This window comes from Aotus nancymaae, unplaced genomic scaffold (assembly GCF_030222135.1).
Source record: "Aotus nancymaae isolate 86718 unplaced genomic scaffold, 86718_ANA_hifiasm-v0.15.2.pri h1tg000006l, whole genome shotgun sequence".
NCBI classification, from domain to species: domain Eukaryota; kingdom Metazoa; phylum Chordata; class Mammalia; order Primates; family Aotidae; genus Aotus; species Aotus nancymaae.
The window spans coordinates 34,911,413-35,033,308 of record NW_026988417.1 but is presented as its reverse complement, the minus strand read 5'-3'; the positions used below and the strand labels follow the sequence as shown (position 1 = coordinate 35,033,308).

The 121,896-nt window shown below is 35.4% G+C and overlaps 1 pseudogene; it reads left to right on the top strand.

Annotated features, from left to right (window-relative positions):
* The first annotated feature begins 1,783 nt into the window (after positions 1 to 1,783).
* Positions 1,784 to 82,947, top strand: LOC135269470 (large ribosomal subunit protein eL31-like; annotated as a pseudogene).
* The last annotated feature ends 38,949 nt before the right edge of the window (positions 82,948 to 121,896 follow it).

Genomic DNA, 121,896 nt, shown 5'->3' with positions numbered 1-121,896 from the left:
CTCTCTTTGAACCTTCTTTATTCAATCTTTTGTTTCCTATTACTCTTTGAAAACTGCTCCCGGCCAGATCAGAACAACTTTAATGCTGACTCTAATGGCCAGTTTTCAGTCATCATATTGACCTATCACCACCTATAGCATTTTATGCAGTTAAGCACCCTCCTTTGTGTAATAATTCTAGTGTTGGTCTCTAGGATGCTACTATCTTGAGGTTTTCCTTTCTTCATAAGTGAGTCTTCTCAGATCCTTTACTGGGTAGCCTAACTCCTAGAAGAACGCATCAAGTCTCATAACTTTGCATACAGTACATCCTTTGCGCTATCCATATGTTTAACTTCAGTCTGAATCTACTCATTGAGTTCCAGACTGTAACTTACATTTCCACTTGAGTATACAACTGGCATCTCAAATATATCTAAAGCTCTTTACTTGCTCCTCAGTCTTTCCTTGTCTAGGACTTAGGTACAGAGATACTAAGCGGCATTATTCAGCTAATGATTGGCAAAGCTGGCACTCAAGTCTAGCTCAAGAGGCCACACTTTTACCTTCTGCACTTAGTTACATCTTTACTGAATTATGCAAAGGCTTCTCAACTTGTCTCCCTGACTGTATGCTACTATGCGGAAGGAACCAAAAGACAGAGTGAACTTCTGAAATAAAAGATTATGTCTCTTCTCCTAATAGCTTTCTATTCCAGTTAAGTTAAAATGGAATGTCTTTATCAATATAAGACATGTTGCATTTATGAATATAAATATTTAAAATGTATTTAAATATAAATACAAGTTGGAAATGATTGTTCCAATGTACCACCTGCTATTTTTTAAACACTCTGCCTCATTCACTTTGCTACAAGCATATTGTTCGTCAACATCACTAGGCATGGAAAAGCCTTAGAACTTTTCACTTAACTGTTTCTTCTATTGGCAACACTCTTTACAGACAAACATGAATGGCTCTGTTAACTTCATGTGGACTACCTTGAATGTCTCCTTGACAGGCAGGCAATCTCTGAGCATCCCATATAAAGTGGCATCATCACCTTCTATCCCCTTTATCTTCTTACTTCATTGGGCTTATCACCACCTGATAATTGACATATTTATTGGTAAATACTTTAATGATCTACTTCCACTAGAATATAACACTGCAAATGCAAAGTCTTAGATTTACCACGGTATTCCCAGAATCTAAAATAGTGCTTATGTGGTATCTCTTATTCACTACTGAAACATATATCGAATGAATGAAGTCATAGTATAATGAAGTAGCTTGAAGAAGAACAGTGATTCCACCAAAAGCTGGAAACAATGGGAAACAAAATTAAAAAAAAAACAACAACAACTCTCTGTAAAGACTGTTGCGGAAATAAGGAATAAGGGTGGCCAGATTCTGAAGAAGTAGGAACATCAAAGACATGAGCTAATATTTTAAAGCTGCTCTTTTTCTGGGTGAATTTAAGGAGTCTGTACACAAGACGAAAAGTTGAAAATCTAGTCTTTGCTCAGGTTGAGATGATTTTAGATAGAATAAATAGCAGAGCAGAATAAATTTGTAGTCTTGTTCAGGAAACAACATTGGAGACTCAAGGCAGTCAGATCATAGCAAGAATGGAGGAATAGAAAACCAACATAGCTGGTTTTCCCTTTAAGACATCTGCTGAATTGTGATGCCATATATGACAGTAAGCGAGCAAGCTCAGCAGAAAATCTCTAAAAGTGCAGTGGAGTTGTTTGTAGTCTCATGATACTAAGAATAGAAGAATTCAATTGTATTTACTACCATGGAGAGAGACCCTTGTGAGCATACAAGCTCTTATTTGGAAGGCTTGGAAAGCCATATGGTTGGAGCAGGTATGAATTGGAATCTTGGCAGCACATCATCAAAACTGCCCACAACCTCAATTGAGCTCAGGCCCATTGGATCAGGATCATCACCACCATTGGATCAGGATCATCAGCTTCCTCTCTGCCAAAAGATGGAAAGATAAATCCTTTCTGTAACTTCTCTATTTTTTTTTCAATTTCTGGCATTTGAAAATGAAGTAAAAGGAAAAAAATTCAAGAGATATGACCCTGAGGCCAAAATGCTAGGACGGAAAAATAGACAATAGAAAGAAATCCCCAAATGATCAAGCTGTTGGAATTACCAAGGAAGGACTAAATAGCAGCTATAATGAATACCAATATTAACAAGAAAATATATTAAAAAATACGGAACACATTGGATAATTCTGCTAGAGAACTGGAATTTTAAAATATCAAATAAAAACGTAAAAGTTAAAAACACAGTAACTAAGGTTAAAAGCAAATGGATTAGTGAACTAGGTGACAGGTTAGTACAACCATCAAATACTTCAAAAATGAACACACAGGAAAACAAAATCTATAGACAAAAGTACGTAAGACACTGTATGTAAGGTGTTATCCTAAAAGGGAAGTGATAGAAAATTGGGAGGAGGCAATATTGGAAGAGAAAATGACAAACAGGTTTTTTTTAATTGATGTGTAATTTATACTAATATGTTAGCCAAACTCTAAGCAAGGTAAATTAAAAAAAAAAAAAACTACACATTTTATGTTACATTATAATAAAACAATGGAAATTACATTATAATAAAATTACATTATAATAAATTACATTATAATAAAATTACATTATAATAAAACAATGGAAAAGTCACTGAGGGAATCTTAAAATCAGCCAGAGAATACCGAAACCCCAAACTGAAAGTGTTAACAATACAATGACATTGGCCTCTCACCATAAAAGATGAAAGCCAAAAAAAGAATAAACTACAATTATTAAAGTGCTACATGAAAATATATGCCAACTAGAATTCCATATCCCTTAAAATATTCCTCAAAAAAAGATGGTAAAATAAAGGCTACTTCAGAGAAAGAGCAATTTCCTCAGTCAACTTGCACTGAAAAAGAAAATACTAAAGATAATGTTTTAGATAAAAAGAAATTGGTCCTATGTAGAAGTGCCAAAATGCAGTAAAACTAAGGAGCAAATGAAAGTAAAAAAAAAAAAAATCAGGTAAACATAGATTAATATCGACTGTATCAAATGATGACATAATGTCTTGTGAATAAATGAGCAAGTATTGTCAGGGAAGAAGTGAATGTGATAATTTGTATTAATTACGATGTCAAGGATGCATGCTTTAATTTCTAGGGTACCTGCTAAAAGAAAAGTGAAAGAAAATATGACTTTCATGTTTATAGAAAAGAAAAATGGAAAATTAAAATATATTTTAGTAATTCAAAAGAAGAAAAAAGAGAAAAAGTGACAAAAACAGGTCACATTGAAAACAATAGTAGTAAAGTGGTAGATATAAGGCTAAATATATGAGTAATTACATACAAAAGTAACCGCTTCAATTAAAAGCAAACAACAAAACCTATATGTGTTCTGGTTCTCAGAGACACATATAAAATATGTAGACAGATACTGAAAATGAAAGTTCGAAAAAGATATATAGTCTGCAGACACTAATCTAAAGAAAGCTGATTTCCCAAAGCTAATAAAATACAAAGTGGTCTTTAAGGCAGGAAACAGTACTTCAGAGAGAGACATGGCTTGTAAAGGAGTGGTCATTTCAGGGAGTTAAATGAATAAGCTCTTTACACCTCCAATAAAATTGTAAGCTTCAAGGATCACCGTCCAGTTTCACATTCATGCTGTAAGAAGATGCCACTCCAGACAAGAAGTGCTTACTACGGTACAAATTGAACTCTACAAACACACTCTGGCCCCAGTACAAGTGTATATACCCCACATACTTTGTACAAATGGTTACAATGATGAAAGAATTGTTATAATTAAATTTTTATATCGAAAATAGTTCAGGACCTGTTAAAAGTAGCCAATATACTTGAGTACATTTGTATGAATTCCATGTTTCTTAATCATTTTTTGCCCAGCTACTCAAGTACCTAATAAAAATAGAGTATCCATTAATGAAATATATTTCTTCTTTGTTAGATGAACTTAACGTTTGCTCCCAAGGAATTTATCTGGTTTGTGCTATCATGTATGTATCATTACAACTAAATACCAACTCTTGCCCACTCTGAAATAAAATTGTGAAATTTACCTTATAAAAGTACATGAAATTAAATGGTTAAATCAGTCACTTCCCACAGTTGGAGATTGCTGAGTTGAATCAGGAAATTAGACGCATAACAAATATTTTAGAACAAGTTAGAAATCGTACATTTGACACGCTAAATGAAATTACCAGAGATGCGATGGTTCTTATAAGGATGATTTTCCAAAACATAATGACTTTCTGTTTTACTCCATCTCATGTATAATAAACAGTGTGTATTCATGGGCAAAGAACAATATGGACACATTCCAAATAAATCGGATCTTATCCAAGATTTTATAACCATATTACAAAATTACCAGGATTGAGGCTTCCTCTCAGGGTGATAGTCAAAAAACTAAATCTCATTCAGTGACAGATTTACCTATGTCTGGGGATATAAAAACTTAAAATACCTTAAATGTGCACATACATCCAATATAATCAAAATACTAGAAATGTTTAAATCATTTCTATCAGTTGACTGTACAAAAGACAAAATCAACCCTGGGGGTTATTGTGTATTTTACAAGACATACCTGTCATCGAAGTCAATAACCTTAAATAATAAATTCCTACCAATACACATTTTAAATTACCACTGCAAAAGAAATAAACTCCTGACCTCATTTGTAATCCATCACCAATCATTATAAAGTGTCCTTAAAGTAGACTACAGACCTTCAGGGAATCTTCTATTATGCCCCAGGACAAAGTACTTAAAAATTATTTCTCCGATGACTGCATAGATATGAGTAGTCATCAGCTTTATACTTAGCAAAAAGTATTTTCAGATTTTGATAAAAGCTTATCTGGTAGTATGTGGTAATGAGGTAATATTTTTTGTTTAATGTTATTTTGTGTATTCATTTGTATATTTTGCCTTTTGTGTTTGCTTTTTCCCTTTTGTTAATGATATTTAAATAAAAAATTTGGTAAGTCTCATTTGTTTTATGTAGACATCATTATATACTGAAAGTCAAGCTCTGGTCTCCCTCAATTATAATTAAAATCCATTTTCGAGCTTCATTTTGGAAGGTGCATCTCCTTATAAATTTCTCATCTCACTTCCCAAATAGATTAACATTGAATTGCCTTTAATAAGCAGCACTAGTAATGTATGTATCCCACTTATCAAAATTTTGTAGGTCTCTCTACTTATCAATTATCTGACACTGAAAAAGTAGTTGCTATTTTTTCCCATTTTTAGAATAATTGAGCAATAGATGAGTAAATGCCTGTGGTGTACATTTATAACCTTTTCTAAGCTGCTCCTCTCTGGTCCAGATGAAGAGAACTTTGGGATATAGAAAAGTTAGTTTAACCTTACTGCAGATGACTAATGCAATTGCTGCTCTGATGTTCTTGGGGATAAAAACTCCTTAGTTAGAGCCTGTACATTTCAGCAGTTACAGTGGTGCATTTTAGTGGTTGTAGTGATGTATTGAGCATTCATGGTGTGAAAGGCATGCCTAATTTGCAGAACAGTTTTAAGGTAAAGCACGATTATTGAAAGCATGTAGCATTCTGTTAGTCATATGCCCTAAACACTTAGCAAACATTAGTTCCCTTTGCATTCATTCTCTTGTTCTCATTCACTCTTTTATTCCATTTAAAAATATTTGTTGTATATCTACTGTAAGGGTGGTGTTGAGTTACTTAGCAATTTCACAATCGGATCTAAATTTGTAAGATAAGCAACTAGCTGAAGAACAGCAAATGTGGCTGTTGTTCATTCATAATGCAAATACACTTGCCAGCACTCTGGGATTTGATTAGAAGTTACCTAATTCACTCTCCAAGTATACACAGCCTCCATTTTAATAAATTATTTTTACTTTAAAAACTTCAATTTTTGCTCAACTATACTAAAGGAGTTTAAATATTATACAAGGATAATTGGAAATATTTTTATTTTAATGAGAAGGGTGTCATTGTTAATATCTTTGGAAACTAGAATCTCGGGAGTTGAAGATACAAGTAATTCTTTATACTTAGTAGCTCATCGGTTTTAGAAAAGTGCAGCATCTTGGTGGAAAACATCATTAGTAGTTACCTTGGGCAGGAGTGGAGATTACCTAGGACGGTAATAAAGTAACTTTCTGGCGTGAATGGTAATGTTCTATATTTTGGTAGAAGTTTAGGCTACACAAATGCACGTATTTAGCAACAGTCAAGGAATGTACACTAAAGATAGGTGTATTTCATTACATGTAAATTTTATATAAAAAACTGCATGCTGAAGTATTTAGGGGAAATTGTTGAGATGTTTGCAATTTACAATAAATAGAAATAAGATCAATTGATAGATATAGGAAGGGATAGATGACTCAATAACATAATTGAGCCTTTATAGGAAAATGTTAATAGTAGATCTGGGTAGTGGATTTTGGGGTGTTCATTAAAAAGTTCTTTCACATTTGCTGCAAGTTCAAATGTTTGCATATAAAGTGTTTGACAGAAAAGAATGCAGCATTAAAAGTGCATATAGGCTGGGCACGGTTGGCTCATGCCTGGAATCCCAGCACTTTGGGAGGCTGAGGTGGGTGGGTCACCTGAAATCAGGAGCTCAAGACAAGCCTGGCCTAAATGGTGAAACCCTGTCTCAACTAAAAATACAAAAATTAGCTGGGCATGATAGTGGGCACCTGTAATCTCAGCTACTCGGGCGGCTGAGGCAGGAGAATTGCTGGAACCCAGGAGGTAGAGATTGCAGTGAGCCGGGATCAGGCCATTGCACTCCAGCTGGGGCCTACAGTAGCGAGACTCCATCTCAAAAAAAAGTGCATATCATTTATTCACTCTCTTTAGCAATGTTTATGTCAATAAAGTATTCAGGACTGAATTAAACTGTATTGTTAATTTCAAAGCTGCCTTTTCATATGTACCTACTGTTCATAATAGTGAAAGTTGTTTCCTGCATGTGTTGCTGTTAGAACTCAACATTGATGTGTCCACTGCTGCAGACTATATTAACACTAACAACTTGAAAGAAATTTGTATTTGCTTCTTATGAATAAGTTCAATAACTTGCTGCTTTCCTTCCTACTTTCTTTCCAATGTGTTCTGATTAAAAGCTATTAATGTTTGGGTTTCCTGGCATTTTTATTTTTATATTCCTATTCAAATTACCATATTACCCACATGTCTATTTTTCCTAATAAATGTCGCATTTTATTGTTTGTTTTTTCAGTTTACAAGTTTAATGACTTTATTTGGATGTTCAATATTTAAGAAAATTTTCATAGTTCATAAATTTAACTTGCCCTATTTTTCAGGTGTGAACTGTTCTAACAGCAAGCACTAGAGCAGTGGTCCAGAAAATGGTTAGTTTCATTAAAGGTGTCAGAAGAGCATATAAAAAATACCATGTGCATTTATTTTTATTTTTAAAATGTTTTATTAATATTTAACATATAGATTGGCTAGGAAATGCTCTGTTGGTCTTTATCAAACAGTCAGATGTCACATACAGCATTTGAATTGCCTGAAGAAAGAGTGAAGGCTTTGCAATGTGGAAGAGTTAATAGTTAAGCTCATTGTATAACATTGCATTTCACACTTGACCGTTTAAGTAGATTTACAAATATTCACTAATTTTAACTAAATGCAAAAAGGATAATTGGTTTAAAACATTTCTAAAAGCATAAGTAAGAAAGGAGAATGAAAGGATAAAAGAAAGACAACCTGTGGAATGGAGAAAATACCAATAATGTAACATTGAAAACAGTAAGACAATTACAAAATCAATTTATCTTCCTGACCACAAAATTGGAAAACTTCATAGCTTTGTTATGCATTTATTTATTTCTTCTTATTATTATTATTATTAATTAATTAATTTTTTGAGATAGAGTCTTGCTCTGCTGCCCAGGCAGGAGAGTGCAATCTCAGCTCACTGTAACCTCTACCTCCCAGGTCCAAGAGATTCTCCTGCCTCAGCCTCCTGAGTAGCTGGGATTACAGGTGCACACCACCACGCCCAGCTAATGTTTGTATTTTTAGTAGAGATGGGGTTTCACCATGTTGGCCAGCCTGGTCTTGAGCTCCTCAGCCTCCCAAAATGCTGGGATTATAGGCGTGAGCCACTGTGCCCAACTCCTTGTTATGCATTTAAAACAATGATTTCCTCAAGGTTATCTGTCCAAGAGTTAACCTAAAACTAGATTACTTCAACTTATACCCACTACCATTAGTGATGAAATTAACTCTAAAGGAATTTTATGTCTTATAATATTAACTAATGATAATATAAAGTCTTCATGATATGTGAGATACTTTTTAAACATGGAATAAATGAAGACACATCTCTGCAATTTGTAAAGAAGGAATTTAAAGAATTAATACTAATTATGTTACTGTACCAAATGTTACTTCAACAAATAATTCATGTTTATAAATCATATTTGAGTGATGGACATAAAAACCAAAAGGAATCAGGCAAATATTTGTCCTTCCTGCAATAGAGGGCTGGAATATCACATTAAAAGAAACAAAATGCATTTCCTTAGAAGTTAAAAAGAAATGCTAGAAGATGTGAACAAACATGTACTTTGTGGTAGTATCCAGTTGTATGGAAGTACCTATATTTCAAATATACCCCATTTTATGGTATTCCACTTCAGTAATGACATACATAAATAACTACTTTTATGTGATCTTCTAGAAAAAAATGTATAAGAAAAAATAAGTTTTCGATACTGCCTTTAATAAAAATCAATGCTTTCTTGAAACATTTATTTAAATATAACTGCCCACAGAGCAGCTTCTTAGATTAAAATGAAAAGAGAATGCCAGGATGAAACAATATCACACATGAAATTCCTTCTGTTCTTATTCAGAGACACGCTTTGCAGTGTAATATGTTTTTCTAGGTTTCTGTGCTTTAGCTTGGAATACCCTTATTTTGTGAGAGAATTCCAAAAAACTGCTGCAAGAGCTACTTTTGTACTAATTGTATACTAATTGGCTAAACCAAAAGTAAAACATTACCAGACACGAGTTTCAGATGACATGGTTTTGACCTTCTGGCTGAAATACACTGCTTAGACACTGGCTGCAGATGCTGTGTGCCAAAACATGCTGTACATATTTAGAATATAAAGCATTTGGATAATTGCATTGTTGTGGTTAGGGTTATTAAAGTAAGATCTTACCAAAATATGGTAAAGTGTTGTCAATACATAGCCAAGGTTAAGAGACTCCCTCCTAGGCATGGAAACCAACTCTGTGGTCATCTCAGACCAACACATTGCATGTGCAACTTTCAAAACCTCTTTCCCAGCAATCCCATTATTGAATGTATACCCAAAGGATTATACATCATTCTATTATAAAGACACATGCGCACATATGTTCATTGTGGCACTGTTTACAATAGCAAAGACTTGGAACCAACCCAAATGCCCATCAATGATAGACTGGATAAAGAAAATGTGGCACATATACACCATGGAATACTATGCAGCCATAGAAAAGGATGAGTTCATGTCCTTTGCAGGGACATGGATGAAGCTGGAAACTATCATTCTCAGCAAACTGACACAAGAACAGAAAACCAAACAGCACATGTTCTTATTCATAAGTGGGTGTTGAACAATGAGAACACGTGGACACAGGGAGGGGAACATCACACACTGGGGCCTGTTGGGGGGTGGGGGGTGGGGTGGCTAGGGGAGGGATAGCAGGCAGAAGGGGGATTGGGGATGGATAACATTAGGAGAAATACCTAATGTAGGTGATGGAGGGATGGATGCAGCAAACCACCATAGCATGTGTATACCTATGTAACAATCCTGCACAAACTGCACATGTATCCCAGAACTTAAAGTATAATAAAACAAAACAAAACAAAACAATCTCTTTCTATTGAAGCTTTTGTAAAGTCCACACTGAACAAATCTGGGTTAATAAATAAATCAATAAGTAAAAAACTAATTAACACAAAAATAACGTCTAGTTTCAAATACATTGTCTTCTCTCCATTAAGATTATTTAACAGTGCATCTTTAATTCAAAGAAGAGCAATGCAACTGTGAAAAATAATTTAAGATAAACTCTGTAATAAGGCAAGATACTTACTCATATATCTGTCTACACTCAAATGTAATATCAAGCCTTATACTACTCCATGTTTATTGGCTTTTTGAAATCCTTTTTGAGGTGGAGTGTTTTTCTTTTCCTTTTAGCTTTCTTTAATATTATTGAGCTCCTAATGTGTACTAGGTTATACACTGGCTTCACTCATCTCATTTCAATCAGAGATGAATACCAATCTACAAGACAAAGTCAAAGCTTTGAAATTTTAAGATTTAATTTGCAAACGACATATTTTGAAATAGCAGAATTTGTGAATCACAAAATAAAGACATACTTAAATCAATTGTAAGAAGTCTGTAATAATTAGTCACTCCTCAAGAAAATCACATAGTCATAAGAGGCAAAGACAGAATCTCATTAGATGCCTGTGGCAATCATTTCTTTCTTTTTTTTTTTTTTTTGAGATGGAGTTTCGCTGTTGTTGCCCAGGCTGGAGTGCAATGGCGCGATCTCGGCTCACCACAACCTCTGCCTTCTGGGTTCAGGCAATTCTCCTGCCTCAGCCTCCTGAGTAGCTGGGACTACAGGCACGCGCCACCATGCCCAGCTAATTTTTTTGTATTTTTAGTAGAGACGGGGTTTCACCATGTTGACCAGGATGGTCTCGATCTCTTGACCTCGTGATCCACCCGCCTCGGCCTCCCAAAGTGTTGGGATTACAGGCGTGAGCCACCGCTCCCGGCTGGCAATCATTTTTAATGAGACTTGGTACTCAAATTAGGAGGCCCACTTCCAGAACAATAACAGTTTTGCCACCTGCTTTCCAGTATTGTGGAAGAGTTTTTCTCCAAATGATCAATTTTCTTAAAAACGATTAAATACATTTTTTTTTGAAAAAGCAAACATTTTAATTATGTAGGAAGTTGTTTTTCTCTCAAAGAGTCAAAAAAAAGATGTTTGTCATTTTAAAGCTTTAAATTTATGAATAATTTATAACTTTTAAAAACACAGTATGATCCTATCAAAATCTCAAAGACATTTTTTAGATAAATAGATAAAAGCAATTCTACAATCCATGTGGAACTACAAATGCCATGAATAGTTAAATCAATCCTGGGAAAGAAGAGAAAAGCTGGAGATATCACACTTTCTGATTCAATAAAACATGCAAATCACAATGACAATGAGATATCATCTCAGACCAGTCAGAATAGTTATTCTTAAAAAGTATTTAAAAAATGACAGATGTTGGTGAGGCTACAGAGAAAAGAGGATTCTTATACACTGCTGGTGGGAATGTAATTCAATTAACACAATTAATTGAACCTCTATAGAAAGCAGTTTGGATATTTCTCAAAAAACTTAAAACTACCACTCAATCCGGTAATCACATTACTGGCTATATACCCAGAGAAATAGAAATCATTCTACCAAAAAGACATATGTACCTGTCATGTGTATAGCAGCACTATTCACAATAGTAAAGACTTGAATTAACCTAGGTTCCCATCAATGGTGGATTGGACAAAGAAAATATAATTCGTACATATTATGAAATACTAAGCAGCCATGAAAAGGAAGGAAATCATGTCCTTTTCAGCAACATGGATCAAGGGCATCATCCTAAGCAAATTAATACAGGAACAGAAGACCAAATACCACATGTTCTCTCTTATAAGTGGGAGCTAAATATTGGGTACTCATGGACATAAAGATAGGAACAACAGACACTGTGGACTGCTAGAGGGAGGAGAGACAGAGGAGGGCAAATATTAAAAGACTACCTATTTGGTGATGATCATTCATACCCCAAGCTGCAGCATCATTTCATACACCCATGTGACAAACCTGCTCATGTACCCCCTGAATCTAAAATAAAATTTTAGAATTTTTTTAACATCTATACAGGAATTTATACTTAACAAAGTCTATTTAAAAACCTTATGGCAGAGAAAGGCCAGGTGTAGTGGCTCACACCTGTAACCCCAACATTTTGGGAGGCTGAAGTGGGAGGACTGCTTGAGCTCAGGAGCCTGAGACTGGCCTGGGCAATAGAATGAGAACTTATTTCTACTTAAAACAATAATAAATTAAAAAATTAGCCAGCCACTGTGGCATAAACCTGTAGTCCAAGATACTCAGGAGGCTGAGTATTGTTTCGGTCCAGGAGGTGGAGCTGCAGTGAGCTATGACCACACCACTGTACTCCAGCCTGGGTGACAGAGCAAGGCCATGTTTCAAAAAAGAGGAGACAGAGATTACTGGTCAGGAGCTCACTTACCTATAGGCTGGTACAATGAATATATTTTGCAACGTATACCTAGTTTACAGTGACCTGGTTAATTATTCCCTCCTTTACTCAGAAAAAGACAACATAGAGTAGAATTTAACAAAAGAATCTCTGGAGTGAGGCATTCTGATATTTTATTGAAGATCTCCAACTTACAGCTATGGCAATGGGTAAGTTTCTCAATGCTTTTTACCTCAGTTTCCTCATAGGTAAACTGCTCTGAAAATGGTTCTCCTTTTATCCCACTCTCTCTTACTTTATAAATTTCTATTCATTTTGAGTTTTTTCTTTATTTAATTTGATAATTATCAATAATTGCATATCCTTATGAGGTACAATGTGATGTTATGATTCATGTATATGTTTTAGAATGATCAAATCAGTCTAATTAGCATATCTATCACCTCACATCTTTATCCTTTCTTTGTAGTGAGAACATTAAAACCTATTCTTTTAATAATTTTGAAATATACAATACTTTATTATTACCTGTAATTGCCATGCTGTGTAATAGATGACTAGAAGAATTTACTCTCCTTGTCTAACTGAAACTTTGTACCATTTGCCTAATATTTCTTCTTTCCCCATTCTTTCCAAGCCCCCAACCTCTGCTAACCACCATTCCACACTGTATTTCTATGTGTTCCATTTTTTTGTATTTTACATGTAAGTAAGATTATATGGTACTTATCTGTGTCTAACTTACTTTGCTGAGCATAATGCCTTCTAGATTATACATGTTTTTGTAAAGATCAAAATTTCCTCCTTTTTAAAGGCTGAATGGGATTCCATTGTGAATATATACCACATTTTTCTTTTTATCTATTTATCCCATTGATGGACATTTAAATGGTTTCGATAGCTTGACTATTGTGAATAATGCTGTGACGAATTTGGCAGTGCAGATAGTTCTTCGACATATACTAATTTCAATTTATTTGGATATAAACCCAGAAGTCAGATTGCTGGATACTATAGTGGTTCAATTCATAGTTTTTGAAGGAAACTCCATATGGTTTTGCACAGTATCTGTATTAATTTCCATACCAATCTACAATATGCTTGATTTCCTTTCCTCCACATGCTCATCAACACTTCCATCTTTCTTCTTTTTTATGATAGCCATTCTAGCAGATGTGAGTTGATATCTCCTTGTGATTTTACTTTGCATTCCCCTGATGATTAGTGATGTGGAGCACTTTTTAAAATATATTTCTGTTGCTCATTTTTATATCTTCTCTTGAGAAATGTCTATTTAGGTTCTTTGGCCACTTTTTTAAGTATGGTTTTTTCCCTGCTATTGGGTAGTTTGAGTTCTTTAAATATTTTAAATTTATCTCATTATTAGATGCATAATTTGAAAATATTTTCTCCAGTTCTACAGACTATCTCTTCATTCTGTTAATTGTTTTCTTTGCTATACAAAAGCTTTTTAGTCTGATCCAATCTCATTTGTCTACCCCATTTTTCTTTTGTTGTCTGTGCTTTTGGGGTTTTATCCAAGAAATCATTGCCCAGATCAATGTCATAGAGCTTTCCTGCTGTGTTTTATTCTATAGTTTCAGGTCATTCATTTAAGCCTTTAATCTCTATTAAGTTGATCTTATATATGGGGTGAGGTAAAGGTTCAGTTTCAACAAGTGAATAGCCAATTATCACCAACATAAAAATATGTTACAACAGCTTCCGTCTTAACTTCAAAAGAAAGAAATGGAAAGAAAAGAAAAATGAAAAATCCCTCTCTTGACACCATATTCTACTCCTCCTACCTCCCGATATCTCAATAGCAAACCACTTTTAAAATCCTCTGTACAGTGTACTGTTTATTTCCATTTTTCTCTTGAAGTTCTCTAATCAGACCCCACAACACACACACACACAAAAAACTACTTCTAATCAAGATCATGAATGACCTCTCATTTGCCAAATGCATTGTCTAATTCTCATACCTCAGATAACTTGATCAGTGGCCTTTGACATCAGTGGTTTATGATCACTCCCTTTCCAAATCCTTTTTCACTTGATAAATGGGACACTACATACTAAATAAAGGTAAATATAAACCACAAAATGTTGATTTGCTTATTCCTCTAACCTCTTCTCTTCCATACTGGTGCTCATTTCCTGAGTTATGTCATCCAGAAGCACTACCTCAGATATTATATATTCACTAATTACTTCAAATATATATCTCAATCATTCAATTCTTTCTCTCTTTCACATGTTCTTTCTCTCTTTTCTTTCTTTCAGTCTTTTTCTTTTTATCTCTCTATATTTTTTCTTTCCATCCTTCCTTCCATCTTTCCTTCCTTCCTTCCTTCTTTCCTTTCTTCTTCTTCTACCTTCTTCTTCTCCTTTTCCTTCCTTCCTTCCTTCTTCCTTCCTTTCTTCCTTCCTTCTTCCGTCCTTCCTTCCTTTCTTTCTTTTTTCTTTCTTTCTTTTTCTTCTTTTACCTTTTTCTTTCTTTCTTTTTCTTTCTCATGGTCTTTCTACATTTCCCATTACAGTCCAGAATGAGGTGGCTCTTCACATACATAATCACGGGGCACTGCAGCCTCGAACTCCTGGGCTTACATGATCCTCACACAGCCTTCTGAGTATCTGAAAGTATATAGCTGAGGCAACAGACATGTGTCATTGTACCTGGCTTTAGACAATTTGTTTTATCTTCAAATTGTATGCCTTTAGCTTCTGGCAAATGTATGTATATTCTTGTTATAAATTTAGAAAATGGTTTCTGTTACTGGCAACCTCAAAGTACAAACACAGTTGGCTAAATAAACTTCTGAGAATGTTGCCCCTGGTATCTGGACTAAAGTTCCTGTTTAAATGTTGAGACACAGACAGGGGAATTTTCAGAAGACTCTGGTTAAACTATATAAGTGAAATATGGGAAGAAAAATGCAGTTCTCTGAGTTGTTCTTTAGTTTTTTCATAGTAGGGAAAATTAGTTGATAAAATTTGTGATTATTTGAGGGAAAACTAGGGATGTCTTTGTCAGCATGGTGAAAGTACTTAACCATGAATATGATTAGACTGTAAAACCAAGAAAAAACAGGTGTCTGCGCATGGCAGTACACAAAGATATTTAAAGAGAGGCCTGGAGCAGTGGCTCACACCCGTAATCCCAGCACTTTGGGAGGCCTAAGTGGGTGGATTACCTGAGGTCGGGAGTTTGATACCAGTCTGGCCAACATGGTGAAACACCATCTCCACTAAAAATACAAACATTAGCTGGGTGAGGAGGTGGGTGTCGGTATTCCCAGTTACTTGGGAGGCTGAAGCAGAAGAAGAGCTTGCACCTGGGAGATGGAGGTTGCAGTGAGCCAGATTGTGCCATTGCAGCCTGGGATTTTTTTTTTTTTTTTTTGAAAAAAAAAAAAAAATTAAAGAGAAAGAAGCACTAAAGACAACGTACTTACTGATTGGATGAATAAGTAAGTGAGTGGCCAATGAACTCTAGTCCAGAGGGAGCCATTAGTATGAGATCCACAAAGGAGACATTAAGTAGGTATCTACTGAACTGTATTTAAAATGTATACTTGAAAGTTTTTATTTTCAGCAAGACAAACATTTCTCTTTTCATTTGAAGTTATCCTGCCAGGCATCTAAAACATAGAAACAGTATAGAATGTGAAAGAAAGACAGTATAAAGTATTTTACAACCTAATCTTTTGAGAAGATAAACACAAGAGAGCAAGGTATTCTGGAACAGTCCCATAATTGTGTTAAGTCCCTTAAGGTTAAAGTCCATCACATTAAGCATTTTATAATTGAACTGTTGAGAAACAAATTAAAATTTTAATGATCTTTCCTCCCTTTGGAAGTAAACATAGTTCCTTGTTACCAGTGCAGCCAGAATACATAATATTATTGTCTAATCACCACTTAATGACCTACCCTTAGTGCTTCTAATTTTACATAATTAATGTGCATGTGAAATAGGATTGCAAATGTTTTATTTTCATATGCCACATGTTGAAAAAATATAGGCAACCTACTACTAAATTCTTTTTGTTTGTTTTAACTTTTATTTTAGGTTTGGGGGTACACGTGAAGGCTTGTTACATAGGTAAACAGGTGGCATGGGGGCTTGATGTACGTATTATTTCATCACCCAGGTATTAGGCCCAGTACCCAATAGTTATCTTTTCTGCTCCTCTCCCTGCTCCAACCATCCACCCTCAAGTAGGTCCCAGTGTTTGTTGTTTCCTTCTTTCTGTTCATAAGTTGTTATAATTCAGTCCTACTTCTAAGTGAGAACATGTGATCTTTGGTTTCTTATTCATGTGTTAGTTTGCTAAGAATAATGACCTCCAACTTCGTCCATGTTCTCACAAAAGACATGTTCCCATTCTTTTTTATGGCTGCATAGTATTCCATGGTGTATATGTACCTCATTTTCTTTATCCAGTTTGTCATTGATGGACATTTAAGTTGACTCCGTGTTTGCTGTTTTGAGTAGTCCTGCAATGAACATTCACATGCATGTGTCTTTATGGTTGAATGGTTTATATTCCTCTGAGTATATACCCAGTAATGGGATTGCTGAGTCAAATGGTAGTTCTGCTTTTAGCTCTTTGTAGAATTGCCACACCACTTTCCACAATGGTTAAACTAATTTACACTCCCGTAAAAGTGAGTAAGTTTGCCTTTTCTCCACAAACTTGCCAGCATCTGTTATTATTTGACGTTTTAGAAACAGCCATTCTCACTGGTGTGAAAAGCTATCTCATTATGGTTTTGATTTGCATTTCTCTAATGATCAATGATATTGAGATTTTTCTTTATATGCTTGTTGGCTACATACACATTTTCTTTTGAAAAGTGCCTGTTCATGTTTTGGCCCTCTTTTTAATGGGCTTGTATAATTTTCTCTTGTAAATTTTTTGAATCTTTTTATTGATGCTGTATATTAGACCTTTGTCAGATGCATACTTTGCAAACACTTTCTCCCACTCTGTAGGTAGGCTGTGTATTCAATCTGTTGATAGTTTCATTTCCTGTGCAGAAGCCCAAGTCTAATTAGATCCCATTTGTCAATTTTTTCTTTTGTTGCAATTACTTTTTGTGATTTTGTCATGAAATTACATAAGCAAAACTATGGACAAAACCCAATTATTATCTCAATAGATGGATGAAGGCTTTCCATAAAATTCAACATCCATTCATGTAAAAAAACTCAATAAACTAGGTATTAAAGGAACATACCTTCAAATAATGGCCATCTAAAGCCACAGCCAATACTATATTGGATGCCAGAAGCATGCCCCTTGAAAACAGGCACAAGACAAAAATGCCTTCTGTCTTCACTCCTATACAGCATAGTACTGAAAGTCCTACCTAGAGCAATCAGCCAAGAGAAAGAAATAAGAGGCGTACAAATAAGAAGAGAGGAAGTCAAATATCCCCGTTTTCAGACAACATGGTTTCATATATAAAAACCCCATAATTTCAGCCCAAAAGCTCCTTCTGCTGATAACTTCAGCAAAGGTTCTAGATACCAAATCAATGAACAAAAATTACTGCATTCCTATACACCAACAGCCAGGCCAAGAGCAAAATTAGGAAGGCAATCTCACTCACAATTGCCACAGAAAGAATAAAATACCTAGGAATACAGCTAACCAGGGGGGTAAAAGATCTCCACATTGAGAATTCCAAACTACTGCTAAAAAAAATCAGAGAAGACACAAACAAATGGAAAAAAAACATCCTGTGCTCATGGATAGAAAGAATCAATATCATTAAAATTGCCATACTGCACAAAGCAGTTTACAGATTCAATGCTATTCCTGTCAAACTACCAATCTAGTTATTCACAGAACTAGATCTTTTTCTTAAGAATTTTCCAATATCCTGGTTAGTATTATTTCGTACATATAGGCATTGTATGTGTTTTGTGTCCACTTGGACAAATGTATATACGGCAAGGATTTTATTCTGTTCATCCTGCCCCCTTCCCCAAGTCTGTTGGCTACCTCTTTATGTGTCATTGGAAGGAATAACAAAGTCTATAGACAGAATGAAAATCTATTTTATGAGAATATGATTCAACTTGCAAATGCTAAAAATGACCATTTTAACTAAATACATTATTCTTTACTTACTCGGGCAATCATAGAGTACATATGTACATTTATTCCTATCCGCTTCCTCATACAAATGCCTCTAGCTATGAGTCTATAACTTCTTCTAATGGTTGTCTCCTTCAAAAACTTTCCCTAAACTATAAAAGTTTATTTCCTCTTCCACAATTCACTGTTTTCTTTTCTTTCTGGGCCTTCATCTCTTGGCAGCACTACCTGAACTTCTTCTGGTGAGTTAATACATTTGAGGGAGCAAAGTTTGTCCTCAGATCTGTTCCATACTTATCTGCCACCTGGTCTTCATGACTTTCTTTATGGCACCTCTTCCAGTCCTGCTGATCCACCTACATCACAGTAACTTGCTAAGTCAAGAGTATTTGGAAAAGCTTGGAATAATTTCAAGCCAAAAGCCCTAGACATAGACTTGCACAGGAGGTTCTTTTAATGGAAAGGGCACAAAGGATTGTCACAAGACCTAGGAAGGAAGCAAATTTAGAGTGTGGGTATGGGGCCAGCTTAAAAACATAAGCAGGATTTTCAGGCTCGCCATTCAGGCCAGGAATGACTTCCAAAGCTGCAAGCCAACCAGGGCACACCAGCAGAGGCCAATGTGGGCTGCACAGATCCAGATAGGTTAACCACCAGCAGCTCAATTTGAAAAGGAAGGCTTACACAGGAACATGCCAATTACACAGGCACCAACCCAGTATTCAAGCTGGGCCTGAGAAAAATACAGGAAGCATATTTTTAAAACCAGATGTCTAGTAATGGCTGTGCAGAATCTGGATGAGATGTACAGATTTATATAAACAGTGTGGGGCTGGGGACTCCAGAACAGGAAATGATTTATTTTTTGCATTTGTTTGTAGTCACTTCTCTGTCTGTGACTAAGGGATGGCAGGTGCAGGATGCTTCGAGGGAGGCAGAGCTCTGCAGGTGCCACTGTTTGCTACAGAGGGTGAATTCCCCATGAACGGTTTTTTCCTTCTTATCTCCCTGTCCTTGACAAATATCTGAATTCTCTTTTTACTCCTTCACCTGATTTTTCCTTGTCTGTGTCTGTGCTGAAAAGGAATGATAATTAATTAAATAATATGACTATTTGTCAAAGGCATTTAGCCACATTATTTTCCCCTTTAATAAGGTAGGAGTGATATTGGGGAAATTCTACATTTAGTTGGCATAAATGTTCTCAGAAAATTAAAATAAATGCAAAAGATGACATTTTACAAGATTGCTTTCCATTCTTAACATAATGAACAATTCAGTCACTGTTGAATAGCCCAATCTATTTTATTTCTTTGAACAAATTCCATTGTAAGAGCCAACATTATCCATGAGCTTCCAAAGCAGAAAGTAATTATCATCACAATTAGCTTTTACAAAGATACACATTTTCCTTATGGTGTTGCTTCTCATCTTCACCTTCCTCTCCAATTTGTATTCATGTCTTCAAAGTGGTTGTACAAAAAATATATCTTCAAAGTGGCTGTATAAAAATACTATGCCTTCTGCATCTACTTGTATAGCTCTGTTGAGGAACACTGTAGAGACAGTAAAATATAAATAACTGTTGCCTGAGTCACTGAAGTTCCATTTTAGCCAATATGTAAGGCCAAGATGTATTGTCAGGGTCTTTTGAGATTCTGAAGGAACTCCAGAAATATAGTTGCTACCTTACACTGAGGAAAATATATTCCAGGGAATTTCTCTTTGGATGTTTTTGAAATGCATGAGGCTTTTAAACTTCTTCTCTGACCTCCATTATTCCCTAATCCTTCTAGTCTTTTGAGACAAGTAGTGCTTTTATCTAAAATTGAATATACTTTAGAAAAAAATAGTTGGCATAAATGCATATCTTCACTCTTCCCAACAAAGCTGTAAAAGCAAGTGAGAGGTTGGGGAGATGAGACCTCTTGCCCTCACAATAAAGCTGTGTAGGCAGAGATGGTTCAATTAGATAAGGCTATGTAGGTAGAGATGGTCCTTAGTGATTGTCTAAGCTATGCCAGGACATCCAAAGGCCTAATGTTATTCTCTTGATTCCTATGGTTAGACTATCCAGAATCCAGGATGGCTCCTGCTAAATAGTGGCAGAGAGAGAAGACAGAGAAAGCACAAAAAGGATCTAGCTTCTGAATTCATTCACATTGGATACCTTTTTCATTGCCTAGTTATTTGGTCTTATAAATTTGGTGGTAGTGAGAAGCTCTCTAAGAATTTGGAAACCAGAGAAATAAAATTATTCTCAAAGAATTAAATCATAAAATCCACTGCAAATGAGAGATCCACAACCATCTTGAAGAGATTAGTTTCCCATTTAGAGCAATATAAAATAAAATACTCGTGAATTTTAAATGGATTTTTTTTTTGTATCAGGGATTGATTAGCGTAGAACAGAATATAGAAAAGCAAAAACAGTCCAGGAGGCAAATGATGACACCAGCTCCTCCCTTCAGTCCTGTTCTAGGGAAACAGTGTAAGTACATAAAAATCCAGCCTGCTTAGTTTTGGCGCAGGTATGTCTCTATTCTGATGGGGAATGAATCTGTCTATCAAAGCCCTGATGCAATTAAATATTGAAATGCTGAACTCATTCCCATTGCCCTCATTCTATGCTTACCAATCAATTTTAAGATTCTAATTTTATTTCGCAAGACAGATTTTTTTTTCTTCAGGGAAAGAAGACTAGCTGGAGTACATGCATGGCTAGTCTCCTCTTTCAGGCTTAGTTAGTGTGATTACATCCCCAAAGTACAGGTCCTGCCAAAGTCCAGTCACAAGGCAGGCAAAGTTAAGGAATGCCAGTGGTGAAATTAATAAGGTAAATAGCAATTTACAAGGCTGCTGACTGCCTGCCAGGAAGCTTCTATAACGACACCACAATGTCAGTGCATTGGTAGAGAAGTAAAGAATCTAGTTCAAAGTGAGGAGATATTCCTAGACTATTTTGTCTTTCAGAAATAACAGCCACCATACTAAAAAGTGGGAAGAGTGTATGGAGGTCTTGAAGTGCTTTCATAGAACAGAGACCCATGAGGTGAAAAGACTAGAAACCACGTTGTATGAAGAATTAGGGAAGACACAGCCTAGAGAAAAGAGGAGAAGAATGAGAACATGAAAAATGCCTTTATAAGTCAATGGGTTATCACATGAAAGAAGATATAAACCGATTGTATTTTGATATTATATTAGATAAGAACCAAAGGGTGGAACTAATATGAAGATAATTTTTAGATCATTATAAAGAGTATTTAATAAATAGAGCTCAATGAGAAAACAAATTTTCTGGTTTTGCAGCTATACCAGCAAAAGCTATAAAACAGAAATTAGAGATATTGCAGAATAGCTGCTTGGAGTAGCTATTTTAGTCACTTTAAAATTTTCTCTTGAATGATTCCATACTCAATAATTTTATATATTTAAAAATATAACTGGAAGACTTAACTCTAAGCTATGAAATACTTACTGTGATATAGAGGAGAATTGATTTTATTCCTAAAGTGACACTTTTTATCTTCATTTTAACATAATTATATTAATCATTCATCAATACTTTATCATTGAAGAATAATATTTCCTTTTATTTATTTTGAAGAATGTAATAAATCCAAGCAGGCTACCACAACAACATCAAAAACTAACATATATCAAGCAATAAACTTACAGAAAATATTTCAAGAAAGCAAAAACAATAAATGTTATTAAGTTAATGAAAATTTAAATTATATGCCACGTTCATGGATTAGAAGATGTAAACTAGCAAACATGCCAAAAAATTAAGATTACCATTGAACGTATTTAATTGTATTTCTAATGGAGACAAGAGTAGAAGAATATAATATAATTATTATCTGTTTTGACATTAAAAAGTAATAATGCTACAAAAAGAATAACAGGAAGATAATGAATAACCAGCTAACAACACAATGACAGAATCAAATCCACATATATCAATACTAACCTTGAGTGTAAATGGGCTAAATGCCCACATTTACAAGGTACAGAGTGGCAGTTTGGTGAAAAAGCAAGACCCAATGGTATGCTGTCTCCAAGAGACTCACCTCACATGCAATGACACACATAGGCTGAAAATAAAGGAATGGAAGAAAATTTACCAAGCAAATGGAAATCAGAAAAAAGCAGATGTTGCAACCATTTCAGACAAAACAAATTTTTTTCTTCAGAATCAATCATCATGCTGATGAAAGTACCATGAATCAGAAATTGATTTTTTTTTGAGACAGAGTCTTGCTCTGCTGTCAGGCTGGAGTGCAGTGACATAATTTCAGCTCACTGCAACCTCCACTTCCTGGATTCAAGCGATTTTCCTGCCTCAGTCTCCTGCCTCAGTCTCCCAAGTAGCTGGGACTACAGGTGCATGCCACCATGATCAGCTAATTTTTGTACATTTAGTAGAGACAGAGTTTCACCATGCTGGCCAGGATGGTCATGGTCTCTTGATCTCATGATCTGCCCACCTCAAGTGCTGGGATTACAGATGTGAGCCAATGCGCCCGGCCAGAAATTGAAATACTTATAATGGAAATAGTACAAAGAAAAACCCTGGACATTGTCAAACAAAAGTTGACTAACCATAAGAAAGAATTGAAGGTAAAAACAAAACAATCATGGTAATTAAGACTAAATTAGAAGCTGATAAAAGTAGAATAGCTTCAATGAAAACATAATGAAAATATATAAGGCAATTTATAAATATGCCTATGAGAATAAAAGAAAACAAAACCAAACCTTAAAAGTAGCTGAAAAGGATCAGAATGATTTTATTTATTTATTTAGTTAGTTAGTTAGTTAGCTGGTTTTTTTGAGATAGAGTCTCACTCTGTCACCCAGGCTGGAGTGCAATGGCAAAATCTCGGCTCACTCACTGCAGCCTCTGCTTCCCGGGTTCAAGCAATTCTCCTGCCTCAGCCTCTTGAGTAGCTGGTACTACAGGTGCACGCCACCACACCAAGCTAATGTTTCTTTTTTTCTTTTCTTTTTTTTTTTTTTTTTTTGTATTTTTAGTAGAAACAGGCTTTCACCATATTGGCCAGGATGGTCTTCATCTCCTGAGCTAGTGACCTGCCTACCTCACTCTTCCAAAGTGCTAGGATTACAGGCATGAGTCACTGTGAATCACTGAGAATGATGATTTTTAATCCAGCTAGGCAAACAGATCTACATTTCAAGGTGAATTATATGAAGTGCGAAAAAAGATCCAACAAAATTAATAGTTAAAAATATTCTCCAGGAAAACTATAGGGAAATAAAAGAAGATCTATAATTATATATTAAAAGGATACATGGTACACATGAAAAAATTAACTTAGAATTGCCATCTTGAAGACATTAAAAATATTTGATTTCGAAGATAAATTCCCCAGGACATTAATAAAATACAAAACAAAAAATTAGTCACTTAAAAAGAAAAATAAATTTGAACTCAAAATTTTTACAGTAACATACAAATAAAGGCAAAATTAAACAGCAGCTTCAAAAAAACTTGAGGAAAGCAAAGTGTGAGCCAAGAATTTTATTTCCAGCCAAGCTGTCTTTCATGTATAATGGTTATAGAGGCCCAAATGTAAACATACATGTCAGAACTCAAGAATACTGTATCCAAAAACTCTTCTGTTCAGTGTCATACAACTAGGAGTGTCATACAACTAAGAGTTGTATGACATACAACTTAGTTTATTAACTAAGAGTTAATAAAACTTTGGCCAAAAAATTAAGATTACCATTGAATGTATTTAATTGTATTTCTAATGGAGACGAGTAGAAGAATATAATATAATTATTATCTGTTTTGACATTAAAAAGTAATAATGCTACAAAAAGAATAACAGGAAGATAATGAAGAAATTAGAATACACTCAGTAACAGTTGAATAAATGATAACTGGAGTCAGTGAGCAGATTGTAAACTGGTAAGTCAAAGAGAGGAGACATAATTAAAGTAAAAGTGGACCAAAGGTATTTTTAAAGGTATTGTCAAAAAGGTGCTCTCTAGAAGAAAAACTGAAATCTTTACAAATAACAAAAAATAGAAAAGAAGAAAATAAACAGAATGCATACAGAGAGGAAAAATAATATATAAAATATTATACCCAGTTAAGAACAAACATATTAACCATATTCATAAGTATAAATCAACTTAACTTGCATATTAAAAGAAACATTTTACATTGCCTTACCAACCAAAATATATTTTATATGTTTTAGATATAGACTAAAAATAAAGATATTAAACAAGACTAAAACCAGAGGAGTGGACAAATGAATATGAGACAAATGTATATAACAAAATGAAACCAATTGGAAATAGTTGTTTTAATCTTAATGCAAGTTGAGGTGTAATCCAGTTAAAAAATATTAAAATTTACAGTGATAAATTCCTTAAAATATTATAGGTCAAAATATACAATGATGATAAAGTTATGAGTATTAGTGCAGCAAGTACAGCAGTTACATAGAGCAGAAGACATATAAGGTATAAGGAAAAATAAGTAGAAACACATAATAAAAGACTTTGGCCTTCAACACACTATGCTTAGTTCAAGATAAGCTGACAAAAATAAAGATATAGAAGATATAAGTAACATAATCAATAAGGTGGATTTTATTGAGATGTTTGTGTTGCTGCATGTTTACATACAAATTTTACATGCATATAATATAGAATATAGCTTGCTCTCAAGCACTAGTTTTTCTTCACAAAAATTGGTTATATATTCAGTGTGAAATAGTATCTCATTAAATTATTTAAAGTAGAAATAATGGTAACAACATTCTTCAATCACAGTATAACAAAACTGGAATTAACAACAAGAAAAAAATGGCCCTTCCATCTGGGAGGAGAAATCTCTGTTATACAAATGTAGGGAAAAAGCTAAAACAGAAATAAAGATTGTACAATTTCCAAAAAAATAAAAATAACCAAGGAGATAAAATAAAACACAAAACAAGTCCAAATGTAAAACTTAGTAAGAGAAAAGTAAGCAAGTAAATACAAGGATTTAAGAAAATGTGTAAGTACAGGATTAGTGAAAGAGAAAACAGGAAAAAATATAATTAATAAATCAATAGACTGATTCTTTGGGGAAAAAACAGAAGACAAACATTAGCAAATTGAATAAAAAAATTAAAAAGTACTAATTTACAAATTGAACAGAAAAATAACCACTGGAAAAAAAATTTTAAAAATCAAGAAAGATTACTTTGTATAAGTCCATCAATATCTGTGAAAACCTAGATGAAGGAAAAATAACCAATAAAAAAATAATAATCCGGGGCCGGGTGCGGTGGCTCACACCTGTAATCCCAGCACTTTGGGAAGCCGAGGCGGGTGGATCACAAGGTCAAGAGATCGAGACCATCCTGGTCAACATGGTGAAACCCCGTCTCTACTGAAAATATAAAAAATTAGCTGGGCATGGTGGCGCGTGCCTGTAATCCCAGCTACTCAGGAGGCTGAGGCAGGAGAATTGCCTGAACCCAGGAGGCGGAGGTTGCGGTGAGCCGAGATCGCGCCATTGCACTCCAGCCTGGGTATCAAGAGCGAAACTCCGCCTCAAAAAAAAAAAAAAAAAAAAAAAAAAAAAAACATTGGCAAGTAAAATTCAATACCACATTCAAAATATAAATAAATACACTATAAACCAGTAACATTTATCCTGAGAATGCAGGAATAGTTCAGTATTCAGATGCCCATTTATGTACCGCAATCCTCAAGCTGAGAACGTGTTTAATGGGTGAATATTCAGTGGCATTCCCATTGGTCCCATTGGTTCCTGAAGAGGACTGGCTACATAGGTATGTATCCAGTGCTGTCACACAGCTATTCATGCTTAAAAGACACTCTTACTTAATGCTCTTCTGAAGCCATCTTGAAATTCTTAATCATTTTCTAATGAGGAATTATTGTTAAATATTGTATTGCATGTCAGGCATAAGAAGATCTTGGCTCTGTCACTAATTATGCATCTATTCTTGAATAAGTCACTTAACCTCTCTGTGTCATGATGTTGTGCCACACTATGGTAGAGATGAAGATGATATGCCACAATACCAGGCAAATTGTGCCATATAAAGTAAGATATACATGATAATAATTATTGCTGTTAAGGTTGTGGTGGTAGTGGTGGATATGGTTGTGGTTACTTTTTCCCTAGGTGTAGTATTGGGCAAAAAGAGATAGTAGGCAACTCTGATTTAAAGTATCAGGGATTGCTTCATAATGAAAGAAATCCTTTAGCTGAGTCTTGACAGCTGAGCCCAATCAACCATGATGAAGAAAGGCATTCAAGATAAAGGAAACAGCAAATTCAAAAGCAAAGAGGGAGTCTTGCAATCCCAGGGGCATCTATGGAAGGAAGCATGGCAGCCAAGAGCATGGGTTTAGATGGATTTGGGTTAGAATCTCACCTCCGCTAGCTGCGTGACCTTGAAATTACCTTTGCTCTCTGTGCTTTAGTTTTTATTCATTTTTAAATAGAGATAATAATATATAGTACTTACCTCATAGGGTGATTTTGAGAATGAAATGAGTTTATCTATGTCAAGTACACAGAAAAGCACCTAGTAAAATATAAATGCCAAATATGGATATTATTATCCATGAAAATCTGAGTCTTCGAAAAGATTTAAAAGAATTAGGCAAGGACCAGTTCACAGATGAATTAGTCTACCATGCTAAAGTCCCTGAATGTGATCATACTGGCAATGGAAGACAACTAAAGTGTTTATGTACAATTATGACATGATCTGACCTGCCTTGCAGAAATTGCTATGGCCACATTATAGTGACATGAAGAATGGTAGAAGAAAAGTTGACTCCTAGTTGCTGTTGCTTGCCCTACTCCAGCACATGACAAAAACAATTTGAGTGTAAGCAGTAGTCAACATTGAGCAGAGAATTCTGAGCCACAGCATCTGTCCCAAGAGGCACCCTGGTGGGGTTCAGCCACAATTCACACGGAAAACACTGCTTACACCATGCACCCAAGAAAGAGTCAAGCTTGTTCTTGATTGCCACCCCTCATACTATCTTTTCCAAATGAACTCCAGGCTCCTGGAGGCAGAGTTAATCTCCTGCTGAGAGCTTTAACACTTCCAGTTCCATGGTACCCAGCGTGGTGTCCTCACCATTTGGTAGAGCTGCCAGAAGGTCCTTGGATTCAGGCCTGTCAGACTCATTGTCACTCACAGCAGATGTAATGACATCCAATCAACAATGTTTATTGAGCACCCACTATACTTAGATCACAGACGTGAGGCTACAGAAACCTACCACAGCAAAGAAAGCAATGGGAGAAGGTAGTGCTCCTTGTGTCCTGTCTGACGTCCCTGCCACTAGCGTTAGCTCTTCCAGGTCATTAAGGATTATTTGGTACAACTAAAAATGTGACTCATAGACTGCATCTCTGCCCATTTCTAAGGTGTCTGACAGTTAGGAATTCACCAGGCATTGGACAATTCTAAGAGAATTCTGAATTCTCTTAATGAATCAAAGTGTCTGAGAATGTGTCATGCACAATCAATTATCTCTGGGTTTCAATTTGATTTATATATTTATTGGAGCATATTTTCATTAGCAACAACTATCTTAAATAGTAAGAAAATTTTTGAGTATTATATTACATTTAAAGACTTTCCATAGCATTAATGCTAAATTGATGTTTTCCTCCAGCAATTTGGGAGATTTGGTTTTGAGAAGAGAAACCATTTCTAACTCTCACAGAGGGGGAAAAAATAGGGTACATACAGTAAGACTGTATTTTACAAGTTTACTTCTCTACAATTTACCCTGGCACCTTTATTCCATTTTTTAAGATACTCTTGGGGAAAAAAGTCATGAACATTTAAGACCAAGCTTCTTCGCCGTGAATAAAAATATAATTATCATTTTTTGTGATTTTTTTCTGAGTATAAAAAAACGATTTTATATAATACCCTTATCTCACTGTCAATCACTGAGTAACGTGGGTGGTTACCTTCTGCATCTCAAGGATTTCTTTTTCTGCAAAATATAATTCTCCACAGCCATTCCATAATTATAAATACAAAGATAGATGAAGGACTTTGCTACAGGTCTCAAATTCATCCAAAAATTGAGATTGAACAGGATGTCAGATTGTTCAACTTTACTGAAAGAAAAACATTCTGGAGATCCAGTTTGTGTGACAACAACATGCCTTTAACAAAACAAAAAATAATCAATTCCACGCCAGTGACAGGAGGTGATTCAGCTAGCTGGCTGGCAGGAAAGGTTGTTCAGCAGGTTCCACATTCCTAATTGGGTGTCTAGCTTGCTAAGTAGCAGCTGGTCTTTAATTAGTTGAAAAATTATTACCACTAAGAGTTGCTTTAAAAAGAAAAAGAACAAAACAATTAAAATGTTAGAATCCATATGGTGGGTGCTCATCCTCACTTGTCAATAGCTGTTTTCCTTCTTTATCACTAATAAGTTTCAACATATTCCTAAACCACTTATTCTTTAAAGTGTAACTCATGTAAATGTAACATCCCAAAGACTCCCAGAATGGCATAGCAAAATAATAGCTGCTTGTCATTTAATAATTCTTTTTGACTATGAAATGATCTCCAACACCACCCCTCACCAAAGTTGAATATGTGGTTTGTAAGTGAATCTTACAATAATTCTCATTATTAAAGGGATTAGTACATTTTCTCAGATGATTTGTTATAAACTATAATGACAGTGGTGAAAATATCAGTACCTTACAGATGACAGGAAGATAGTCTTTGCACACAGATACCTTTCAAGGACTAGCAGGAAGTTAATTTTGCCATAATTACAGAAAATCCACATTTGCTATAATTTTGTAATTATAATTCTATTCTATTTAGATATAAAATTTTGTAAAAATAGAATATATAGTGTTTAGAGATAAACTAGACTACATATTGAACGGGTTGTGAAATTCTGCATTTATTATACACATATTACAATGTTCCTACTTTCCATATTGACAAATTAGTGTTTCTTAGACTGACTGTTTTTAAAAATCACCTTACTTTAAAATATTTATTTTTGAGTTGACTGGTAATATAGTAAGAAGTGTGTGAATTTGGTGCTAGTACAATTGTATTCAAGTTTTAGCTCACTCTTTTATGAACCTTATGTCCGGTAACTCACCTTTGGTTGTATTGTTCCTTCTTCAATATAAGAGTAATAAAATCTAACCTATCATATTATTGTCAACTGAACAAAGTACCTAGCATTGTTTGTGGAATGCATTCAATGACTCATGCATTCCAATATTTTCTTTTCTTATATTTATTTCAGTAGACATGCCATGCATTTCAGTTTTCTGGAAAAATAAATATTAGTTATAACTTATGCTCTTATGATACAGTATTAGTGAGAAATGCTATATATATGTATGCAATGCCATTTTGAACAAACGTATCATTTATTCATACATCTTTCTGACTTGGTCAACATTTGGAAGGTGAAGATCATCTGATTTCTATGCCAATCACCCTACAGTTGCTAGAGATAATGGCACTGATTTGGATGGAAACTCCGATATGAAGTTTGCCTTTCACCCTTCTGAAATTTCTAACTTACATGAAGAAAAGTTATTATGCAGCTATCCAAGTCAATTCTTGAAAAGTACAAGTTTTAAGGTTTACCCAACCCTATGATCCCATGGCTGTTTTTGGGAAATACGCCTGTCTCTCTTAACAGAATCACAAACATCATTTTTTTAATCTTTAAATTCTTCTTCAAGCCCCTTCTGTTCTTTAGTTTAATCTTCACTCTTCAAGTTTATTGTGGGACAATAAAATGAATAATTTCCGATTAAGTTTGGCGATAACATTCATGTCCACTTTTCCGCTTGCTCTTCAGCACTGTCTAAGGTCCCTGCCCGTGAACTCTCCATTATATGTCCTGCATGTTGTCAAGTTCACTGCTGATATTCAATAAATACCATATTATCATGATCACACAATGGCAATTGAGAAAAGCACTAACATATGGTACAGTAAGATGCAAATCAGGCAACACAGATTAACAGCAAACGTTTGGTTGACATCTCTAATCTCACATGGATTGCAACTAAAACGTTATTGCACTTCTCTGTGGTCTGCCATGATGCCAGTTGCCTTTCCTACAGATGTTTCCAACATATGACAGGGAGTCTGAGCATTAACCCCCTGCTGCATACCAACAAGGTGCAGATGATCATGCAGTAATTTGCTCCCTTTTCAGTTGAAGACCTAACTATTTATATGACATGATGGAAAACCTCATTGTTATATATTTTACAAATGTCAGTAATTACTTCTGCTACACAAGCAAATGATTCATCTCATTCATTCCATCACACTCAAAGGAGACCCAAGTGACATTTTATTTTTCCCTGTCCTTGGTTTTCCCCAACTCATGGCAGCTGCTAAACTCTTTGGCCAAGTCACAGAGAGCCTAGTTAGGACATTTAAAGTTTTATCATGTCTAGTCTGTGGGGTGACAGTGACTGCTTTTGAGCTGGTTAAGGACAAGATATAAGCAATAATGGAGAATGCCTTGGTCGCTGTTTCCTGAATTGACTGGTGACAAGGAGAGACTGGCAACAGTCTGCATGGGACTTTATGATAAACACAAATCCAAAAAATTCAGTGAAAGGATGCCTGTCTCAGAGATTTTTATATAGTTTCTTAGATTTTCTTCTCCATGTATTCTCTGATGTTACTGAAAGACACCGATAGTACAGGGAACTCTCGGGTTCTGAGTGTTTTCCTCTTACAACCTTGAAATTTAACACAATTTACCAAATCTCTTTTATCCCTGTTCACTGATCAAAATGAAATTCGGGACGGGTTATCCATTCCTCCTTATAACCCCTTTAGTCTGAAAATAATATTTTTTCTTAAACTTCAACTTTTACTTTTCCTCTTTATCACCACTTCTCTATCAGACACTCTGGAACTTGACTCTTGAGTGTGATGGAATGAATGAGATAAATCATTTGCTTGTGTAGCAGAATTACCAACATTTTTAACAATGTATAACAATGAGATTTTCCATCATGTCATATCAACAGTTAGGTCTTCAGTTGAAAATGGAGCAAATTATTGCATGATAATGCTTTCTGTGACTTTCTTGAGAAAAGACTTCTTCTAGAAACTGTTTTGTGATGTGTAGTTGGTAGCCTTGTAACCCCTATGTTTAATCTAAATTATTACTTCTTCACCTTCATGTAAATGTAATTGCTTCTCTGCATCAGCCTTAATAACTCTCCAGGCTGCCATCCTATGATTGCCTGCTCACTCCCCACTCACTGAAAGCATAAGTATCTGGCTTCCAGTCTTTCTTTTCCTGCCAAGTCCTGCCGTCATCTTGGGTAAGATTTACCCAACATCCTCATCTCTGAGTTTTTAATCTCTTTTCGTCAAATTATCTTATCTTCCACTTTATAACAGCCACCTACATGTATGGCTGTGATCTTTAAACACAAGTGTAACTGGAATTTCTCCACCTCTTAACAAAATAATTGTAAGCCTGGTTGCAGACAGTGGTTGAGTCTCCTTCCTAATCTACCTCTCCACTATAGTCAGGAATCACATAATGATGCTTTAGTCAGTGATGGACTATGTATACTATGATGGTCCCATAAGACTGTATTACACATTTTTAATGAACCATTTCTATGTTGAGATGGGTTTATATACACAAATACTTACCATCGTCTTTCTATTGCCTATGCTATTCAGTGCAGTACCATGCTGTGCAGCGGTGTGGCCCAGGAGCAATAGGCTATACTATATAGTCTAGATGTAGTTATTTACAGTGTCTAGGTTTGTGTAAATATACTCCGATGTTTGCACAACAAAACTGTATAATGACTCATTTCTCAAAATGTATCTCCATCATTAGATGATGTCTGATTATCTTTATGACATTAACTCGTAAACTCATTGGCATGCTCACCAATAGTTCTCTTGTTTTTCTCTATCTACTTGCAGGTATCAATTTTAGTCTCTTGTTCAATATATCATATATCCTGTATTAGGCTGTTCTTGCATTGCTGTTAAAAAATACCTAAGACTAGGTAATTTTTAAGAAAAGAGATTGAATTGGCTCATAGTTCTGCAGCCTGTACAGGAAGCCTAGGGGCATCTGCTTCTTAGGAGCCCTCTTCTTGGGAAGCTTACAATCATGGCAGAAGGTGAAATGGAGCTTGCATGTCATATGGTAAAATCAGGAGTGAAGGGGACAAAGGTGTTTACACAATTTTCAGTGACCAGATCTCGTGAAAACTCATTTCCTATTGTGAGAACAGTACCAAGATGATGGTACCAAATCATTCATGAGAAATCTGCTCCCATGATTCAATCACCTCCCACCAGGCCCCATCTCCAAAAAAATGTTCGCCCTTAATTTTTAGTATAATTAACACTCTTGCCCATGAACCTTCTGTTTCACTTGATTGGAAAAAAAAAAAAAAAAGACTGTTGACTTTATCTGACTGCTTGCAATTCACATGCATCTGGATGCTGACTGATGATGAAATCAATGGTGGAAACTCGGTGCCAGTATAAATTTGTGTACATTTACCTCCTTTCTGAATAGCTGCATAAGCACAATTCATAGTACCTCGAACCTATCATTTCTGAAGGACATATAATCTTTCCTTCTCAACTGTTTCTTCTCATTTTTCTAATCTAATTGAATCACATGTACATTCACTTAGTTTTTTAATCATCAGAAACTCTCTTTCCTTCTCACCATCCATCTAATTAATAATTAAGTCTTGTATATTCTATCTTGTGAAAAGTTCTGGAATCAACCACTGTTCCAAACTTTCCTAGCACTACAGAGGTCTACGTCACCATTATATCTAACTTGAAAGTCACAGCCACTTATTGATCTTCCTGCCATCCAGGTGTACTTAATGCAACCATTCCAAAGCTGAACTTTCAAAAATACAATTTACACCATCCACTCTGCATTCTAACCAGCAGACTCCACTTATCCACTTTTTCACTTTCTGTGGTTTTCAATTATGTACAGTCAACCATGGTCTAAAAATATTTCATGGAAAGATACAGAAATAAACAAGTCATAACTTTTAAATTGTTCATTACTCTGAGTAGGGTGATGAAATCTCGTGCCATCCACTCTTATCTCTCCCATCCCAGAGTCCAATATCCTGCTCCTCAGTATGAATTCCTTTATTCGGTGTTTCTGTGCTACAAGTGCTAACCTGTCCATTAGTCAGTTAGTCACTTGGTAGCCATCTCAGTTATCAGCTTGATTGTTGTGGTTTTTTTTTTTTTTTTTTTTTTTTATTTGAAATGGAGTTTTGCTCTTGTTCTTCAGGCTGGAATGCAATGGCGCAACCTCTGCCTCCTGAGTTCAAATGATTCTCCTGCCTCAACCTCCTGAGTGTCAGAGATTACAGGTGCCCACCACCACACCTGGCTAATTTTTGTATTTTTAGTAGAGATGGTGTTTCACTATGTTGTCCAGGCCGGTTTTGAACTCCTGACCTCAACTGATCTGCCTGCCCCTGCCTCTCAAATTGCTAGGATTACAGGTGTGAGCCACCACACCTGGCCTGATTGTCCTGTTATTATAATAACAGTGCTTGTGCTTAAGCCACCCTTATTTTACTTAACAGTGGTATTCAAGAATAGTGATGCTAGCATATAGATATTTTTATTAATCTCCTACTATGCCTAAAATATAAATTCAACTCTGTTATAGGTATGTATGTATAGGAAAAGAACATAGTATATATAGGATTCAGCACTATCTGAGATTTCAGACATCAACTGCAGTTCTTGGAACATAGCCCTGTTGGATAAGGAGAGGCTACTGTCTCTTACTAAGTTTGTCATGAAACTTAAGAGAAATCTATAACCTGTTCCTATATCTTATAATACCCACTGAGACCTTGTCCCTCCCTCTTTCTAATTTATTTCTCAACACTCCCACCTTCACATTCTATGCCTCAGTTCTTCGTACACTATCTCATCTCATACTTTTTGCATAGGCCCTTTGGTCTACCTTTGACTGTCTCCTTTCTTCTTTTCACCTAATGCCTACACATCATTCACATTTTGTTTTACAGGAAGCCTTTCCCTGGTCCACCCTTAAGTACATACATATACATACACATAAATACACATATACCTTCAAGAAACAACAGTTAGGCAGAACTAATAGGTATGTAATTTAAAAACAAGTTGTCAAAATGAAAAAATGTTGATGAGCTAGGGTAATGCTAATCTATTTTGTCATACTAAAAGATAATCATCCTTTCATGAATCTTCTAAGAAATACCAGAAAGCCAGTTGTGGTAGCTCACGCCTGTAGTCCTAGCTACTTGGAAGGCTGAAGCAGGAGGATAACTTGAGCCCAGTTCAAGACCAGGTCGGGAAACAAACATAGACTGTTTCTTAAAAAATTAAAAAGAAATATCAGGAATAACCATATTAGTTCTGCCTAACTGTTCTTTCTTGAAGGTCATACATTTAGAAATTATTAAATTTGTAAAGTATCAGCTTATAAATTAGTGAACTCATAACTGTTAAGACCCTGTTTCTAATCTAAATGGAATAAAATGCTGGGAATGAGTTATTGCTATTTTCTAAGCAAGCCCATTCTTTTATATATGTTCCCTTAAGTCTGCAAAAACATTCAGTTTTGGATTGTTTAATAATGTGTAGTCTTGATTCTCTGAACTGTGAAATACATTACTTTTTTTCTTTGCTATCTTTCAAGCAGAAAAAAAAATACACATATACAGTATAAGATGAGGAAAATTGTGTCTGATATTCTTACAGCTCAATCTTCCATCATAGCATGTATTACAATTCTTAATTTAATTTTTTTTTTTTTGAGACAGAGTCTCACTCTTTCTCCAGGCACCAGGTGCTGGGCTGGAGTGCAGTGGCACGATCTCGGCTCACTGCAACCTCCGCCTCCTGGGTTCTCCTGCCTCAGCCTCCCGAGTAGCTGGGACTACAGGTGCACGCCACCACGCCCAGCTAATTTTTGTATTTTAGTAGAGACAGGGCTTCACTATGTTGGCCAGAGTGGTCTCAATATCTTGACCTCATGATCTGCCCGCCTCGGCCTCCCAAAGTGCCGGGATTACAGGTGTGAACCACCGTGCCCAGCCTCTTAAAATTGTTTTTAAGTTTTCTTTTGTCCTTGTTAAACCAAAAAGCTCTGTGATATTTGAACTATGCCTGCTTTGTTTGCCATGTAATTTTGAGCTCCTAGCACATTGACAAAAGTGAGCATTAATACATTAAAAGGGTTTACTTCGACTGAAAAATAGTGTGCAATATCCAATCACTAACAGTATGTGACACAACAGCTAATGCCACTCTGCAGGAACATCTCTTGAGTGATTGTGTTCTTCATTGTAGCTTCTCTGCTTATTCTACTACTGAACAAATCATATCTGAAGAAGAAAACAAGCGAAGAGTATTATGTAAACGCAACTTTCTTTTATGACAAAAATGTATTTAAAATATATATACAAAGTATATTACATCTTTGTATATTAGTTAGGATGTAAATTCAACAGCCGTTATCAGAGATCACTAAATGGTTTCTTAAAAGACACAATTTATTTCTCTTACCCCAAATTCCAAGCTGCTCTCCTCTGCTACGTGCCATTTTGTTTTTGCTTGGCCATCCCTAGGATGTTGACCTCATCTACATTGCTCAAAAAGATTCGACCATATCCGCCTTCAAGACAACAGGAAGGTGGAAAGAGAAAAACGGAAATCCTGCCTAGTCTTTTTCAGAGTGCATGCTAAAAGTTGCTCATGTCACTTCTCTTCATATGTGGGTGACCAGGACTTTGTCACCTAGCCACATTTAGCGGCACAGGAGGTTGAGAAATGTGACCTTTATTTTAGGACGATATATGCCCAGCTGATGTTCTGTTTAGATGGAAGGTGGGAAAAGTTGATGTCGGGAGAAAATAATCAGTCTTACTCATATTTGCATGAATATAAGTGTTCGCACAATTTAATTTGCCAAATGCCTCAAATCAGACAGATCATTGTGTGGTGGTGCCCTCATTTAGAATGAGGATCTGGAGGTATAGATTAACTTCATGATTTTTAGGCAATTATAATAAACATACATTTTACTTTTCTGCTGTGTGTTTCAAAATATTGAGTGAGTTGTATCTCATATTCTGTGAAGTGTGGTGGTTGCAACAGTTCTAGGCTGCTGTTGGTGAAGTGCAGAGCCAGGAGCTTTATAACAAATACCAAGTATCAGAATAAGTGGGTTGGGTTGACAATTTCTGATAGAATATTGAGAACCCTAACAAACACCCAAGTCAGCGTAGGCCATTCCAACTCTTGAAACTCGTAGCCTCAGTCATAGTGCTCCTCAATAACTTTTGAGTCTTCTCTAACATAGGTGAAGGCCCAGACAAATAAGTGGTGACTCACTTCATGGCCACAATAATTTTAGATTTAAAACATTTTAAGCTATATACACTTTAAGTCACGCACTGAAAAACTACATAATTTTATTATGAACTTGAAATTGTATAAATTTCATATGTCATGAAAGTACAGGAGGCTGGTAGGCTGGCTCATGCCTGTAATCTCAGCACTTCGGGAAACTGAGGCGGGCAGATCACCTGAGGTCAGGAGTTTGAGACCAGCCTGACCAACATGCAGAAACCCCGTCTCTACTAAAAATATAAAATTAGCTGGGCGTGGTGATACATGCCTGTAATCCCAGCTACTTGGGAGGCTGAGGCAGGAGAATCGCTTAAACCCGGAAGGTGGAAGTTGTGGTGAGCTGAGATTGCGCCACTGCATTCCAGTCTGGGTGACAAGAGTGACACTCTGTCTCAAAAAAAAGAAAAAAAAAGTACAGTACATTTAACACAATTGATGTGCAATCAAAATGGACTTTATATTAGATACTATAGTAGAAGAATGTAAACAATCGTACATGATTTTTGTTATTTCTTTCTTTACCCCAAATACCTTGTTATTTCTCGTCATTGTCGTCTCCTGCCTCCTCACCGGTCTTCCTGCTTCCACCCTTTCTTCTTTTCACTCTATTCCTCTGCTCGGAAATCCTCTCTCCGCATAATAGCCGAAGTATACACAAAGGCCTCTACAAAGTATCTCACAAGGTTCCAGTATGAACCCTTACCACTCTGTGACATCTTTGCTGCATTCTTCCTTCACTCACTACACTTCAGTCATGAGATTTACTGTTCCAGGGGTCCAGGAAACACATTTCTTCCCAAGACCATTGCACGTTCTGTTTCTTCTGCCTGGAAGATTCTACAGAAAGCTTTTCACCACATTCTTAGGTCTCTGCTTAAATGTCGGTGCAAAAATTATACATTCTCTGATCACCATTCTCTGTAAAAGAGTAACTCCTCCCATCTCCCTGCTCGTCTTATTCTCCTCATCCTGGTGTGTTTTTGTCTGTTTCTCATCATGACCTGACATACAGAATGGCTTCAGTGTTTTCTGTCTCTCCCCCACAGTATGAAAGATGCATAAAGGAAAGGACTTAGTTTTGTTCAGTGCTGTCTCCTTAATGCCAGGAACAGAGTTTAGCATACAGGAGGCTCTCTGCATTTATTAAATAGATAGGTGAATGAGTCTATCTCATTTAAAATGTCTTAACATTAATGATTTAATAAATAGATATCAAATTTTCATTTTTATCTTAACATCAAATTGAATATATATACATTTGAATATGAGTTTCATTATGTGTGTGTATGTGTGTGTGCATGTGTGTGTGTGCGTGTATGTGTGTGTGTGTATGTATATATATATGTGTGTATATATATATATATTTAAGTTTTCAACTGTCTCTTTATGTCCCAGGCTTCAGGATTTTCAGGCTTGTGCAATTTCAAATAGCATATAGTAAAACAAATGAGCACAGATATGACACAATCTGACCTTTAAATGACAATGAGAGTGAAAGGGCAGAATGAATGTGACCTTGTCAGGCTTATGAGAATAGAATATTTCTAGCAGTCCCAGGAAGGTCAAAAAAAGTGTACCATAAATGGAATGAGGCTCCACCTGAAATTTTTTATTGAATGAGGGTGACAGACAGAGGTCTCTCAGAATATATAATGAGGATCATCCAAGTCATTCAAATTGAAGAATGGCCAAGAGGTTGTGTGATTTATCTCACATTTTCAACCAAGGCATGTTCATTATGGAGAAATAACATATTTTTAAAAGTAGCACATGATCATGACATAAAATTTCAAAGAGTATCAAAAAGTATAAAGTGCAAAGTCTTTTTTACCCAACATACCCTTTAACTCTCTGATTCCCTTCCTCAAAGATACCCACTGGTACTAATTAGTATTCTATGCAAACACAACCTAGATTAGATTCCAGTTAAAACTCTCTTAACTCTGAAAGATTTCAAGCAGGTAAGAACTATAAAGGATAATAGAGCAGACATCAATGTACATATCAAACAGATTTTATGAATAATAACATTTGTGCAAAATGCTTTAGAAATATATTAAAAAGCAAAATGTTGTAGATACAGTGAAAATCTCTACTGCTTTCATACTTTTCTATTCACAGAGATTAACATTATCTTGAAGCTTATGTGCATCTTTCCTAGTATATTTTTTCATATACAAACTTATATATACATGCATAATGGTATGTAGTATTATATGGCTTTTAAGTTTAAGAAGTCCTATTGTACATACTGAGGGACTGTATTCTCTTCCCGGGTCCACAAGGGGGCGTAGTTTCAAAGGCAAGAACTTCCCAGCACCATGCCTCCCCCTCCCACCTCTCCATCCAGGTACTAGAGGTCTGTGTTTAAACTTTGGCACGCCAGGAAAGAATCAAAGATCAACCACTCCAACGGAGGTTTGAAGGAACTCTTTTCATAGGCCCAGAAAACCCGAAGGGGGCGGGAATTCCTCTTAGGTTAAAAGTCCCCTTCTTCGACACCTCTTTGGATCAATATCTGGATCCCCTTTCACTTTCTCTTTCTCCTTTTTCTTTCTCTGCCTAAATAAATCACTTTCTGCAAAACTCTTTGGGGTTCGATATTTACTTAATTGCTCACCACACCCGGTGTGGCACCCTCTCCCATTCTTGGGTGAGTAAGGGACCAAGGGCCTGGAAAAGAACATCCTAGCGGTGGAGCTGAGCCTCCCCTGCTCCCCAGAATTGGGTTACTGTACTATACATACTGTTTTGTAACTTGTTTTTCATTTGAGATTTTAATTTCCAAAATTAATATCTATTGACATATGTCTGTAGTTCAGTCATTTCAACTAAGTATTATATAGTTTTTGGTTTATGCATGTACTCTAATTTGTGTATCTAATTAGACATTAAGTTGATTTCTTGTTTTTCCACAGTGATGTGATTTGCTCTTTTACTTGCTTTTCTTTAACATGTGCAATGTTTTCTTTATTTTCGTAGAAGCAGAATTGCTGGTTAGGAGGATATGTCCATATTTATTCCTGATGTATATAGCCAAACTCTTCTTGGAATCTGCCAAAAATTTTACAACACTATCAATAATCTCTAAGCATTTTTACATATTCTTGCCCTTACTTGGATAGAGATTGAAAACATGGCCGCAGTATACTGTAGCTTCTTACTTCAAGAGGTAGAATCTATTTTCTGTCTATTGAATTTAGCTTGCTTTGCTAGTAATAAACTTTGACCAGTAGAATGCGGTGGAAATCACATTCTATGAGTTCCATAGCCTATTCCTTGAGTGACCTTACGGATTCTGTTTTCTCCTATTTGGAATGCATACACCATGTGTGAAGAATCCCAGCCTACTTTGTTGGAGAATGATATAACTTGTGAAGAAGAAAATGGATGTCACAGCCAACTGCCAGGCATCTGAATAAGGCCACCTGGGATCATTGAGCCCCAGTCAAGCCATCAGATAAACCCAACTGCATGAATGATCCCAAGGAAGAACAACAGAACTTCTTATCTGAGCCTAGTCCAAATTGCTCATCCTCAGTACTGTGAGCAGGTGATAGTTGTTTTAAGTACTGAGTTTAGGGATGCTTATTATGCAACATAAAATTACTCAATAAACTGGATGTTGTCAGACATTTAACTTTGCTATACTGTTCAGGATCTTATTACTTATGAACATCTTATTCATCATTTATGTAAGCATTTTAAATATCTCTTACATCAGAAGAATGATTTCAGAGATAAATCAATAGAATGAATTAAATATAGTATCCAAATAATAGTTTCTTAAATAAGATGGAATAACTTTTCTTACATAACAGGAAATAGGAATGTAAGCAATTTTAGACATTGATTTGTGACTCAGTAATATCACTCCTTTATATTAACATCTCTGTGTTTCCCCTAACACTTTTTTCCATACTCAAAACTTTAACAGGTACACACTCCACATCTGCATATATTAAAAGCCAAGAGTGGCATGAAACAGAGCAATTTTCCTAATGCACCATGGCCTTTATGTTATAATAGGAAAATCTTTTTCCTGAAAAAATGTTTCATAGAGAGAGATGAGTCTGTCTTCCTCTTCTTACAAAGATACTAATTCCATCAGGGACCCCACGCACATGAACTGACATAAACTTAATTATTCCTAAAGGCCCCGCCTCCAAGTATCATCACGCTGTGGGGTTGGGGCTTAGGACTTCAACATAAGAATTATGGGGAAACACAACTTTCAGTGTATAACAGATAGTGAATAAGATATTTTATTTAAATAACTCTTGTGACCTGGTTCTTGCTGACATATAGAAATGCTATTGAATTCTGATTTTGGTGTTATAATAATATTGTTGAATTTGTTTATTTGCTTTAATAGTTTATAGAATTTTATGAATTTTTATACAGATAGTTATGTAAATTATAATTAAGGACCACTGTGTATTTTCTTTTCATTACCCCAATTTATTTTCCTTATTTTTTTTGGTACTAATAATAAAATATTGATTGGAAGAGCTGGTGGCAGTGGTTGCTACTTATATGTTTTTTCTTTATTTCCTTTTGAGATAGGGTCTCACCTTGTCACCCAGGATGGAGTGCTGTTGTACAATGTCAGCTCACTGCAGCTCTGACCTCCCTGAGGTCAAGCAATCCTTCCACCTCAGCCCCCCAAGTAGCTGGCACTACAGGTGCTCACCACCATGCCCAGCTAATTTTTTTTTTTTAATTTCAGTGGAGATGGGGTTTCACCATGTTGCCCAGGCTGATTTTGAACTCCTGAACTCAAGCAATCTGCCTGCCTCAGCCTCTCAAACTGCTAGGATTACAGTTTCTACTTACTTTTATTCAGCTGGTTGATTTTCTGTTGTTCTTGATGAGAAATCTGTTCTAACTTATTTATTTAATGCTTCTGATGTAACTTCTCCAACTTTCACTCATTAAGACTGTTTGATGATTCACAGTGTGGATTCTTTTGTGTATACTTATTTCCTATAATCATGTGTTATCAGAATTGGTGCTGTCCATCATTTACTGCCTTAAGATAATTGTATTATATTAAATCTCTGGTTAGTTTAATATTTTCTAATGTAGCTAACTCTCCTTCATATGAGGTCATTTCCCGCTATGATCTGCCACAGTTTTCTTAAATTCCACTTGCTCCCATCAGCAAATAACCTATCTTGATCTGAACCCATATATGCTACTTTCTTTCCTATAATGTAAAATCTCACCTACCCAAACATCTTGTGCCCATAACTCTCCCTTATCTTTTCATGCTCATAGATTTCTTCCTTCTTACTCTGTTCTTTCAAGTGTCATTTAGGCATGCTGAAAAATACTGAAACCACATCATCATTCAACTGATTCCTCACCCTTTTTTAGTATATTCTTCAACAGAGAGAATTTTACACTTGCTGTAACCATTTATTAACCTTCTATTCCTTCACAAGCTTATTCCAGAAAGGGTCTCACACCATTTAGTTAAACGGCAGGCATTTAAACAGAGCTATAGATGCCACCTTTATGAAATTCTAAATTTTGATAAGCTCCTTTGTCTTTTTCTGGTCTTCCTATCTTTCTTCACTGGTCATGGACAAGCATCACACTTTTTAAAGGAGAACATTTTGTATTCCTTAAAACCTGATGTTGATAATGCAACAAAAATATTCTTCATGGAGAATAAGATTTCATTAGGTTACAAATACATTTGATATGTAACATACTCTACCTTTGTTAGCTCTTTAAATCTTTACAAGCACAATCTGCATTTTGTTGCTTCAAAAGGCATTACATTTACAAAACTTTAGATTATATATATATAAAATTATAATCTAAAGTTAATATGATCAATATATCTTCTCTTTTTTATTATATTTTAAGTTCTGGGATACATGTGCAGAACATGTAGGTTTGTTACATAGGTATACACATGCCATGGTGGTTCGCTGCACCTCTCAACCCGTCATCTACATTAGGTATTTCTCCTCATGCTATCCCTCCCCTAACCCTTCACCCCCCAATAGGCCCTGGTGTATGATATTCCCCTCCCTTTGTCCATGTGTTCTCATTGTTCAATTCCCACTTATGAGTGAGAACATGTGGTTTTTGGTTTTCTGTTCCTGTGTTAGTTTGCTGACAATGATGGTTTCCAGCTTCATCCATGTCCCTGCAAAGGACATGACTTTGTTCTTTTTTATGGCTGCATAGTATTCCATGGTGTATATGTGCCACATTTTCTTTATCCAATTTATCATTGATGGGCATTTGAGTTGGTTCTAAGTCTTTGCTATTGAGAATAATTTTAATGCATGTTACCTACATAAAGTTTGGTAAAGGCAAGACAATGCCACCTTTTCATGATGATTTTACAAAGCTTGATATCATGAGTTATTGAAAAATCTATGTCTTCCACAGTAAAGAACTGAGGTCAGAATGAGAAACGCATTCCCAAAGGGGTTCTGACTATCAGTAACATGAATTACCTGGTGTGCACTCTGCTCCACAACCCTGAAATCTCCTTTCTTTCAGAGTCGAACAGGATGTATAGCATGAAGAAGTATGCCCTTCAGAAATGTAAATGAATACAGTTAAGAGGCTACATAGCCCTTTAGAAGAGTTATTCTGATTTCTTAGGAGCTTTACATTTTGAAGAACATGGATGGATGAGAAAGTTAATGTGGATTGTATGTGCTTCTGCAGTAGATTTTATAAAATTATACAAATGTGCAGGACAAGCTATGCAGAAAATATGTCTGTCACCTTTACGTTGAACTATACAGACCCACTTACATACATATTGATAAAGCAAAAGCACATTCACCACTAAGCAAAGTTGAAAAATAATCAGTATTATAAAGATATCAAAGAAGACAGGTGACTGGTTGGAGTATTTAAGATAACATGTTAAGCAAGGAAGAAATGGCATGTTTTCTACCAAAGCAAGTGTAATTTATTGACCTAAGGTCCAAATTGTACCTGACAAAAATAAAATGTTTTAAAGTAATGAGAGTAACACACTTTGCTTCAACAAAATTTTACATCTAGAGAGTTTCCAAATGGAAACCGTAACATTTTCTAAAAAGCTTAGAAATCACAATTGATATATTCTGAAGAATCGTGGACATTTTAATTCACACATTTTAAAAGTTTCAAATTAATAAATCACTGGAAATTATTTAATAATGCCATATCATGAAAACATTTTGAGGCCATTTCCTTTATGACCATCCCATTCTGCTTTAGACATCTTAGAATAATTGATAAATCTAACACATCATTGCTTTAAATTTTGAAATAATAATGCATTATACCATTAATAATTTTGAGAGTATTTTCAGTTCCATTAACTTGATAAGGAAATATTCTAAACCCGATATCCATATCTTTTTCCCTGTTGAAGACCGAAATAGAGCTCTCTTGTATTTGAGTTTCCCTAATTCCACTAATATGCTGTGTTTACAACCTTTTAAAACTGTGATATATACTTCATATTCAAAGGGGGTATGTAATTATATGTACGACTTAAAGAATAATGATAATATAAAGGCCTATGTGCACAATTATCAACATAAGAAGGAGAGTGAGGATGTATTTGTAGATGTTATGTGTTCATCTCAATGGCATTGCATTCCCTTCCTGCCCAAAGTGACGAATTATCACAGTCATTATCTTCCAACTATCAGTGTGCTCTGTGAGTGTTTCAAAGTATCTGTGGAAAAAGAGTTTGATGACAAAATAAGGTTGGGGAACTTCAGATGTGAGCCAGACTTTAAGGCACACTTTGTTTACTATAGAATTTGCAGGACGTTGATATACTGATAAGCATTTAAATCTACATGCAACTTCATTTTAAAAAGTTTATTTTATTTTATAAACATATTTTACTAAATATTCCCCTAAGTGTTTTATCAAACTTTTGTATAATTCATAATGAACCTAAGATCTGACAAATACACATTTCCTTATAAGACTTGAAAACATGTAATGGTGGCTGAGGTTTTACAGTGGATGAGCAAAGTGATGCTTCAGTAACAAAACTCAGAATCTCAGTAGCATAAAAGAGTAAAGAGTTAATTCTCACCCACAATACATGCCTATCACAGGTTTGGTGGGGGTTCTGTTCTGAGCAGTCTTCACTTTGAGCCACTCTTTCTTGGACATGGCAGATCAAGACACTTTTGATCAGACACAAAACAAAAGACACAGGATACAATTGACCTCAAAACCTCAACTACTATTAAATGTTCTTCAAGCCTCATAAGGAAATGTTTGTATTTGTTTGACCTTTGGTTCTTTATGAATTATACAAATGTTTGATAAAATACTTGGGCACTATTTTGTAAAATATGCTTGACACAAGACATCAAGTTACAAGACACAATTCACTTGGCAGAACTAGTCAAACAGTTCCACCCACAAAAGCTGGCCAGGAAATGCTATCTTACCATGTATCCCAGAAGACAGAGAGCTGAAAATATTTGGGGAACAGGATTAATGATTATTCTTAGAGGCCAGGGGGAAGGCCATTAGTCTATGTAAGGGTTTGAGTTTGTGAGAAAGGTAAGAGCATCCATTAGGTCGTTTAGTTTGAGAAAAGCCTTCGGTCCCACATGAATCTGATGAGGGAGCAGCAGGATGGCAGCTGGGTGAGAGAATTCTTGTCTTTGATAAGCACAAATGTTTCTAGTGTCTAAGAGGCTGTTGCTTGTACGTGAATCAGTGTCATTTCACGTATGTAGATAAAATTGGGACTGGGAAATGAGGCACTTGACACACCCATAAGATGTACAAGTAGGCAGTTGATGGCTCCTTAGTGGTCATAGGAAGTTGGTCAGAGTGACTCTGGGAAGCATGCCAATTCATAGGAGGACTAGAATGAGCAAGCTGATTTCTCTTCCTAGCCTTTTTTTTATTTCCTTTTAATAATTTCATATAGTATATATATAGGTAATATATAATGTATATTTATTTATATTTTTCTAAAAATGTTCATTCATGTATATCAGTTGTTACATATAATACACAATATATAAAATATAATATATAGCACAATATTATCATATGACATATAATATTTAACACATGACACCATATAAATATATTTATTTATTTATAATATTTTCTCTGAAAATGCTCCCTGATCTCAGCTGTGTCTTTCACCAAAGGAAGAAACTACTGTTTACCATTAAATCAAAGGGTGAAAAGAGAACTTTCGAGTATAGTATACAACTGAGGACCTATGTGATGGTAGCAACAAAAAATTAACAGAAGAGAAAAACAAATCTCAAGGAAATAAAGTTAGTATGAAACAACCAAAACCATTTAGAAATTATCCAATCATGATTCCACATCCCCGCACCCCCCAGAAAAATAAACAAGGAGCTTCTGAATTTTATTTCAACAAGAGAGAGGGACTTCCCTATACAGAATTGCTTTCTCCATCTGTAAAGATTTCCTTTTCTATTGCCTGGCTTTTATCAGAACAGCATTTGATGTTCTCAGTGAAATAAGAAGGTACCAAGCATTAAGATACTCCTTTAGAAAGTTCTGATGCTTTTAAACAGACTTAGTGGACTCTGTAACACCTTTTTGTGAACTTTTATTTTATAATCAGGGGATACATATACAAGTCTGATACAAAGGTATATTGTATGATGCTGAGGTTTGGAGTAATCTATCACCAGGTACTGAACACAGTATCCAATAGATAGTCTTTTTCAATCCTTATCCTCTCCCTTTGTATGTTTCCATGTTAGTTTGCCTAGGTAATTGCTTCTAACTATCTATGTTGATGCAAAAGACATGAAATTATTCTTTTTTATGGCTGCATAGTATTCCATGGTGTATATGTACAACATTTTAAAAATCCAATTCACTGTTCATGGACGCCTGGATTGATTCTATGTTTTTGTTATTGTGAATAATGCTGTGATGAACATATTGTTCTTTTCGGTAGAACAATTTATTTTCCTTTGGGTATATACTCAGTAAGGAGATTGCTGAGTCAAATGGTAGTTCAACTCATAATGCTTTGAGAAATCTCCAATCTGCTCTCCACAGTGGCTGAACTAGTTTACATTCTCACCAGCAGTGTATGTGTTCCTTTTCTTGCATAGCCTCACCAGCATCCGTTATTTTTTGACTTTTTAACAAAAGCCATTTTGGTTGGTGTGAGATGGTATCTCATTGGGGTATTGATTTGCATTTCTCTGGTGATTAATGACAATTAGCATTTTTTCATATGCTTGTTGACTGTACGTATGTTTTCTTTTGAGAAGTGTCTGCTCTTGTCCTTTGCCCATTTTTTAATAAGATTATTTGATTTTCCTTGCTAATTTGTTAAAGTTCCTACAGATTCTGGATAATAGACCTTTGTTGGAGACACGGTTTGCAAATATTTTCTTCCATTCTTTAGCTTGTCTTTTTATTCCATTGATAGTTTCTCTTGCTATGCAGAAACTCTTTAATTAGGTCCCATCATTAGCCAATTTTTGTTTTTGTTGTATAGATTTTTCTTTGAGGATTTAGGCATAAATTCTCTGCCAAGGCTGATATTGCAAAAGGTATTTTGTAGGGTTTGTTTCTAGGGCTTTTATAGTTTGAAGTTTTACATTTAAGTCTTTAATCTATCTTGAATTGATATTTTGTATAGGGTGGTACGTAGAAATCCATTGTCATACTTCTGCATACAGGCATGCTAGCTATCCCAGGAGCATTTACTGAATAGGAAGTCATTTCTCCATTGCTTATTTTTGTCAAGTTTATTGAAAATCAGATGGTTATAGGTATGTGGCTTTATTTCTGGGTTCTCTATTCTTTTTCTTTGGTCTATAGTCTATTTCGGTACTAGCACCATGCTGTTTTGGTTAGTGTAACCGTATAGTATAGCCTGAAGTCAGGTAATGTGGTGCCTCCAAATTTATTTTATGCTTAGGATTACTTTGGCTATTTGAGCTCCTTTTATTCCATATGAATTTTAGAATATGATTTTTCTAATTTGTGAAAAATGATATTAGCAATTTGATAGAAACAGCATTGAATCTATAAATCATTTTGGTCAGTATGGGTATTTTAATGATGTTGATTCTTCTAATCCATAATCATCAGCCATTTTTCCATTTATTTGTGTTGTCTTTTATTTCTTTCTTCAGTGTTTTGTAATTCTGCATGTAGAGATCCTTCACCTCTTTGTTTAGCTGTATTTCTAGGTATTTCATTATTTGTGTGGCAATTATGAATGAGACTGCATTCTTGATTTGGCTCTCAGCTTAAAAGTGATTGGAGTTAAGAACTGCTACTGATTTTTGTACACTGATTTTGTATCCTGAAACTTTGATCATGCCACTTTACTCTAACCTGGCTAACAGAGCATCACTCTGTCTCTTAAAAAGAAGAAAAAGAAAAAGAAAAGAGCGCAGTATATTTATAATTAATAACATTTAGTTTCATTGAGCTTCAAAGTCAGTTGAAATCACTCATTTATGGGCATATTGAAATATCTATGTAGATAGTCACTGAATTAGCCTAGGGCTTCTGTAACAAATGTCTTCAAATTTGGTGTCTTAAAAAGTACTGGAATTGATTCTTTCAGGCTTCATGGGACCAGAAATCTTAAAGGTTCAGCAAGTCTTTGCTTTCTCCAAAGAATATAGAAGTTCTCTTTCCTTGCCTCTTCCAATTTCTGGTAGCTTCAAACAATTTTTGGCTTGAGGTGACATAGCTTCTCTCTCTGCCTCTATTTTACATAAACTTTTGTTCTCCCTTCTCACGCTGTCTTCTCTGTTTCATTTGTTTTTCTCATCCTTCTCTGTTTTTAAGGACATTTGTGTTTTGATTAAAGGCTCACCTGGATAACAGGATAATTTCAAGTTACTTTACTTAAAATTGCATCTACAAAGACTCTTCCCAAATAAAGTCATATTCACAGGTGGTAGGTGGAACCAAGAATATATTTTGGGGGCCACAATTCAACGCATTACAAATACCAAGCTAAATATATTTTACTTTGACATGGTTCCTTTATGTTTAAATATTTTATTCAAATTTATACAGCTATAGTGCTAATTTTAGTTTTGTGTCACTCTCTTTCTCTTATACTTTTAGAGACAGGGACTCTTTCTGTCACCCACGCTGAAGTGCAGTGGCCTGATCACAGCTCACTGCAGCCTTGAATTCTTGAACTCAAGAGACTCTTCCACTCCAGCCTCCCAGGTAGCTGGGACTGCAGGCTCATACCACCACACCTGGCTGCTTTCTCTCTTTTAGAAATAGTACCTGTTTTCTTTCAATTTTTATGAAAATTTTATACACATATATGTAACCCATCAGTTAATATAATTTGCTTGTATATGTTATAAAAAAGGTCACTTGCTTCTGAATTTGCAAAACAGTTCTGTTTGCTTAGCATGATTACCAACAATATTTTTTAAAATTTAACAGATAGCCTACTCTCATATGGAGCAGATTTTTAAAAATATATAAAAATAATTCCAAAATTTATTTTATTTTCTGTCGCAAAGACAAATAATTTTGGAAGTCTCTTTTAAAAGCTAAATTAATGCCATAAAATACTCAAACTGTTACAAAGAACACTCCATTGTAACACCCTGTGATTTACTGATAGTAATGAAGAGTCTAGACTTTGGAGCTAGAAATCCTGGCTTCAATGATTAGCTCCACTACATACTAAACACACAATCTTAGGCTAATGTCTTAACCTCATTTCCTACCTGCATAATTGCGTAAGAATGCTATCAACTCTTAAGTCAGTGCTCTTCAATGTTTAGGACAGGGCTAACATATAATACAATAAGAACTCATCAAATGTTTAAGACACTATTTCTTAAAAATCAAGACAGTGCAAACTTCTTCCTTAGCTGTTCATTTTTCTGTAGGTTCAAAATTATTTGTCAGGTACCCCTAACCTTGTATAGGGTATTCATCCAACTTCTCTCAGAGGAGCTGAAATAATTCTCTCTTCGGAACATATCCATGTTGTGGTCCTTAGATCTCCTAACCCTTCTCCCTTCTCATCTGTCAGCTTAGGCTTTATCTTGAACTGCTAACACAGAGCTATGTTTTAAGAGCCCATATGTCAATATGGAAACAAACTCCCTGGCACATTCTATTTCTTGAAAGATTATCAAAGAGAATCAACAATAGGAAGGAAGTGGTGCCCAGAAGCTAGCTGCATCAAATGGTTCCTCTGCAGGAAATTTTGTAGAAATTGCACTTACTTGTATGCCACTGGTCTACACTGAGGGACTCTTTAAGAAAAAAGAGAACCTAAAGCTTTGAAGATGTTCACTCCATCACACAGGGTCTTGTCTTCTTTTTGAGAACCTTAGCAGACAACTTTTTTTCTGATACTAATATTAGAAATATTGTCATTTTTATTGTATTTGGTGTTTGTCTTAAGGGCAACGTGAAATACATGACTTACTAGATTTTCTTCCCTGAGTTTTCTGTTAAACAGCTTAGAGGTACAATTGTGGTCAGTCCATGGCAAATGTATAGAATTTTATGGTATAAAATTTTGACTAGCGTCATCTGTGAATGGATTTTCATGTTTTATCTTGTACTTGCTTAACTTTTCTTATCTTACTCAATTTATTCTATTTAGGTGTATTGTATATTTCTTATAAAGGCACCTGAATTTGCTTTTGGAACAATGTCACTTAGTATTTAATTACTACATCATTTATAGTGAAAATTATAAGCCTCTTCATAATTTTATAAAGTACCATGGTAAAAAAACTAATAATTAAAATACAAATGTTTCATTGTTGAAACAAAGAAAGTTAAGGTATATTGAGAAACAACGCAATTCAATTTTATAGGCTTATTAATATAATCAGTGAAATATACATTTTTGATTACATGTTAGTTTGGATTTAATAATTATTAATACAAAACATTTTAAACTGCTTGGAAATACAATAAATGATGAAAATTTAATGACATTTGGATATTCTTTTCACAAAGTTTTATTTCTTCAGAGCATATAAATTGTTGCTGTACAGCTGAAGTTTTTTTATAAATTCCTTAGAAATAAAATTATAAATGTCAAATGGCAATAACATATAAGGATAAGATAAATCAAACACAGTTTACTAAGGAAATTGATTTTTTTATAAAGCGTGTCTCTTCAATTAAATTTTGTAGTGACAAATTTAGGGTTAATATCAGGTGAAATATAATTTGTATGTTAATATGAATATTTTAAACAAAAAATATGAGAGTATAGAGTTAAGTGGTTTTTCTTACACATTTTGACAAAATGCTAAATTAAGAAACTCAAGGAAATATGCTTCCTCAGAACCATAATTATATAAAGTGACTATCATAGTCTTCATCCATAAACTATAGGTAAGTATTAATTGTAAAAGATTGCATGACAAGTGAATCATATGTAAAAAAAGGTACTATCTTGGGTTGACATACATTTGTCAAGAGAAATCATCTCTCTTTTAGATCTTGCTCTTTGAGTACTCAGAAATGACAAGCATTTGTTACATATGTTCAGCTGACAATGAGTCTGTGTCACTTGAAAGACAAGTAAAAAAAAAATTGGATTAATTTAGTTATAAAGAGATTTACATTTTGCTATTTCTAACATGTCTTTTGGAGATTGATGAATAAGAAATGAGATAAGAAAGCCCTTCAGAAATGACTACTGCTGAATATGGTAGAAAAATTGCTCTTGCTGTAAGATGTATCAAGTTTTTGTCAGGTAAAGCCAGGAAAAATTCTCTTGTGTTATCAGTTAATCTTACCAGAGAGGGAATATTATGCAAGATGAATGACATCGTTTTCTGCCTCTCCCAGAAGTCAGGTGGTTGTGCACTATGCCAATCTAACAAGATTTCTGCACTTTCCTTTTATTTATTTACCAGTTTACCTGTGAATCTAAAATATTGTCTAATATTTCCCATCCACTGTGCTACTTCTGGTAGTTTTTCACCAGTTTAAATTAATTATTAAATATTTAATGAAAATAATAAAATAATCTATTGAAGTTATTTGTTTTCTATTTTGTTTTGATTTTTCAATTGTTTTCCTGATTGAAATATCTACCAGGGAGTGGAAGATAACATTTAAATTCAAGGATTATGTATACTGTTACTTTACATACTCAAAATCAAAAGCATATAACGTTTGCTTTCTCATAGCAGAGACCTTGTGTATGTCGTTCATTGCCCAGCATACTGTTGGTGCTCACTACATATATGTTTAATGAATAAATATAATTCCTAATTCTTTGAATTGCATGCTCTTCTGTTAACCATAATCTTATTTTTTTAATAGCCTTTATTGTTAGTGTTTACGATAGCACAAATTCACAATATTATAATTCTGTTTAATACTAATATGCTATGGATTTCACTAGTGTTTTGCTGAGCACAACACTTGCAAGAAAAAATCAACTTAATGTGAAAACTCTTTCGAAGAAAAACATTTAAGAAGTCTAGACTTAAGTATAGCAGAGTAAACAAACATTAGAAAGAAAATGCCCATTGCAAACAGGTTATTTTTCAATCCCCATAGGAGGTATTTAGTAAAGTACTTCGGTGTCTTGAAATAACATTTGAGAACATTAATTGGAACATTTGGAAGACCTTTGGATCCTTTTGTTTTTGAGACAGAGTCTTGCCCTGTTGCCCAGGCTGGAGTGCAGTGGCACAATCTAGGGTCACCACAACCTCTGCTACCAGGTTCAAGTGATTCTCCTGCCTCAGTCTCCCGAGTAGCTGGGATTACAGGTGCCTGCTACCTTACTTGGGTAATTTTTTGTATTTTTAGTAAGGATGGGCTTTCACCATGTTGGACAGGCTGGTCTCAAACTCCTGACCTCAGGTGATTCGCCCGCCTTGGCCTCCCAAAGTGCTGGCATTACAGGCATGAGCCACTGTGCCCAGCCGATCTTTGGATACTTGTAATAGCTGATTCGATAGTGGTACCTCAGTGGGAAAGAAAAGATACATGCTTCAAGCACCTTTTACTCTTAAAAGCAGATAAAAATTATTACAATCAGATATGTCATTCATTACCTAAAATCCTGGAATGGCATCTTTTTTCATATAGAATTCATCTCTCTTATCCTGGCCTGCAAAGCTTTCTACACAGTCACCTGCTCTCAGTTCACCTTCCACTTAATTCTCATTGTAAAGCTCTCTCATTTAGACTAACTCTGTTTGCTACAATGGGCCCCTTTGAAGTCCTCTAATGTGCTGAGTTCCTTTGAAGGAGCTGTTCTTCCTGCCTGGAATAACTTGCCTTAAGATTCTTTACCTAGTTTGTTACTTTTAATATTCAGTATTCATTTTGAATGTTACCTTTTCAGCAAATTGCTTTTTGATCATTCAATCTAAAGTAGACTTTCAATCCCTTTCCATTACATTAGCCTGTTGAATTATTTTTTGTCATCCACATATAAACTACCTGATATATACATTCCTGCTTATTGCTTATCTCCTACTGTTACAACATGTGCTTTCTCATAGCAGAGACCTTGTCTATCATTCCTTGTTTGATTTACATCCCTTGATTAAAACTTTGGCTGCATTTAGTATGTTTTGTGAATTTCAGGTTCTATCACTATTTTGGGGGTTTCTCCTCTATGTCAGCTCTTGGCCTAAACGAGTCCAAATATTTCAGCTCGAGGGAGTAGTTAATCTCATCTCATTTTATAAATGAATCTTAATGCAGGAAAATGGTATACAGTTCTTCCTATTTCAGGGTTGTGGTGAATTTCCATAATTTTATGTTGCCTTGGCATCCATTTTGAACGTAAGTTTAACTTTCTTATGTCAGAAACAGAGCTTTTTCACCCTTGACACAGTTTCTAGTCTTATATCTCCTCCCAAGTCCTCAGTGTTGTTAGTCCAGATATCTGGCCTATGTAACCACCTCCTGGTGACCACCACTCTCTGGGACATATAGGTTCAACCTTCTTTTTTTTTTTTTTTTTTTATTGTACTTTAGGTTTTGGGATACATGTGAAGAACATGCAAGATTGTTGCATAGGTACACACATGGCAGTGTGATGTGCTGCCTTCCTCCCCATCACCTATATCTGGCATTTCTCCCCATGATATCTCTCCCCAACTCCCCACCCCCTGCTGTCCCTCCCCTATTTCCCCCCTACAGACCCCAGTGTGTGATGCTCCCCTCCCTGTGTCCATGTGTTCTCATTGTTCAACACCCACCTATGAGTGAGAACATGTGGTGTTTGATTTTCTGTTCTTGTGTCAGTTTGCTGAGAATGATAGTTTCCAGGTTCATCCATGTCCCTACAAAGGACACGAACTCATCGTTTTTCATGGCTGCCTAGTATTCCATGGTATATGTGCCACATTTTCCCAGTCTATCATCGATTGGCATTTGGGTTGGTTCCAGGTCTTTGCTATTGTAAACAGTGCTGCAATGAACATTCGTGTGCATGTGTCCTTATAATCCTTATAGTAGAATGATTTATAATCCTTTGGATATATACCCAGTAATGGGATTGCTGGGTCAAATGGAATTTCTATTTCTAGGTCCTTGAGGAATCGCCACACTGTCTGCCACAATGGTTGAATTAATTTACACTCCCACCAACAGTGTAAAAGTATTCCTATTTCTCCACATCCTCTCCAGCATCTGTTGTCTCCAGATTTTTTAATGATCAGCATGCTAACTGGCGTGAGATGGTATCTCAATGTAGTTTTGATTTATATTTCTCTAGTGACCAGTGATCATGAGCATTTTTTCATATATTTGTTGGCCTCATGTATGTCTTCTTTTGTAAAGTGTCTGTTCATGACCTTTGCCCACTTTTGAATGGGCTTGTTTGTTTTTTTCTTATAAATCTGTTTTAGTTCTTTGTAAATTCTGGATATCAGCCAGCTGTCAGATGGGTAAACTGAAAAAATTTTTTCCTATTCTGTTGGTTGCCAATTCACTCTAATGACTGTTTCTTTTGCCATGCAGAAGCTGTGGAGTTTGATTAGGTCCCATTTGTCTATTTTGGCTTTTGTTGCCAATGCTTTTGGTGTTTTGGTCATGAAGTCCTTGCCTATGCCTATGTCCTGAATGGTTTTGCCTAGGTTTTCTTCTATGGTTTTTATGGTGTTAGGTCTTATGTCTGTCTTTAATCCATCTGGAGTTCATGTTGGTGTAAGGTGTCAGGAAGGGGTCCGGTTTCTGGTTTCTGCACATGGCTAGCCGGTTTTCCCAACACCATTTATTAAACAGGGACTCCTTTCCCCATTGCTTGTTTTTATCAGGTTTGTCAAAGATCGGATGGTTGTAGATGTGTGGTGTTGCCTCTGAGGCCTCTGTTCTGTTCCATTGGTCTATATCTCTGTTTTGGTACCAGTACCATGCTGTTTTGCTTACCATAGCCTTGTAGTATAGTTTGAAGTCTGGTAGTGTGATGTCTCCTGCTTTGTTTTTTTTGCTTAGAATTGACTTGGCTATGCAGGCTCTCTTTTGGTTCCATATGAAGTTTAAGGTGGTTTTTTCCAGTTCTGTGAAGAAGGTCATTGGTAGCTTGATGGGTATAGCATTGAATCTGTAAATTACTTTGGACAGTAGGCCATTTTCACGGTATTGATTCTTCCCAACCATCAACATGGAATGTTTCTCCATCTGTTTGTGTCCTCTCTTATTTTGTTGAGCAGTGATTTGTAGTTCTCCTTGAAGAGGTCCTTTACATCCTTTGTTAGTTGTATTCCCAGGTTCAACCTTCTTGACTGACTCCATCAACTCCCACAACCTGCATGGACTGAGAAGATATGTAACGACCTTTCAATCACATATGACAACTTAGAGTACATGCCTGGTTCCTCTAAACCTACTTAGTAGAACTCCCTTTAGGAAAGCTGCTTGGTTAATGCCCTGGATTGCAGTAAAGTCCTCCGCTTGTAAATCTATCTCTCTCTGGTTCCCCACTTGCTGATTGAGCATATGGTCCCTATGAACTTCTCATTGGCCCTTATTAGTCTCCCTTTCTCCCATGGACCTGTGAGTAATAAACTGCTCCTGTAGTTTCATGTGTTTTTACTGTGTTGCCCCCTCTAGGTCTCACTCAGTTGACACATACAAACCTAACTTTTCTCCCAGTCAAGGCTCTCCCAGAGAGAGGATCTCTTAGCATAAATAAACTAGATACAGGTCAGACAAGAGCAACAAGACATCTGGCAGTATAAACAAGTTTCCTGTGAGAGGGACACCTGGTCACTGGTCAAACACTTAGGCATCAGGCTGTCTGTCAGGTCGAAAAATATTTTGTGAAAGACACATTGTAAACATCCATGACCAAATTCCCTGGAGCCCTGTCAGGGCAGTGAGAGAGTTTATAGCCACTCTCCAGAGAGACTTCTAGATAAAATTAGAGAGAAATACAACAAAGGTGAAAGCTTTTTGCACAATATCAACAATCATTTCTTAAACTTAAGGCAAAGTAAAAATCGCTTTTGTCTGCATATTGTCATAATAAATGTCTGCATATTCTCACAATAAATGTGAGAATAGAATAAGAAAATTAAATCATTTATGTAAATTATAACAGATACTAATGTACATACGTCCCAAAGTTTAAAAATCAAGGTGAAGACATGATATTGAACAAAATATTATTAGGGTTTTGCTAAATAAAAAAATTGGGTTTGCTATCTGGAAGCAAGGCAAATTTGTTTACTGAAAGATAATTGGACTGAAGAAAAAATCAAAACCAATATAACAATGCAAACTCTAGCCAAACAACAAAGAAAAAAAATTCCACTAGCTTTTATATTTGAATCTGAAAGCAGTGTTGTGATGCAATATTGCATGATTACTTACTCATTACTTTATTTCTTCATTAATGAGATATGGATAATCCATTTTTTAGTTATCTTTTAGTACAGCTAAAAGGAAAGATTGAAGTGACATGATATTTGCTTTGATAAAGCAGACATATGACTCAATTAGAATGACAAGTACAGAGAAGCAAAGTGATATGTCATACTTGAAGCCTGCAGTCTCCCTTAGTAAAAGTCAAAGTTCATGTCTTGAAAATGGAAATTTGACCAATGTTTGGAGATGAAGCTCAGGGAGTCTATTACAAGTGATTTTTAAATTAAATATCACTTTTGTTTTATATTTAGGGAGACATAAAAATACTGTAAAACTATTTCTTCATTTCTCCTGTTTCATATATACTAATTTAATATAAAATAATCCAATCAAACATAATACAAGCAGTAAATACATCCTTTAATAACATATGTCTAGTAATAAAAAGTGGGGTAACATGACTGAGACCTGCTTACATACTGCGTATATTCTAAAGTCACATTCATGACCGTTTTATCTTGGTTTCAGGGACATAGAACTATTTGCAACCACAGTATTGACTAATATGGTTTTACCTGCTCTTTTCTTACATGCCACTGTCACCCATGACTTCTTTCCTAGTGATGTGGTTCTAGTTAGTTTTTCTTAATAAAGAGATTTTCCCTTTCAGCATAAAAATATATGTTCAAATCATATAGACAAGGAGTTCAGGTTGTAAATATGGAAGCAATTATGTTTGACAGGCCCCCACAAACATATGGTATAGTATTGTTTTACAATGGGCATGGTCATTATAGAAAAGGACCCTCTTTTCAATGTTCCAAATTTCCAGTTGCAGCCCAAAATACCTAAAGCATAGAACATAAAGTTATAGTTTTCATGGAATTATTACAGCATCTTTAGCTCCATTTTTATTCTAATATAATTAACATGTAACTGGATTTAGTTAAGATCATAAACTTGTAATTTTAAGCAATTTACTCACGAAAATGAGATGCCTCATTTGTTTATGAATAAACTCAGTATTTTGAGGTTGATCATTCCATTTTATGTTTTAGCATTATGATAAAGGCAGAGTTTATGTAGCTAGATCAATGACATTAAGTGAGAAAAATACAAAAATGAATTTGGTCCTGCAGTGAAAAATCAACTTAAGCACTGAATGCATTTTTTTACATCTAATACATGATAATGCAGTAAAAACTTTCATTTCACATATCTATTTTTATTTATTTTATGCTACCTACCTATGCTCCCTGTGAGCAGTGGTTCTCAAACTTGAGTGTCATCAAGTGTCAAGGGAGCTTGATAAAACACGGAGCTCTGTGGCATCCAGAGTTTCTGAATTTCTAGGTCTGAAGTGAGGCCCAAAACTGCATTTCTAACAATATCTCAGGAGACACCGATGCTGCCGGCTCAGGGACTAGGGTTTGAGAAACTGCTTCGGATAAATTTAATGTTTTGTCTCTCATCTATCTAACCTGTGAAATAATGATGTTAAGCTAAATGATTGCTCAACTAACATACATTAAGTGACTCATGTGTCAAGTACTATGCTAGGCATGATCCCTGCCTTTGAGAAGATCTCAGAGAAGACAGTGATTAATTTTCCATGTGGTAGAAGAACTGGGGAACACTTTGTACAGGAGATGAAATATTCAAAACCTTCTTGGTTGTTGACATAGTGTTTGTTATAGTTTGAATATCTGTCCCCACGAAATCTCATGTTAAATTGTAATCTTGATGTTAGAAATAGGATTTGCTGGGAGGTGTTTTGGTCCCATGGGTAGGGGGATCCCTCATGGCTTGGCACCATCTTTGTGAAACTGAGTGAGTTCGTTTGAGGTCTAGTTGCTTACGTGTCACTACCCCCACCCTCTCTTGTTCTTACTCTTGCCATGTGAGACACATGCTCCCCTTTCACCTTAGGCCATTATTGTAAGCTTCCTGAGACCTCCCCAGAAGCTGAGAAAATGCCAGTGTCATGCTTGTTTATCTGGCAGAACCATGAGCCAATTAAACCTCTTTTCTTTAGAAATTACCAGTCTCAGGTATTCCTATAATCAACACAAATAATGGCCTAATGCAGGTTTGTTGCAAAAAGTTAAATCACATTGAAATACATAAATTGAGAAAATATTACTTCTAGTCCTCTATCCTTACCTCTACTTCATCTCAGAATTCCCCCTTTATAGATGTAAAACGATCAATAGTTCAATGAGAAATCAGCCTAAATGTCTCTAAGTTCTCCTGCCTTCTGGAGTGATTCAATACAGCCAAATAAAATGACCTAAACTCTATAGCTTATATACTATCAAAAGTTGAGTAAATATTTCCAAACATTGCCTAGGAGTCCCCAGTATGTAAGGGCTATTTTGCTGTTAGCTCTGGCTCCAAATTCTTGATGTTGGCTCTATGTTGATTTTGCCCTCTTAGTTTTTGCTTGTTTGATTGCTGTCTTTTCTTTGCCCTGCATTGCTTAATTCACAGATATCTTTATGCCCTCCTTTCCCAAAGCATCACACATCCAAGCCTGTTGTGTACAACAGACTTATAGTACATAATTTGAGTTAACAATGAATCATTCCAGCACCGAAAGGAAACAAGTTCAAAATGAAATGTTAATTATTATAGTTTCAAAAATGAAACCAGACATTTTTCACAAGATATCTATTAATGGCTGTGTGTCTATTCTTAACGTGAGATCTACTGCTGTGCTGTTAGGAACTCTTTTTTCTTACTGGAGAGCTTTAACTAATGTCCATGACACTCACTCCTAATATGGGGCAGCTAGTGGTCACCCTCAAATTCCTGTTACTCTGTCATGTGAAGTATGTTTCTATTATGCTAAACATCAATCTCTTCTCAATTAGACTACTTACGTGTCTTACATTTTATAATTAAACTCTATTGTTCTCTTAAATTGGACCTATACCCTTACAAACACAAAGTAGAAATTTTAAAATCATCTGTTCGTTCAATAGCATATATTATCAGGTTTATTCATATGTCACAGTTCCAATTCATTTACAATATTTTGGATTGTAAACAATTTCTGCAGAATACATTTCTAGAGGTGGAATTGCTGAGCTTATTTTTAAAATTGTATTTTTAAAAAGATTATTCATGGAATATTATGCAGCCATTAAAAACGAGGAGTTCGCATCCTTTGTAGGGACATGGATGAACCTGGAAACCATCATTCTCAGCAAACTGACACAAGAACACAAAATCAAATACCACATGTTCTCACTCATAGGCGGGTGTTGAACAAGGAGAACACATGGACACAGGGAGGGGAGCACTATACACGGGGGTCTGTTGTGGGGGAGTGGGGGGGACAGAGGGGGGTGGGGAGTTGGGGAGGGATAGCATGGGGAGAAATGCCAGATATGGGTGAAAGGGAGGAAGGCAGAAAATCACACTGCCACGTATGCACCTATGCAACAACCTTGCATGTTTTTCACATGTACCCCAAAACCTAAAATGCAATAAAAAAAAAAAAAAAGATTATTCAAAGCAGCACAGTGTGGTGGCTTATACCTGTAATCCCAGCACTTTGGGAAGTTGAGGCGGGTGGATCACTTGAGGTCAGGCGTTCAAGACCAGCCTGGCCAACATGGCAAAATGCTATCTCTACTAAAAAATATGAATATTAGCTGGGTGTGGTGGTGCATACCTGTATTCCCAGCTACTTGGTACTCGGGAGGCTGAGGCATGAGAATCACTTGAACCTGGGAGGTAGAGATTGCAGTGAGCTGAGATCGTGCCATCGTACAACATGACAGAGCAAGAAGCTGTCTCACACACACAAAAAAATTATCCTAAGCAAAGTTAAGCAAAGTTATAAGTTTATGGCAGAGATATGAGGGAACAATTTGAGTGAGCATCTAAGAAATAATGTCAATGGTCTTGATGAGAAATTATGAAGATATGAGTGAGAGTAGTGAATGTGAACATGAACTTTGGAAAGATTGTATATAAAGGATGAGAAAGAGGAAGAGTTTGAAAATAAATTCCTTGATTCTTTTGGAGTTATTAGATTAGTAGTTATGTCATTAACTTTTTAAATTTTTTTTGAGGTGGAGTCTTTCTCTGTGGCCCAGGCTGGAGTGCAGTGGTGCTATCTCAGCTCACTGCAACCTCTGCCTTTCAGGTTCCAGCGATTCTCCTGCCTCAGCTCCTCAAGTAGCTGGGATTACAGGCATGCACCATCATGTCTGGCTAATTTTTGTAGTTTTAGTGGAGACAGGGTTTTACCATGTTGGCCAGGCTGTTCTCGAACTCCTGATCTCAAGTGAACTGCCTGCCTTGGTCTCCCAAAGTTTTTCATTTACTTTTTTATATCTATTATCTCATATTTCAGGCTTTGTTTCCATGTCAACTGTGTGATTGAGACTTGATATATATCCAGAATGTGGGTTTAGAGAGGTGGGCCATTAATGTAATTTAGGCACAAAGTTAGAATGAGAAATGCAAATCTCTTATCTAAACTATTATAAAAACATTTTTGTGTATCAAAATAAGGTTTGCTTGTTTTTACCTGGCTGAAAATAGTAAACATTTGACAACAATTCACATTTAGAAAAAGTATAAAATGTTTGTCACATGATTTCTAGTGACAAAAAAAGCCAAGTGACGTAATAGGATGATAGAGAGTTGCTGCTCCAATGTACATGTGGGACGTGGCACACATCAGGAGACTATAGGTGAGATATGAGAGGTCTGTGATGACACTAGGAAATCCAGTACCACATTTGAATACATGCAGATGTTGACAACAAGGTATAACCGTGGTAAATGGACAAGTTGTGGTTTGTTACCTAGACAGATTAAAGAAGAATTGAAAATATAAGCTATCAGATACAAGTTCATAACTTTAATTAATTCAACTCTCTTTTTGTCTCTTAGGAAAACATGAACTTCTAGAATTTTAAGTGACTCATGATAAAATTAAAAATTGCAGGAAAAATATAAAAGTAAAACAATAGCATACAGCAATTGTTCTTAACTCCTGGAGTGTTCCCTTCTGCTGAAACTATGGTCTCTCCTCAAATTAATGCAAATATGCATACGGACATATAGATTTGATATATCCCTAACAAATGCTGCTTTAACAAGGATTATTTCTGACTTCGTGTGCTAAATAACATCCTATATAAATGTGTGGGCAATGAAGCAATATAGAGGTAAATTATTTCCCACAACCTGCAACTAAGGTGGTTCATCACTTGATAAAAGAAAAAAAAATCATATTGACTTTTCAAGGCATTTTCTAAAATAAAAATATATAATCTTTAACAGCTGCAGATAATGTAATGAGAAGATTGCTGTGCTTTTGGGTAAGTCTTCATGGATTGAAATGCTTAAAAAAGGTTTAGGATTTCTTTGATTCCATTTTATGCTCGAAAATCAAGTATCTTGAGAATATTTTCCCTTTCATTAGACTAACCTCTTAAAGTTTTGTTAGTCTTAAATAATTTATAGGGCAGGCATGGTGGCTCACACCTGCAATCCCAGCACTTTGGAAGGCCAAGGTGGGCAGATCATCTGAGGTCAGGAATTCGAGACCAGCCTGGCCAACATGGTGAAACCTGGTCTTTACTAAAATTCCCAAAGAAATTAGCCGGACATGGTGGCACATGCCTGTAATCCCAGCTACTCGGGAGGAGGCTGAGACAGGAGAATCCCTTGAGCCAGGATTGTGCCTTTGTACTCCAACCTGGGCAACAAGAAGGAAACTCTGTCTCAAAACAAAACAAGCAAACAAAAAATTATAGAAATTTTATAAAAGTGGAATGCAGTTTCTCTTGTGTAATTATATTTCTTTTATGGTGTTAGAACAATAAATTATACCCTTTGCTAAAAGTACATATGCTATTGGTTTCCGTAAAAAGACTTAGTTACATAAAAAGACTTCACCTATGAAAATAAAAATTTTGTGTTCTTTGAGGCGTCATTTCTTCTGATGACACTATATTTTATTCCACTTTTGAAATGTTTTTATTGAAATACTATTCATATACCATAAAATTCACTAGCTTTTACCATATAGACAGTTTAAAATATTTTAAAAATATTTTCATCATTCCTAAAGTAAACTTCATATCTATTTGCTATCACACCCATCACCATCCTTCCTGCCCACTCCCCAGGCATTGGCAAGCACTAATTTCAATTTTGCTTCTATAGATTTATGTATCCTGGACATTTAATATGAAGGGAAACATAAGATATATGTTCTTTTGTGACTGGCTTAGTTTCACTTAGGACAGTGTTTTCAAGTTTCATCAATGTTGTTGCATATATCAGTACTTTGTTTAATTTTGTTGCCAAATAATATTTTATTTGTTCATCAATTGATAGATATTAGAGTTGTTTCTACTTTTGACATTTATAAATAATGTTACTATGAACATTTCCATATAAGGTTTCATGTAGAAATATGTTTTTATTTTTCTTGCATATGTACTTAAAAGCAGAATTGTTGGGTCATATGATTCTGAGTCTGACCTTTGGAGGAAATACCAAACTGTTTTTCAAAGAGGTTGCACCATTTAACATTCCCACCAGCAATGTGTACAGGTTTCAGTTTATCTGCATCCTCACCAGTACTTGTTAATGCATGTCTCTTTGTGCTGTTGTGTGTCTTATTTTATCTTGTCTCCTAGTGGAAGAAGTGAAATTGCATCTCATGGTCCTTTAGATATGTATTTGCCTAATGTGCTCATTGGCAATTTATATTTCTTCTTTGGAAAAGTTTCTATTTAGCTATTTTGCCCATTTAAAAAGTTGGGTTATTTATCTTTTTATTATTGATTTGTAATAGTTCTTTGTCTGTTATCATGTATATTGTTAGTAAAAAATGTTGTTTACATTCTGTGGGTGGTCTTTTAACTTTTTATGTTAAAAAAGTTTTAACTTTTTATGTGGCATCGTTTGTAGCATAGTATTTGTTTTATGCTTGATATAGTCAAATTATTACTTTTTCTTTTTCTTCTATGTTTTTAGTGTCATAGCAAAGAAACTAATGCCTAATCCAGCATAATGAACATTCCCTCATATGAATGTTTTTGTCTAAGACTTTTACAGCTTTTTTGAGTTTATATTTTTATATTTCTAAGGTGTAAGAGAGGAATTCAACTCATTGCATGCAGATATTCAGTTGTCTTAGCCCCACTGGTTGTAAGCACTTCCTTCCTGGTTTAATTGTCTTGGCACTCTTGAGGAAAATACATTGCCCATTAATGTATGGGTTTATTTCTATACTTCCAATTCTATTCAGTTGATTTATAATTCTATTTTAAAACAACTATCACATTGTATTAATATTATAGTTGTGTAATAAGTTTTGAAACCAGGAAATGTGAATTCTTCAACTTTATTCTTCTTTTTGCAATTTTTTCTTGACTGCACTATGTTCTTCGAATTTTCATATGAGTTTTAGGATTACTTCATCAATTTCTGCAAAAACAAAAATGTTAGTTGGTAATTTGATGGGATTGTATTGAATCTGCAGGTCAATTTGGATATGATTGCCTTTTAAATTGCCTCCCAATTTATAAATATAGGATATCTTTTCATTTATTTAGGTCCTTTTTTTTTTTTTGAGACAGAGTCTTACTCTGTCACCAGGCACCAGGCTAGAGTGCAGTGGCGCGATCTCAGCTCACTGTAACCTCCACCTCCCGGGTTCAAGCAGTTCTCCTGCCTCAGCCTCCCAAGTAGCTGGGACTACAGGCGCACGCCACCACGCCCAGCTAATTTTTGTATTTTTTAGTAGACAGGGAGTTTCATCATGTTGGCCAGGATGGTTTCGATCTCTTCACCTTGTTATCCGCCCGCCTCGGCCTCCCAATTATTTAGGTCTTTTAAAATTTATTTCAAAAATGTTATCCAGGTATAAGTCTTGCATTTATTTTGTTACATTTATTCCTATTATATTCTTTTTTTATTATATTGTACATAAATTTTTTCTTAATTTTTAAATTTTCTTAATTTCATTTTTGTACTGCTTATTGCTAGCATATAGAAATAATTTTTTTGTGTGATTGTTGATATAATAACCTACAATCATGCTAAGCATATCCATTAATTCTCATAGTTTTAAAAAATGTATTTATATTTTCTACACACATTATGCCATCTGTTTATATAGGTTTTTTTTTTTTTTTTTTTTTTGAGGTGGAGTCTTGTTCTGTCACCAGGCTGAGTGCAGTGGTGCAATCTCAGCTCACTGCAACATCTGCCTCCCAGTTCAAGCGATTCTCCTGTCTCAGCCTCCCAAGTAATTGGGACAACAGGCGCCTGCCACCACTCCCGGCAATATTTTTGTATTTTAGTAGAGATGGGTTTTCATCATGTTGGCCAGGATGGTCTCAATCTCGTGACCTCGTGATCCACCCTCCTCATCCTCCCAAAATGCTGGGATTACAGGCATGAGCGACAGTGCCCAGTCTATTTATATAGTTTTAATTCTTTCTTTTAAATCCTAATACTTTTAATTAATTTTTCTTTTCTAATTGTCCTGGCTAGCATTTGAAGTACAATGTTGAATTAGTGATGAGAAAGGATCTTGTGTTCTTGTTCCTGATATTGGAGGGAAAGCTTGCAGGCTTTCATCATTAAATATGATTTTAGCTGTCAGATTTTATACAGCAATTCTTAATTTAGGGAGTGTTTTATCATGATCGAGTGTTAATTTTTGCCATTTTTTTAGCATTTAGGTAGATGATCATATATGGTTTTTGTCATTTATTTTATTAATATGGGGTATAACACTGATTGACTTTTGTATGCAAAAGCAATCTTGCATTCCTAGGGTAGATTCCAGTGGCCATGTCATAAAATTATTTTAAAAAGTTGTTTGATTTGGCTTACTGAGTATTTTACTGAGAAGTTTTAAAGAAAAAATTGTATTAGTCTGTTGTTTTCTTGTGATGTCTTTGTCTGGTTTCAGGATCAAAATAAAATTGGCTCCATTGAATGAGTTGGGAAGTAATCTTTCCTCTTCTATTTTTTTGGAAAAGTGTGTGAAAACCTTCATTAACTCTTTAAATATTTGGTAAAATTGACCACTGAAGCCATCTTGATCTCCATTATTCTGCTTGGGACATTTTTGATTACTAACTCAAAACTTGTCAGAGATCTAGTCAGATTTTCTATTACCTTTTTGAAACAGTTTGTGGTAATTTATGTGTTTCTCAAATTTTTCGAAATTTTATCTAGGTTATCTAATTTGTTGGCATACAGTTTTTCATAGTATTCCCTTTTTATTTGATCTAGTTAAATGTCACTTTTTATGACTTTTTAGAAGAATCCAATTTTGGTTTTTATTATTTAAAAATTAGTTTTCTCTTCTCCATTTTATTTTATTCCTAATCTTTACTATTTTCTTCTACTTATGTTTAGGTTCAACTTACTCTTCTTCTTCTAGTTTCTTTAGGTAAAAAAGATAGATTACTGAATTAAAATATGTATTTTCTTTGTACTATAGGCATGTATAGCTATGATTTTTTTTCTGTATTACTCTAGCTCCTTTCCATAAGTTTTCGTACATTGTGTTTGTGTTTTCATTCATTTCGAGGTATTTTCGAATTTTACCTATGATTTCTCCTTTCACATTGTTTATTTAAGAGTAGTGTATTGTTTAACTTCTATGTATTTGTAAATTTTCCAAATTCCTTTTTTTATTGATTTATAAGTTAATTTCTTTGTGCTTACATAAAATACTTTGTATAATTTCAACTCATTTTAATTTGCAGTATCAGAATTATATTTTGTACAGTTTCAACCTATTCAAAATTATTGAGGCTTGTTTTATGTCCTTAAATATTGTTTATCCTGAGAATGTTCTATTTGCCTTTAAGAGGAAGGCTTATTTTGCTGTTTCTTCATAAAATATTTCATAGATATCTATCTGCTAAGGATAGATAGTTTACAGTGTTTTCCACATATTCCATTTCTTTGCTTTTTGCCTAACTTCTCTATCTATTGTTGAAAGTAGGGTAGGCCAGACGTGGTGGCTCACACCTGTAATCCCAGCAATTTGGGAGGCCAAGGTGGGTACTTTGGGACTTGAGGTTAGGAGTTCGAGACTGGCCTCCCAACATGGTGAGACTCCGTCTCTACAAAATATACAAAAATTAGCCAGGCATGTGGTGGGTGCCGATAATCCCAGCTAGTAGGGAGGCTGAGGCACAAGAACTTCTTGAACCCAGGGGATGCAGAGATTGCAGTGAGCAAGATCACACCATTGTACTTCAGCCTGGGAGACAGAGCAAGACTCTGTTACAGAAAAAAAAGGGAGGGAGGGGTACTGCTTAAGGTTTTATTAATTTTGAATTGTCTTTCTTCCTTAAGTTCTACCAGTTTTACTTCATGTATTGTGGTGCTCTTTGTTAGATACTTTCAACCTTCTGCTTCATAAATCTATAGTAAATCTCCTGTAAACAATATAGCTAAATCTTATTTTTTTAACTGCCTTAGTTTTTAATTGGATTTTTAATTTTATTCACATGTAATGCTACTATTGACATGTTTGGATTGACCTCTGCCATTTAGATTTTTCTATTCTATATGTTTCATGTCACTTTGTTTTTCTATTTCTCTAGTGACTTCTTTATTATTAAGTAGATATTTCCTAGTGTAATATTTTAACCACTTTAAGGCTTTTATTATATTTTCCAACTATGTTTCTTGTAGCTTTTCTGGGCTTAAAATATATATCATAATTGACCAAATTAACTTTAGATTTAAAAATAACATTATTACCATAGATGATAGAAACTTTCTCTAAAATATTATCATTCCCTTCCCCTCTTTCTTGTGCTATTGTTGTTATCTATGCTGTGTTACATACATTACAAGCCCAATCAAAACTGTTGTAATTACTGCTTTGTATATAGTCCTATAATGCCCTGTAAAGAGCAGGATGGCAGGTCACTCAGTGCAGGGAGGACATGAGATGCTCTCTTCCTGGGTGATCCTGCCACTCTCAACATGTTTCCTCAGCCTCTGGGTGTAAGGTGGCTGTTTATATTGCCATGATTTCTTAGCTGGTAGTAAAAGATAAAGAAGATCCTATTACAAAGGACTTTCTTTTTTTAAGGAAGTGGTCTGGAAGTCATAAAGATTTATTCTTTTCATATCCTTTTAACTCAAACTTCGTGATGTGACATTAACTCCACAGAAGGCTGGGAATTGTGTTCATCTTCAGGGACTCTGTTATTAAAGGGTGAAGCATACAAGGGAGACAGACAATCTACACATACATATATGAACATTTAGCTATCAGGCTCATATCATTAAAGTGTAAGCTAAGCGGTTCTAACATATATATCTATGTTTATGTCTCATAATTATCTATATCTATACTGCCCACTGTAATGAAGATGTAATATTTTGCTTATTTCCTTACAGATGGATTTTACTGTAATATATGTTTTTTGAAAGTCCCTCAGGTAATTTTAAGCAGCCATTGTGACATATTTTCATGAAATAGCAATTGAGATAAATTTAGAGGATAAGTGAAAACAGAAAAGGGTAAAGAAAAAGATGATACAAAGGCAATTAAAGAGTCAGACGTAATGCGATTTAGTTACATTTTATCTTTGTGTATTATAGAAGAGTGTTAAAAACACTGTCAACATATGTTTATAAATTGCTAATTCTATATCAAATTGTATTAGTCCCTAATTAGTGCTAATAGTCCCTATTAGTGCTGATGAAGACATACCCAAGACTTGGTAATTGAAAAAGAAAAGAGGTTTAATGGACTCATGGTTCCATGTGGCTGGGGAGGCCTTATAATCATGGTAGAAGGCAAAAGGTACATTTTACATGGTGGCTGGCACAGAGCAAGAATAAGAACCAAATAAAAGGAGAAACCTCTTTTAAAATTATCAGATCTGGTCAGACTTATTCACTACTATGAGAACAGTATGGGGGAAACCACCCCCATGATTCAATTCTTTCCCACTGGGTCTCTCCCACAACACATGGGAATTATGGGAGCCACAACTAAAGATGAGATTTGGGTGAGGACACAGCCAAATCATATCACAAGCTTAGTACTAGGTGTAAGAGAAATAGTAAAAAGAGATGATGTATTAGTCTGTTTTTATGCTGCTATAAGGACATATCCGAGACAGGGTAATTTATAAAGGAAAGAGATTTAATTGACTCACAGTTCCACAGGGCTGGGGAGGCTTCAGAATACTTACAATCATGGCAGAAGGGGAAACAAGCCCATCCTTCTTCACATAGCAACAGCAAGGAGAAGTGCTGAACAAAGGAGGGAAAAGCCCCTTACAAAATCATCAGACCTTGTGAGAACTCACTCACTACTATGAGAACAGCATGGAGGTAACTGCCCCATCATTCAATTGCCCCACTGGGTCCCTCCCCTGACACAAGAGGATTATGGGAACTACAATTCAAGAAGAAATTTGGATTAGGACACAGCCAAACCATATCAGATGATTTCCTCTTAGTATATGTAGCCTTTCGGTTCTGTTGACTTCCCTGTAGGGTAGTCAAAGCAGGCATTTTTATTGCCATTTACAGGTGAAAGACTAATAAGCAGGTTTAAAACTCACCTTTCCTGGCTCCTAGTTAAGGAATTTTTCTTTACACTGCTGTTCAGAAGACTGTGTCACTTGTTCGTATAGAGTCAACGGCATGTTTAAACTCCAGACCAATAAAACTGAGTGACAATAGATCATAGTTTATTTTGGTACTGTTTGTTGAGTTGAGGAGAGTTCTAAAAAGAAACCAGCAGGAAACTTGAGTTTCTCTGCTGTTATAATCTGAATGTTTGTGTCCCTCTAAAATCCATATGTTGAAACTTAATCATCAAGGTGATGGTATTAGGCAGATGGGGCATTTGAAAGATGATTAGGTCATCAGGATGAGGCTCTCAGGAATGAGATTAGTACCCTTATGAAAGAGGCCCTCAGGAGCTGCCTTGCCCTTTCTGCCATGTGAGGACATAGCAAGAAGGCATGGTTTATGAACCAGGAAATGGTTCCTCATCAAATATTGAATCTGCAGGCACCTTTGCTTTGGATTTCCCAACCACTAGAACTGTGAAAAATAAATTTCTGTTTATAAACCATCCAGCCTACAGCATTTTGATGTAGCAACTTGATTGAACTAAGACACCTGAAGACAATGGCTTACTCTATTTTACACCTTCCCATCAAATGTGATTCATTCACTACCCATCTTATTCCAATGACCTTTCTAACCTTGGTGAATTAATAAGAATGAAAATGAAAGTGACAGCAGCTGGGAGCTGTCTGATGGGATGTTTTATGCCATTATGGCTCCAACAAACGTACCATAACTATCATTAGCATTAGGTGGTAGCCTCCAGGGAGCAAATCCACTACCTGAAATATTTCTTCCATTCTACTGAATTATTTGAGAATTTATTTCAGAGTCTAAGGTCATTTCTATGACAAAAGAGCTTAGGAAGTGTATGACAAAATATTCTAACCCGAGATGTTATTTTTATTGTTATAAATTAATGGATCTATTTAATTGCTTATCTAGAATGTCCACTAGGTCTAATAACATTGACAAAATATTAATAAAATTGGGTTGCCTTTGCCTAGATTTGTTTCCACTGTAACATCATAGCTAATGTGAGAAAACATTTTTTTCTCTGAATCATTTAAAATTAACACTTTTTTCTTCCTAATTACCTTGGCTGAAATTTTCTAAATGGCTCTTATGGATTTCTATTTAATGTCTCACACTTTCCTACTGTGGTTGGTTAAGCAGGTATTGTTATCCTAGTTTTCTAAATGAGGCAAGGGTACTGAAATAATTCAAATACTTGACACAACTATAGGAGTGACGAAAAGTGGAAAACACCTGAGTCTGTATTTTCAGTCAGTAATCTCTCCTCTACTCTAGCAAAGTTCAATGTTTTGCTCCACAAACCTTTGGTCTCTTCTTATAACTCCAAGCACTCCATAGCAATGGGTTGTGGTCATTTGAAAACATTCAACTTTCAAACAAATGGTCATTCTGAGCCCTAAATTTATGGTAGGCACAGTGTCAAGCACATTAGATGCATAATTAATGCTCAAGGGCACGCCATATAACAGATGTCTTCATCCCATTTTGCAGATAAGAATAATTGACTTTGGAAGAAGTTAAATAGCCCAAAGTCACATAGCCACTCTCAAATGAATACCAGAAAATTTTTATCCTCTCTAATATATGCCAGAGATTTGGGAAAGGAAGATCAAGAATTTGTTCTGCTCATCAAGAGTGAGGATTTAAATATGCATCACTTTTTCATATTTGAAGAAAAGAAATTACTGAGAGGGAGGGAGCCAGATGCCTGATAATCAAGGTAGCACTATCTATCCCTTCAGCTCTTCCAACAGGCTGTTAGTTCATTGAATGGCAAAGCCATGCCTGATTTATCTTTTAGTTCCAATTGGTCTGATAATTTGAGAATAGTAGAAGCTCATTATGTATTTGTGGAAAGAATATTTTAGAAGCAGAATTTCCAAAACCTTGTGTATGTGTGACTGTCCGCTTCAGGGATCTTCTTGCATTTTCTTGGCTCTCCATTGCTCCTAAACGCACTCTTGCTTTCGTGTTACAAACTTCTGCTATTCCTTGACTTGAGGCTTTCTGCTGCAACAAGAGCAGGTATGTCCCTTGTGCAAGGGAGGATGAGAAAGCTGGACAGTTATTCTTGCATAGTAATGACTGATGGGAGTCATTGGAAAAGTAACCCACTGTCTTACTTCTTGGGTGGGAAAAGTCTGAGAAATGTTCTAGTGTTACTTTGAGGTCCTCAGTTGGACTAAGTCCCTACTGCCCCTATGGGATACCGGCTCGTTTATACACTCTGTTTTGTCTCCATTTTCTTCTCTGTTTCAACTCAACAGTATACCTGTGTGTTCTGAGATCACCTCCCAAATAAAGACCTTGCATTAAAATTCAGGGATTTCTTCTGGGGAACCGTCCAAAGCTATCTTTCTCAAAATTTCAAAATAAGCCATTCAGAAGGCTGTGTGTAATAGGCAATCATAGCTAGCACTTATTAGTGAACATTTACAATTTGCAAGATACAAATTTTTCATATTTCACAGTTCTAATAATGAGATAATAGTAATCATTACTGTTTTACAGATAGGAATACTAAGGCACAAGTTAATTAAGCAGCTTGCTCAAAAGTCACAGCTACTGATGATCAACATTGAAATTCTAACTCAATAATCCAATCAATTTTTTGATTTTAGAAAAGGTCTTGCCCTAATTATGGTTAAAAATAATTGATTTGCCATCAGAATACTTGTTGAACATCGTACCTTAGAGACCTGAGTATATTATTTTGATAAAATAATGCAAATGTGTTCATTTATTATTCGATATATGTGATCATAACATTCATAATACAAGCCACTTGTGTGTAGGAATGTTGCAAATAGCTGACAAACTTGGACTGTGAAGAGCTGGTTTGTGTAGCTCCCTCCTTTCTTTCCTTCTTTCTTTCATTCACATTACAATGTTAATTATTAAAATTCAACAATTAAGAAGAAGAATTAAGGAATTATAGGAAACTAAGAAAATAATTAGATATAGATTAATTATTATTGATTCAGATTGCCAGAAGTACTGCTGTTCACATTAGATTTCATAGAAGGATGTGCAGGGATTGGTTTTTTTCTTTTTGCTACAATAAGTGAAAAGGAAATGCATCATTAGCTCTAAGAAAATCATATAAGCACAGAATGATAAAGTAGCAAACTGTGGATAAACACTACACATTTAAAACATTACATTTTCAGAGCCAGTGGAAGAGAGGTTTTCTAAAATGCCAGAAAGTCAAATGTGAATATAAGTCAAATAAGTGTAAAAAATGTAGGACTGGAGGTAGGAGGGGGAGTGTGAAAAGCACTCTTAAAAGAGTGACTTTGTGAACATAAAATTTTTAACATTTGGATGAGAACACTACTTAATAAAAATTATTACTTGGAAATCAGTAGCTATTTAAATGTTATAAGAAATTTCTGAGCAAAGAGTTTACTAAGAGGTTAATTTATTTCTAGATTTAAAACAACTCCACTTCAGAATTAAAATGTAACCTATCATCAAATTTCAGAATGTATACTGGTCTTCAGTGTGAATTACTGAACTTTCCTTAAGCATATAAACATCAATTACAAGTATATTTTTCACTCAATCAATACATGTTCTTATGTTAATGAAACCACTAGGTTTTTTTTAATAAAGTAGAATTTTGTGAGAAATTCCTTATAGCATAAAGATGTGAAATTATGTAATTAAAGGTTTGTGGCAACTCAAGATTAGTTGGCAAGCACATATATAGTTTAGAAGAATGTCTATCTACTCACCATCTATCTCTCTCTGTTGCTTTTTGTAGCACTAATATATAATCTTGCTACCAAAGTCTTTCTTTCAGGTTTCACTATACACACACACACACACACACACACACACACACACACACACACACACTGATTTATCACATTTTTTGACTCCTAGGAGATACAGAGTTATCCTTGTGGCTTTTAAGCCTTCTTGGTTTAATTTCTTTGATCAAATAAAATGATTTATAATATATTTTCTAATTACCAGAGAGGGAACTCCTACCCCATGACCAGTTGTGTTTGGTGTCCCAGAAATCCTAATTGGGAGAGTGACTGGAAGATTCCTAGTTGAGGTATGGCTTGAAAATCTGTAATAAATATTTATAATCCACATTGTATATACACATTAAGAAACATATAACACACATCTGAAGAAATACAGTTAGTACTTTTTATATAGAGAGATGCTGTATGAAGTCAACTATGTTTTCGGTTTGCATAGTCTCCCAAATAAGTTTCCAGTGGGTTTTCTCCTCTGTGCTTTTTTCATTTCCTGATTTATCCTCAAGCTTCCAGAAAATAATTTTCTCTTAAGTCACTTAGCAATTTTTACCTGGTGTTATATTAATATTATATATATGAATATATATAATACTCTATTAGATATAATATGCCCTTGCATATTCCACAATAAATTAGCACAGTATTCTGAAAATGTTAGACACAATGAATGCATGTTGAAATAATGAATAAGGAAAAGATTTGATGAACGTGTTACATGATTCAAAGCAGGCAGAGTGGGAACATAGTTTTACTTTGTCACTTCTTTTTTTGTTTTGTTTTTCGTTTTTTTGACTGATAGCAAGTCTCCATATTTTTCTGCACTAGAGTTCCAACATTTCCAAAATAAAGGTCTGGGACTAGATTCCCCAAAAGCCCCTTTTAGCTCTGGCTTCCTATGAATTTATGAGATGGAGAAAGGAGAATAATGAAAGTGCAGGGAAGAAAAGAGGTTGCTATTACAAGCATTTTGACAAACAAATGTTGCCTCTCATTAGAATTCACTAGAATAAACTTCATTTACACTGAGATGGTAGACATCATGACACAGAAAATTATTTTGACTGATTTAATGCTGCTTCTTTACTTATTTTTAGATTTTTTTCTGATTATAAATTTAAGATGATTTTCTAATATACGTGTGTATTCAGTATCTTAAATATGGAGACAAAATGAGCAAAGAAGGAAATAGATTATTCATAATTTCACCACCAGATAGAATATCTGTTAATATTTTAGAGAATTCTATCTTCTTAGTATATCTCTATATCCTTCTTTTAAAAGTCAACATCTATGGTCTATCCATGTATGCATATATTTATCTATTTACCCATCTGTTTTCTTATCAATAGAGATAAATTTGTCATTTATAGACATACACAATACAATATCTCATCTATTCATTTAAATCTATCCCAATTTTCTGATCTCAGTCAAATGACTCTAAAGATACTATTTTAATAGCCATTACGATGGCTAAAGTTATCTGTTTGGCATCTTTTAATTTCTCCTCTTTCCTTCTTTTGTAAATTGATATTTTCTTTCTTTATGATTAATTTGTTCCAACTAGTTCAGACCCACTGCCATAAGCCTGGGCACATGATTAAGCCATGGACAGCCTGGCTGCAGTAGTTTAGGAGGAAGCAAATAAAACCAAGACAATTAGTATGGATGAGTGCTTCTGTGATGTTTTGGTGAAACTACTGAAAGAGAGGTACCATTATTCCCTTGGAATGAGTGGCTACAAGATTGGTGTAAGTCTATTTGCCAAAGAATGAAGTCCATACAGAAAGTAACAGTGCTGGGGGATGGTATAAAGCCATTAAGATTTTGGATGATATCTTCTGATTCTCTGGTTCAGTCAATGCCTGAAATTAATATAACTATGAACTTTTTATTATGAATTGGTGGAGTCCTCCACCACCTCCTTTGTTCAGTGAGTTAGGTTTTGATGCCTTACAAAAGAAACTGTCCTAACTAGGACATTTAGGTAAGTGTCATATGAAATTTAACATAAATTTCCTGTTTATCGTATTGGATGTATCCATCTTTCTTCTGTAGTAATATAATAATGCATTTTTGTAATTTAATTTTTGCCTATATATCTGAAGAATAAAATAGGACAGTAAAGGGATAGTTGTTTCTTGAAAAAAAAATTTACAGAATAAAGTTTTTTTTTTTTTTTTAAATTCTATCTGTTATCAAAATGCTGTTCAGGGCCAGGCGCAGTGGCTCATGCCTGTAATCTCAGCACTTTGGGAGGCCAAGGCACTGTAACAGATTTAGACTCTATAGTCCCAACTTTACTAAAAGACTTCAAATCTAGTTTTTTGATTTTCCTAAAGTAGAACTTGAGTAATTGTGGCCTAGTGTGGTGGCTCATGCCTGTAATCCTAGCACTTTGGGAGGCTGAGATGGGAGGATCACCTGAGGTCAGGAGTTCGAGGCCAGCCTGGCCAACATAGCGAAATCTCATCTCTACTAAAAATACAAAAATTAACCTGGCCTCGTGGTGCATGCCTATAATCCCAGGTACTCGGGAGGCTGAGGCAGGATAATCGCTTGAACCCAGAGGGCAGAGGTTGCAGTGAGCTGAGATTGCACCATTGCACTCCAGACTGGAAGGCAGAGTGAGACTCTGTCTCAAACAAACAAACAAACAAAACTAACAAACACCCAAACAAACAAACAAACAAACAAACAAAAAAGACCAAGAAAAACCAATATGCCATTCAGAAAATTGGACAGCTTGATTGTCATCAACACTAATCTTTGCGGTATATGCATCAGGGCTAATGCATAAAGCACCTCTAGTTTTGTCATCTATTATAACATTAAATTAATTGGATGATGCTGAATCTTCCTTTGTCAGCAACAGTGATGTTCCTTACTCTGTCACCATATAAAACCATGGGCCGGGCGCGGTGGCTCAAGCCTGTAATCCCAGCACTTTGGGAGGCCGAGGCGGGTGGATCACGAGGTCGAGAGATCGAGACCATCCTGGTCAACATGGTGAAACCCCATCTCTACTAATACAAAAAAATTAGCTGGGCACGGTGGCGCGTGCCTGTAATCCCAGCTACTCAGGAGGCTGAGGCAGGAGAATTGCCTGAACCCAGGAGGCGGAGGTTGCGGTGAGCCGAGATCATGCCATTGCACTCCAGCCTGGGTAACAAGAGCGAGACTCCGTCTCAAAAAAAAAAAAAAAAAAAAAAAAACCATATAGCTGACAATAATAGCCCTTCCTTCTCTGACTTGTTTGGTAGAGACACGGAAGCATCAAAGTCAGGAGGGACATGTGAATAGTTACTTTTCTCTTTCTCCACCTTGATATTTAACATTTTTACCCTCTCATCTCATAAATACCATTTTCTCTCATCTAAATATCCATCTGTCCCTCCACCAAGGTGAAGTGGGAACAGGAAGAAGAAATTCAAAAAGAGAAGGAAAGTTTTTATAATACTGTTACTTTTGTGAATAGACATTGAATTACCTAGGGCCAAGAGTTCAAACCCTCTCAAGGACTGTTGTGTCCCTTGAACTCCTCGCCAGCAGGAATCCAACCACTCTTGCTCATCTCTCCTTTAGTTACACTGACAGTGGTGAATACTCTCTGCTTCCACTGCTTGCTTGTTCCTCTTATAGCCTCTATTACTCTGTTGAGATAGTCTGTTCTGCTAAAAAGAATGTTACTGTAACACATATTAGATAGCACATGATTGGTAAACAGTGGAATGATATCGATATAACAGAAGAGGTCTCAGAAGGTCATATGTGAGTTTGTTTTTTGGCATATTCATATTTCGGGCAGTTGAACGCAAAGTAAACGAATAGAGTTAATCACAGCAAATTACTGAAGTATGCAGTTGCAGATATGATACCCAATCAACGCCCAGTCTCCCTCTGGGCCCAGCTTGGCCATATGCTCTGTCTAGGAAATGCTTGTTGCCTTATTATCTCTATTCTGTGTTCATTTTGCCCTTTTCTCCATAATTTAGCAGTCTCCAGCCTTTTTACATGGTCTACCCTTTTATTCCCTTTGTCTTAAAAATAAAACCCTTCATTTGCTACAGTATTTATTTATTCAGAATTTAACATGTGCTTTTCCATGTTAGAACTACCCAGCTCTTTTGGAATTATATATATGTGGATATATGGAGTTCTATTCTTTTTTTAGTGATAAGATTACAAAGGTTGCCTGGGTTTTGACATCTCTCGCTAAACTTTTTATCCCATAAGCTCAGGTTATTTTGGGAGTGTAAGGCTGGTTGCCTCACTGGGAGCAAGGATGCAGACTGCCCCCGCTTCTTTTCAAAAGCTCGGATGAGCCCGGATAAGCTCAGGCAAGCTCAGACATGCTCAGGCTTTTTCCCTTCTCCCATGCTCACACAGCCTGACCTTCCCTTAAAGAGCCCAGTATGCAAACAAGGTGTGGTAACCCTAGCATCTTAACAACCAATAGCAGCCAAGTCTTAATAACCAACAGCAGCCGAGTCTTAACAACCAATAACAGCCGAGTCTTAACGACCAATAGCAGCCGAGTAATTCCAACCAACAACAAGCCAAGTCCTAGGTAAAGGCTTGTAATTTACCCAATAGCAGTCCTGCTCTCCCAAAACCAATCGAGCTGTTTCACTCCCTATAAAACCCCCTGTCTGAGAGGAGTCCATGCGACTTCTCTGGCCCCTCCTGTCGGACCGCAGAACCTCGTCCGGGAGCCTGAATAAATTCCTTCGCATCAGATCTTCTTGTGCTGGCCTCAGTTTCTTCACTTTAAACTCCTGTTTTGTTTTTCTCTATGATCATCTGACCCTTTTATGTTCTTATTGTGGCATGGAATTTAAAAGCCCTTTAATCCATTACTGACAATGTACTTTTTAACTTCTATACTACTTTGAATATTGAATTTTTTTCTTTTTTGAGACGGAGTCTTACTCTGATGCCCAGGCTAGAGTGTAGTGGCACCATCTTGTCTCACTGCAACCTCCGCCTCCTGGGTTCAAGTGATTCTCCTGCCTCAGCCACCTGAGCAGCTGAAATTAAAGACATGTAACACCACGTTAGGCTAATTTTTGTATTTTTAGTAGAGACAGGGTTTCGCCATATTGACCAGGGTGGTCTTGAACTCCTGACCTCAGGTGATCTGCTCACCTTGGCCTCCCAAAGTGCTGGGATTACTGCATGAGACACCACACCCGGCCTGGTTATTGCTGACTCTTATGTGTTCAGGAACTTTCATTCTAAGTTCCTGTTACATATATCTCTATGTATGCACTTATCTATAACTATATTGAACCATATTGCAGACAAGTTGGTAAATTGGTATACTTCATTTACATCAAGAAACATGTAAAGCCTATATTTTCTTCCACTTAGGATTGCTTATATTTTTAAGACATGAAGTGATTCAATTTAAACAGCCAGACTTTTAATTTATTTGAAAAAGTGTTATTGCTCTGAAAGCAAATGGAGATACCTTAAGTGACTCCCTGAGCTATGAACACATGGCTCACTACTGTAGAGTTGGCTATACAAGGATGCGTCACAGGCTTCATAGTATATGTGCTTCTTGCTTACTTTGGTCAAAATAAATAAATGCTGCTTGTAACCATGGATTGCCTCTAAATATTTACAGTGTGATTTTTTTTTCTCACATTTTTCTCTTTGCTGGGGCATACTTCTAGAATCCATGGTTTCAGCTCATCACTTTTGGTTTCCAAAGGAATGTATAACAATAGGCACCAGTGAAAAAAGCACACGAGCCCTGGGCAGGTTCTGAACCATTCCCTTGAAATATAAGTAACACCAGTGTACAGAGACACTCTTCTGATTTAAGGTTTCTTTACCCACCTGTTAAGGAATCACTTTTTTAAAAAGCATAAAATTATGACTCTCATAGAGATATAAAATGATCACATGTCAAATATTTTATTTGACTCATTAATTAATGAAAAGAGCAGTGAGATATGACAAGTGTTTTTTAAGATAACTTAAAAGCAGCACATTTGTAGTCAGATAAGAGATGCTAAGACACATTTACAAATGGATGCTAACTGGCAAAACCCTTGAATGTCTACAGGACCATAATCAGTTGCATTCAATGACATAATTTGCAATCTTATGAACAGGAATTATTTACATCAGTATTAGTGCACTATAAACTAATTTATATCTCTATAGAGTAGTAAAATAGCCTAGTCAAAGACAAAGATAAAGACAACCATGATAAATGAGCCAGTCAAGACACCTATCAAATTTAAAAGCCTTTTGTGAATTTCTTTAGGAAGGCATATCTCAAATCCTTCTATGTACTACTTCATATGTTAGGTGGAAATGCTAAATGCTTAACATACAACTGATAGTTAAAGCTTTGTGGTAAATGATCACCTTCACTGAGCACATCATCTGAACTGGTTATACAGCATGCTTTGCCTCTGTTGTTGAGTTCCGATTGCTGTCTTGTCTGATCCCTGATAAAAGTTAGGTTACTTTGAGGCCAATGACTGTACTTCACATGCATCACCTAGCCTGATGCCTGGTTCACATCAGGTACTTAGTAAATGTCCAATGAGTGCATACATGATTTGAGAGAAAATTATTCTAAGGTCACTCTACTCACTTAAAAGATAATTTTTTTTCTCCTTACTTGGATAATGTAGTTATTCAAAAACAAGTACTGAAAAAAGGATCTCAAGCTGTATCGTGCTAATTTATAAAGCAAGTAAATATTTGGTTTTTAATTTTTATAAATATTTTTTGCTTAGGAAAATATTAGTTGGAGACAACTGTATATACTTTCCGTTCTACATCACATTTCTTCTAAGGTTCAAAGTATTCTTTGTCCTTAGTTTGAAACATTTGGCATTTACGCTCCAAGGAGCAGCTCTGGTAATGAGAGAATATGTTTTGCATACTCCCAGTCCTGCCAGTAATGTTTTCGAACTAAAAATTAATTTTTAAACAGCAGGCTTCTGTGACCATGACACTGTTGTTAAAATCTCTTTTTGGCACAATATCCTGCTCTCTTGAGTCATTGTTGATGCTTTTATTTTTAAAAAGCTTCATTTTATGCTACATTGGTAACTTTTTTCCAAAATTAATATTTAATCCAAAGTATATTGGAAAATAAAATAGAAATGCATTAACTTCACATAAGCCTGAAGTTAGTCGAATCTTATATTTTTATTTCCTAAGTTGGAACAAGACACATTTTTTTTTCCTGGAAACAAATAAAAAGGATAGTAAAGGAATATCCCAAGAACAAATAGATTAGGGCACTCTACAATATTCGAGACAAAGGTAAGGTAATAATGATAACAATAATAATAGTAATAAATAGCCATGTATTTCCACAATAAAAATAATGAAATATGTTACAAGTTAGCATTTATATTATTTTTGTACATAATTTTGTGTTTTAGAGATGTTAAGATTTGCAAGGGGGAAGAATATCAAAATTGTTTCTCTGAATTTTCTTGAAAATATTACTCATCAAAACTGTCTCTCATTTTTAGTTTTAGAATAGTAATACTTGGCTTTGAAAAGCAGCAGTAAGAACATCTAGTTGTGGATTATGAGTCCTTTTAATAATAAAGGTAGATTGCCAGAGGCATTTGCTGCTACTTCGTTTGAAATTTGACTCTTAGTTTCCAAATTGATTCATTCCCTTTTTGAAAAAACAGAACCTCCAATTTTAGTATGTTTCTTCCAGAGAAAAATTGCTGCTTAGTTCAGTTCAAGCCAGTTCATTAAGTATGTCTTGACAGTCTGTTATGTAGCAGACTGTTCCGAACGTATAGGGGTACAAAAATGAATGACATTTTTAGACTAGTGGGAGAGATGAACACAAATATAATTTCTTGTTCTAGGGAGTAGGATGCTAAAGAATCACCTAAAATCTCTGTAAATTCAAGAAGATCTTTTTGGAGAATGTGACCCCTTGGCTGAGGGTTGAATAATAAACAAGTTAAAAAGGTGGAAAGGTGAAAAAAGCCTTTCAGATATTCACTCTTTGTGCGTGTGTGTGTGTGTGTGTGTGTGTGTGTGTGTGTGAAACGGTGACGTGAAGTATGGCAAGGAGATGACAAGAGTGATGTGTTTCTAGAAACAGCTTCAGGTCCTACCTCGTTTCTCCTTTTAGGGAACTCCCACTCTACTGTGGGTATAAATATTAAAGAAGTTTTTTATTTGACAGGGAAAGTGTAGGATACTGTCAGAATACTTAGGAAAGCCTCTTTAGCTGGGTTTAGAGTAGACTTCTGGACTTTCCTGGCATAAGACATAAAGAATGAGGATGCATTAGTCATAAAGAAGAAGGTGGGAGGAAAGGTTTAGCAGAGGCAGTACAGAGGCAGAAGAGAACACGTGACAATGGAGTAGCTGTTAGAAGTTTGTTTACAAGTTTTTGTTGGAAGAAGTTTCATGTGCTGTGTATACACATATATGGATATATGACTATATATAAATCTAAAAATTAGCTTTTATATTTTAGAACAGCATTACTTTTACTGAATTATTGTCTAGAGAGTACAACATTTCTCATATACTCTATTTCCAATTTCCCTATTAGCATCAATAATAAGTTATATTAGTATGGTGCATCTGTTATAATTAATGAGATAATATTGATGCATTATTATTAACTAAAGGCCATACTTTATTCATCTACTTTATGCCCATTTTCTGTTCCAAGATCCCATCCAGGGTACCACATTACCCTTAGAAATATGTCTCTGTAACCTCTCTTGTGAGAGTTTCTCAGACTTCTCTTATCTTTTATGACCTTGGTAGTTTTGAGGAGTGCTAGCCAGATATTTTGTGGAATGTCCCTCAATTCAAATTTGTTTGATTATTTTATTTTCATAATTAGACTGGGTCACTATGTTTTAGATGAATACCAAAAAGGCAAACTGCCTTGTCATCACTTCATATCAAGAGTACATGTTACCAATTTAAGCAATCACTGTTGATCTTAACTTTGATCAACTAGCTTGGGTTACTGTCTTACATTTATCACTGGAAGCTTCTTTTTTCTCCCTTTCGATACTGTACTCTTTGGAAAGAAGTCACTGTGCACAGTTTGGACATGAAGTGGGAGTTGTATTCTCCTTTTGTAAGGGAGAAATACCTACATAAGTTACCAGGAATTCTTCTGCGTAGTATATGTGTTGATTCTTTCCCCATTTATTTATACAAATATTTATCCAATCAATATAAATATTTGTATTTTCAAAATATTTTGAGTTATAATCCAATGTTACTTTATTTTTGTTGTTCAAATTATTCCAGTTTCAGCCATTAAAAGATCTTTCGACGCTCTTCCTTTCCACCTCGGACCCGACAGAATAGCTCCCGCAAAGAAGGGTGGCGAGAAGAAAAAGGGCCGTTCTGCCGTCAACGAGGTGGTGACCCGAGAATACACCATCAACATTCACAAGCGCATCCATGGAGTGGGCTTCAAGAAGCGTGCCCCTCGGGCGCTCAAAGAGATAGGACATTTGCTATGAAGGAGATGGGAACTCCAGATGTGCGCATTGATACCAGGCTCAACAAAGCTGTCTGGGCCAAAGGAATACGGAATGTTCCATAACGAATCCATTTGGGGTTGTCCAGAAAACGTAATGAGGATGAAGATTCACCAAATAAGTTCTATACTTTGGTTACCTATGTACCTGTTACCACTTTCAAAAATCTACAGACAGTCAATGTGGATGAGAACTAATCGCTGATGATCAAATACATCAAATAAACTTTAAAAATTGCAAAAATAAAAAAAAAAAGGTCTTTCATTGGCTGCCATATCCCTTTGAAATATCACAAGCACTGTAATTTTATTATTATTATTTTACTATTTTCTATCTTTTTGGCACTACAGTTGCTCTGGGTTCGTCTTGTACTTTTTCCTACCATAGTCCCAGAATCAGCTATTTCTCCAAGAAGCCATGATTTCTTTTATTCTGGGCACTAGGTGTGGTCATTGCTTCTAAGATGTAGTTGCTTCTAGGGCTTCTCGGCTGACAGAAAAAGGAAGTATATGAATGCATATTAGCCTAACTTATACACCTAGCTACAAATATTTTTATATGAAACCATCTATATCTATTAGTTTGGTGAAAAAGTAAATGCAGGCTTTGCCATTGAAAGTAATAGGATTAAGCTAAACATGAGTCCCCACTGATGTCTTCCACTACATTCCATTACTGTATGAACATTGTAGCTTCCTATCCTTGCTTATCTGTAAGCTTTTACCCCCAACAGTGAGAAATCTGGCTCCTATCATTTACTATTTATTTACTTAGCTCAATTTGAGTATAAGTGTATTGTGGTTTCATTTGTTAACCCAGTCTCCTCTGGAAACCGACTTTACTAGTTAGAGTACACTGCAAACACTTCCTTGTGCTTCACCCATTCAACCTCCCCACGCCCCGCCAACTTGAACTCTTGGCAACCACTGACCTATTTACCGTCTCTACAGATTGCCCTTTCCAGAATATCCTATAATTGGAAACATACATTTTGTGGTTTGTCCAGACCGGATTATTTCATTTAGCAATGTGTACTTAAAATTCATCTGTGTTTTGCTGTGGCTTGATAGCTCATTTTTTAAAGTTGCTGAATAATATTCTATTGTATGCATTTAAGACAGTTTTGTTTATCCATTTTGTTTATCATATTGAAGGTCATTTTGGTTACTTCAACGTTTTGGAAATTATGCATAAAACTAGTGTAAACATTTGTGTGCAGGCTTTGTGTGGGCATAAGTTTTCAAATCAGTTGGGTAAATACTATGGAGTGTGATTGCTGGATTGTAGAATAAGACTATGTGTAGCTTTGCAAGAAACTACCAAATTGTCTTCAAAGTAGCTTTACTATTTTTTATTCCCAGTAGCAATAAAGGAGAGTTCCTATAGCTTCATATCTTCATTAGCAGATAGTATGGCCAATTTTTAAGTTTTATCCATTCTAATAGTTGTGTAGTGGTATTACATTCTTGTTTCAATTTACAGTTTCCTAAGAATAAGCCATGTTGAACATTTCAATATGTTTATTTGTCCTTTGTATATCTTTGTTAATGAGGTATCTAGTCAGATATTTCACTTATTTTAAAATTTAGTCATTTTCTTATTGTTGATTTTTATAATTTCTTTGCATATTATGGATACAAATCCTTTTCAAATACATGTTTTAAAGTATCTTCTCCCAGTTTCCCTTTTTATTCTAAACAGTGTGTTTTGCACAGTGGAAGTTTTCAATTTTAATAAAATCTATTTTATCCATTTTGCTTCATGGATCAGATGTCATATTTAAACACTCATCACCTCTGAAAAGATGTCACATATCATATGTCATCAGGGAATTACAGATAAAAATGACAATGTAATGCCACTACACACTGATTATCATGGCCAAAATTCAAATGCTGGCAAGAATGTAGATCAACTGGAACTCTCACTGATTGCTGGTAGAAATGTAAAATGATATGACCACCTTGGAAGATAGTTTATTTCTTACAAAGCAAAATACACTTTTAACATGTTATCCAGCAGTTGTGCCCCTTGGTATTTACCAAAAGGAGTTGAAAGCTTATGTCCACACAAAAGCCTGCACACAGGTATTTATGACAGCTTTATTAAGAATTGCCAAGACTGAAAGCAGCCAAGGTGTTCTCATGTGGGTGAACAAATAAAGTGTGATGCATATTACTTAAAATGAAAAAGAAATGAGCTATTAATCCAGGAAAAGACATGGAGAAAAAATGTACAAGGAGACTTCAAAAAGTACATGGAGTAGACGGAATTAAAAGATAACAATACAAAATAGCTTAATTTTCAGCATAAGCTTCATCAAGATCAAGATACTTTTGTAAGCAATGATACCAGCCATTTAGTTCATCCCTAAAAAACTGAGGGTCATGGGAATTTAACCATGTCAATGTAGTCTCTTTTATATTATTAAATGGAAAAAAAATGGGTGCCTTTTAGAAATTTTTTTAGATTATGAAACAAAAAAAAGTCAGAAGGAGGCAAATCAGGACCATAAAGTGGATGCCTAATGATTTCCCCTTAAAATCCTCGCAAAATTGTTCTTATTTGATGAGAGAAATGAACAGGAGCATTGCTGTAGTGAAGGACTCTGGAGAAGATTTTCCAGGTGTTTTTCTGCTAAATCTTTGTCTGTCTCAAAGCCTTTCCCTCATAATAAGCAGATGTTATTGTTCTTGGACTTTCTGGAAAGTCAACAATCAAATGTTTTCAGGCATCTCAAAAAACTATTGCTGTTACCTCTGCTCTTGACCAATCCACCTTTTGCACCACTTCCACCTCTTGTTAGCCATTTCTTTGATTGTGATTTGTCTTCAAGATCATACTGGTAAAGCCATGTTTTATTTCTTCTTTCAATTTCTTGAGGTCCTAAAGAAATGTTTCAGGAGGTTGATCTAACTTGTTTGAAATTTCCACTGAATGCTCTGCTCCTGTCTGTAGCTGATTTCAGTGCAATGGTTTTGCCAATGATCAAGTAGAAAATTTCTTCACCTTTAATTTTTCAGTTGGAATTTTGTAAGCTTAACTAATGGAGATTCCTGTGGTATTGGCTATTGTTTGTGCTGTAAATTGTTAGTTTTCTTCAAATAGAGCATGAACAAGATTAATTTTTACCTTGCAAATTGATGTGAATAGTCTGCCTCTGAAATCTTCTACTTCAACATTGCCCCATCACTTCTTAAAATAACTTATTCATTTGTAAACTGCTGATTTATTTGGGGCATTGTCTCCATCAACTTTTCTTAAACCATCAAAGATTTTATCATTCTTCCACCCAGGCTTCACCATAAATTTGATGTGTGTTATTGCTTCAATATTAGCAAAATCCATGTTGCTCTGACAGTGGCTCATTTAAAACTGATGTTTTATGCTTTGTATTGCCTCAAATTAGGCCCTGCTCAAGAATTTTATTACAAGTTAATACAAGTTTATTTTGTTCAAAAAAATTGATATCCACTAAGAGTTTTTTTTAACTAATACACATTTTCATGACCTTTTTGAAGATCCCTTGTGTATTACTAAGTAAAAGAAGTCACATATTATTTGATTCTAACCATATGGCATTCTGGGAAAGGCAAAACCCATAGATATGGTGGAAGGCAAGGAGGAGTGAGTCAGTTCTTATATAGATGGCATTAGGCAAAGAGAGAGATCAGGTAGGGAAACTCCCCCTTATTACACTGACAGATCTCGTGAGACATATTTGCTATCACAAACAGCATGGGAAAGACCTACCTTCAGGATTCAATTACCTCCCATGGGATCCCTCCCACAACACATGGGGATTCAAGATGGGATTTGGGTGGAGACACAGCAGAACCATATTATTCTACCCCTGGCCACTCCCAAATTTCATGTCCTCACATTTCTGAACCAATCATATCTTCCCAACAGTCTCCCAAAGTCTTAACTAATTTCAGCATTAACTCAAAAGTTCACAGTCCAACATCTCATCTGAGGCAAGGCATGTCCCTTCCACCTATGAGCCTGTAAAATCAAAAGCAAGTTAATTACTTCCTAGATACAATGGGGGTACAGGCATTGGGTAAATACAGCCACTTCAAAAAACATGTAGGAATTCAAGATAAGATTTGGGTGGGGACACAGTCAAATCATATCAAACCTCCACCAGCATGCAACTGCCCACAGCCTTCACCTGCCTGCAGCCTTCCTCCACCACCCCCACCATGCATGGGTGTGTGAATCCCTGCCACCCTGCCAGTGTACCTGAAAATACTCTCCACTCTATTGGTGCACACACTATTATGGACCCCAGCCTCCCTACTGCAGAGCTTGTGCTTGCAGGCCCCATCAGAGTGTTGTTGCTAGTATACTGGCAATACCTTGGCCTCTCCAGAGCAGCAGGTGCTTGGCCTCAAGGGACAAGAGGACAAACCTGTGGGCCTCATCCCAGCACCCTATGGTAGAGAACATAACCCAGGATTACTAAGCTGAAACATGGACCCTGAAAGCATCCAGAAAAAAAATGCCAACTGACTAAACTCAACTTATGCCACAATCAAACCCTCAAGGGCATCAAAGAAAATAAAAGCAAAAAGCTCCATCCAGAAGACAGAAAGTTCAAAGATAAAATGAACATCAGCCTACACAGAAGAGAAAAGCTAGTAGAAGAATCTGGCACTTTTAAAAGCCAGAATGCCTTCCTACCTCAAAAGCCAGAGTGTCTTCTTGCCTCAAAATAAATGTAATGGTTCCTCACAAGTGGATCTTAACCAGGTGAAAATGGCTAAAAAGAAAGACACAGAATTTGTAATCTGGATGGCAAGGAAGCTCAATCAGATACAGGAGAAGGCTGAAACCCTATCCAAGGAAAGCAGTATATTGATCCAAAAGTTGAAAGATAAAATAACCATTTAAGAAAGAACAAAACTGAACTTTTGAAGATAAAAAATTTTCTATAGGAATTTTATAATGCCATTGGAAGCACTGAAAAGATAATAGACCAAACTGAAGAATTTCAGAGTGAGAAGACTGCTCCTACAAATCATATAGACAGACAAAAATGGGCAAACATCCAAGAAATATAGGATTGTGTCAAGAGACTGAATCTACTAAATCTTTAGAATTCCTGAAAATATATAAAGAAAGCAAGCAACTTGGAAAACATATTTGAGGATATTGTTCATAAAAACTTTCCTAATCTTGCTAGACAGATTGACATGCAAATTCAAGTAATTCAGAGAACCCCTGTGAAAAACTATAGAAGAAGACCATTCCTAAGAAAAATAGTTATCAGATTATCCAAGGTCAACACAAAAGACAACATCCTAAAAACAGCTAAAGAGAAAGAATAAGTTATGTAGAAAAGAAACCTCATCAGGCTAACAGCAGATCTTTCAGCAGAAACCTTAAAAACCAGAAGAGATTGGGGACCTATTTTTGGCATCCTTAAAGAAAATAAATTCCAATTAAGAATTTTATATTCAGCCAGACTAACCTTCATAAGCAGAGGAAAAATAAATCCTTTTCAGACAGGTAAACACTAAAGGAATTTGTTATCACCAGATGTGCCTAGAAAGAGATCCTTAAGAGAGTGCTAAATATGAAAACAAAAGAACAATACCTGCTACCACAAAACACATTTAAATCAAGTGCATTTGTTGGGTATGGTGGCTCACTCCTATAATCCCAGCATTTTGAGAGGCTGAGGTGGGCAGATCATGAGGTCAAGTGATGGAGACCATCCTGGCAAACATGTTGAAACCCTGTGTCTACTAAAAATACAAAAAAAAAAATTAGCTGGGTGTGGTGGTGCATGCCTGTAGTCCCAGCTACTTGGGAGGCTGAGGCAGGAGAATCACTTGAACCCAGGAGGTGGAGGTTGAAGTGAGCCGAGATCATTTCACTGCACTCCAGCCTGGTGACAGAGCAAGACTCTGTCTCAAAAATAAATAAATAAATAAAGTACATTTATGTACTTAAATATATATTAAGCTATAAAGCAATCAAGTATACATAACAAACAGTTAACAACACGCTGACAGGATGAAATACTTACATATTAATACTGACTTAGAAAGTAAACGGACTTAACACCATACTTAAAAGGCACAGTGGCAAGACCCAATTGTTTGCTGTCTTCAAGAGACCCATCTCACATGCAATGGCAAGCATAGGCTTAAAGTAAAGGAATGGAGAAAGATCTGTCAAACAGAAAGAAAACATAAAATAGCAGATATTACTTTGCTTATTTCTGACCAATCACTGTAAATCAACAATGACCAAAAGGACAAAAAAAGGGCATTACATGATGGTAGAGAGTTCAATTCATGCAATTTCAGGAAATTCAGAGAACCCCTGTGAAAATATGAAGACTTAACTTTCCTAAGTATATAAGCACCCAACATAGAAGCACCCAGATTCATAAAACAACTTCTTAGAGACCTACAAAGAGAGTTACAAAGCCATATGATCATAGTGGAAGACTTCAAAATCGCACTGAAAGTGTTGTATAGATCACAAGTACATAAAACTAATAAAGATATGAGCTAATCTCAACACTTGACAAAATGGATCAAACAGACATCTAGAGAATATCCTGCCTAAGAACAACAGAATATATATTTTTCTCATCTGCACATTGTGTATACTCTAAGCACCATATACTCAGCCTTAAAACTTGTCAAAAGAAGAAATGCACACATCCAACAAGCATATGAACCATAAAACAATCTTCAACAAATTGAAAAAAAAACAACTGAATCATGCCAACCAAATTCCTGGAGCATACCAAAATAAAAAAAGAAATTAATATTAAGAAAATTGCTCAAAACCATACAATTACATGGAAATTAAACAATTTGCTACTGAAAGACAATTGGGTAAAAAGCAAAATTAAGGCAGAAATAAAAAATAAATTTGTAACAAATGAAAACAAAGATATAATACATCAAAATTACTGGGACACTGCTACAGCAATGTTAAGAGGAAAGTTTATAGCGCTAAAAGCCTACATCAAGATGTTAGATCTCAAATTAGTACTCTAACTACACACCTACAGGAACTAGGAAAACAAGAGTAAAACAACCTCAAAGCTATTAGCTTTGGAGAAAAGAAATAACCAAAATACCTAGGGAACAACTAACAAGAAAGGTAAAAGATCTCTACAATGAGAATTACAAAATGCTGCCCAAAGAAATCAGAGATCACACAAACAAATAAACAAAATTCCATGCTTATGGATAGGAAGGATTAATATTGTTAAATTGGTGATACTGCCCCAAGCAATTTTCACATTCCTATAAAACTATGCTATTCCTATAAAACTACCAACATCATTTTTTCACAGATTTAGAAAAAAACTATAAAATTTACATGGAACCAACAAAGTGCTCAAATAGCTAACACAATTCTATACAAAAATAACAAAGCTGGAGGTACCATATTACCTGATTTTAAACTATTCTACAATGATACAGTAACCAAAATAGAATAATACTGGTACGAAAAACAGACATGCAGTCTAATCTAACAGGATAGAGGACTCAGAAATAAAGCTGCAGTCCTACAAACATCTAATCTTCAGCAAAGTCAACAATAATGAGCAATGGGAAAAGGGCTCCCTATTCAATAAATATGCCAGAATAACTGGTGAGCCTATGTAGGAGATTGAAACTGGACCACTTCCTTTCACTACATACAAAAATCAACTCAAGATGGATTAAAGACTTAAACATTGTCCTAAAACAATAAAAAAATAGAAGAATATCTAGGAAATGTCATTCTGGATACAGGCCTTGGCAAAGATTTCAGATAAAGTGTCCAATAGCAATTGCCACAAAAACAAAAACAGACAAGTGGAACCTGATTAAACTGAAGAGCTTCTGCACAGCAAAAGAAACTATCAACAGAGCAGACAACCCACACAATGGGGGAAAATATTCATAAACTTTATATCTGACAAAGACCTAATATCCAGAATCTATAAGGAACTTAGGTAAATCAATAAAAAAAAAAAATGAACAACCCCATTAAAAAATGAGCAAAAGACAGAAACACACACTTATCAAAAGGAGAAATACATACAACCAACAAGCATATGAAAAAGTGTTTATCATCACTAATTATAAGAGAAATGCAAATAAAAACCACAATGAGATACCATTTCACACCAGTCAGAATGGCTACTATGAAAAATTCAAAAAATCACAGAAGCTATTGAAGTTGCAGAGAAAAGGAAATGTATATATACTTTTAGTGGGAATGTAAGTTAATTCAGCCACTGTGGAAAGCACTTTGGAAGTTTCTCAAGAACTAAAACTGAACTACCATTTGGCCCAGCAGTTCCACTGCTGGGTATATACCCAAAATAATATAAATCATTCTATCAAGATGATCCATGTACATGTAGATTAATTGAAACAATATTCACAATAACAAAGACATGGAATCAACCTACATGCCCATCAATGTTAGACTGGTTAAACAAAATGTTGTATATATACACCACAGAAAACTACACAGTCATAAAAAATACAAAATTTTGTCCCTTGCAGCAACATGATTGAACTAGAGGCCATTATTCTAAGTGAATTAATGCCTCAAAGATAATCAAATACTGCAAATACTGCATGTTCTTGCTTGTAAGTGGGAACTGAGTACACACTGACACAAAGATGGAAACAGTAGACACTGGAGACTTCTTAAAGGGGTAGGTGGGAATTGAGTGAGAGTCAAAAAACTACCTACTGGGTATTTTGCTCACTACCTATGTAATGAAATCATCTGGACACCAAACCCTAGCTACATGTAATTTATAAACCTGCACATGTACCCCTTTAACATAAAATAGAAATTGAGAATACACACACACACACACACACACACAAGTTCACTTCCTGCTTGCATGGTTTCTGATGGGAAGTCCAAAGTGACTGTTATCCTTATTGCTCTGTAGGTAAGAGTCCAGTCTACCCTCCGGCTTCTGTCACAATTTTGCCTTTGGTTGTCTTGAATATGACATTCCTAGATGAAATTGTATTTGTATTTGTTCTGCTTGGTATTCTCTGGGCTATTGAATCTTATTTTGCATCATTAATTTTGAAAAGTTCTTGGCTAATTATTATTTTAAATATTTTTTCCTTCTGCTCTGTTCACTATTATTCTTCTTCCACTATTCCTGTTACGCAAAGATCTTTTAATAATATCTCAGAGTTCTTGGATGCTTTTGATGTTTTTGTTTTTTGTCTGTCTTTATTCTTTTTGCAATTCAGTTTTGGGAGGTTCTATTAACATTACTTTGAGATTTTTTTTTTTCTGATCCGTTTTGATTATACTAAGATCATCGGAGATACTTTTTATAGCAAGGTTTTCTAATATCTAGTATTTATTTTTGCGTCTTAGATTTTCTGTTTCTGTGGTTTCATTTCACATCTGTTCTTGCATGTGGTCCATTTTTTCCAATATGTCTCTTAACACATGAACATCAGACATTGTAAATTTCCTGTCTGATAATTCTAACATTAGATTCATATCTGAGTCTGGTTCTGATACTTTCTTTGTCTCTTCATATTGTGTTTTTACCTGCCTTTTGGCATAACTCATGTTGTTGTTGTTGTTGCTGTTGTTTTTAACTTAAAGCCAGACATGTTATCTGGTAATAAGGACTGAGATAAATAGGCTTAAACTTGAGAATTTACATTAATGTGGTAAGAAGTTGGGTTGTGCTTAGTGTTTACTGTAACAATAGGTTCTAGAGGCTTTGAATTCCCCTAGTATTCTTGTTTTTAGGTCTTCTCTTGACTTTGGCCTCCCCTACTTACTCCTTCTCATTGAGAACCTGTGTCATATAGCTCTTTTAGCTGTAATCCACTGTTGCTATACTAGAGTTATGTTTGTGTGGCAGTACATTGTGAAAATAGGATTATTCTATAATCTCCACTCTCCAATAATTGAGACAGAAAGGTTAAAGAGAGCTGGAGTGAAAGAAATGCACTTCCCATGTGGTCTGGGAGAAGGCTTTGGTACAATTTTTCCTTTTGGATAGTAAGCTTTTGTTATGGAGGAGGCTCTGGATACATTTCCCAGTAAATACTCTTCCTCTTTTTCTTAGTCAGATCTTGGAAATGGTCTTTCTAGAATCTTTACTGTAAGGACCTGGAACATTTCTGAAAGTAAGACCTATGAAAGTTTTGGGATCTACCTATTAGTACTCTGGTTTTAGTTTTTAAATCTCATACGAGTCTACATGCAGCCTCCAGCAATTTTTCAAAATTACCATTTATCTTTCACATCATTTTATGGCTCCAGTGGCTTTTATTCTGGGTAATCAGATCTTTGCTGATTCTGTCTTCTGGATTCATCTGTCTTCCAAATTTTTATGATAGTGGCTTGCCCTGAAAACTCAGCTCTTTTATAAATCCAAGTAAAGTGATAATTTTTAGTTTGTCTAAAACTTTATTATTGTAAGGCTCAGAATGACAATTACTGAGATCTTTACATATTAGTGCTGAAACTAGAAGTATTTATACATACTTTAACATTTTTATTCAAATTAAATTTAATGTTGATCTCTATTTCACTAATATGGGGGAATTTTAGTTATAATCTTCATAGTGACATTTATTACTTAGAGTAAGATAAAATAGTCCCACATCTCACATAGTGTCAAAACATTGAGGTCTCTTACATACTGGCTTTTATACCTACAGAGATTCTTGTCAAGGAGCCTATTACCCTGCATTGCCTAATACATTTGGATAGCTGCTACCCTGCTGCTTTTGTTCAACTTGGGAAGGTTGGTAGTCCATGTACTTCAGGATTCAATCATTACTCTTAGATGCTATTTGATATGGTTTGGCTCTGGGTCCCCACCCAAATCTCACCTCCAATTGTAATCTCCTAATCTCTACATGTCAAAGATGGGACCAGGTGAAGGTAATTGGATCATGGGAGAGGTTTCTTCCATACTGTTCTCATGAGATTAAGTGAGTTCTTATGATATTTTATGGTTATATAAAGATCTGGCATTTCCCCTGCTTGCACTCACTCTGTCCTGCTCCCCTGTGAAGAAGGTGCCTGCTTCTCCTTTGCCTTCCAACATGATTCTATGTTTCCTGAGGTCTTCCCAGCAATGTGGGACTGTGAATCAGTTAAATGTCTTTGTTTTATAAATTACTCAGTCTTGGATATTCAATGTAAAAACACACTGATACAGTAAATTGGTACCAAGAGTGGGGTATTGCTATAAGATACCTAAGAATGTAGAAGCAACTATGGAATTGGGTAATGGGAAGAGGTTGAAACAGTTAGAGAACTCAGAAGAAGACAAGAAGATGTGGGAAGGTTTGGAACTTTCTAGAGGCTTGTTGAGTGGCTTTACCAAAATGCTGATAGCGATACAGACAATGAAGTCCAAGCTGAAGTGGTCTGAGATGGAAATGAGGAACTTGTTGGGACATAGAGTAAAGTTCACCCTTGCTATGCTTTAGCTAAGATACTGGTGGCTTTTTGCCCCTGCTCTGGAGATCTGTAGAAGTTTGAACATGAGAGAGATGATTTAGCATATCTGGAGGAAGAAATTTCTAAGCAGCAAAGCATTCAAGAGGTGACAGAGCATAAAAGTTTGAAAAATTTGCAGCCTTATGATTAATGTAAAAGAAAAACCTATTTTCTGGGGGAGAAATTCAAACTCGCTGCAGAAATTTGCATAAGTAACCAGGAGCCAAATGCTAATCAACAGGACAATGGGGAAAATGTCTCCAGGGCATGTCAGACACCTTCGCAGTAGTGCATCCCATTGCAGGCCTGAAGTTCTAGGAGGGAGAAATGGTTTTGTGGACCAGGCTCAGGGCAATCCTGCTCTGTGCAGCCTCAAGCCATGGTTCTCTGCATCCCAGCTGCTTCAGTTCTAGCCATGGTTAAAATGAGCCACGGTACAGCTCAGGCCATTGTGTCAAGGGGTGAAAGCCAGAAGTCTTGGTGGCTTCCATGTGATGTTGAGCCTGTGGATGTACAAAAGTTGAGAATTAAGGTTTGGGGATCTTTACCTAGATTTCAGAGGATGTATGAAAATGCCTGGATATCCAGGCAGAAGTTTGATGCAGGGGTGGAGCCCTCATGAAGAACCTCTTCTATGTGAGGTTGGAGCCCCCAGACAGAGTCCCCACTGGTGCACTGCCTAGTGTAGTCATGAGAAGAGGACCTCTGTTCTTTAAACCCCAGAATTATAGATACACCAGCAGCTTGCACTTTGTGCCTGGAAAAGCTGCAGATACTCAATGCCAGCCTGTGAAAGCAGATTGAAAGGATGCTATACCCTGCAAAGCCACAGGAGTGGAGCTTCCCAAGGCCATGGGAGCCCACTTCTTCCTTCAGGATGACCACTATGTGAGACATGGAGTCAAAGGAGGAGATCATTTTGGAACTTAAGGTTTAATGACTTCCCTACTGGATTTTGGACTTGCATGGGCCCTGTATCCCTTTTGTTTGAGCCAATTTCTCCCACTTGGAATGGAAGCATTTATCCAATCCCTGTACCCTCAATGTATCTGAAAAGTACTAACTTGCTTTTGATTTTACAGGTTCATAAGTAGAAGGGACTTGCCTTGTCTCAGATGAGACATTAAACTGTGAACTTTTGAGTTAATGCTGAAATAAGTTAAGATTTTGGGGGACTATTCAGAAGGCATGATTCATTTTGAAATGTGAAAAGACATGAGATTTAGGTGGGGCTGAGGGCAGACTGATAGGGTTTGGCTCTGTATCACCACCCAAATCTCACCTCAAATTGTAATCACCATAATCCCCATGAGTCAAGGGTGGGACCAGGTGGAGTAATCAGATAATGAGGGAGTTTTCTCCATGCCACTCTCATGATAGTGAGTGAGATCTCATGAGATCTGATGGTTATATAAGAGTCTAGCATTTCCCTTGCTTGCACTCACTCCACCCTGCTACCCTGTGAAGATGGTGCCAGCTTCTCCTTTGCCTTCTAATGTGATTGTAAGTTTCCTGAGACTTCCCCAGCAATGTGGAACTGTGAGCAAATTAAACCTCATTCCTTCATTAATTACCCAGACTCTGATATTTTTTCATAGCAGTGTGAGTATGGAGTAATACATTATTTGTTGTAGACTTTGTGGGATTATAGCAAATAAGGTCTAGGACACAGATAATTATTGACCACAGAATATGTAACCTCCATCTCTCTCTCATCTCTGGGCATCTCAGTCCTGCTGCTTATTCTAGCCATTCTCTTCTTTTGTCTATCCTCTCTCTTTTCTAATAGCAAACACTCTTCTTTATAGTTTCAATATATTAAATGTTTAAGTATCTATTCAACATATTACCTGTTAAGAAAATCAAAGAGGCAAAGAGAAGTTATAAAGAAAACCTGACTTTCCCCTGGATTATATCTTTAAGTTCAACAGATTTGATATTTTCTCAATGTGATATGCACCACAGGTCCACTAGCTCTGTGTATCTGTGTTTGAACACACACTTGAAAATACATATGTATAGGAGGAGAAGCAAAAACATGGGAATAATATTGGGAATTGTGTATATTTAACAGTAGTCACTGCTTTTTGTTTGTCTGTTTGTTTTTTCCATTACACTAACATATTTAATCTAGATTTTAAAAAAGGGAAATCTACAGAATATTCTTTATTCTTGTGTTTCAGCACTCTTAGACTTCTAATGACTACAAGCCCTGATATATTGTGGGATTCAAAGTCTAATTAAATATGATGTAAATATTAAAATGTCTAAATTTTAGGGTTTCCCCCTCATTATTTCTCATATGAAACCCTAAAGTTAAACCTCTACAATTATTTAAATAATAAATAAATATTTAAATTTTTGTCTTACTGCTCAAGTATTGAAAATAACCATAGACATTACAAAACATATACTTAAGAGTAGAGTACAAAATCCAGGGTAAAACAAAGAGATTTATTTGCAATTTATGAAGCCTGTAAATACTGTATTTATGGAATATAGATGAGTTATCTGCACAAAATAATTGTGTAAGGGGAGTGTTGAAAATATCCCATAAATTACAGCACAATGGGAACAAAGCGCTGATGCTGGGAACTGAACTCCAGCCTTCTGTTTCCATAAGCAATTCTGTTTTCACAATAGATCTCTGCTTACAAATAACTCCCATGGCAATTTCAGTTAATATATGTGTAGTGTAGAGTTGGAAAAGAACACGTTTATGCCTGTGTGTATGTACAAACATACAATTTAATGGCAAATATTTATTTGTCCATGATAACATGCTTGAAATATTTTCTAGTGCATAGTATATATTTTACTCATTGTATTTTTTACAACCCTAATAATATCACTATTATCATTCAATATTTACATATTGGATAGATTAAATAAGAGACTTTCCTAAGGCTAAATTGCAATAAACAATTCAACTTTAATTAAATACAGGATTTAAGTCCATTAACTCTGGCTCCAGAAGTCTACGTTCTTAACTCATCCATTTGATTCACCATTCTGGGCTCATTACATTATTGTATTAGTGTTTGTGTGAGCAAGAGCACAATATAAATATCACATATTATGTGCTTCTAATCCCTCAAAGTTTTTCTTTGTGAAGCAGTGATTTTAGGGTAGAATAACAGAGGATTGTTTTGCCTACTTTACAAAAAATTTGTATACTCTATTTCATTTTCAGTTTATTAGAGCTATAAGAAACACATCAAAATAAGGTATTAATATAATACCAATATTAGTTTTATCAATTAATCTTATATTATTATATGTTATATAGATTGTTATAATAAGTAATAAATATGTATTATTCTTATCTCTTGAGATATAACATACAGGGATTAAAAGGTTAACTTTATAACACAATGGATTGATTTGAGTAACACATTATCAGTGCTTCATTCACCTACACAACCTCTAGATGCCTTCCAGTAGTTTCTGTTAATTCATCATTCAAATTGCAATCAAAAAGCTAAACTCCAAAATAGTCAACAATTTTTCACAATGAAAGTAATGTGAGAAGAAACCATATTTCTTAACTCTGGAATGTCAATGTGTCTTCTGGGATAAATGGTATTCTGAATATGTTCACTATTAACTTTCCCTTCCAGAACACAGATTGGGTTTGTTATCAGTTATATTGATGGGTTGTCCTCAGATGGTTGAAGACTGAGGCTGCAGGGATGATTGAAATCTGTAGGCGGAAGAGACAACTGCAGTTCCTGGAGGTGTTAGAAGTCTGCGGTGTTTTGGAGGTCTGGTGCTGCCATTTATACTTCTCTTCCCTGGAACTCTTCCTTCATAACAGATTTTGAACTAAAAATAAAGAAAATCTCCTATACTCAGTTAGGAGTTTGATTTTTCAAAGAAATCTTGCCACCTCCTTTGAAAAAATTTCTAATGAATTTTACACCCTTTCCTCCTTTTATTATTTCTACCAATCTGGTCACATTTTTATTTTAAAATAAGAATATTAAGGTCAACATTGCCTTTTATTTTTACAACTAACTTGTATGCTTTATTTCTACCAATTCTCCAGAAACTCTTAGTTCTTAGAGCCAACACTCATTAACTGTATGCTTCAATTAATTTCTTGACTTTTATTTGATATTTAGTGGAATTTTTGTATTTAGTCACCCAGCATATTACTCGTGTGTGTGTGTGTGCGGGTGCGCGTGTGCGCACGCATGCGTGTATCTGTGTGAGACAGAAACAGTTGTGCTTTTCTGTTTGTAAATAATATAAGCCATTGAGCTACAAATAAATGCTTACATTTATTTTGCCATTGACAAGATTTTTTTGATAAATGTGTATTTTCTCACTGGAAGTACATATCAAAATACTTGCAAAGAATTTCTTTAATATGTAATCTTTGTTAATCTTTTGCACAATTGAAGAAGACTCTCTAAAGGTGGGATTATAAAAGCTTTTTCAGAAAGAGGATAGAAACTGTACCAGAGAATCTATTTGGTTATGTATAAAAATAATTTAAAAGATCCACATTTTTAGAAATTAATTAGTATCATGTATGACTAATATGTAGTTTTAACATACTCCAAGTCCAGTTTCAGTCTCCTGTACAGAGATGTTTTGCAGTTGAAGATTAAAACTAATAAGCGGAGCAATTAAATGAAAATTTACACAATAAAATGTGCCAAGCTTTGGGTTTTAATGGGAGAAATTCTAGACTAATTTGAGAATTTTGTAAGTTAATAGTATTTTTTAAATTCTAGCATAATATCTTTTGAAATAAGAGAAATAACCCTTTATAGCAGTTCCTTAAGCATCCACATTTGGGCTTTGGACATATTTCCTAGACAAATTACTTTTTGAGATAGAAAATTATTTTGTCCTCAAGGAGAAATCATAGACTCTTAAGTTGAAAAGGGTTTGGAAGTCACCTGGTCAACTAACAACCAATATAGACATTAGCTTTGTTCTATGCCTGATGGGTTACATGGTGGTCACCTAGTTGCTCTTTGGACATAGCTATGAAGAGTGTTTTAACTTCCTTTGTTTTTTTGAGATGGAGTCTCTGTCACACAGGCTAGAGTGCAGTGGTGCGATCTCCATTCACTGTAACTTCTGCCTTCCAGTTCAAGGAATTCTCCTGCCTCAGCCTCCTGAGTAGTTGGAAACATGCCACCACACTTCGCTAATTTTTGTATTTTTAGTAGAGACAGGATTTCACCATGTTGCCAGGCTGGTCTTGACCTCCTGACCTCAAGTGATCCACCAGTCTAGGCTTCCCACAGAGCTGGGATTACAGGTATGAGCCACTGCCCTGGGCCTTGAGCTCTTTTAAGAGTGGTTCTAATTGTTACTGAGTTGAAAGTTGGCTCTCAGTAATGTCATTAGACAAAAATTTCCCTGCTGAGTTCTATTCTTCCTTCTGAATATAAGTCTGAATAAGTCTCATTCCTCGTTGATCTAATATCCCTTATTTGAGGATAGCTAAACTGTTGAAATTATCTTTTCTTTTCTTCTCTAAACTAGCTTAGTCATTCAGATGAAAGAATACTGAAGAGACTTTTTAGTCACTACTCTTTGGAGGCCTGGTTCTCTAACTTTACTCCTTCTTAAGGCTCTTCTCTTCCTCATTTCCTCTTCTTCCCAATAATGTTAGTTACTATGTCTGATTCAGAAGGTTATTTTTGTCTTGAAATTAGATGGAATTGAATTTCATTGTTTGGGATCAATGAACTTCATAGCAGGAAATTTATCCTCATCATAATTACATCATCATAGATGGGTAAAACATTATAGATGTTTTGCATTCAACTATTTAGTGTATTCATTTTATCTTTTTAAAATTTTGTTTTGTTTTTCCATTGTAAATCCAGAGAAATAATGTATTTCTCCAAATGTTTTGACAGTCTCTTAACACAGCACAGCACTGTTACTCTTGGGAGTAAGGCTACCACTATTTTATAAACACAATCATGGCCTCTTAGAAAGAGGCATGAGAAAAGTAGTACAGGATTAGATTTTAACAAGAAGTCAGAGAAGATAAATCTTAGGGTTGAGATATATTGCTAATGCATAGTAATAGATTGGATTTTAGTATTTAAAACATGAGTATGTTTGTGTTTTTGATGTTTTCCTTAACTAGAAAACACATCACTGTCTAAGCAGAATGCTATTTAAGATATTCATCAGTAAAATTAATCAATTCATTCTGACAATGATACTAACTTATATGATCATTAGCTTCAGTATTTATGATTATTGCCAGATTGTCTTATCTTCAGAAATATCACATGCTGGCTTACACCTAAGGAAGGATGCTTTTAATTCTTATACATTAACAATTTTAACATAGTGACTCTTTAAGTATCTACTAAGATATATAGGAAATAGTTCAGCCTGTCTGGCAGGCACATTCAACCTTGCAGGCCTGACTGAGCTCAGCTGGGTTCCACTAGCAGGATTCAAAGTGGGATATAAAAAACACAACGAAACAAAATCAAGATTTTCTTAGAAATGACATGATCGTGAACATTTAGGCACTGCTGAGTATGGATGATACTTTTTTCTGTTTTACTCTTTATTTCTCCAAAGAAATGACACCTGGCACACCTGTTCAACATTGAGTATTTTACCTATCCAGAAGGAGTTACACACAGCTTGGTCATTACAGCTCTGGTCTTGTTTGTTTTCTCTTAACAAGTTCAGTAATACTCACTTTAGTGCAGCAAGAATAACTTACCATGCAAGCATAGTTATTAATACACTCAACTTTCCACTCTAATGTTAATGTGGATGCAGATGATATGGCAAACAGATAGATACTCATTGGGATCATGTCTCTTTCATTCTCTCAGCGGCCAAATAACTATGTGAGTTTAGTTTATGTTTTTGTTAAATGCTGTTTAAGTGCCCCAAAGATGAAGTATCTTCTTTGAACTTGATTTTTCCTCCTTGTGTATGTGTGTAAGTGTGTGTGTAAGACGTCTGCATTATTCTTGTAATTTTCTGAAAGTTTGAAACTGATTAATGTAAAATTTAAAATAAACAGTGTATTCAGATGAGTACCAAAAATAAACACAAAATCTCATAATGTCTATTAAACCCTCCTACATTCAAGAATTTCAAAAACAATTTAACCCTTCAAAGAGAACATATTTGGTAATAATTTTTGTGCATCATGGTCTTTTATCCCTTAACATTTTGATTTATATTTCCTAGGAACATGGGTGTTCTCTTACAAAAGGACTGTACCGTAATCTAGTATAAAAATTAACACTGGTGCTGAATTCTATGAGTCATATTTTGATTTTGTCCCAGTAATACCTTCAATACCTTTGTATCCTCAAGAATAAGGTCCACAATCACATATCAAATTTAGGTATCATGTCTGTTTAGTCTCCTTCAATCTGGAAAAGTTCCTTAGTCTTTCTTTGCCTTTCACGACATTGACATTTTTGAAGAATCCACGCCATTATTTTATAGAATGTTTCTCAATTTGGGTTTGTCTGATATTTCCTCATGATTTGATTCAGGTTATGCATTCCTGGCTAAAAAATAACAAAAGTGATGAGTCTTTCTTAGGATATCAGATCTGGTAGGAACACAATCTAATACTAGGTTTTATTTTTATTGTTTTCCATTTTAGTTCACATATTTTTTCCCTCTCAAAACCCAGTGGAATTTTAGAGTCAAACAAGAGGTGAGGCATCTGGGGTTGGATTTTTAGTGGTGCATTGTAGAAAGGATTCCCACTGGAAAAGGTATTTTCCACTTAGATCCTGATTAGGGAATCATTTTTCTACAGAGTACATCCAAAGCCCATCCCCCAAACCAATTATATGCCTTTTTTTAATTATAGTGTAGGTACAACTTTGATCAAATGATGCAAAAATCTCTGACACTGAGACAGCTACCTCGTGCACTCAAAGCAAAAGCAAAAAAAGACCAGAGGACAGGCCTGTGCAGTGTCCAGGGTGAGGCTGTCAGGAAGCAGCACCATTTCTAAAGGGGCAATAAATGGTATTAGAGATGAATACACTGATGTTTAGAATCCTCATGGTGAACAACAAGCTACTGAAGAGTGAGATCTGGATTTAGCTTTTATGTATTACCTATCGTGTCTTGTCTAAAGACTGATTGTTTCTAACCTGTAATTTTGAAAGTGAACAGAAGCAGGATAGATTTGACCTAGAACTCTTATTCTAACTCCACACTAACTACAGCTCTAACACTACTTCTAACATTAGATCTAACTCAAACTCTAACACTAATTCACTCTAACTCTGATTTCCTCTTAATTTGAGCTCTTTTTATTCTTGCATTAAAAAAATTGCAAGTCAATCCATAGTTCTCGATTTATCTGTCTTTCTCCACAAGTTCTAGTTGATCTGTAAGATTTTTTCCCTAAATTTTATCAACTTAACTCCTTCATGCCTCTTGGTCTCTTTTGCTAGATTTTGCCACTTCACTACTTCCAAATGACACACCATGGACTATGCATGGAAATTTGAATTTGCTAATTCCTTAATGAGATGATAATTAAAAATACATTATCAGAAACATATAGATCATCATCTATAGTTTGTAGTAAACAGGTCTATAGAATGACAATCCTTTATTTTATCTTCACAGAGTCTCTAGATAAAAGATGTAATGAAATTAAACAAATATCTAGAATACTATTGTTGCTCCCGTGCTTATAATATGCGCAATAAAGTGAACTGACCCCTTTGGATAATTTCTTAATTTCTGTTGAGTTGTGACACATGTTACAACTAATTACAGGTAATACTAAAACAACTCATTTCTGTGATTCAAGTGTTTAAACAACTGGACAGAAATAAAAATTACTAAACACATATGTAAGACCAAAATAAGTGACATTATATTTCTATAGCTTAAGTTTATCAAGCCTTGCTGGGTTGAGATATCACACTTTACTATTTCTATTAGTATTTATCCTCAATATCATACTATTAAAATACGCTTTAGAATAAGACACAGAAATAGAATAATAAAAATGTAAATGACTTAGGGTGGTTTGTGATGTCAGAAGATTGAGACCATCCTGGCTAATATGATGAAACCTCATCTCTACTAAAAAAATACAAAAAAATTAGCCTTGTGTGGTGGCATGTGCCTGTAGTCCCAGCTACTGGAGAGGGTGAGGCAGGAGAATCACTTGAACGCAGGAGATGGAGGTTGCAGTGAGTCGAGATTGTACCACTGCACTCTAACCTAGGTGACAGAGTGAGACGCCATCTCAAAAAATATATATATAAAATTATAACTTGAAACCTACTTCAAAAGTAAGTTGACAACATTTATTATAGTTATTTATGATTGAGCTAAGTGTTGCAATATAGAATATAGGGCACAGGCAGCATACAAAGGCTCAGGTGACTTGGACAACAGTGAATCTGTAGCCAACATGATGATCTGTTGTATAATGTTAGAACTTGGGAAGTAGTGAACATCCCTTTAAGATGAAATGAGAAAAAGTTACTTTTGCTTTTAACATCTTCAGCATTTTCATGTCAATGACTTTAGAGGGAACAGAATAAGAGGGTGGCAACATCATACTGGTGACATATTTTGCTCTGGTGATCACATACTAGACAGGGGTATAAGAAAACTGGTGTTCTCGCTTTGTTGGTTACTCCCTGAGTGACCTTGATTAAGGCATATAAACACATCAGAAATCTGTCTTAGAGTTTCCTCATCTGTTACATAAGGAAGTTGAACTAGAAACACAATCTCTGAAATAATACAATTCAGGGAAACACTTTGCAAAAGCAGTGGATGGCACTTACCCTCTGCCTCAGCTTTTCCTGTTGAGAAACTGGTCATAATGGAGTGAAAGTGTAGGAGTAATTTTCCTAATGTAGGATCATTATTTGGGTCACTTGATTTCTTTTAAGTCTGCCATTTCATCAGAAATTTCACCGTGTACATCCCCTATAGGAAAAAATTGCAAATCTGGCAAACTAAAACCTGAAAAATGGAACAATTGCTCCTAAAAGACACTTTCTATGTAATCCTACAAATCTGAGTCAATTTTCTTCTTTCCATCTGTTATATTTTGTAAGTCTAACATATTTAAAAAGGTTCACTGCCTTAGAATGTTGTGATATTAATATTAGCTCTGAGTTCTTTTCTCTTGTTTGAGGAAGGTAATTATGCACATCAAGTAAATAGTAATAGTGGCAAGGCTTAGGCCCATTTCAAATTGTTGCATCAAAAGCTCCTTCTGGTTCCTTATGAAGCTGTATTTTTCATGTTGCAACATTCAATCAGGGAAAAAATAGTTATACATACTGTGTACTCCCTTTATCTTCTGCAGGTTGGATTTATAAGGAAAACCTCAAATGCTACTGAGGTGAGAAATGTGGCCCTGCAGGAGAGGGCAAGGGAACCCACATAGAGAAATTAAAAATAGACATGTGATTAAGAAATGAGCCTGGGTGACTTTGAATGAGAACCATTGACATTAGAATTTTGTTCTTGTTTACTGTTTCTTAGTATTGCTTCCCACTTGCACCACAGCTTCTCTGCTGTTTTTTTACTTGCTTTCCCACAGACCACTTGGCATGTAGATGGTAGAAAAGTAAATATAACACTTTAGAAAATCACTATGTCATGATTATTGTATCAGTTTCCCAGGGTAGCTGTATCAGTGCAACACACAGAATTACTTAAACATCAGAAATTTCTATTTTCCCATAATTTTGGAGGCTAGAAGCCCAAGATTAAGGTGTTAGCAGGGCCTTGCTCCCTCTGATGGGGCTAGGGAAAGAACTGTCCCGGGTCTCTGTTCTAGCTTTTGGTGGTTTGTGAGCAATCTTTGGCATTCCCGTTTTTCTCTCGACCACCCTGATCTCTGCCTTCATCTTCACATGGACTTCTCCCAGTGTGCTTGTCTTCTTCTAAGGACACCAATCATACTGGATTAGGAGCCCATCTTACAACAGGATGACCTCATCCTCATTTAGTGAATTACATTTGCAACAACCCTTTGTCCTAATAAGCTCACATGCTGAGTTATTGGGGTTTAGGACTTCGATATATAAATTTTAGGAGAGATATAGTTCAACTCATAACTCTTATATAATAGAAAATGATCACAAATTTGGTCACCTGCTTTGCTGTGACTCTTCTCCAAGATGAAGTCACACTTCACATTGCTGATAGTGCTTTCACCTTTGCTATTCAAGTTTTCCTAATTTGCCTCTTTTGCTGTTATTATCAATTCCCAGTAACTAGTGCATTTGCTGGCACATGGCATGACTGTGAAATTGAAGTGAAATAGTTAATACTATTGAAACATAGCTTTCTTCCCATTTTGTTTATTTTCTCTGTATTTCAAAGACCACACAGACTTTTCCCTGTTTCATTCATCCTTTGCCTTTATTTCCTCAGTCCATTTCCATTCAGGTAAATAAAAAGTTGATATTATTTCTCAGATCAGCATCTGTATATGAACGCTTCAGCATTTTTTAAAAAGCCTGTGACATGATTACCACTTTATGACATAATTTCCATTTCCCTACAAATGTATAACTCAAGACCAAATATTCCCTATACTTCCACGACCACATTAATCACAATAAATAGACTTAGATTATTTTAAAGTATTTTAAATATGTAATATATTTTTCTAACCTTGTGAATTAGAGCAAGAGTGTTGCTGATTATTAGTTCTTAATGGATTCTTGTTGTCAGTTGTTCATTTGGTGGTAAATAACATAGAAGTAATTGCAGCCCTTATCCAGTGCTGAGGACCAGTGTCTTATATGACATTTGAATTTGAAATCAATATACTATTGATGCTTTACAATGTGATGGCTTGTAGAGATCCTAAACTGGAAGGTTACATATAAAATCCACTGACTATGACAATGAACTGAAGTCACTTTTTATTAAGGTCTTATAAGGAAATACAAAGACATTCACTGTCTTAAAAAGAAAAAAGGCAAACCTCAATAGTATGTGTTCCAATTACAAAATTTTAATTGCTCAAGGCAATATGGGAGATACTTTTGAATTAAAAGAGACTGCTCTGCTTGTTTTCCAAATGACTGTACTACCTTTAGACAGCGGTGATTTCTAGTAATCTTCTCTTGGCAGCAAGCCAACGAGCCCCTGCACACTTTGGTGTTAGACACAGGGCATTGGCGCATGCTTGGTCTGTTAGATCACCCATGAGACCAACACAACCTGGTGCAATTTTCAAATTTCTACTGCAGTTTTTATCCTAGAAACACATAAATGGAAGGATTTCAAGGACAGTACTAAAAAGTGAATGCTGCTTGCTGTTTATGCGATTAGAGAGAAGACACAAGAAATTTAGGAACTGTCTCTAATTCCTCATTATTATTTTATGTCTCATTTACATGTTGAGTATTTAATAAGGCTTTTTTTATTGTTAAAAAATAGATGCCATAAATCTTTCCTCATTAATACCTCAGAGGCCCTATACCAATGTGAAGAAACAAATCCAAAGCAAACCAAGAAGGACAAAGAACAGAACTGAATGTTGGTTAAATTCCAACGGAAGGTTGTAATCTAAGAATTTGCTCTAAACCCTAATCCACTTCTGATTTTGAAACTTATACTCAATTTGTCTGACATTTATTCATAGTTAATATATTTTATTTGTCTCACATATATTTCATTATCTTTTCAATTTCATAAGAGATAGAAAGTTTTGCCACATCTTTATAGGAATCTTGATTTTCTCATCTTTACAATGGAACGCACAGTCTTTTATACACTATGGGATTTTTTGAATATCAAATGAATATCTATTAAGTATCTAATCATTTTCTGGGCACTGTTAAAACAAGTTAAGAATAGTAATTCTAGTGCATTATTATATAAATAGTAATCATTTATAATTACAAAAAAGATTCACTTCAGCCAATTGATGAAACCAAAAGCTGATAAGCAAGCAAGAGATTCACTTGTCATTTCTTCTCCTTGTTCTCTAGTTTACTAAAACTGATGCTCAGAATTGTTCCTTTATTCCTCAAAGAAGTGTTGTTTTAAATGCTTTTAGTTCTTTACTCAAAATTTATAGTCTGTATTACATTATAATGTAGATTGAAGGATTAAAAAATATCTGTAGAGTCAAGGGTCTCAATTCTGGATCTGTCTTTTGCTTATTGTCATTCACATTGAATATGCTTTTCTTTCATACAGGATTACCAACAAAATAAAAAACATTAAATTTGAAAGAGACTTTAAAATTCCTGCACTTTTACTATTGCATTGAAAAGGTGGCAACTATAACCAAGAGAGATTAAATGACTTTCAAGAGGTTACTGTTTCAGGAACAGCAGTCCTATCTGGAAACCACATTTCTTCCAAGTCCAGGCCCATTTTTTTCTTCCCATTTTTTCCTCAATAGTTTTATAATTTTAACATATTAAGGGAAGTTTAAAAGCTCAATCAAGAATATTTAAATATTATAACATTACTTCAGGAAAATCATAAATTTTTAACTAATGTTTTAGCAGCAAGGCATTGTCTTCTTAGCAATCTCTTAAAAGATTAAAGAAATCATGAGATGTCCTCACCTGTTAAAATGCAGAGGCAGTAAATGCATATGAACTGATAATAATAATTGTGGGATATAAGTGCTGTAATAAAAGCACTTGCAAAGTATTTTTGGTGGAATTAAATTAGCACATGAAACAATAATGGAAAACGTAAGACCAACCTATAAACTTCTGAATAAATGAAGTTGGGCTTAGTCAATCCTTACTGTGGGTTATATTAGTTGGAAATACACTAAAGAGAAGGGAGATAGTGCAGGGGCTTGCAAAATTTTAATTGCAACTCATGATAAATGAATTTTATATTATAATCCAAACATAAATTTGTATATACTATACATGTATCTTGAAGAATAATGAAGACATCTTATTCTTATTAATTATAATACCCTCTGATCTATTACTTTTCATTCCATTCCAGTGTCTGGTTGTGAACCGTAAAATTGATTTTACAATCTGTAGTTTGACACACACTGAACTAACATGTATCAAACATCTGTTACATATCAGTCTTTTGGTTAGGCATTGCATACATGCCACCTCACTGAATTTTCTCCAGGTTTGGTAAGGCAGGTATTTATTACATCTTTTTAGAAGTGAGTAACTTGAGTGTCATTCTGAGAACATCTTGTTTGTGATGCAAAACTGGCACATCTGAATGGCACGATTTCTGCCCTGGCGAATGGCATGAAGTTTCAACAAAGCTTGGCAAAGGGCAATACATAAAAAATTTAAAGCAATATTAGCCATATTGCCTGCACCCAGGCCCATCAGGCTTCATACAGATCCACTGGTTGTTGTGATAACCTCTCTTACACTTTTGAAATACTATAGATTTATTTTTTGTCCCTGAAATAAACCATTGTTCTTTCTACTTTTAATATGGGGCATCTCTGCTCACCACTCCAGTGATGCCACAAATCCAGTATCTGCAAGATGTGTTTGTAATTAACCTCAAGCTAACTGTACCTCCCACCATACATAGGGCTCAAGAAAAGGTCAGACATATGTGTCTTAGGGGCCAAGCTGACTGGAGTTCAGATTCTTGATCGAAAACTTTTTGATTGTGGTGGTCTTGGCCATGTCATTCAATCTTTCTGAAAATTACTTATTTACTTATAAATGTTCCAACCTTACAAAATATTCTGAAAAAAGAATTAAAATAGAACACACACTGGCTGGCACAGAGTGAACACCCACAGCATTGCTCTTCCTGGGACTAGCCTCAAAGGAAGCTCTCTTGTCCATGGCACTGAACAAACCTGAGAGCCTCCTGAAGAATCTCAGCATCCTCAAAGTGGGAGTTCCTGATACAGACACACATTTTCATGTGTGTCTATTTGTTCCTGGGACACATCTGTGAGCATCAGAAATAGTATTAATTTTCAATTTTGCTGACAAACACCACCCAATTGTAAATTTCATGGAAAGTGAAACCACATCAACCTTTACCTTTTCAGGTCACAAGGTAGTTAGTAAAACTCAAATATTATCTTTAGAAAGAAGGAAGGAATGTTTTGAAGTACTTTCTCTTTGAAACTCTCATTACGTGAAACTCTCATTACGTGAAACTCTCAGAACAAGCCTCCTGAATTAGTAGTAACTAACATTTCTTGAGGACTCACTCTAGTCCAGGCAGGCACATTATGTCTCTGACCACAATCCTGTTATGCAAGTGCTATTATTATTCCCATTTCACAGATAAAGGAATTAAAGATGGTAAGCAACTTGCCTTCGATCACATCCCTAAGACCTGTTCAAGCCTAGTTTTTATCTTAGGCAATCTAACTTTGGACACTGTGCCTTTAATCATGAAATGGCACCACTTCCTTTGTGGATTAAAAAACATCATTGTCTTTAGAGAGACCCTGGGAAAATGATGAGCATATCAGAAGGAAATATATAACACACTAGAACCCAACGCAATTATGCTTTTATTTTAGCTGGGGCTCACAAACATAGAGTAGAATTGAGATACTAGGACAGAGGAGAAGTGTATTGTAGTGGAATATGCTTCCACATTAAAGAGGAGCATCCATTTTAACATTATCTGTCGTCTTGTCTGGGACTAAGTCAAAGAAGACTAGATCAGCAGAAACAACCATCGAGTGGCAACTCATCCTTCAGGGGCTCTAGTGAAAGAAACTTACTGTGCTCTTCTAATGGCAAGAAAAATAAATTTTAAAAGGGTGGTTATTTACATGGTCAGAGTGAGTAAATGAAGCAGGCTTAGACAGAAACTCTAAAAATCAGAAAGCAATTCACAAAGAGGCAGTTAGAAAGTGATTTTCTAATTTGTCATTCACATATTTTAATTGTTGACAGTCAGCTAATAAGCTCTTTCTCTGTAGTAGCCAAAAGTGCATTTTGAAAAGTAGCTATTAACAACAGCAGTCATTCATTGCATGCTCACTAAAGGTTGGGTAGTTGTTAAGCACTATCTGAGACTTCCTCCACTGATTCCTCATAACCGTCTACCGGGATATGTATTATTATCCTTATTGAAAACATGAGGAGGCTGAGGCTTATTGAGGTAAAAACTTTCCTAATGAAAATTCTATAGGTACATATGAAATTAAGATTTTAGTGTACAGGTTGAGCTGCATGAATCTGTTCATATTTGACTTATTTTAATTTACAGAAAAAAACCCCAAATACTATTTTATGTAATTCCACCCTACAAGTATTATTGCAAAGTTCATGACCATAATTACTAGGTTATACCGCTTTATTCAAGGGAAAAATAATGAAATTTTAGAATCAATGGAAAGAGACTCAAATTCATTTTGATTTCTCTGAGTATTTCATTTTTCTCTCTTCTCATTTCACCTGAAAAATTTGACCATAATACCAACAAGATCATGAAAATGACTGGAAAACATAATTATAGGAGTGGTCTTTATTCCTGTAGTGGTTTTTCCCAAGATGCCCGTTGACTGGAATGTAACATATTCCCCATACTTTTTAAAACAAAAGGCTACAATTTTGTCCAATTATTTGTTTTAAAGGGTTTGTTAAAATGTTATTTTGTTCAATGTCTTGCTTTATTTCCAGCTTTCATAATTAAGTACTTTAATTAAAATAATGAAATGTAAAAGGTCATTAATGAAACCTTAAAAAGTCATAAAGTCCTTGAAAAATCTCGTTGTGACTCATAATTACAGGAACTACAGTCACTGTGACTTTTTAGAGTGATCAATATTAAAAGCATTTATATATATAAATATACACACACACACATTCAACTTTAAATTATGTTACAAAAGTAACAACCTTGCTTTTATTGCTTTTATCACAGCAAAAAGTTGTAACCTTTTAAATTTTAACTTATAACCAGAATCCCTTAAAGTTCTATTTCAGAAACTGTTCCCATTTACACAATTCAAATTGTATACAATTTGTGCATACAAACAAATTTTTAAGGAAGAACAAAAGGAAAGCTTAATTCTTTAAAACAGACTGAACCAGGGGTTTAAACAGCTCATCTTTGCTGACAAAACCCAAGGAAAAGTGGATAGAGCTGTAGAAAATATTTTATGTTGCTGGATACATGAATTATTCCACTAGGTGGCAATGTTGATTCATCTACTCATGTAGTTTGAACAAATTTTTAGCTTCTTGAAAGCAGTAGGAGTCTGAGTTTTTCCTTTTTTTTTTTTTTTTTTTTTCAAATCTAATGAAAATTCCTGCATAGGAAAGAGCTGATTTGGGCAATTCTGAACTTGAAAAATGGGTGCTTCTTGCCATTAGAAACCTTATAAATAAGCCTGCACCAAATAGGTTAGTTCTTTTGGCATAGAAACAAGAAGGTTGATGACATATGTAACTTCCATCTGGATTCAATAGGTTTAGAAGCAAACTGTTTTTATCTCGTCTCTCTCTCACTGTTTGGGGATTCTTTCAAATAGAAGCTGTGTCATTGAAATATCTTTCCTCCCTGTTATCTGCTTTCTTTGGTAATCAGAGACTCTGACATTCCCAAGGAATCCAATTTTGAATGGCTTGTTAGTCTATGCTGAGAGAGGCAATCCAGACTCTGACATTCCCAAGGAATCCAATTTTGAATGGCTTGTTAGTCTATGCTGAGAGAGGCAATCCAGCATAAACCCTGAGTATCCCTGCGTATTCTTGCTATGTATTCCAAGAATGCAAAGACTTGACCATCTGAGCCGTCTCGCAAACCTGTTTTTTTTTTAAACCCTTAACCTTGAGGGGTGAGGTAGTCTCCATTGGGAAAAGAGTAGGTTTACCTTCAATTACCATGAAAGTGGTGACTCCCCCATGCTCAGCATTCCACCCCTCTAATGTAAGCAGCTATCACGGATTCTTGAGGTCACCACTTTGGGACTTTGGGGACACTGGGAGTTTATGCAAACAAGCCTAAAGATCTGGCTACTGCTTTTGCCATAAGCAATAAAGCCTTTTGCTCTCATTCAGTTTTTTTTTTTTTTTTTTTTTCTGACAGCATCCAGGAAACAGTGAATCCCAGATCATGCACATTTTTTGACAGTCTCTCCTGTTGTTCTCTATTTACAGCAGAATAGATTTTGGTTCAGAATAGACTGAAGAAGTCATGTAGTGGAGTTGAGCTTTCTAATCTGATGTAGAAAGACTTTCTACAAGTTCTCTGAGTAATAAGTTGTTCATTCTTAGGTTCAACCACTCCAGTGACAGGAAATTTAATACAAGTAGCTTATTGCCATGTAGAACGGCTTTATTAAAAAGTTGTTCTTCATTCTGAACCTAATTCTGTTACTGCATGTCTTTCTCCCTGTAGAACTAGTTCTGCCTTCCAAAACTACCTAGATATGAGAACGCATCAGTCTTCTTTCTTTTCCAGGCTAAGTAGATGCTCTTATTTCATCTATTTCTTCTATGTGTTGGTTCTGAATTTTCTTTCTATTGTGGTTTTCCCTCATTTATTATGTGCCAATGTATTAGTTTTTTTCTTTAGATACAGTCCTCAAATAGAGCAAAAATACATCCCTTTTTACAAATGATCTGATTCTTCGTCACTCCAAGTGCCTCTTGCCACACTTTTTCTCATGAACAAATTAACCAAGTCAATGACTTATGCTACGTCATCTTTGTGTCATGCGTGTCAATCACAATGCCTAGCACTTGTTGTATTCTTGTAAACATTTCTTGAAAGAATGAATGAAAGAATGAGCTGCACAGATTGGAATATTATCACTGACACCATTCTAAAATTAGGCTTCTATTAATGTGACCTGACTTTTGTATTTATGAAGTTTCATTACTCTGTTAAATTACAGAGAGGAGCTAGGCAGGGAAAGAAAACAAATCTACAAGAGGTGAGACACAGGGCAACTTTTATTTTATTCTGCTTCAATCTCCTCATCTGTAAAATGAAGAACAAAGAGTATCTACCTTATGCGATGTTTGTGAAGATGATATGAATGAAGATAAATCATGTAAAATGTGTAGACATTGGGTATGACATGAGATAGGTACTATGTGATGATTGACTGCATTGTTTAAGTTTCCGTGGGAACAAACATGATGTTCTATCGTAAGTTCGGTAGACGCAAGTAAAGAGCAGCATGAATATGTACAATGGAAAAGCAGAGTTGGGGAAGGCTTCACAGAGGAGTTGCCGCTTGAGAAGGTGTGGAAGAGAACACAAAGAATTTCCATGCTGAGGTCGCTGAATGAGCACAGGCTAGAACTGGGAACGTTTTTTATTCTCCATCACCACTATTATCTCCAACTTAATATATGGCATGTATACTATCAAAATGAGGCACAGATTTTATGCTGTATATGTAAACTGTCAAAATAGGAATAATATTTTAAAAGAAATAATGAAAATATCATTACTTACAGACAGGACTGATATTATAAGGAAAACGATCATTTATAGTTCATAGTTATTATATAAACTACCATTCATATAGCACTTTACAGTTTGTAAAACCACTCTACCTACATTATCTCATCTGATTCTCAAAAAACAAAACTAACAAAAACGAAGGGGCTAATCAATACTGCCCTGTAAGGTAAGCTTCACCCCTTTCTTCCTTTATGAGAAACAATAATATTCCTATTAGCCAGATTAGGTAACTAGTGCAGTAAAAGTCAGTCTTCATTTAAAACAATAAAATACCAATGTACAGTGTACCAGACTTGCACACATAGCTCAAGAAAGATTGATGTAAATAACTAAGAACACTTGACTAGCTATGGATACAATTCCAAGTTTGTTTGAAATAGAAAAGAAGAATAGAAGTCAATACTAGAAACGGCATTTATTTCCCCCTTAAGCACATTGAAACTTTAATGTAATGCCAATAAAAACATGAGCAGCGTCTGTGTTTCTATATCTGTTTTAGTTCCACAGTATTAAAATATGGTAATTTTTTTCTGGAATAAATCAGTCAACAGATATTTACTGAGAACCTATTATGTGCCAAACACTGTCCTAGACACTTGGAAGTAGCTATAAACAAGGCTGGGCCCTTGCTCTCAAAGAACTTATCTTCTGCGGTGCAGGACAAAAAAGCTAACAGGTAAACGAGAACTGGTGTAACATCAGATAATGATAAAAGCTATGTAGAAGATAAATAGTGTAATATGAAATACAATATTGAAAACGACTTGCTTTATTAAAGGTGGTTGGTGAAACTTTTCCAAGGAAGTGATATTTGAGTTGAGACATGAATGATAAAAAGGAGAAACAAATTCAGAAATCAGAAAAATACTAAATGCAAATACTAAAAATACAAATAAGCTTGAAGTAGTCAAGAAATCAAAAATTTTAAACAAAAATTGAGGGATTATAAATAAGGGTAGAACACAGGCAGATGATGTTTAAAGATATAGCTAGATTTTTTTTTTTTTTTTTTTTTGAGACTGAGTCTCACTCTTGCTCAGGCTGGAATGCAGTGGCGTGATCTCGGTTCACTGCAACCTCTGCTTCCCGGGTTCAAACGATTTTCCTGCCTCAGCCTCTGGAGTAGCTGGGATTACAGGCACACACCACCATACCCAGAGATACAGCCAGATTTTTAAGACATTATAAACCTAGTAAAGAATAGTGTTTTTAAATAATAAGTTGGTGAGGTGATGAATAGCTAATTAGTTTGATTTAATCTACCTATACATAGGTCAAAATGACACATTGTACCCCATAAATAAAAAAATTATTTTTCAATTAAAAAATAAATTAATAAATAAAAGAATATTGTTCTTTCTTTACTATGATTTACTTCAGTTTTACTTATTACTTGTTTTAAAACTCAATTTATTTGTTACATAATAAGTAATACAATTGTAATTCACATAATAAGTTATTTTCTTAAAACTGTTAAAATAAAATTTGGGTGTAGTGTGGTTTGGTTCACTCTCACTTCTGTTTGAAGAATAAAGTTTCGGAAGTGATGGTTGTTGATTATGAGGGCTATTAGAGCAGTTACGATTCGATGTCTGTATATCAGGAGAAAGGAGAAGATGTTTGGCATTCTAGGAGTGAAATTTGTGTCATATGACAGAAAAAGAGGGACAGGCCTTATAGGTGGGAAGGTTAGGGATGTGACAAAAAGGGAAGAATCGAGAAAGCTGTGGGTTTTTGTTCTGTATAATTGCAGAGATAGTGGTACCATTTCCTAGGGAAGTCTTTGGACAATGAGTTTGGAAGGAACAATACAGGGTGATGCTTCAGCCATGTTACATTCAAAATGTTCATTCAATATGTAGCTAAGTAGAAATGGCATATTGGCAGCTAGATATACCAGTATAGAACTCAAGGGAGACAGCTGGACTACAGGCATCAATTTCATAGTTATCAGGGCATTGATGATATTGCGAATAATAGAAACAGATGAGTTTTCTCAAGGAAACAGTATTAAGTAAAGGATTCAAAAACAAAACAAAGCAGCAGCTTGTATCAAGTTCTGAACCACTTGCTATTATATTTATTCAAGAGGAAAACCCCCTACAGGAGATCAAGAAGATAGAGCCCAAGAAGTAAGATACCTCCAATTTGTTTGAGGTATCCCAGAAACCTAGCTGCATGCTCAACCTGATCAAATGTTGCTTGGAGTTTATGTTCAATGACGACAAGAACTAATCATGAACTCTGATCTATATTATGATCAAAGTTACTTATGACTGAATCTAAATTTAGAATGAAATGTACTTACAAGTAAACTGAGCTTCATAATAAGTAGTTGTTTTGGATCTCAACTTACCTTCGATATTGATTCCTAAGTACTTTGTAATCATCAGCTTTTCCAGTAAAGGTTTGTCATTATTTATTTTAAGATCAACAAGAACTCAGATTGATCAATTCTCATCTCTTAGTTGCCTTGGTTTTAAAATGTGTTGTTATTACATCATAAAGAATAAATAAGCAAAGTATATTTTTAATTCAAACGAAAACATCCTCACCAAGCTATTTGTGCCTTAGTACATTTCATTATCTACCATTTTTTTTTCTTTCTGTCCCACTCTTTTCCTACTTTTTCTTTCTGTTAAGGTTTTTTTGGTAACTGTTTTTTAAAAATATTTTCTTCTAGTTTCCATTTGCTGAAAGCAAATTGGGAAAACCAAATACACACATATACATGAGCACAAACACAACAGCTATGATGCACTTTAAAAAATAGACATCACACCACACACACACAATTGCCCCAGAAGAAGCATTTTGATTAAAATAAAAACATTTTTTACTGCATCTTCAGGGTCAACAAATGGTAATTATACTTTTGTGAGAGAAAAGTTGAGTACAAGAGGCTACTTCAGAGAAATCGCCACTATTCTTTTTCTTCATTGTCTAGATGGGGAATAGAAATTCTGTAGGTCATTTGTCCTTCTTAGTCCAGTTAATGTCATTAACAGAGTGAAAGCTTCAAGAAAATCACATCTTAAATACATATGAAGGACTAGAAACTAATGAGTAACTTTGAGTATGCTGCAATAAAAATTGTTCACCTCTGATAGCCTGAGTTTCTATGCTCTCCAGGGCTTTTTGAAGTTCTCTTTGGCTTCTCACACCCTTGTTTTCTACTTTTCTTTTCATGGCTTTAAAAAACAACATAGCCTTTTCCTCTTATCTTTCTCTTCACTTTTCTGTAAAAATAAGTGAGATCACATTTCTCCCACCCATGTTATTTTCATCTTAATTCTCAACTAATTTTTTTGGCAATGTCTGGACAGAAAAAAATGTCATGCTCTAGCAATGAACCACAGGAGAGTGGCTTGTAAATTTCTCTAAGGCTGCAGTCTTAGCCTTCTCTCCTATAATATAGAAATAAGTATAATATCTGCTTAACTTCTTCAGGATTTGGGAAAGTATGGAACATGATCAATTTCATATATGGGGGAATAGTATGAATGTTAGTTATGTACCTTTTCCTTAGTATTCTAGTTTTATGTAAAAAAAGGCTTGAAGGAAAGACCACGTTGACTTCATCACATTAATTTCGTTAATAACATCTGTCATTTTATATATTTGTTTCATATATTCAGGATATAAGTTAATGAAAAAGCAAAAAATGTCACATCAAAGATTGCCCATCTATCTAGTCAGTAATATTTGAGTGACAATTTTCTGAGATACGTGTTAAAATGGGTTCTGAGGTCCAGCTTGCAAAACTTTTTTTATGGAGTAATTCCAGACGGAATCAAGGTACCTGCATTTTTAACAAGTTCCCAGGGTGACCTCTAGGCCATCTAGGAACCCCACTTGAACAGATGCTGCTTGAATCTTGGTCTATGGAACTCTGCCAGTGTTGTTTTAGTCCACGTGCTTTGGAATCAATGTGGCCAGAGTTTGAAACCCTGCTTCATCACCTTCTATCTGAATGACTCAGGTAGATGGCTGAACTTCTCTGAGTCTCTGTGTCTATATTAGTTTCCTAGGGTTGCCATAACAAAATTCCACAAATTGGGTGGACTTTAAACAAGAGAAGTGTACTCTTTCACAGCTCTGGAGGCTAGAAGTCTGGAATCAATGTGTCAGCTGGAACATGTTCCCTCTGAGGGCTCTCTGGAAAATTCCTTCCTGGCTCTTCTAGCTTCTAGTGGCTCTGGGCAATCCTTGGCGTTCCTTGGCTTGTAGCTGCATCATTCTAGTCTTTGCCTCTGTCTTCTCATGGGTTTCTTCTCTCTGTCTCTCTCCTCTTTTCATATGTATGAGTGCCCTCTCCTCTTCTGATATGTTACACTAGTCATTAGATTTAGGGTCCATCCTCCTCTAGTGTAATCTCATTTTTATTACATCCATAAATACCTTATTTCCAAATATGGCTACATTTTAAGATTCTGTTTGGACAAGAATATTGGGGGATGCTATTCAATACACTACAGTGTTCCTGCATTAAGAAGAATCATGACAGCATTTTGGAGCATCTAGTTAGTACCTGGTAGTAGATGCTCAGTAAATAATAGCTTTTCTTTCTTTATGCATATAGCTTAACAATTGGGTCTCAAACACAAGTCTGCAGGCCAGGAATAACTGCATGAGATTCTCTCTGGGAGCTTTTGAAAAATATAGATTCTAGGTACTTATTGTGGGTTACTGCTATTCAATAAATCTAGGATAAGGCCCAAGAAGCTGTATTTTTTAAAGGTTAGCCAGGTTATTCTGATATACATCTAGGCTCAGGAACTTATTTTATTTTATTATTTTTTTTTGAGTCTGAGTATCTCATTCTATTGCCCAGGCTGGAATGGAACAATAGATTTGACTAAGAATTTATTATTTCATTTATAGAGCTAGAACTCAAAGGCATCTTATTGGTAAAAAAATTTGCATAAAATTCAAAATATGTACTTCTTATAACCTACATTTATCTACTAAATGATAGTTATAAAGTTCAACCAAATATTTAAAGAGATGCAAAGGCCATACACAGTTGTAATACTTGAGAGTAAAATCTTATCATACTGATTCCAGTTTCAAATTTCAAGAAAAGTCTTTCATTTCTTCATTATGGGCTTAAATGAAACTAAATCTGAGTAGAAGAAAATTATAATAAGGTCCAAATATTATGAGTCTCATTTTCTCAAACCATTGTTTTGTTCTGCAATTCTGGCCATTTTCCATTGGGCTAATGAAGCCTCACATTTATTTATTCCACTTCCCTTCTACTGAAGTCATTCTTACTAATATTAAATATCTTCTTTAGAGTCTCAGTAGTTTAAAATTCACTTGTCTCTGGAAAGTTTCCATTTGCTTTCTGAATCTCACACAAATTCTTACCAAGTACTACTGAGCACAGTGGTTTCCTCATCGCCTAGTGGGCCCACTGCCATCAGAAATTGTTAGCATTACAGGAAGTGAAAATCATAGTGACAGTGAAATTACTGAGAATGCAGTTCAGTTTGATGATTGTAACACTCATTCACTCCTGGGGTATTCTGTTCTGTTGTCACCATCAGTTGCCACACTTAGTTTGAAAGGAATATAAATAATTATGTCAAAAGAAAAAAAAATCTCATATAAGAATTCACATTTGAAACTACTTAGAACTTTAAAAAGAATATTCAGTTCCCTTTCCCGTCACCCTTATTTATTAGCTTGGCAAATGGATCTGATGCTTTAGAACAAAATGTGGGTATCTGCTCTTTCAGCTAAACAATACACATTTCATGTGAAGACTTGACTAGATGTTTTTTATGCTGAACTCAGGGAGATAAGCTAACTTTCCCCAAGTTGCCAAGGGCAACTTGATTGCACATGAAATTAGAAGCAACTCTGAGAAAATAATGTCTAGACACATTCTTATATTTCTTTTGAGGCAAATATTCATCTAATATCTGTTATCTCCTGCTGTCAAAACACTGATGAATACTGCCTATCCCTGGAATCACATATCTGAACTCTATGAAGGAGTGAACATAACAGAAGTGATAATATTTCCATGTAGCAAGAAACTTCATTTCAGCATAGAATTGTCAAGCAGCCCTAATATATTTGACTTCTTATTTTATTTGTATTTAAAATTGTTGAAGTATGTTCAGGTTATGTCTCCACTTATTTCCTGAGAAATGTCACTATGTTGAAGATTTCCTTCTCTGCCTCTCTCTCTTATTTTTGTTATATATTCAACTTCTCAAGTTGCAAGTTACAACTGTGACGCTTTTTCTTAATAGCAGGTAATTTATGTCATTTATGTCTGCTCTATACTTAACTATTATTCTGCTCAGAATGTGAATATTGATGTACATAAATGAGGCTATGGCATATGCTGTGAAAGTCAAAGAGAAGTAAAATGTCAGAGGTGGAGACAGCTGAGCCACTGGGGCAGGCTCTTTTTTGTGCAGTCGTGCCTTTGTGGTTATCGTGTCTCAAGTTTTGATGTGGAGGTCTAAAGTAACTGACACTCAGAGTGAGTTAGAAACTAGCCATGACTCATTAAAACAAACCTCATGAAAGGTTAATGTGCAAACCACATACTGAGGGAGTAATTTCTCATGATAAGTAGCTGCCAAGAAGATCCTAGTACTTATACCAACATCTCAGGGCAGAATTCAAATCCATCTGGTGAAAAGTCTATCAATAAATCAGTTTATACTCTGTAAGTTGATAGGTGAGCTTGGATTAGAGCAAGGGAGCAGATCAGAGGTGCATGACCCATCTAACTCTATTTAGGATGTTCTTGCTGACCCCATGAGTATGATCAGGATAGTACCCTTCACTGTTACTTGGGCAGAGTTGGGGACCCACTGGTAGTTGTTCTTTTTTGGCTTCTTTTTGAAATTGTGTTGGCTTTGGACTTGGCTTTTTGAAATTGTCTTGGCTTTGAAATTGTCTTGGCTTCTTTTTGAAATTGTCTTGACTTAGGCCAACCTTCTAATTTTTGTCTTGGATATCACAGTATATAATAGACTTTGACTTTGTATGTCATCACTAGATTTTTATGTTTCACTAGACATATGCTTATATGTCATGCCTAGATGTTTATATGTTTGGAGTAGATTTCCAGACCTTATCTTCCTATGTCGAGTCTTGGAGACATTGTATTTTTTAAGATGATATTTGAAGACAGTGGTTCTCATGTATTACATCCTTATTGTTGCCAGCTTAACTTTCAGAGGTTCAGTTTATTTCCGAACTCCAGTGGCTCCTAATGGTAGTTTCCTTTGTGTCTATTCAATGTTATGTGACTAACACACATAGCTTTTCCACATTGGTCTTTAAGTAGTGGGAGCTTATAATTATCTGTGGGCTAATTATTATGAGGACTTATCTCTTGAACTCTCACACTGCCCAACATCTGTGCATTCAGAATGCCCATGGCATTAAAGTACAAACTGTTCATTTTAACCTTGGCATCAGCATGATACAACTGATGTGACAGTTGTGGTGGAGGGTATGGTTGGAATAGCTGGACATGCCATTTTCTTTCTCAATATCTGGACAAAGGCAAACAACAGAGATTTGAAGTTACATGGCAAATAAAAATGTAATCATACAATATCTTCAGTGAGATATTGATTAGATGGAAGATGAGGAATCTTAAGGAAAAGGACAAACTTTGGGAAACCTGCTGTTGGAAATGTAATGGGAAAGGTGAGAGTAAGGAAATTTCACTTGCTTTAAATGATGTTCAATCCAGAGCCTCACTGGCGAGTATTTGAAGGAACTCACTCTGGATCATAATAGCTGAACATGGGGTACCAGCACCTTTCCTCTGGATTCCATTTCTTTTTGGAATTTTCTGGAAATACTTCCAGATACAAAACTCATCAACTTGTTGTGTAAGATACAACAAGTATGAAATGTTAGTAAATGTAACAAAATTATTCAGAATGCAGAACTGAGCTATTATAAAAGTAAGCAAAATGTAAAGAAGGAAAAGTGAGGAAACCTCAAACCCAGAACAAGAAGCATGACCTGAAGATTGGGCTGCCTATACGTACCTCTGCTTTCCCGCTTTGTTTATTTCTGTTTAGTATTGTTCAACAATTTAAATATGAGTTGACTAAGATAAAAGTTTGATAGAAGGAAAGGACAAAAGAATCAATAAAGAAAGAAATAAGTGTAGGTGCATGTGCATGTATATATATACACACATACACACACATATATATGAAACGTGGTATTTAATGTACTTTTTGAGTGCTTACTAACACTGTAAGCACTTTTTATTAAGCTGAGAACTT